Consider the following 121,896-nt stretch of genomic DNA (forward strand, 5'->3'; position numbering starts at 1 on the left):
AAGCCCAAATATACCAGTAATTATGTTAAATTTAAATGAATACAATGAAATACACCAGTTACAAAAAAAGACAAATTGTTAGACAGGACTACAAAACAAAACCTAACTATATTGCTTTCAAGCAACACAGCATTAATACAAGACTATAAAACAGCTAAATGTTAAATAATGAAATAAGAAGTTAACACTAACCTAAAGAAAGCTGGTATGGTTATACTAATAGCAAAGTTGATTTTAAGGCAAGAAATATAACAAGAGATAAAAAGTGATATTTCATAGTGATAAAAAAAACATTTCATTAGAAAGGTATACAAATTCTCAATGTGAATGCACTAAAAACATAGCTTCTAAATACATAAGGCAAAATGGAGCTAAAATGAGAAATAAATAGAAAGAGGAAATTGGAACAACACAGTTAACAAAAAGTTAATGACATATATAGAACATAGAACTAAATGATAGATAGAACTTCATTCAATTTACTCTTTCATTCAAGACTGAAAGAGTAAAAATTATTTGTAAGCGACCATAGAATATTTGACAATATTAGCCATATGCTGGACCATAAAGTAAATCTCAAATGATTTAAATCTTTCAAGTATGTTCATTGATCACAGTGGAATTAAACTAGAAGTCAACTAAAAACAAAGAACAACGACAACAAAACCCAGACAGAGGCACACACCTGTAGTCTTAACTACTCTGGAGGATGACCTGAGCCCAGGAGTTTAAATATAGCCTGGGCAACCCTCTGAGAAAGAAACAAACAACAATAACCCAACAACAAACTAAAAAAAAAAAGAAAAAAAAAAGAAAAAAATAAAAAACAGAAAATTCTTAAAGGTGTGGAAATTAAGCAATATACTTCTAAGTTACCCCAGTATCAAAGAAGGAAATAAAGCAAAGAAGAGAGACTATTATAAGAATTATGTATTTTTTAATTGAATTATTTTTAAAATGGCATAAAAATTTATGAGATACAGTTAAAGCAGTGCTTAGAGATGTGTGACTTTAAAAGACTATATTATTGAATCCACCTATCTTAATACTAAAAAATAATTAGCGTGTAAAATATATACACATTCAATGAAAATAAATACCTAAGCACCCTGCTGATTCTTTGTTATCTGTGTTTTTCTAATATTTTTTCATCTCCAGAGCTTCTACTCATGGTTAAGTGTTCACCTCTAGCCTAAGGAAAATTGAGTACAAATTAAACATGTCTAATCTGAAATGTTCACTACATTTCTTTTTAATTTTAAATATGATGGTCTAAAACATTAAATACTCATCACTGATAACTTTTGACATTAAACTATATAGTTCTTAACTAGAAATGTCCATGTTTCCTATTAATCTTGACATCATAAATATTTGTGATTGCTAAATGTATTGTCTATGAAGAAAATGCCTTTAAAAAAACTTGTAACAGGCCGGGCGTGGTGGCTCAAGCCTGCAATCCCAGCACTTTGGGAGGCCGAGGCGGGCGGATCACGAGGTCAGGAGATGGAGACCCTCCTGGCTAACATGGTGAAACCCCGTCTCTACTAAAAATACAAAAAACTAGCCCGGCGCGGTGGCGGGCGCCTGTAGTCCCAGCTACTCGGAGGCTGAGGCGGGAGAATGGCGGGAACCCGGGAGGCGGAGCTTGCAGTGAGCCGAGATCGCGCCACTGCACTCCAGCCTGGGCGACACAGCGAGACTCCGTCTCAAAAAAAAAAAAAAAAAAAAACTTGTAACAAAAACATTTCTAATATTTTGATGTAAGAAAACACTTCAGTAAAATGGTAATACATTTTCAAAAGCTGATGGCATAAGAATACAGCCAATGAAAAGCTACTTTTTAATCTTTTTAAATCTGTATTTTTGACTTCAAATATTTTATTTCTATTTCATTGGGTTCCAATCTTTCTATGTGTGGCTAAAAGACATCAGTGAATACAAAGTAGCATTTTTATGCTTTATGTCTTTACTTAATAGGTTCCAATATGATGACATTGTTGATGAGAAAACAAAAAACAAACATATAGTGGACAAGAAATAATAGTCACCACAAATATCTTACTTTTTCAACCTAATGCATTTCAGAGTAATACATAAGCAATTTTTACAATTTTAATTTAAGCTTACAATCATTTTTTAATCTACCATACTGTCAAATACTTGTGAAAATAAATAAAAATAAAATACAGAAAAAGAAAGAAATGCACAACTTCAAATACATATATTAGAAAAGAAAAAAGGTTGAAAAATCAATAATCCAAGTGTTCACCTTTAAGAGTTATAAAGACAACAAATTAAACCTAAACAAAGCGGATAAAAAAATTATAGATAAGAGCAGAAACTACTGAAGAAAAAAATAAACATAAATAGGAAGAAAAACAACAACAGCAAAAATTCTGAAAAGGACAATGAAACTAAATTTTCTACAGCAGAGATTGGCAAACAATAGCTTATGGGCCAAATCCACTCAATACCTGTTTTGAACACTTGTTTTTTTATGGTTCACGAATTAAGAATGGTTTTTACATTTTTCAATGTTTTGGGGCAGGGGGAATCAGAAGCAGAATATTTTGTAGCACATGAAATTCAAATTTCTGTATCCATAATATAGTTTTATTGGAACTTATGCTTATTTGTCTACATATTGTCTATGGCTGTTTTCATGATACAATAGCAGAGTGGTCACAACAGATACTGGAATGTCTGAAATATTTTCTATCTGGCTCTTCTTAGTTTTTTGACCCCTGACATACACCAATGCTTGAGTACATATACTTAAAAACAACCTACTGATTAATAACTTGAAAAATAAATAAATAAACAACCAATCAGTTTATAGACTTTGAACTTCACTATATCAGTTAGGATTAGTTTACAGCCCACAGCACTTAAAATATTAACTGTAAAGGACCACCTTTATAGAAGAAGCTTGACAGCCCCTGTTCTGTGGTATTAAGGCAGAAAGAGAAAGAAAAAGAGAGATTGAGACAGAGACAGAGAGACAAAAACATTACAAGACAGAAAGAATGAGAAAGCACAAATTACTAATACCAGGAATGAAAAAGAGGAATATCACTACAAATCTTATAAGATATCATGAACAGCTTCATGATAATAAATCAAAATTTTAGAGAAATAGATTCCTAGATAAATATCTTCTCAAACTTATCAGGGAGAAACAGAAAATGTCACCAAGAAGAAAAACCACATCTATTACAGAAAGTAAACTTGTAAGTAAAAACCTTCCAGAAAAAAAAAAACACTCCAAGCATAGATTGCCTTATTGGTAAATTCTTCTATTTGTTTCTGAAGAAATATCAATGATACAGAAAAGTTTCCAAATTACAGAAAAGCTCATTTTTGTATTTTTATAAAATAACTTGATACTAAAATCTGACAAAACATTAAAAGAAAGAAAAATTACAGTCAGATGTACATATGCATTATAGTTACATTGAGATAAAGTACATATTTCACAATTTAATCATTTAAAGACTAAAAACAAAACAAAGTCAGGAATAAATTTTCAGGTTAAAAGAATCAAATACTGATTTCATGTTAAAGAAGAGGTAATAATAGGATAAGCAAATAGTTGTTAGAGCCAATTAAATGGGATGACCAACACAGAACTATTTCATAGATACTGAACTGAGATTTAAGATCATCATGGCCAGCAGGAGGCAGGACTACATTCCTGCTCTGGACAGAGCAGTGTGTGGAGCCCGCATTGTGAGTTTTAGCTCCAGATCAACTACAAGACCAAACCAGCAGTCCCAAGAGGACCCACACACCCTGTGAAGGAAGTGGACTGCTCCTGCAGGACCTGGGAGACCGTCCCCCAAAATGTGAGTGCCCCAACCGCGGAAGTGGGCACACTTCCTACTGGAGAAGTTGAAGGTCTGTTTGCGGGAGAAGTTTCTGACTTTACCTGGAGCTGAGTCAATTTGGAGAGCTGCGCAAAATACAGGGGTAGAGGAAGCAGTACATAGGCCCTGTGAGGGGAGCTCACTGGGTCCCCTAGCAGGGCATTCCTGCCTGCCACCACAGGGATCCAATGGGAGAGGAGCAGAGGGTAAAACTACACAGGAACAAGGAAATGTCCAACTTGGTAAAAATTTGAACGGGGTGAGAAGTCTCCTGGCCAGAACTCAGGGGAGGGCACAAATCCAGTGTGCAGACTCCACTGCAGGGGAAGAACCAAGCCCTTTTCTTTCACAGCTGGAAGCAGATTGCCTGGGGCAGGTTTTCAAGCCCATAATAGCTCTCAGCCTGGAAACAACTGGAGGCTGTTGGTGGGGGTTGGGGGTGGGGCGCTGTGAGAGTGAGACCAGCCCTTCAGTTTGTGTGGGAGCTGGGTGAGGCCTGGAGCTGCTGGCTTTCCCCCACAACCTGCATGACTCAGCAGAGGCAGCCATAATCCTCCTAGGTACACAACTCCTATGACCTGGGAATCTCACTCTTACTCCCCACAGCAGTGGCAGCAAGACCCACCCGAGGAAAGTCTGAGCTCAAACTTAGCCCCGCCCCCACCTGATGGTCCTTCCCTACCCACCCTGGTAGTGGAAGACAAAGGGCATATCATCTTGGGAGTTCTAGGACCCCGCCCACCACCAGTTCCTCCCCATACTACTACAGCTGATGCTCTTTGGAAAGCACTATCTCCTGGCAGGAGACCAACCAGCACAAAAATACAGTATTAAACCCCCAAAGCTAAGAACCCTCATGGAATCTATTGCACCCCTCCCCACCTGCCACCTCCACCAGAACAGGCACTGGTATCCATGGCCGAGAGACCCATAAATGGTTCACATCACAAGATTCTGTGCAGACAACCCCCAGTACCAGCCCAGACCAGGTAGACTCACTGGGTGGCTAGACTCAGAAGAGAGACAACGATCACTGCAGTTCAGCTCACAGGAAGCCCCATCCATAGGAAAAGAGGGAGAGTACTACATCAAGGGAACACCACTTGGGACAAAAGAATCTGAACAACAGCCTTTAGCCCTAGACCTTCTCTCTGACAGAGCCTACCCAAATGAGAAGGAACCGGAAAGCCAACTCTAGTAATATGAAAAACAAGGCTCTTTGAAACTCCCAAAAATCACACTAGTTCACCAACAATGGATCCAAACCAAGAAGAAATCTCCGATTTACCTGAAAAAGAGTCCAGGAGGTTAGTTATTAAGCTAATCAGGGAGGGACCAGAGAAAGGTGAAGCCCAATGCAAGGAAATCCAAAAAATGATACAAGAAGTGAAGGGACAATTATTCGAGGCAATTTGTGGCTTAAAGAAAAACAATCAAAAATTCAGGAAATCTTGTACACACTTTTAGAAATGGGAAATGCTCTGGAAAGTCTCAGAAACGGAATTGAACAAGTAGAAGAAAGAAATTCAGAGCTCAAAGACAAGGTCTTCAGTTAACACAATCCAACAAAGACAAAAGAAAAAAAAATAAGAAAATATGAACAAAGTCTCCAAGAAGTCTGGGATTATGTTAAATGACCAAATCTAAGAATAGTCAGTGTTCCTGTGGAAGAAGATAACTCTAAAAGCTTGGAAAACACATTTGGGGGAACAATCAAGGAAAACTTCCCCAGCCTTGCTGGAGACCTAGACATACAAATACAAAAAGCACAAAGAACACCTGGGAAATTCATCTCAAAAAGATCTTCACCTAGGCATATTGTCACCAGGTTATCCAAAGCTAAGACGAAGGAAAGAATCTTAAGAGCTGTGAGACAGAAGCACCAGGTAACCCATAAAGGAAAACCTATCAGACTAACAGCAGATTTCTCATCAGAAACTCTACAGGCTAGAAGGGATTGGGGCCCTATCTTCAGCCTCCTCAAACAAAATAATTATCAGCCAAGAATTTGGTATCCAGTGAAAGAAACTAACCATCCTATGTGAAGGAAAGATACAGTCTTTTTCAGACAAACAAGTGCTGAAAGAATTCACCATTCCCAAGCCACCACTACCAGAACTGCTAAAAGGAGCTGTAAATCTTGAAACAAATCCTGGAAACACATGAAAACAGAACCTCTTTAAAGCATAAATCACACAGGAACTATAAAACAAAAATACAAGTTAAAAAACAAGAACAAAAAAACAAAAAACCAAAGTACACAGGCAACAAAGAGCATGATGAATGCAATGCTACCTCACATTTCAATACAAATATTGAATGTAAATGGCCTAAATGCTCCACTTAAAAGATACAGAACCACAGAATGGATAAGAACTCACCAACTAACCATCTGCTGCCTTCAGGAGACTCACCTAACACATAAGGACTCACATAAACTTCAAGTAAAGGGGTGGAAAAAGGCATTTCATGCAAATAGACACCAAAAGCAAGCAGGGGTAGCTATTCTTATATCAGACAAAACGAACTTTAAAGTAACATCAGTTAAAAGAGACAAAGAGGGACATTATATAATGGTAAAATGCCTTCTCCAACAGGAAAATATCATAATACTAAACATATATGCACCTAAAACAGGAGGTCCCAAATTTATAAAATAATTACTAATAGACTTAAGAAATGAGATAGACAGCAACACAATAATAATAATGGACTTCAATACTCCACTGACAGAACTATACAGGTCATCAAGACGGAAAGTCAATAAATAAATAGTGGATTTAAACTATACCTTGGAACAAATGGACTTACCAGATATATACACAACACTTCATCCAGCAACAGCAGAATACAAATTTTATTCAACAGCACATGGAACTTTCTCCAAGATAGACCTTATGATAAGCCATAAAATGAGCCTCAATAAATTTAAGAAAATTGAAATTATATCAAGCATTCTCTCAGACCACAGTGGAATAAAACTGGAAATCAACTTCAAAAGGAACCTTCAAAACCATGCAAATACACAGAAATTAAATGATCTGCTCCTGAATGAGTATTGGGTCAAAAATGAAATCAAGATGAAAATTTAAAAATTCTGCTGGATGTGGTGACTCATGCCTGTAATCTCAGCATTTTGGAGACCAAGGTGAGTGGATCACCTGAGGTCAGCAGTTCAAGACCAGCTTGGCCAACATGATGAAATCCTGTCTCTACTAAAAATACAAAAATTAGCTGGGCATGGTGGTACATGCATATAATCCCAGGTACTTGGGAGGCTAAGGCATGAGAATCACTTGAACCTGGGAGGCAGAGGTTGGAGTGAGCTGAAATCACATGACTGCACTCTAGCCTGGGTGAAAGAGCAAAATTCTGTCTCAAAACAAACAAACAAAAAAAAAACTTCAAACCAAATGACAATAACGACCCAACCTATCAAAACCTCTAGGATACAGCAAAGGTGATTCCAAGAGGAAAGTTCATAGCCCTAAATGCCTACATCAAAAACTCTGAAAGAGCACAAACTGACACTCTAAGGTGATAACATAAGGAACTAGAGAAACAAGAACAAACCAAACCCAAACCCATCAGAAGAAAGGAAATAACCAAGATCGGAGCAGAACTAAATGAAATTGAAACAAACAAAATACAAAAGGGAAATGAAAACAAAGCTGGTTCTTTGAGAAGATAAATAAAATTGATAGACCATTGGCAAGATTAACCAAGAAAATAAGAGAGAAAATCCAAATAACCTCACTAAGAAATGAAACAGGCGCTATTACAACTGACACCGCTGAAATACAAAAGATCACTCAAGGCTACTATGAACACCTTTAAGCACATAAACTAGAAAACCTAGAAGAGATGGATAAATTCCTAGAAAAATACAACCCTCCTAGCTTAAATCAGGAAGAATTAGATACCCTGAACAGACGAATAACAAGCAGTGAAATTGAAATCATAATTTAAAAATTACCAACAAAAAAAAAGCCCAGGACCAGATGAATTCACAGCAGAATTCTACCAGACATTCAAAGGAGGATTAGTATCAATCTTTTTGGCACTACCACAAGATAGAGAAAGAAGAAACCCTCCCTAATTAATTCTATGAAGCCAGTATCACTCTAATACCAAAACCAGGATACAGACCGATGTCCTTGGTGAACATAGATGCTAAAATCCTTAACTAAATACTAACTAACTGAATCCAACAACATATCAAAAAGATAATCCACCATGACCAAGTGGGTTTCATAGAGGGATGCAGGGATGGTTTAACATATGCAAGTCAATAAACATGATATGGGTAGGGTGAGGTGACCCATGACTGTAATCCCAGCACTTTGGGAGGCCAAGGTGGGTGAAGCACCTGAGGTCAGGAGTTTGAGACCAGCCTGGCCAAGATGGTGAAACCCCATCTCTACTGAAAACACAAAAATGAGCTGGGTGTGGTGGCACGTGCCCATAACCCGAGCTACTCAGGAGGCTGACACAGGAGAATCGCTTGAACCTGGGAGGCTGAGGTTGCAGTGAATCTAGATCACGCCATTGCACTCCAGCCTGGGCGATGAGTGAAATTCCATCTCAAAATAAACAAATAAATAAATGTGATACACCACATAAACAGAACTAAAAACAAAAATCACATGATCATTTCAATAGACGCAGAAAAAGCATTTGACAAAATCCAGCATCTCTTTACGATTAAAACTCTCAGCAAAAGCAGCATACAAGGGACATAGCTTAATGTACTAAAAGTCATCCATGACAAACCTACAGCCAACATAGTACTGAAAGGGGAAAAGTTGAAAGCATTCCCTCTGAGAATTAGAACAAGACAAAGGTGGCCACTGTCACCACTCCTCTTCAACCTAGTACTGGAAGTCCTAGCCAGAGCAATCAGACAAGAGAAAGAAATAAAGGACATCCAAATCGGTAAAAGGGAGGTCAAATTGTCAATGTTTGCTGATGATTTAATCATTCACCTTGAAAACCATAACCTTCAGAAAGCTCCTAGAACTGATAAAAGAATTCAGCAAAGTTTCCAGATACAAGATTAATGTACACAAATCAGTAGCTCTTCTATACACAAACAGCAACCAAGCAAAGAATCAAATCAAGAACTCAATCCCTTTTACAATAGCTGCAAATAAATAAATAAATAAATAAAATACTTTGGAACATACCTAACTAAGGAGTTGAAAGACCTCTACAAGGAAAACTACAAAATACTGCTGAAAGAAATCATAGATGACACAAACAATTTGAAACATATCTCATGCTCATGGATGGGTAGAATCAATATTGTGAAAATGACTCTACTGCCAAAAGCAATCTAAAAATTCAAAGCAATCCCCTTCAAAATACCACCATCATTCTTCACAGAATTAGAAAAAGCAATTCTAAAATTCATATGGAGAGAAAAAAAAGCCCACATAGCCAAAGCAAGACTAAGCAAAAAGAACAAATCTGGAAGCATCACACTACCTGATTTCAAACTATACTATAAGGTCATAGTCACCAAAACAGCATAGTAGTCCTACAAAAATAGGTACATAGGCCAATGAAACAAAAATAGAGAACCATGAAATAAACCCAAATACTTACAGCCATCTGATCTTTGAGAAAGTAAACAAAAACATAAAGCGGGAAAGGATACCCTTTTCAACAAATGGCGCTGGGGCAATTGGCTAGCCACATGTAGGAGAATGAAACTGGATCCTCATCTCTCACCTTATACAAAAATCAACTCAAGATGGATTAAGGACTTAAACCTAAGACCTGAAACTATAAAAATTCTAAAAGATGGCCGGGCGTGGTGGCTCAAGCCTGTAATCCCAGCACTTTGGGAGGCCGAGATGGGCGGATCACGAGGTCAGGAGATCGAGACCATCCTGGCTAACATGGTGAAACCCCGTCTCTACTAAAAATACAAAAAAAAAAAACTAGCCGGGCGACGTGGCGGGCGCCTGTAGTCCCAGCTACTCGGAAGGCTGAGGCAAGAGAATGGCGTGAACCCGGGAGGCGGAGCTTGCAGTGAGCTGAGATCCGGCCACTGCACTCCAGCCTGGGCGGCAGAGCGAGACTCCGTCTCAAAAAAAAAAAAAAAAAAAAAATTCTAAAAGATAACATTGGAAAAACCTTTCTAGACATTGGCTTAGGCAAGGGTTTAATGACCAAGAACCCAAAATGCAAAGATAAATAGCTGGGACCTAATTAAACTAAAGAGCTTTTGCACGGCAAAAGAAGCAGTCAGCAGAGTAAACAGAAAACCCACCGAGTGGGAGAAAATTTTCATAATCTATACATCTGACAAAGGACTAATATCTAGCATCTACAACGAACTCAAACAAATCAGTAAGAAAAAACCAAACAATCCCATCAGCAAGTGGGCTAAGGACATGAATGGACAATTCCCGAAAGAAGATAATACAAATGGCCAATAAACATATGAAAAACTGCTCAGCATCACTAATGATCAGGGAAATGCAAATCAAAACCACCATGCAATACCACCTCACTCGTGCAAGAATGACCATAATCAAAAATATCAAAAAACAGTAGATTTGGGGATGGATGCAGTGAACAGGGAACGCTTCTACACTGCTGGTGGGAATGTAAACTAGTACAGCTGCTATGGAATACAGTGTGGATATTCCTTAAAGAACTAAAAGTAGAATAACCATTCGATCCAACAATCCCATTACTGAGTATCTACCCAGAGGAAAAGAAGTCATTAGTCAAAAAAGACACTTGCACACGCATGTTTGTAGCAGCACAATTCACAATTGCAAACTCGTGGAACCAACACAAATGCCCATCAACCAATGAGTGGTTAAAGAAATTGTGATATAATATATAATGTAAAATATATATCACAATTTCTTATTATATATTATATATCATATATATATGATGGAATATTATGCAGCCATGAAAAGGAATGAATTACCAGCATTTGCAGTGACCTGGACGAGATTGGACACTATGATTCTAAGTGAAGTAACTCAGGAATGGAAAACCAAATATTGTATGTTCTCACTGATATGTGGGAGCTAAGCTATGGGGACTTGGGGGGAAGAGTGGGCAGGGGGGCAAGGGATAAAAGACTACAAATATGGTGCAGTGTGTACTGCTGGAGTAATAGGTGCACCAAAATCTCATGAATCACCACTAAAGAACTTACTCATATAACCTAATACCACCTGTACTCAAATAACTTGTGAAAAATATTTTAAAAACAAAAAAAACCTGCTTCATAGATGTTGAGTTTAAACCTAAAATAATATGATAAAGTCTCTCGAGTACCAAAATAACCCTAATACCACAGCCAGCCTGATGTGTAGATGTTAATATATGCAATATGGAAGAGATTTATAGGTTCATATCTTATTATTTTAGTTACATTCACACAAATAGGCATCATCTCTGAACATAAAAAATGAGGCTGAGCATGGTGGCTCGTGCCTATAATTCCTGTACAGGCTGAGGCAGGAGGATCGCTTAAGACCAGGAGTTAAAGATCAGCCTGGGCAATATAGCAAGACTCTGTCTCTACAATAAATAAATAAATAAATTTTAAAAAAATTAATTAGCCAAATGTGGCATCTCTACAGCTGGAGTGACTTATCCGAAAAAATAAATGAAAAAAAAAAATGTGGTGGCACCTGCCCATAGTACTAGCTACTCAGATAGATGAGGTGGGAGGATCCCTTGAAGCCACGAGTTCAAGACTGCAGTGAGCTATGATTGTGCCACTGCTCCCCAGCTTGGATGATGGAGCAAGAGCCTGTTCTAAGCAAATAAAAATGTAAATACATAAGTAAATAAAAAATAATCATATAAAACTAATTAGGTGTGTCTTCACCACATCTATTCAACAAATTATAGGAAGTTCTAGTCAGAGCTAATGAGGCAAGCATAAGAAAGAAAATGTATCCCAACTGGAAAAGAAGAAGTAAAATTGTTAACAAAAGTGGGTTCCAATCCAGACCCCAAAAGAGGGGTCTTGGTTCTTGCACAAGAAAGAATTTGAGGCAAGTCTATATAGCAAAGTGAAAGCAAGTTTATTAACAAAGCACAGAAACAAAAGAATGGCTACTCCCCAGGCAGAGCAGCAGCATGGGCTGCTCAACTGAGTATAGTTTTAGGTTATAGTTATTTTTTGGTTATATGCTAAACAAGGGGTGAATTCTTCATGGATTTTCCAGAAAGGGGTGGAGGATTCTTGGAACTGAGGTTTCTTCCCCTTCTTAGACCATATGGGTAGCTTCCAGACATTACCATGGCATTTGTGAAGTGTCATGGTGCTGGTGGGAGTCTTTTAGCATGCTAATGCATTATAATTAGTGTATAATGAGCAGCGAGGATGACCAGAGGTCACTTTCATTGCCGTCTTGGTTTTGGTGGCAGCTTTTAGCCATATTCTGTTTTATCAGCAGGGTCTTTGTGGTCTGTATCTTGTGATACCAGTCCTGCCAACCTATCTCATCCTGTGGCTAAGAATGCCTAACCTCCTGGGAATGCAGCCCAGCAGCTCAGATCCTCATTTTACCCACTCCCTATTCAAGTTGGAGTCACTCTGGTTTGAATGCCTCTGACATATCCCACCCCAGCTTCTAAAAGGGGACCCTTAATCCCAAGGGTTGTAGCGGGATAAAGATACATCTTCTGTGAATTCTTCAGGTTGAATAGGGGCAATGATATTCCTGCCTAACTACCAGGGTCTCTTGTATTCAGGGTAGAGAGGAGCTCAGTCAGCATCAGAATGGTGAGAGCCATTCATAACTCTGAGTCTTAACAAAAGGTGATATCTGGAAGATGAATGTGTGTTCCATTTAAGAAAACATTTAGTAAGCTTATCCTGCATTCCTACACAAAGAGTACAACAGCAATATATTCCATAACAGTAAAGCAAAATAAGTAAAATTATCCCAAAGTAAACTAAATAAGGCTTTCCATGAGCTAGACAACCGATGGAACAAAGCTGATATGGAGTCACTCGCCGATTCCAATATGTGCCCAGAATTAGATTATTGATCCAGATTTTTACATTTCCCATCCCTCTTATTTCTTCTGAGTTGCAGCCAGAGATCACTGGTTGGTTCACAGGAATAGGCAGAGTCAGTCTAAAATGCAGAAAATCTCAAAATGGTTGAGACTAGAATCTAATTTAAAAAAAACATAGTTTTTGAAACATAATTTTTCTCTCCCCAGTCCCCATTTTTATTAAAAACAAACCACAATAGGATGGATTTGTCAGCAAAATAAGTTTTAGTTTTATTATACTTGACCTGATTATTTGTATAAGGTGCAGCAAGAATAATTACTTGCCATATAGGCTCTTTTTGAATTGGCTTTGAAGGAACTTTGTTCCATAAGGAATCTCAGATTGGACCTTTGAAGCCTTGAGCTCAGCGATGGGTTTATCTGTGGCTGTAAATACCTACATGAATTGGGTAAATTCCTCTTCTCTTGAGGTCTCAAGATAACCTGGGGCTCCTGGGCCTGTCAGAAAGTGAAATTCTTTACTTAACCACAGGTCAAGAATCCCTGTACAGGGAATGCATAGGCAAGGTATGAAGCTAGTTTTTCCAAGGGGCTTTTATTGGCTCTATGAGTCAACTTTGATTCCTTAGAGCAGGCTGTTTATATTTGAAAGCACGCCATTCTAGTCAAAGTCTTGGTAAAAATAAATACATAAATAAATAAATTTCTCCAATTGTGTCCTATTACAAAAGAAAACAGATTCTTATTGCACTTACGCAAATAACTATATCGCCATACAAATACTCACAAATAGTTTCCAAATTCTGGTAAAATCAGGTGCAGAGAGATGCGATCCAAATTTTATTTGTGGGACTATCCTTTACTTAACTGCTACATTCTAAGCAAAAAGTCATAAAAAGATTACTTTTACCTTTTATTAGTTTAGCCTTCACAGTTAACTCCTGTTTTGCTCAACATTTATGAACACATTAGTTTTCCAAGAGAATCTTGGAAGTTCTTTCCTCTTTATTTTAATAGCACACTTCCCAAAATTATCAGAGACTACATTTAAGAGTACTCATGACAGTGGTATAGCTAATTATAAACTGTCTTTTGAAGGAGGATCAAAATAAGACAACAATTGTCTGTGGATGACAAAAAGTCTTAGAGCAGTCACAGTCAAAGACAAAATTGATAAGAAAATTTGGTTACTACTGTGGTACACAACAATTTAACATAATAATTATATTTATTACTCAAAACATATACCAAGTCATATCAAAATTACAGGATTTTCCCATAATTTTGGAACACATACCAATAACATACTTATACAAATACAACGTAAAGAAAACTAAGTACCATTTCATATTTGACAATGCTACCTGTGTGATTTTAATATGCCAAAATAATCTAAATATGTCATTTTTGGACTTTAGGGAACTTAATATCTATAAGATTAGTTAGGTAAGAAAAAGACATCACTTACAATTTGATTTTGGAAAGTTTGTCAAGTATCAAAGGTTTAAAATACTTGTAAAATAAAATTCCATGTCACCATTAGTCATTTATTTAGCCAAAATGATGACTAAAAAATTTTTTAAAGGCAAAAGCCTGTATTCATTGATAGAAGGAAGACTTCATTTTCCAAACAATCTCTTTTCTCCCGTCTTTTTATTGTAATTTATTCAAAAGGCAAACAGAAATCTTTCATTATCTTTTAATATTACATGAAAATTTTGTTTGAGAGAAAGCCAAATGTCACCTTTGCATTAGAGTACTATCAATGTCAAATCCAATTCTTAATAAAATCTTATAGACAAAGTATTCAACCTTTATCAGTTTGACCGTGAAGTAAGATTATCATAAACCTTTTAGCAATTTTCTGCTAAACAGCAGATCAGGCCAGGTGTGGTGGCTCATTTCTGTAATCTCAGCACTTTGGGAGGCTGAATGGGCAGACTGCTTGTGCCCAGAAATTCAAGACCAGCCTAGACAACATGGCAAAGCCCTGTATCTACAAAAAATACAAAAAATTAGCTAAGGCTAGGCACAGTGGCTCATGCCTATAATCCCACTACTTTGAGAGGTCAAGGTGAGTGGATTCCTTGAGCCCAGGAGTTGGAGACTGTTTTGTTTTTCTAAGACTACCAGAGTGGGCACAAAAGAACCAGCGAGTAGGCAAGTGTAGGAGCAAAACTGCAAGTTTATTTTGGTCACCTAGCTTCAAGGGAAGAAGGTGGGTAGGGAGAGGTCTGTTGGCCCCCGACAAAAGGGGCCCCCAGAGTCGCCAGTACAGCTCTCTGGAGGGAGTTCCAACAGTCCCACCGCAGTGGGGAAGCTGGGAAGTCCGCGAGTGGCGATCCTCCGGAGCGGCTTTTCTAGGAGTGGGAGGGCGATAGGCGGGGCACGGGTGTGTCCGGGGGCGTTCCGCAGGTGCGACCAGGTAAATCTTGGTCTCTTCAGATTGACATCACCTGGCGCATGCCTAGTTGGTCTGCACCTTCCCGGGTTGCCGGATGGATTTTCGCGCGCCCGGGAAAAGTTGGGGGGGGGTGAATGAAGAACCCGGAAGTGCGCCATCTTGCCTCCGTTCATCCAAACAGAGAACAGCCTGGGAAACATGACAAAACCCCATCTCTACAAAAAATACAAAAATTAGCCAGGCATGGTGGCACATGCCTGTAGTTCCAGCTACTAGGGAGGCCAAGGTGGGAGAATCACTTGAGCTCAGGAGGTGAGGCTGCAGAGAGCCGTGATCATGCCACTGCATTCCGGTCTGAGTGATACAGTGAGACCCTGCCTCCAAAAAAAAAAAAAGAGAGAGAGAGAGAGTAGATCAATATTCTTAAAAAAAAAAAAAAACCCTGTTGTGCTTTTATTTTGATGTTCAATTTATTTCAAAACTAAATAATATTCCTTTAACTTTAGTCAATAGGTTCACATACAGAATTTTTTTACAAGATTAACTTTTCACAACCCTTCATTTCTAGTCTATCTAACTTAAAACAATCCTTTAACTTTCTAATCTAGGCACATAGAAAAAGTCCACATTCCCATGCCTTCTTATAATCTTGTACTAAAACACATTTTACTTTCCTTACACACCTTGCATGTAAAACTATTTTGCTAGTAGTCTCAATTATATATGTTTCAGTATTAACTCTTAGCAACTTTTATTTTGGTAAAAACTCTGGCAAGTAAGTGATTTTATTTAGGTACCAGGTGTGGAGCCTAGGATACCAGACAGAAGTACAGATAAGGTCTGACTCTTTCCAGCATAGCTAGGGGGTATGGTTAACTCCATGTTTCCCCTGCCTTATCTGGAATTTAGTGGCTCCAAGGCAAGTAATTTGAATAATTGTCAAGTTAAAGAAGTAGTTTATAACATTAAGGCATTTATCAAATCTGTGACCTAATTTAGACCAAATGTCTAAAGTTTGAAGGCATTTTTATTTTACTAATAATCTTTAAAACTGTCTTTATTTCCTAAAGATTACTAAAGTCATATGAACTAAAAGGCATTAAAGTCTTTATTTTTCTGAGAAAATCTTTGATAAATAAGTGCTTATTTTTAAGCCAATTAAGCAGAGCTCTCATATATAAACATCACACACACAATACATATAAATACAGAAACAGAAGAAGATCCAGTCCTTGTAAGATTTTTCTTTTTTTTAATTTTTTTTTTTTTTTTATTATACTTTAAGTTCTAGGGTACATGTGCATAACGTGCAGGTTTGTTACATATGTATACCTATGCCATGTTGGTGTGCTGCACCCATCAACTCGTCAGCACCCATCAATTCATCATTTATATCATGTATAACTCCCCAATGCAATCCCTCCCTCCTCCCCCCTCCCCCCTCCCCATGATAGGCCCCAGTGCGTGATGTTCCCCTTCCCGAGTCCAAGTGATCTCATTGTTCAGTTCCCACCTATGAGTGAGAACATGCGGTGTTTGGTTTTCTCTTCTTGTGATAGTTTGCTAAGAATGATGGTTTCCAGCTGCATCCATGTCCCTACAAAGGACGCAAACTCATCCTTTTTTATGGCTGCATAGTATTCCATGGTGTATATGTGCCACATTTTCTTAATCCAGTCTGTCACAGATGGACATTTGGGTTGATTCCAAGTCTTTGCTATTGTGAATAGTGCCGCAATAAACATACGTGTGCATGTGTCTTTGTAGTAGAATAATTTATAATCCTTTGGGTATATACCCAGTAGTGGGATGGCTGGGTCATATGGTACATCTAGTTCTAGATCCTTGAGGAATTGCCATACTGTTTTCCATAATGGTTGAACTAGTTTACAATCCCACCAACAGTGTAAAAGTGTTCCTATTTCGCCACATCCTCTCCAACACCTGTTGTTTCCTGACTTCTTAATGATTGCCATTCTAACTGGTGTGAGATGGTATCTCATTGTGGTTTTGATTTGCATTTCTCTGATGGCGAGTGACGATGAGCATTTTTTCATGTGTCTGTTGGCTGTATGAATATCTTCTTTTGAGAAATGTCTGTTCATATCCTTTGCCCACTTTTTGATGGGGTTGTTTGTTTTTTTCTTGTATATTTGTTTGAGTTCTTTGTAGATTCTGGATATTAGCCCTTTGTCAGATGAGTAGGTTGCAAAAATTTTCTCCCATTCTGTAGGTTGCCTGTTCACTCTGATGGTAGTTTCTTTTGCTGTGCAAAAGCTCTTTAGTTTAATTAGATCCCATTTGTCAATTTTGGCTTTTGCTGCCGTTGCTTTTGGTGTTTTAGACATGAAGTCCTTGCCCATGACTATGTCCTGAATGGTACTACCTAGATTTTCTTCTAGGGTTTTGATGGTATTAGGTCTAACATTTAAGTCTCTAATCCATCTTGAATTAATCTTCGTATAAGGGGTAAGGAAAGGATCCAGTTTCAGCTTTCTACTTATGGCTAGCCAATTTTCCCAGCACCATTTATTAAATAGGGAATCCTTTCCCCATTTCTTGTTTCTCTCAGGTTTGTCAAAGATCAGATGGCTGTAGATGTGCGGTATTATTTCTGAAGACTCTGTTCTGTTCCATTGGTCTATATCTCTGTTTTGGTACCAGTACCATGCTGTTTTGGTTACTGTAGCCTTGTAGTATAGTTTGAAGTCAGGTAGCATGATGCCTCCAGCTTTGTCCTTTTGACTTAGGATTGTCTTGGCAATGCGGGCTCTTTTTTGGTTCCATATGAACTTTAAAGCAGTTTTTTCCAATTCTGTGAAGAAACTCATTGGTAGCTTGATGGGGATGGCATTGAATCTATAAATAACCTTGGGGAGTATGGCCATTTTCACGATATTGATTCTTCCTATCCATGAGCATGGTATGTTCTTCCATTTGTTTGTGTCCTCTTTGATTTCACTGAGCAGTGGTTTGTAGTTCTCCTTGAAGAGGTCCTTTACATCCCTTGTAAGCTGGATTCCTAGGTATTTTATTCTCTTTGAAGCAATTGTGAATGGAAGTTCATTCCTGATTTGGCTCTCTGCTTGTCTGTTACTGGTGTATAAGAATGCTTGTGATTTTTGCACATTAATTTTGTATCCTGAGACTTTGCTGAAGTTGCTTATCAGCTTAAGGAAAGACCATCGAGGCTAGGAAGAAACTGCATCAACTAACGAGCAAAATAACCAGTTAATATCATAATGGCAGGATCAAGTTCACACATAACAATATTAACCTTAAATGTTAATGGACTAAATGCTCCAATTAAAAGACACAGACTGGCAAACTGGATAAAGAGTCAAGACCCATCAGTCTGCTGTATTCAGGAAACCCATCTCACATGCAGAGACATACATAGGCTCAAAATTTTTTTTTTTTTTTGAGACGGAGTCTCGCTCTGTCGCCCAGGCTGGAGTGCAGTGGCCCGTTCTCAGCTCACTGCAAGCTCCGCCTCCCGGGTTCACGCCATTCTCCTGCCTCAGCCTCCCGAGTAGCTGGGACTACAGGCGCCCGCCACCTCGCCCGGCTAGTTTTTTGTATTTTTAGTAGAGACGGGGTTTCACCATGTTAGCCAGGATGGTCTCGATCTCCTGACCTCGTGATCCGCCCGTCTCGGCCTCCCAAAGTGCTGGGATTACAGGCTTGAGCCACCGCGCCCGGCCTAAGATTTTTCATTTCCCAGTTTTTAAGTTTCTTAATTAGATTACTGGCTTCTGGGTACAGCCCTTCAAGAAACAGGAAGCATGCAGTTTCTATGGCCAAATAAGAAGGCACAGCTGGAAGGCAAAAACAGATTGCTGAAAATTAAGACTTCAATTCTTATACCAGGTCCTGTATACCAAAAAGAGGGAATTAGCTTATCCTCCATGGGGATCTTACTTCTCAGTGGCAGTGGGTAGGGATGTATCCATACCTTCTAGGTGGTGAAGAGCATGCTTCCCTTATCCAAACATGCAAAAAGCCAAGTTATCTCCCCATAATTGCCATTAGCCATCCCTAAAAGTATATTTTCCTACCTAGTTATTACCATTAAAGCTCTCTCATAATGCAAAGTAATTTCTGATACCCACCAACATCAAAGATGTCAGGTAACTCAATGCAAAACAGAACAGAACCTTAGATTTTGAAAGGAATCTATTCACTTTCAATTCTTGGGGTTCCATGAGGAAATCAGAAGGTTTTCCCAAAATGGGGTCTGTGGCACCTCCTCTGCCTTTCTCCAGGAGTCCCAGGCTGTTAGAAATTACCTAGGTCCTCTCATTTGGGTGTCAATAGTGGCAAGAAGATAAAATGGAGAAAAACAATTCAATCAACTGAGAAGAAAATAACTTTTTTCAGAAAAACAAGATTCAACCGGAGGGGGGAAGAACCATAAAGACCTTTTAAATATATGTATAGCTTGAATAATCTGCTTTTACTTAAGCTGACGTTTAACCAGATCTCTTATTACCAGACTCTAGCAAGAATCTACAGCCAGTATTTCTGGGTTTTGAACTTTACTAAAGGTAACTTCCCAGGTGAAACAATAAGCCTTAACTAAGTTTATGACTTCACCATGGGTGTATGAGGTATTTTCAAAGAGGTGGTAAGCAGTTTTTACAAGATCTAGAATCTTCAAAGGTAGCTCAGAGAAAGGAAAATTCAAGCTGGAAAGTCAGAGGTTGTTGTTCATGAAGGTGAAGAGAATCAACAAATGGCAAAGGTCACACAAATATCGACTAGAAAGTACTCATTCCCTAAGCTAGGAATTGAACCCAAGTCACCATTGTGAAATGGCAAAGCCTTAGCTTCTGAGATACAGCACTGGGCAGTGTTTATTGCCCTTCCCAGAAGGAACCTAGAGCAGCCAATTCTGAGCTTACAAAGGCTTTTAAGAGCCCAAGATATTAGGTTGGTGCAAAAGTAATCATAGTTTTGGCCATTTCAATGGCCAAAAGTTTTGGCCAAAATTTTCAGTGGCCTATAATTTTTAGGGCAACTATTGACATGAACCCCAAAATTTTCACCCTCTAGATAGTGGAGACCAAGAAAAAGTATCCCCATATACTCACAAGGTCAAGCTCCCAAGGACATAAAACAAGATGGACAGGAAAATTTACCTAGTTTTTGTTTCAGGAATATGCAACAATCTTTGTAAATGACCAGCTTGCTGCTACAGCTTGAATAGCAGGCTTATAGGGGTCCTAGGCCCACATTAAACCCTATGGTAACCCTTTTTATAGCAGAACTACACACAAAGACAAATTCATAGTGCAAAGTACACCAGATTTGCTACAGCCTAAGACTAGTCTCACAAATCCTTTTTCCCATTAATCAAAATTTTGTAGAGGAGATAGTGATTTTTATCATTCATTCAACCAGTTTGCAAAGAAAGAGTGAGAGAGAAAATGAGAGAGAGAGAAAGAGAGAGAGAGAGATTGAGAGGCCAGAAGTCTGACTGGTTAAGAAAGTCTTATGCTTTGCCAGCATGACAGGTTTCTGGGTTCCCTTTCCCTGAGTGGTCCTAGTGACCCTGCTGGCTGCACCATGGCCATGTGGGCCAAGCCACATCACTAAGGAAATACATCTTTTTGTGTTTCATGGAACCACAGGCAAAAGCCTCCCAATTTTGCAAGATGCTGCCCAATGGTCTGCATGGGGGAACCGAATTAACATTTTTTAACCCCAGCCAGAACAAAATACATATGACAAAATGTAGACACTTAGCTACCCCACTCAGCACCCAGTATCGACTTGGCAAGGCTCAAACTTGCCCCCATTGGCCCCCCGTCATCCTTAATCCACTCAAAGTGGGGTGGAATGACCTCCACCGGCTGGGAGTTTCAACTTTTGGTATCTGAGAAAGATGAAGAGTGGACAGTCACCCTGAGTAACAGAAAAGATAGGAAAGGGAAAGGAGAGAAAGGTACAAATACATGCCTGCAGCAGGGTAGGGAAGGCGAGGAACCCAAGGGGTCAGAGAAAACCCACCCCTTGCAGCGACATTGAATCAAAAGTTCAGGAGGTTGCTTGTCAGTCGCAAAGGGATCTTTTCCAGTGGTTGCATCAGCTCTCATTTCCCTCTTTGGGGAGAAAAAAGCTTCCCGTGTCCCATGACCCAGTATATGCCTAATCCCGTCACCCACAGCCACTACCAAAGAGCATAAGGCAGATTAATTCAAAGAGAATAGCAATTAGCATCCCATAGTGCCAAATTTATTTTATTATTTTATTTTATTTTATTTTTTTGAGACAGAGTTTCGCTCTTGTTGCCCAGGCTGGAGGGTAATGACGCAGTCTTGGCTCACTGCAACCTCCACCTCTCGGGTTCAAGTGATTCTCCTGCCTCAGCCTTCCAAGTAGCTGGGATTATAGGCATGTGCCACAGCCCCAGCTAATTTTGTAATTTTAGTAGAGACAGGGTTTCACCATGTTGGTCAGGCTGGCCTCAAACTCCTGATCTCAGGCGATCCACCCGCCTTGGCCTCCCAAAGTGCTGGGATTACAGGCATGAGACACCGCACTCAGCCCCAAATTTGTTTTTAACCAAGAAGGATTTTACTGAATACAGGGGGCTCTAACCCATTAAATCTTAGGAAGGACTCTAACTTCCTAAGTTGGGAGTCTAACCTAATTTCAGACAAGAATCTTTGCCCTTTACTGAGAGGTACCTTAAACCCCCTGTTTCTTAGGAGGGACTCGAGCCCTTTTAAATTGAGTCTCTAACCTAATTCCATCCTTTACCCAGGATTAAAATATCCACCACTTAGGCCAGGTGTTGCGGCTCACGCCTGTAATCCCAACACTTTGGGAGGCCGAGGCGGGTGGATCACCTGAGGTCAGGAGTTCGAGAGCAGCCTGGCCAACATGGAGAAACCCCGTCTCTACTGAAAATGCGAAAATTAGCCAGGCGCAGTGGCACTTCCCTGTAATCCCAGCTACTCGGGAGGCTGAGGCAGGAGAATCGCTTGAACACAGAAGGTAGAGGTTACAGTGAGCCAAGATGGTGCCATTGCACTCCAGCCTGGGTGACAGAGTGAAACTCCATCTCAAAAAACAAACAAAATATTCCACCACTTAATCCAAAGTTGGCCCATTGGGGCTGCAGTCTATTTCCTTTTTTTTTTTTGAGACAGGGTCTCACTCTGTCACCCAGGCTGGAGTGTAGTGGCACAATCTCAGCTCAGTGCACCCCCCACTTCCCAGTCTCAAGCAATCCTCCCACCTCAGCCTCCTGAGTAGCTGGGACTGCAGGCATGCACTACCACACCTGGCTATTTTCTTGTATTTGTGATAGAGATGGGGTTTTGACATGTTGCCCAGACTGTTCTCAAACTCCTGAGCTCAGGCGATACACCCACCTTGGCCTCCCAAAATGCTGGGATTACAGATATGAGCCACTGTGCCCAGCACTGCAGTCTATTTCCTTTGGGTTGGGGGTTTCTCCAGGATCATCCCTTCACGGTTCACTAGAAAGATGTTACTGGGAAGGAGTCCCAATCCAGACCCCAACAGAGGGGTCTTGGATCTTGTACAAGAAAGAATTTAGGGCAAGACCATACAGCAAAGTGAAAACAAGTTTATTAAGAAAGTAAGGAAACAAAAGAATGGCTACTCATAGACAGAGCAGTGGCATGGGCTGCTCAGCTGAGTATACTTATGATTACCTCTTGAATATATTCTAAACAAGGGTGAATTATTCATGAGTTTTCACGGAAAGTGGTGGGGAGTTCCCAGAACTGAGGGTTCTTGCCCATTTTAGACCATATAGGGTAGCCTCCAGACATCACCATGGCATTTGTAAACTGTCATGATGCTGATGGGACTATTTTATCCTGGGTAAAGGATGGGATTTTAGCACACAAATGCTTTATAATTAGTGTACAATAAGCATGAGGACAACCAGAGGTCATTTTCATTGCCATCTTGGTTTTGGGGGGTTTGGGCTAGCTTCTTTACCATATGCTGTTTTACTGGCAGGGTCTTTATGACCTGTGTCTTGTCACACCAGTCCTGCCAACCTCCTATCTCATCCTGTGGCTAAGAACACCTAAACTCCAGGGAACGCAGCCCAGCAGATCACATCCTCAATTTATCCATCCCCTATTCAAGACGGAGTCACTCTTGTTCGCATGCCTTTGACAAAATTATCTTTGTTCACAGATAACATTATAAGTTGCAAATCTACAGATTACACACACACACACACACACACACACACAAACTGTTACAGCTAATATACAAACCACACACACACAAACTGTTACAGTTAATATACGAACAAACTTGGCAAAGTTGATGATATAAAATTAACACAGAAATCAGTTGTGGCTGGGTGTGGTGGCTCATGCCTGTAATCCCAGGTCTTTGGGAGGCCAGGGCAGGAGGATCACTTGAAGCCAGGAGTTTGAGACTAGCTTGAGCAACACAGCAAGACTGACCCCATCTTTACAAGAAATTTAAAAATTAGCCAGTTGTGGTGGCATGCACCTGTGGTCTCAGCTGTTTGGGAGGCTAATGTGGGAGGATTACTTGAGTCCAGGAAGTCAAAACTGCAGTGAGTCATGACTGTGCATTGTGCCATCACACTTCAGCATGGGTGACAGAGGAAGACCCTATCTCTTAAAAGAGAAAGAGAGAGAGCTAGAGAGAGAAAGAAAGAGAGAGGAAGGAAGGAAGGAAGGAAGGAAGGAAGGAAGGAAGGAAGGAAGGAAGGAAGGAAGGAAGGAAGGAAGGGAAAGGAAAGGAAGGGAAGGAAGGGAAAGAAGGGAAGGAAGGGAAGGAAGGGAAGGAAGGGAAAGAAGGGAAGGAAGGGAAGGAAGGGAAGGAAGGGAAGGAAGGGAAGGAAGGGAAGGAAGGGAAGGAAGGGAAGGAAGGGAGGGAAAGAGAGAAAGGGAAGAAGGAAGGAAGGAAGGGAAGGAAGGGAAAGAAAGAAGGAAGGAAGGAGGAAAGGAAGGAAGGAAGGAAAAAGGGAGAAAGAGAGAAAGAAAGAAACTATTACATTTACAATAGAATCAAAATATCTAGGAATAGACTTAACCAAGGAGACAACAGACTCGTATGCTAAAAACTATAAAACACTGCTTGAAGAAATTAAAGATGTAAATAAATGAAAATATAACCCATGTTTATGGATTGAAAGGCTTAATATTAAGATGACAATACTATCCAAAGCAATCCACAGATTCAATGCAACCTCTATCAAAATCCAAATGGCTTGCATTTTGCTTATTTGTTTTTGCAGAAATAGAAAAACCTATCTTAAATTCAAGAGACCCCAAATAGCCAAAACAATATGGGGGGAAAATGTGGGGGCGGGGGGAGGAAGAAGTGTTCGCTGTATTAAAAACAAAGTTGGAAGACTCACATTTCCTCAGTTCCAAACTTACTACAAAACTACAGTAATCAGGTCAGTATGGTATTGACACAAGAACATACAGACCAATGGAATAGAATAAACAGCCCAGGGCCAGGAGCGGTGGCTCACGCCTATAATCCCAGCACTTTGGGAGGCCGAAGTGGGTGAATTGCCTGTGATCGGCAGCTCAACATCAGCCTGACCAACATGGAGAAGCCCCATCTCTACTAAAAATACAAAATTAGCCGGGCATAGTAGCACATGCCCAGCTACTCGGGAGGCTAAGGCCGGAGAATCGCTTGAACCTGGGAGGCGGAGGTTGCGGTGAGCCGAGATCGCTCCATTGCACTCCAGCCTGGGCAACAAGAGCCAAACTGCCTCAAAAAAAAAAAAAAAAAAAAAAAAAAAAAAAACCAGCCCAGAAATAAACCCTTGCATATATGCTCAGTCGAATGCCAAGATCATTCAGTGTGGAAAATATAGTGTTTTCAACAAATAGTGCTGGGAAAACTGGATATTCACCTGAAAAATAATAAAATTGGATCTTTGTTTTACATTATACACAAAAATTAGCTGAAATGAATCAAATACCTAAATGTAACAGATAAAACTTAAAACCTCTCAGAAGAAAACACAAGGGAAAATCTTAATAAAATTGAATTTGGCCATTATTTCTTGGATATGACACCAGAAACACCAGCCAAAAAAAGAGAGACAGAAGAAGGAGAAATAGCTAAATTGGATCTCATTACAATTAAAAACTTTTATTAATCAAAGGACATTACTGAAGTATAAAAAACCTACAAAAAGGGGGAAAACATGTGCAAATTATATATCTGATAAAAGATTAATATCCAGAGTATGTAAAGAATTCCAAAAACTTGGTCGGGCGCGGTGGCTCAAGCCTGTAATCCCAGCACTTTGGGAGGCCGAGATGGGCGGATCACGAGGTCAGGAGTTCGAGACCATCCTGGCTAACACGGTGAAACCCCGTCTCTACTAAAAAATACAAAAAAAGCTAGCCGGGCGAGGTGGCTGGCGCCTGTAGTCCAAGCTACTCGGGAGGCTGAGGCAGGAGAATGGCGTAAACCCGGGAGGCGGAGCTTGCAGTGAGCTGAGATCCGGCCACTGCACTCCAGCCTGGGCGACAGAGCGAGACTCCGTCTCAAAAAAAAAAAAAAAAAAAAAAAAAAAAAAGAATTCCAAAAACTCAACATCAACGACAAAACAACCCAATCCAAAAATGGACTAAGGCCTTAAATAGATATTTCTCGAAAGCAGATATGCAAATGGCCAGCAAGCACATGAAAACATCCTCAACATCACTAATTATTAGGGAAATGCAAATCAAAACCACAGTGAGATACCACTTCCCCACTAGTCATAGGATGGCTATTGTTAAAAAAAAATTGAAAATAACAAGTGCTAGTAAAAGTGCATCGCTGATGGGAATGTAAAATGATACAGTCTCTGTGGAAGAGCTTGGTGTGTGAACCCAAAAGTATCTGAGGTCTCAATCATTTTAGAAAGTTAATTTTGCCAAGGTTAAGGATGCACCCGTGAACAGCCAGCCTCAGGAGGTCCTGATGACATGTGTCCAAGGTGGTTGGGATACAATTTGCTTTTATACATTTTAGGGAGACATAATACATCAATCAATACATGTAAGATTTACATTGATTTGATCTGGAAAGGCAGGACAACTAGAAGTCGGAATGGGGGGGTCATAGGTAGATTATTAATTTTTCTGATTGGCAATTTGTTAACAGAGTTATTATCAATAGAAAGGAATGTCTCCGTTACAATAAAAAGTTGTGGAGACCAAGGTTTTATCAACTAGCAGGCTTCAGAGAGAATAGGTTATAAATGTTTCTAATCAGGCTTAAGATCTGTGTTGATGTTAATGCTGGTTGACTTTTCCTGAATTCCAAAATGGAGGAAGGTATAATGAGTTATGTCCAACCCACCGTTCCCATCATGGCCTGAACCAGTTTTTCAGGTTAACTTTAAAATGCCCCTGGCCAAGAGGAAGGTTAACTTTAAAATGGCCTTGGTCCATTCAGATGGTTGAGGGGCCTCAGAAATTTATTTTTGGTTTACACGTGGTTCCTAAAAAAACTTAAATGTGGAATTGCCATATGATCCAGCAATACCACTTCCAGGTATATACCCAAAAGAATTAAAAGCAGAGACTCAGACACGTTTATACACCAATCACCCCAAACATTCATCAACAGATAAACAAAATATGGTGTGTGTGTGTGTGTGTGTGTGTGCGCGCGCGTGTGTGTGTTTCAGCCCCATCCCCTATCCCTACCTCAGGAGAAGGGAGAGGAGCTACAGATTGAGATTAATCACCAATGGCCAATGAGTGAAAGAATTATGCCCCAATTATATTGAGGGAAAATACTTATAAGTGATAAATAAATGGCTCGCACTTGTAATCCCAGCACTTTGGGAGGCTAAGGAGGGGCATATCACTTGAGCTCAGGGGCTAGAGACCAGCCTGGGCAATATGATGAAACCTCGTCTCTATAAAAAATACAAAAATTAGCCTGGTGGGTCAGCACATGCCTGTAGTCCCAGCTACTCGGGTGGCTAAGGTGGGAAGATCACCTGAGTCTGGGGAGGTCGAGGCAGCAATGAGCCGTGATCACACCACTGTACTCCAGCCTGGGCAAGTGAGATCCTGCCTCAAAAAAAAAAAAAAAAAAAGAAAGAAAGAAAGAAAGAAAAGAAAAGAGAAAACAAAAGAGAGTATAGATAGAAAAGTGGAAGCAACAGATACTGGGGACTGCTACAGGGGAGAGGGAAAAAGGCTAAGGGCTGATAAACGACCTATTGGGTCCTAGGTACTAGGATGAGATCATTCATACCGCAAACCTCAGAGTCATGCAGTCACACAATACATCCATGTAACAAACCTGCACATATAACCCCTGAATTTAAAAGTTGAAATTATTTTTAAAGGCTGGGGGGTGGGGGCGGTACTGAAACTGGAATGCTCTTTCTTATAGAATGCCAACTACTACCAGCCTGGCCAACATGGCAAAAACCCATCTCTACTAAACATAATAAAAAATTAGCCAGGTGTGGTGGCACACACCTGTAGTCCCAACTACTTGGGAGGCAGAGACATGAGAATTGCTTAAACCCAGGGGGCTGCCGTGAGCCGAGATCACACCACTGCCCACAATAGACTGAGACCCTGTCTCAAGAAAAAAGGAAAAAAAGAATGCCAACTAGTAAATATAGGATAAGAGAAAATTACACTCTTGAACCCCTAGTAATAATTTATTCACACAAGAATCAATTCGAAAGATGCTAAGTTAATGAGTTAAGGTTTGATGAGAAACAGCTACATGCAGTTATGTGCTACATAGTAACGTTTCAGTCAACAGTGGTCCCATAAGATTATAATACCTTATTTTTACTGTACCTTTTCTATGTTTAGCTGTGTTTAGATACACAAATATTGTGTTGCAATTGCCCACAGTATTCAGTAGTCACATGCGGTACAGTTTTGTAGCCTAGGAGCAACAGGCTGTTGCATACAGCCTATTTGTGTAGTAGGCAATATATTTAGCTTTGTGTAAGTACACTTTATGACGTTCACATAATGACAAAATCGCCTGATGATGCATTTCTAGAATATATTCCCATCATTAAGCAATGCATGATTGTACACAGTCTCAAAGAATCTCAAAATAATTTTCCTTATTAAAAAGGGAAAAAAATAATAACTACAAGGAATGAACCTGGTGAATGCCATCTCAGCCAAGCAATCAAAATTATTGCCACTACTAATGACACAAACCAACATATGTGCCTCCTGATGTGACGTCCTGGAGAGAGCCGCAGCATCATTCATGTTGTATTTCTAAAATAATGCATAGTCTGAATCAACTCGTAATGAAATGTGAGGCAAAAACAAACTGAGGGCTTATCTGCAAAATAAATGGTCCCTCCTCTCCAAAAAGGTCACTATCATTGAAGACAAAGAAGGGCTGAGGAATCATTCCAGATTAAAGGTGACTGAAGAAATAGGAAAACTAAATGCAATGTGTGATCCTTCCTTGGATGAATCAAGAAGAAAAATTGATATAAATGATATTACTGAGACAACTGGTGAAATTTAAATGCCGTCTATAGATAGTAGTATTATGTCCATCAGAATTTCCTGATTTATTTTTAATCATTGTCTTGTGGTTTTATAAATGGATGATCTCACAGTCCAGGTAACAGTAAGGGGCATGGTATTTGCAATTTACTATCAGATGATCCAGGAGAAAAAGTATAGATATATATGTGGAGACAGCGAGGGCAACAGGAGTGTGAAAAGAATAAAACAAATGTGACATGTTACGTTGGTTAATCTGGTTGAAGAGTATATGGGAGTACTCTGCACTATAATTGCAACTTTTCTGTAAGCTTCGAATTGTTTCAGAATGAAAGTTTTTAAAAATGAGTAAGAAAAACTTCCCATAAGTGGGCCACGTTTACGCTTCTGGAGAGAGGCTCTTCATGCTTGCATCAGGTTCTGACTGTGAACACTCCTCAAAAAAGGGTCAAGACACATGAATAGAAGTGATAAGAAGGGAAAGAAAAATTATGAAAAAAACCCCTAATACACTTTCTTTCCATTACTTATGTTTCTTTTAATTTTTCTCTTTTTTTTGAGACAGGGTCTCATTCTATTGCTGAGGCTGGAGTGCAGTGGCACAATCATTGCTCACTGCAGCTCTCATCTCTGCAGGCTCAACCTTCCACCTCAGCCCCCCAGGTAGCTGTAACTGCAGGTGTGTGCCACCATGCCCAGCTGATTTTTGTGGGGTTTTTTTTGTAGAGACAGGGTTTCACTCAGGCTGGTCTTGAATTCCTGGGCTCAAGTGACCCAGCTGCCTCAGCCTCCCAAAGTGTTAGGATGACAGGTGTGAGCCACTGCACCCAGATTAAAAAAAAAAAAAAAAAAAAAAACTTATTTGATAAGGGGTCTTGTTATGTTGCCCAGGTGGTCTCAAACTCCTGGCCTCAAGCAATCCTCCCAAAGGGCTGGGATTACAGGTGTGTGCCATCATGCCCAGCCATATTTCTATATTTAGTCATATTCTCTGACTCTTATAAATGGGAATTAAACTCAAATAGCAAAGATAAAGATCTGAAGCACTGATGTTAGTCTGAATATCAGGGTTTAAAAAAAAAAAAGTTTTAATTGCCGGGCACGGTGGCTCATGCCTGTAATCCCAGCACTTGAGGAGGCCGAGGCAGGCGGATCACCTGAGGTCGGGAGTTCAAGACCAGCCTGACCAACATGGAGAAACCCCGTCTCTACTAAAAATACAAAATTAGCTGGGCGTGGTGGCACATGCCTGTAATCCCAGCTACTTGGGAGGCTGAGGCAGGAGAATTGCTTGAACTTGGGAGGCAGAGGTTGCGGTGAGCCGAGATCATGCCATTGCACTCCAGCCTGGGCAACAAGAGCAAAACTCTGTCTCAAAAAAAAAAAAAAAAAAAAAAAAAAAAGTTTTAACTAAAGCAGTAAAACTTAAATATTGTAAAAATAATAGCTTTTGCCACATTAGCAATAAATGCTGTTCTTTCTTTAGTCTTTATGAACAGAACCAGGGGCTTGCTCTATCACCCAGGCTGTGCAGTGGCACAATTGCGACTCACTGCAGCCTCAAACGCCTGGGCTCAAGCATTCCTCCTGCCTCAGCTTTCCAAGTAGCTGGACTACAGGTTCACGCGACCACTCCTGGCTAACTTCAGTCGTTAAAACTCAATAGTTGACCCAAAACAAATTTCTCATTCATTTTATGATCATTTATTCATTCATTCTGAAATATTTCATCAATTTTGAACCAAACACTTCTCACTGCTGGGGGGAAGAAACTGCAAGTAATTATTAATTGACTCTTCTCATTGACCACAAAATTAAAATATATTTATTATACTGGAAAGTGAGGTTTCTTCATTGTGGTTAGATAAAAGAATATGATTCTAGGTGAGAAATGTGTAAAGAGTACAAAAAAAAAAATCAATTTAAAATGATTAGGGTGAGCACAGTGGCTCATACCTGTAATCCCAGCACTTTTGGAGCCTGAGGTGGGCGGATCACCTGAGGCCAGGAGTTCAAGACCAGCCTGGCCAACATGATGAAACCCTGTCTCTATTAAAAATACAAAAATTAGCCAGGTGTGGTGGCGCACTTGTGTAATCCCAGCTACTCAGGAGGCTGAGGCAGGAGCATTGCTTGAACCTTGGAGGCGGAGGTTGCAGCGAGCCAAGACGGCGCCACTGCACTCCAGCCTGGGCAACAGACAGAGCAAGATTCCATCTCAGAAAAGAAAAAAAAAAAAGATTTTAAAAATGTCACATGTAATTTCACAAGAAAATTAACTGCAACTCAGGTTTATTTTCACATTGTTTAATTTTATACACATTTCACATATCATAAATACACACAATACAAAAAGCTATACAAAAACTCTAGTAATTTAACATTTAAAAAAGGGAGAGGGAGATACTGTATTTGATTTCTGACACTTTTCTGTTTAAATAATACTTAAATTCATTTTTCAAAAAGACAAATTGAAAATCATTAATTTTTCATTGGGCTCTGTGTTCACATATATTTATCATTCAGGCCAGGCATCGTGGCTCACACCTGTAATCCCAGCAATTTGGGAGGCCGAGGCGGGTGGATCACCTAAGGTCAGGAGTTCGAGATCAGCCTGGCCAACACGGCAAAACCCCATCTCTAAATAAAAACAAAACAAAACAAAAATAAATAAATTTATCATTCAAGTATATTTTTATTGAAGCAATAAACCACTTAATTGGCCGCAGAGTCAAACTGGGTAAGCCTCAATAGTGAGCAAAAGTAGAGAACTCTGCTTTCCTCAGCTTAGAATCAGCTTCTAACACACAAAATGCAGAGCACAACAGTGATTTTTAACTGGCGTTATTAAGACCATAGTATAGGGGTGACAATGCACAGCACACCCTATATTGTTTGCTTATAGACTCTTGTTAAAAATATCATACTAAAAATAATAAGAAATTTTATTTTTCCTAATTTCTTTTTTATTCAATTTAAAAAATAATACATCTTTTTCATTGTGCTTGGCAACTGGATATGATATCTGAAGACATAATTTAAACACATAATGGAGAAAATATATACATAACTCCTAAAGGATTTTGACATTGTTTAAATTAATTATAATTTTGGTTCAATAGTTATCAATCACAGCAAATATAAATAACAAAATAATATCATTCACCATACGATCATGTTTTTAAAAAGTGAATTGTTGAGGCACAAAAACATTACATGACTTGCCCAAGGTCATTAAGGGAATGAGGCGCAGAAAACAGCACTTTTTTTCTAATTTAAACAACTATACTAACCCCTAGCTTATGCCATCTATCAAAATCAGGTCAGGGCAACAGATACAGAAATTTAATGCATTATCCAGGAATGTTTGTTTAACCTAAACTGCTGTTATTAATAAACTTAACTTTAAGAATCTATATGTTTAGCATACATTATTAGGAATTTACAAATAAAACATTTTTCTGAATTATTAGGTGTGTAATTTGTTAGTATTTGACACAATAGCAAAAACAAATTTGACAATACAATTTTAAACCAATGAATTCTGTGAAAGATGCTTACTAACATGATTTTTTAAAAAAATACTAATTATAGGACCTACAAAATTCAGAAGACAGTACCTTAGATACAAACACTTAATATAAATATAAATGTATGAAATCATCTTCTAGTTGACCCTTTATTATCAATGAAAACGTTCTAACAAAGCACTCATAATGTTTCCTGGTATTCTTTGATGCTTATCAATCAAAGCTTGAACAGCATTCTTCGTCTATTAAGAAAATAAAAGTTATTGTTAGTAGATCTTAATATAGATTGATTTACCTCCCGTCACCCCTAAGAATTAATGCTTTCCTTCTCAGTATACCCGAAGCATATATATTTTTCTTTTTTCTTTTCTTTCTTTTTTTTTTTTTTTTTTATAGAGATGGGGTTTCACTATGTTTCCCAGGCTGTTCTCAAACTCCTGGGCCCAAGCAATACTTCCACCTTGGCCTTCCAGTGTGCTGGGATTACAGGCATGGGAAACCGTGCCTGGCTGCAGCACATTTCTTATACTTATTTTATTAAGCCTTGAATTATTGTTGTCGTACACGTGTCTTTTTTCTATAGCAGACTGTAAGCTCCTTAAGATACGTCTTAGTATTTCTCCAGCATTAAGCACAGCAATGCCTTGTATATGATAAACATTAAAGGGGACTTAAAGAAAAAAAATTAAAAGGAAAAAAAGTAGCAAATTTTCAAGTAGGCAAATGGAAGACTTAGTTCTTTCCAGCTATTAGTAAACACTAATGTATGTTTTCTTTTATCACCATATATACTGAACAATTATATCAGGGTCTCACTGTGTTGCTTAGGCTGGTCTCGAACTCCTGGACTCAAGAGATCCTCCTGCCTTGGCCTCCCAAGGTGCTGGGATTACAGGCATGAGTCATTATGCCTGGCCAATTTTTATTTTTAAATTGGTTTATGGCTATTTAAAATTCTGATATATGTATTTACATAGTTCATGGTACACACATATATACTTTTTTAGACTTTAACCTTTAAAGAAGATTAATAAACACTAGGCCAAAGATGTACTTTAAAAATACACCCCTTTGGCTGGGCATGGTGGCTCACACCTGTAATCCTAGGACTTTGGGAGGCTGAGGTGGGTGGATCACCTGAGGACAGGAGTTCGAGAGCAGCCTGACCAACATGGTGAAACCCCATCTCTACTAAAAACACAAAATTATCAGGCATGGTGGCACATGCCTGTAATCCCAGCTACTTGGGAGGCTGAGGCAGGAGAATCACTTCAACATAGGAGGTGGAGGTTGCAGTGAGCCAAGATTGCACCATTGCAATCTAGCCTGGGCAACAAGAATGAAACTTCATCTCAAAACAAAGCAAAACAAACAAACAAAAAAATGCCCCTCTAAACCACAGTTTTCATACCTGTAAAATGAGAACTACTTCACACAGTTATAAGGATTACATGAAACTGAAGGGACATCTTCAGGTACTTAACATAGTGACTGGCACATAGGTTATGTTCTGTGATGTGTATTAAGTGTACCTCTAGAATTTTATTCATTCATTCAAAAAATATTAGGTGCTTTGGAAATTATAATATTAGTGAAACAAGTCTCTAATCTCAAGGAGCTCATAACTTAAAAGGAAGAATCAAGTACAAAGTAACTAAAATGTGAGATCATTAGTGATGCGTATCATCTGAAGTATGAAAAGAAAGTGTTCAGAAGTTCAGACCTGAGAACCCACTGGGTGGGCAGTGAGCAGGGGAGGACACATGAACAGCATACTGTTTGGTGCGGGTCTCCAAGGACCCATAATATTCTAATAATGGTAAAGGAAGGAGCATGAGGAGAAAAGAGAACAGGAAAACCACTGTAAGGAATGGCGAGTTAGCCAGTTTGGCTGGAGTTTCAGGTATTCAAAAGGTGGGTGAGGTAAGGCTTTAAAATTAATTTCAATTAAATCATGAAAGGAGTTAAATACCAAGTAAAAAAGCATAGACTTTGAGTATATAAAGCAAAAAAGTATAGACTTGTACCAAGTAAAGAAGTACAAACTGGTGGCGCGTGTCTGTAATTCCAGCTATTTGGGAGGCTGAGGTACAAGAATCACTTGAATCTGGGAGACAAAGGTTGCAGTGAGTCGAGATTGCACCACTGCACTGCAGTCAGGGTTACAGAGTAAGACTGTATCAAAAAGGAAAGAAGGAAAAGAGGGAAATCCCATCACATGATACAACATAGATGAACCTTGAAGACATTATGTTAACTGAAATAAGTCAATCACAAAAAGACAAACACCATGTGATTTCACTCATATGAGGTATCTAAAGTGGTCAAAGTCTTAGAAAAGGAGAATGTTGGTTGCTAGGAGCTGGAGGAAGAGGAAATGGGAAGTTGGTGTTCAATAGGTATAGTCCATTTTGCAAGAAGAAAAAATTCTAGAGATCTGTTGCTCAACAATGTGAATGTACTTAATAGTACTGAACTGTATGCTTTAAAATGGTTAAGACAGTACATGTACGTGTTTTCAGAATAATTTGTTTTACTATGTTTTACCATATTATGTGTTTACCATATGTTTTACCATAATATGTGTTTTTACCATAATTTATATTTTTCAAAATAAATCAAACTATACATACACCAAAGACTATATAAAAATCATAATCAAAATACATTCATCCCATTTTACTTTTTGAGTGACAGTGTCTTACTCTGTTGCCCAGGCTGGCATGCAGTGGCACAATCATAGTTCACTGTAACCTTGACCTCCTGGCCTCAGGTCTTCCCACCTCAGCCTCCCAAGGTGATCTGATTACAAGTGTGGGCCACCAAGCATGGCCCATTCATCCCATTTTCTAAGTGATTCAGTTAACATGACATTTATTGCATTTAACAAGAATAGGGTAAAAAAGAAAAAGAGAACATGACATTTGTTGGTTTTTTTTTTATAGTTTTATGCTCTCTGAAAGTATAATTACAAGGTGGGTAGGCTTTTCTCCTCTTCATCTTCCTTCATCTCTTTTCAAAAACTAGTATTACTGACCATTCCCATTTTTTACTAAAACCTTACCTGCTGACTTCTGTCACACAAATTTACTTGTTCTCTTACCTCTCTGCCAGTTCCCTTTCAGTCAGCTCTGGCACTTCTTCCTTGGCCTTCTCCTTCAGTGCTATATCTCCTGCAGTCTGTTCTCAGCACTTTTCTTTCTCTCTCACCTGCCTTATAAAGCTCATGGCTTAAGTAACTGTCTCAGTGCAAATGACTGAAATCTCCATCATTAATTCTGACTTTCTCCCAAACTCCAGTCCAATATTTCCAAAATCCTATGCATAGAAATATATTCCTATCCTATAGGTTACCATAAATTCTATCCCTGGTCCCCACCCATTAAATGTCTGTAGCACCCCCTCACACCCCAACTCCTGCCTGTAGTGACAGTAAGTCTCCAGAGATTAGCAAATGTTCCCTAGGGGGTACAATCACCTCTGGTTGAGAACCAATGACCTAGACATGCTTGTAGAATATAAAAATAAATCGGCGACATTCAAAATATAATAATTGAAAATAAAAATCTGTCCTAAAACTAAAAAAGAAAAAGCAATTTACCTTTTCAGCTAATTCTTCCGCTGTTATTTTTGGGTCATACGGAATGGGGTCACCTAAATAGGTCCGTAACTTCACTGGAAAACCTCCATACATTGGAGCAAATGGATAGCGGAATTTTTCATAAAGCCACCTAAATAACCCTGTTTTAGAGTAAACACAATCATCTTAACTTGTTAAGTATTCTGATCATGTAATTGTAAACTTTCAAATTAATTATGTAGAACTTACAGGAAGGTGGCAAAAAGTATCATTTCTTGGCAATTCATACAATTTTTTAAAAAGAAGAGTTTTTCATCAATTATAACAAATATATCACACCAATGCAAGATATTAAAAATAGGAGAAACTGGGGGGTGGTGAGGAGATTTATGAGAACTCTCTGTACTTTCTATAAACCTAAAAATGCCCCCCAAAAAAGTCTATTAATTATTTTTTAATGAGCTTTTAAAAGTATAGAAATTTAACAAAAATAAGTAAAAAATGAAAAAATAAAAATAAAAATACAGTAATTTAAAAGGCAAACAAGTTACTATTATTGCAAAACAAAGGTTAAACTGCTACCAAACTACTAGAGGTGAAAAAGTCTAGAGACTCACAAATAAGTAACTTCGATAAATAAAAGACCAAAAAAAGGAAGAATAAATTTATGTAAATATGAGACTATAATGCAAAATAAACTAGGTAAAGACAAAACATTATTATAAATTAGGAAAAACACATCAAAGCAAATAACTACTAATACTAATGACCAAATATGAAATTTATCAGGATTAAATAAAAGTGGTAATAATGTAAAAATAAACTGATGGACTAAATTTTTTTAAAAATCTAAAATATCATCATAGGAATCCAAAATAGGCAGGCCATATGGAACACACAGTCATGGATTGTACCAAAAGTTGAAAGTATTGCTTACACATCAAAACACAGAATACACCCTATCCTACAGGACACACACACACACACACACAAAATCACTAGATACTAGTTTTTGGAATATTCAACTTTAAAGTGAAAAAAAGTGAAAAAAAAAAAGCACAGGCAAAATGAATAAATAAACAAAACTTCTGGAATAATTTCTGATTTGCCACTAAATTCTAAATAAATTAGCCAGGAAAAAATTAGAAGAAATAAGCCGAGCATAGTGGCTCACACCTGTAATCCCAACACTTTGGAAGACTGAAGGGTGGTGGATCACATGAGGTCAAGAGTTCAAGACCAGCCTGGCCAACATGGCAAAACTTTGTCTCTGCTAAAAATATAAAAATTAGCCAGGCGTGCTGGCACATGCCTGTAGTCCCAGCTACTCTGGAGGCTGAGGTAGGAGAATCACTGGAACCTGAGAGGTGAAGGTTGCAGTGAGCCGAGATCATGCCACCACACTCCAGTGTGGGTAACAGAGAGAGACTCTGTCTCAAAATACATAAATAGATAGATAGATGAAATAAATCCACCATGAAAGTTAAAGATCTCATCAATCTTCCTTTCCACTTTAAATCTGATAAAAAGGGAAAAAAGTAAGACTTAAAAAACAGAATGCAGTACCAACAAAATAGCAATGTTATACATATAAGAAACAAGGGCAGTTTAAAGCTCTTCAGAAGGGGACTTGTAAGTGGATAGGAACACTAATAATAATAGTGCTAGGATAAAAAGCAAAACAAAGCAAATAATGCTAGGAATATGTAATATAATCAATTAAATACAATATGCAAACCATAGAGTACAATAAGCTGAATATTTCAAAATAAGAAAACAGGTATTGCAAAGAAAAAGCACACCTAATCATTTTTTTATTATTATACTTTAAGTTCCAGGGTACATGTGCACAACATGCAGGTTTGTTACATATGTATACATGTGCCATGTTGGTGTGCTGCACCCATTAACTTGTCATTTATGTTACGTATATCTCCTAATGCTATCACCCCCTCCCCCCACCCCATGACAGGCCCCAGTGTGTGATGTTCCCCTTCCTGTGTCCAAGTATTCTCATTGTTCAATTCCCATCTATGAGTGAGAACATGCAGTGTTTGGTTTTTTGTCCTTGGGATAGTTTGCTGAGAATGATGGATTCCAGCTTCATCCATCTCCCTACAAAGGACACGAACTCATCCTTTTTTATGGCTGCATAGTATTCCATGAGCACACCCAATCATTAACATTGCTATAACTATATTAAAATCTGATTTTTAAAATCGATAAATAAAGGATAGGTAAAAAGAACTTTCCAGTGTAAATGTATTATGGTGCAAAATATTTTTAAAAAGAACAAGAAGTGACAAACCAAAGATAACAAATATGCTATTTCCTTAGGTAGTTCATCTTAGTTCAATATCATATTGTCATCCATTTTTAAAGCTGTAACTTCTGGGGTGAGTGAACGAGACTGTTGGGATACTTTGTAAATGTATTCTAAACCTTGTCACCATGGTTTAAAACAATAAACTAGCTAATTCACTGTGAAGTTTTTTTTTGTTTTTTTTTTTTTTTGAGACAGAGTTTCACTCTTGTTGCCCAGGCTGGAGTGCAATGGCACAATCTTGGCTCACCACAACCCTCACCTCCTGGGTTCAAGTGATTCTCCTGCCTTAGCTTCCCAAGTAGCTGGGATTACAGGCACCCGCCACCATGCCCAGCTAATTTTGTATTTTTAGTAGAGATGGGGTTTCTCCATGTTGGCCAGGCTGGTCTCGACCCCTTGACCTCAGGTGATCCTCCCACCTCGGCCTCCCAAAGTGCTGGGATTACAGGCATGAGCCACCGCACCCAGCCTCACTGTAAAGTTTTTAAAAGTCCATTTGAAGAACTTCAGTATGTATATGATACTCTCAACAAAAATAGAGCATTAAGAACTGCCATTACTTAAAACTAGTTATCATTTGGACTTTAAACGAAAAACGTCTTAACAGTATATCAATTTTCTAAAGATAATAATTCAAAAGGTTTCCTTATAGGGTTCAACAGCCCAAATATTTTAAAAATTACATTGTAATTCAAAACCATACAAATCAGAACTTACTTGTTCCTCCAAGTGATCTAAATCCTTCTCGAATATTTTGTGTAAACATAGGAATAATGGGCTAAAGAAAAGGAGAATTTGAATTAAAAAGTAAATAATCCATTCAATGTCTCCATTAAAGTAACTAATGCAAACTTTTTTTTTAAGAAAGAGAAAAGGCATCTATGGCCATGCCACCCTGAACATGCCCTATTGCAGGATCAGGCCAGCAGCCCGCAATGCAACAGGGCTCTCTCTGTTCCCAGGCAGATCGGCAGGTCGAGAAATAATAGCCACACACAAGACAGTGAAAGCTGGGTCCAGGGGCGTCACCGCCTTCTGGTCCCGTGGTGCTGCCAATGCACTGGATATGCCAGCATTTATTATTAAGTTTAGTGAGGGCAGGGGTAGTTTAGTGAGGGATTTAGGGTCATTTGATTATGACGTGAGATGGTCACATGGGGATGAAGTAATTCTTTAACATAACATCTGTATGCAGAAGTACAGTATACAGAGATAAGAATTTTTTTTTCTTTTTCTTTTTTTTTATTATACTTTAAGTTCTAGGGTACATGTGCATAACGTGCAGGTTTGTTACATATGTATACTTATGCCATGTTGGTGTGCTGCACCCATCAACTCGTCAGCACCCATCAATTCATCATTTATATCAGGTATAACTCCCCAATGCAATCAGAGATAAGAATTTACAATATAGTGTGTGCATCAGTAATTTCTACCAGAGCATTGAAACAGAAACACAGACTTTCCATAACCTATGATTAGCAAGATATTAATCAGCAGTAACAGCTGCAGCAAGAGCTGGTTACAAACAATCCATAGAAACAGGATATGAAGCTAGACAACCAGTTAGACCAGAAATTCTCAGAAGAGAGTATGCCTTAACCCTAAAGAGGCCTAGAAGAGCTGTGGCAAGATGAGGGTGTTTATAGCCCTATCTTATCCATATGGACAGGCGCCCCTCATGTATCCATTTATAGGCTCTCCACAAGGGTCACATTCCATTCCCAGAACTATGAACATCTGCTTTTCTGGGACAGGAATCTTGGTGATGTGAAACCTCCCTGACTGCACGTCCATTCATAGGCTCTCTGCAGGGGGAAGCACATCACGCGCTGTTGGCTCATTCTGGCAGTCCAACCTGGCATTGTCTTTATACAATCCTGCATGCAATTTTACATTTACAATAATCAGGAGCATTTCGTCTTTTATTCTGTAGCAATAGTTTCAGGGGGTCTCCCTACAATGCCCAATCTTGTCTGATCTCAGAAGCTAAGCAGGGTTGGGTCTGGTTAGTACTGGCATAGGAGAAAGAGAAAAGGTATACACATTTATTAGCATGGGAGTGTGGGGGATCACAAAGTGATTATGCAAACTTTTGAGGGCCTGTTTGATATTACGAAAACAAAATATTTTTAAAATAAAAGCACACGATTGGTTTATCAACTAAATTCAACTTGATCATTTGTAAAAATAGAAATTGGAAACACTACCCTCCAGTGGTAATATATATTTCATTGACCAATTTTCCTAACATTTCACATAAAACCTTGAAACTCAAAATAGAGATTACAATTTTAAAATGAATGTGGTAAACTGAATTGGCTTTAGTGGGCTACTGAATAGTATGCTCACTGGAGAAAAGTTGCAAGCAGGGATTCTAAGGGGAATTTTTCAGGGGGAGTTGGGGACAGAGTCTCACTCTGTGGCTCAGGCTGGATTGCAGTGGTGTGATCATGACTCACTGCAGCCTCAACCTCCCAGGTTCAAGCAATCCTCCTACCTTAGTCTCCCAAAGTGTTAGGATTATAGGCGTGAGTCACTGTACCTGGCTCCAAAGGGAAATTTATGTATATTTAAATGACAAGTTTTGGCAAGATGCTGTCATGGAATTGGTACAATTTTTTGTGAGTCTATTAAATCTAAAATACTCAACATCAATGAAAAGTAACTAGAAGACTCAACCACATAGACAAAAAGGAAAAGCACATATATTAAAGAATTTGGCTGGGTGCAGTGGCTCGTGCCTGTAATCCCAGCACTTTGGGAGACCAAGGCAGGTGGATCACTTGAGCCCAGAAGTTTGAGACCAGCCTAGGCAACATGGCAAAACCCTGTCTCTACAAAAAGATGTAAAATTATCCGGGTGTGGTGGTATGTGCCTGTAGTCTGTTACCTGGGAGGCTGAGGTGGGAGGATTGTTTAAGACCAGGAGGCAGAGGTTGCAGCGAACCACGATTACACCACTGGGCTCTAGTATGGGCAATAGAGCGAGACACCGTCTCAAAAAAAAAAAAAAAAGAATTCTCCATAATTGTTTGATGTTAGAGAATTTCTGCTAATAAGTTAATGATTTTTATTTTCCAAAAATATCAATGATTCAGTATGTTTTTTAATAATGAAGATCTTAAATACATATAAAATAATGAAGTATTGATATGTAAAGAGGTTATGCCACTGTGAATACTGAAGTAGATAAAAAATTGAAACACTTGAAAATATACATAATATACTGAATTAAATGATGCTTCAGAATAGATAAAATTTTGGTTGGGGGAATATTATATTACTTACAGTCAACCATGAGTAAATGCCTAATACCAAATTACCTGCTTAATGAGTGAGATATTTAAATAAGCTGATATCTTAAAAGTCATTCCTACTAAGCTTTGGAAAACAGTAAAATACAGTGGACTGAAGGAAAGAGACTACAGGCAAAGCCTTCATAAAACCTACTACTTCACATATAACTAATCAATCGTTTGATATCTCTCTCCTCTCACCAGAAGGAAGATGCCTAATATACTGCAGGGACATTGTTTTGTTCACTGCTGTATAGCACCTAGAACAGTGCCTGGAATCCACTAGGTGCTAAAAGAAAGTGAGACGGAGGAATTAAACAGAGACAATGCTGCTAAATGAATTAATTTGTACTCTCTGAATACAAAGTCAGAAGTAGACAGCAGCAATCTCAAAATCAGTTAGGAAAAGGGGAGAAGTTAGGTAAAGAAAAGCAGTCAGCGCTGGGCATGGTGGCTCACGCCTGTAATTCCAGCATTTTGGGAGGCCGAGGCAGGTGGATCACTTGAGGTCAAGAGTTCGAGACAAGCCTGGCCAACATGGTGAAACCCCATCTCTACTAAAAGTACAAAAATTAGCCAGGCGTGGTGGCTGGTGTCTGTAACCCCAGCTACTCGGGAGGCTGAGGCAGGAGAATCGCTTGAACCCAGGAGGCGGAGGTTGCAGTGAGCAGAGATCGCGCCATTGTGCTTCAGTCTGGGTGACAGAGCAAGACTCTGTCTCAAAAAAAATAATAAAAAAGAGCAGTCAAATGAAGAAATTAAAATTTGATAGAGTTAACTCATAAAGCTAAAACACAAGAAGATAAAGAAGATAAAATACACTGAATTATTTATACATATAAGTAAATATAGTTTATTTGCTTGTTTTTGTAGAGATGGGGCCTTGCTTTGTTGCTCAGGTTAGTCTTGAACTGGCTTCAAGGGATCCTCCTGCCTCAGCCTCCCAAAGTGCTGGGATTACAGGCATGAGCCTCCATACTTGGCCTTTAATAATAATAATAATTATTATTATTATATAATTATTATATAATTATATTATTGATTATTATCTGGAAATCACTACTAGTTTTGTAAAATAAAATTAGTTACATAAAATAAAATATTAGGATAGCTGAAATCCTAATGTTTTAAATAGTTATAAAATGTCTTTAGAGTTGAGAACCGAAAATGTCCAAGAAGAAACAGAAATATTTCAGCTCATGCATATACCATTTGCCACTTCCAACCAGTATGGCTGGATTTATATCTACTGACTGGCATGATCCCAGAATTCTGTATTGATGTATGCATTTATAAAGACTTTTCTGTTGAAATATCATTCCTTAAATAGCTACCTCTCCAGAAGCTGGACATTTCTAGAGCCCACTAAATAAAAGAAAGCTTACCCTAGCAGGCTCAGTATTCCCCACTATAGTCTGGGAATATGGTTTCTACATTGGCACTCAAGCTTTCATCCTTAAAGCCACAAGCATTACTTTACCCCAACTTGATCTTGCAATATAATTATTCATTCCTCTTATTTAAGATGGAGTCTTGCTCTGTTGTCCAGGCTGGAGTGCAGTGGCATGATCTAGGCTCATTGCAACCTCTGCCTTCTGGGTTTTTAAGTGATTCTCCTGCCTCCGCTTCCCATGTAGCTGGGATTACAGGCATGCACCACCACACCCAACTAATTTTTTTGTGTGTTGTTAGTAAAGACAGAGTTTGACCATGTTGGCCAGGCTGGTCTGGATCTCCTGACCTCAAGTCATCTGCCCGCCTCAGCCTTCATTCCTTCTTTTATGCATACTTTGTACACAAAGGAGTTGCATCAGCAACCTAGAATTCAATTGTTTACATATATAAATGTGTCTATATGTATGTGTGTAAGAGTGGGGGGAAGAGAGAGAGATTGAGAGAGAGAGAGAAAGTATGTATATATATTTTTTTGAGGCAGAGCCCTGCTGTCGCCCAGGCTGGAGCACAATGGCACAATCTTGGCTCACTGCAACCTCTGCCTCCCAAGCTCAAGTCATCCTCCAACCTCAGTTATCTGAGTAGCTAAGACCATGCCCAGCTAATTTTTGTACTCTTAGCAGAGATGGGGTTTCACCATGTTGCCCAGGCTGGTCTCGAACTCCTGGCCTCAAGTGATCCTCCTGCCTTGGCCTCCGAAAGTGCTGGGATTACAGGCATGAGCCCCCATGTCCAGCTAAGAATGTATATTTTAAAAAACTATTATTGGGGTCTTGACGTCTTAACTCTGTCACTAAAAATGTGGTAGCCATTGTACAAGTTACTTACCATGTTTAAGCCTCACGTTCTTCATGCAAAACATGGCGATAAATAATAATAACTATCTCTATCTCAAAGCTTTTTATGGATAAAGTGAGATAATTAATATAATTTTATTGAAACAAAATATTATTTTCTTTTATATCTGCTATTTATTTTACAATTAAATGGGCTAGTTTTCTCCTCAACTTATTTAGACATGAAATTAGCTAAAAGTTCTTATCAAAGTCATAAGTCTCAAGAATTCACAAAACCAGGGTGATTTGTATTATATCAAAAGTCTGTCACTTTCAAATAAACCATAATATTTTCTACCAATATTTTGTGAACTTGCCTTGACAATCAGGCTTTTTCCCCTTTAATTTCTATTACTATGTCACAATTTAAATGTGGTTAATCCTGTAACAATAGCCTTAAATTTTGTTCACAGGTTATAATTTTGTGAGGTCTATTAAGGGATTTTCCAGATGGGATACTTGTGCCACTTACAACTCTCTCTCTATATATATATTACTGAAAGGTTTCCCTCACGTATCTGGGAAGCCCCTTCAGTCTCGGATGTCAGCAGACTCACTGTGCAATGTAGTCAGGAATGGCAACAGTACCAGTTGCCTCGAGTTCTGAACTGTGTGCTCTGCTCTGCTGCTGCCTTGCTGAGTGACCAGATCCCTTCCATCCCTCCATCTCTCTGTGCCTGAGTCTCCTCATCTGCAACATTGGAATAATTATATGCGTCACCTCCTTACTGAATAGGAGTACAAGATAAAGAGTTTAAAAGTGCTATGAGATGTTAGGGTGGCACAATATTTATCAAACATATAAGATTTCTGTTTGTTTTTAAACTTATAGAAAGGTATTTCTTAAACTTTCTGAAGTTTTATATACAAATCTCAATTAAATTATTTAGATTATTTAAATTAATTATCTGGAAACTCGAAGATTAGAAAGAGTTCTTTTCTCTATATCATTTATCCCTTTCAGGTCTTCTTCCAAGCAATATGTTGTTGAAAATGTAAACTAAAGAATGAGGAATTAGAATCCCATGGCATATTTATGTGGTTTTAAATCTATTTTTGTCATCTTTATCTTAAACTTTTGAAGCAATAATTCTTTGAAAATATAAACTTGAAAACTTAACCTTATCTTTGATTAGGATTTTAGCTTTTATCATTGTTTTCATATACATTGTATTATTCTTAATTTTTGTATAACTGCGTATATCCTTTTATATTCTATATTATTCATATAGCCTAGTTTTTTGTTTTCTACGTCAGTGCTTAAGACTTTGGGAAATAAGTAAAATGTGCCATAATTCATTTTCTATACAACTAAAAAACTAAGTTACTGACAATATTCTTTAACTGGCCTGGAAAAAGAACAATACTCTATCAAACATAACTTCTTTTTCTGACAATCAAAATTAAACAGAAACCAAAGGAGAAACATTCCATAGGTAATAGATAAGTGTTTCATAGGCTAAAGTACAATATGGAGACCAAAAGGCTAGGCAATACTTTCCAAAGCCAAAATAAAAGAACAAAATGACATTCAAATTCTCCAGTCATGTTTTTTTTGTTGTTTTTTTGTTTCTGAAAGAGAGTCTCGCTGTGTCACCCAGGCTGGAGTGCAGTGGTGCGATCTCAGCTCACTGCAACCTCCACCTCCCAGGTTCAAGCAATTCTCCTGCCTCAGCCTCCCGAGTAGCTGGGATTACAGGCATGCACCACCATGCCCAGCTAATTTTTGTATTTTTAGTAGAGACGAGGTTTCACCATGTTGGCCAGGCTGGTCTCAAACTCCTGACCTCGTGGTCCGCCCGCCTCAGCCTCCCAAAGTGCTGAGATTACAGACATGAGTCACCGCACCTGGCCTATGTACTAATTTTTAAAGTATTGCAGTGAAAGTGTCTAAGTTCTTATACACTTTGGCTCATTACTTAACCATGTATTTTAAATTTGACTAAGCTTTACTTTAATAATTAATTTTATACAACTTACCACTTTTGCATCAATTGCAACCTGAGCGAAGCCTTTGCGATGACCCCATACAATGTTGTAAGTTTCATCACTAATTAGGGCTTCTCGAACTCCACCTGGTGAGATAGCTAACAAGTGGCCACTCCTCAGAATTTCAACACATTTTTCTCTTGGTCCATGTAGAGCACAAAACACATCCAGTAATAAACTAAAGCCTGTAAGAAACATGAGTATGAAGATATGACATAATTATTTCTTGTTTGATTCTTCTAAAGCAAAAATCTTCACAAACTACATGGTTTACTATTTATACTTAAATCATAACTTTTACATTTTAAAATCAACAAAAACCCAAAAGGTTAACTTAAGCTTGATATTGTTGGTTAAGTAATAGCTGCATCTTACTTATCACCTACCACTGATTACCATCTCATACTGACTACCTACTACCCTGGCTCAAATTCTTAAGTAAAACTCACAACAATCTTGACAAACAGGTATTCTTCCCCAACCTTTACAAATGGGAAAACTTGGGCTTACAGAATAATAGCTTGCTCAAAGTCACACATCTAAGAAGTGGCAGGGCAGAGACTCCAGAAATGGGATTCTGATGGGATTCAAAAATGATATCCTATCAGCAATCAGAAATCTAATCTTCCATTAACCCTATAAAAAAGAGAATCACTCAGGAGAATGTTAATCTAACTATGCTTAGCTCTGCCAAAAGTGGCAAGACCATGATCAAATCTATTTAAAATTAAAAGTTAGATAATGCTAATTCTATAATTAAATTTTTAAAATAATAGCAAACATCATTAAGAGATTTTAATAAAGTGAGAGTGCTTGACTCAAGAACAGTTAATTCCAAGTCTTAATATTTTACTGCTTTCCAAATTACAACTATTTATGGATGAAAGAAATAATCCTGTTTGTAATTAAGTATTTTAATCAAATCCCATACTGGAACTTCTGAGGACTGATGTTAGTATACATTATTCCCTGAGAATGGGAAATATAGGGATGCATTTGATGTTAAAAACTACGCAGACTCATCAGACACGATGGCTCATGCCTGTAATACCAGCACTTTGGGAGACAGAGGCAGGCAGATCACTTACAGTCAGGAGTTCAAGACCAACCTGGCCAACGTGGTGAAACCCTGTCTCTACTGAAAATACAAAAATCAGCCTGGCGTGGTGGCACGTGCCTGTAATCCAACTACTCAGGAGGCTAAGGCAAGAGAATGGCTTCAACCCAGGAGGCAGAGGTTGCAGTGAGCCAAGATCAAATCACTGCACTCCAGTCTGGGCAACAGAGCGAGACTCTCTCAAAAAAAAGTAAAAATAAAAATTTGTCACTCCACATCATATTAAATGTTCACTGATTCAACTAGATGCATTCTGATAATGAATGAATGAACAGGGGAGGATTCATACATAATAAAACATAAAATTTCTTTTTTTTTTTGGAAACAGGGTCTTGCTCTGTCACCCAGGCTGGAATGCAGAGGCACAAAAGTAGCTCACTAGAGCCTTGCTCTACTGGGCTCAAGCGATCCTCTCACTCAGCCTCCCAAGTAGATGGGACTCCAGGCACTGTGCCACCATGCCTGACTGATGTTTTTTTTCTTTAACTTTTAGTAGAGACGAGGTCTTGCTATGTTGCCCAGGCTGGTTTCAACCTTCTGAGCTCCAGCAATACTCCACTTCAGCCTCACAACGTGCTGGAATTATAGCTGTGAGCCACAGCACTCACCCTAAAATCTCTCTTGTGCTGAGAATTATGATTTTATTCCTTCAGAAAGCAAAGAAGGACTTAAGGTAAATTAGCATCAAAATATTTAAAAAATCATAAAGAGGGTAATGTTTTGAAAAAGGCAAATGTTAAAAATATTCATTTTATTATTCCTAAAAACGAAAAAAAAAAAAAAAAATAGAAGCAACCTAATGCTCCATAAGAGAAAAACAGTTAAGTAAATGTTCTAGTCATACACTAAAACTTTTTCTTATAAAACATGGTAAAAATGTTAATGCTAACATTAAATCTTAAAAAAAACCCCACAAAATTGCCTATGCGACTATAAGTAAAAAAATAAACTAAATAAAAAATGGTAACATTATGTTAAGATAGTAAAATTATAATGATGTTCTGTTTTTTAGTTTCCAAATCTACTACAGTGATCATGTTAGTTTTTTACAGAAAACATAGCCAATACTGCTTATACACAAAGTACAAATGGTTTTTTAGTGACACACAGATACCCAAAGCATTAGCTGTTATAGGCAATGAAGTAGATCATTACTTAATTCATTGTTTGGTTGTGTTTGTCTGGTTGATATGTCAGCTTTTGCTTTTATTCCACAGAACATACTATCAACTCTCTTGGCTTGTTTCTGGTGATTCAGTGACAAAAGAAAGTAAGATTTAATCTCAATGAGTTTACTCAAGAATGATATTTGTAAAACTCTAAACCATTTGGTTAATTAATCTTTTTAAAATATATATATATAAGGGTGGCCAGGCACGGTGGCTCATGCCTATAATCTCAGTACTTTAGGGAGGCCAAGGTGGGCGAATCACCTGAGGTCAGGAGTTCAAGACCAGCCTGGCCAACACGGTGAAACTCCATCTCTACTAAAAGTACAAAAATTAGCCAGGCATGGTGGCGGGAGCCTGTAATCCTAGCAACTTGGGAGGCTGAGGCAGGAGAATCACTTGAATACGAGAGGCGGAGGTTGCAGTGAGCCGAGATTGCACCATTGCACTCCAGCCTGGGCAACAAGAGTGAGATTCCTTCGCAAAATAAATAAATAAATACATACATAAACACACACACACATATACACACATACATACACATACACACACACATATGGCCAACTAGGCATGGCGGCTCATGCCTATAATCCCAGCATTTTGGGAAACCGAGGCGGGTATATTACCTGGGGTCAGGAGTTCGAGACCAACCTGGACAACATGGTAAAACCCTCTCTACTAAAAATACAAAAATTAGCCAGGTGTGGTGGCAGGCGCCTGCAATCCCAACTACTTGGGAGGCTGAGGCACGAGAACTGGTTGAACCCAGGAGGCGGAGGTTGCAGTGAGCCAAGATTGTGCCACTGCACTCTAGCCCAGGTGACAGACCAAGACTCTGTCTCAAAATAAAAAATATATATATATATACACACACACACATACACACACACACACACACACATGACCTTTATAAACAGATTTTTTTTTTTTTTTTTTTTTTGAGACGGAGTCTCGCTCTGTCCTCTAGGCTGGAGTGCAGTGGCGCAATCTTGGCTCACTGCAAGCTCCACCTCCCGGGTTCACGCCATTCTCCTGCCTCAGCCTCCAGAGTAGCTGGGACTACAGGTGCCCGCCACCGCGCCCGGCTAATTTTTTGTATTTTTAGTAGAGACGGGGTTTCACCGTGGTCTCCATTTCCTGACCTTGTGATCTACCCGCTTTGGCCTCCCAAAGTGCTGGGATTACAAAACAGATTTTTTTAAATGTGATCTTCACGGCTGGGTGCAGTGGCTCACACTTGTAATCCCAAACCTTTTGAAGGCCACAGTGGGAGGATCACTTGAGGCAAGGAATTTCAGACCAGCCTGGGCAACATAGTAAGACCCCATATCTAAATAAGTAAATATAAATAATGTAGTACTCAATCTTACTGTTATAAATTTTATCAGGCAAGTTACACATGATAAGAGACATGATATATATACTTTTTTTTTTTTTTTTTTTTTTTTTTTTTGAGACGGAGTCTCGCTCTGCCACCCAGGCTGGAGTGCAGTGGCCGGATCTCAGCTCACTGCAAGCTCCGCCTCCCGGGTTCCCGCCATTCTCCTGCCTCAGCCTCCAGAGTAGCTGGGACTGCAGGCGCCCGCCACCTCGCCCGGCTAGTTTTCTGTATTTTTAGTAGAGATGGGGTTTCACCGTGTTAGCCAGGATGGTCTCTCCTGACCTCGTGATCCGCCCGTCTCGGCCTCCCAAAGTGCTAGGATTACAGGCTTGAGCCACCGCGCCCGGCCTATATATACTCTTTAAGGTAGTATAATATTATGTGAAGACAAAAATTCATCTTTTTTTTTTTTTTTTTTGAGATGGAGTCTTACTCTGTTGCACAGGCTGGAGTGCAGTGGCACGATGTCAACTTACTGTAATCTCCACCTCCCGGGTTCAAGTGATTCTCCTGACTCAGCCTCCCGAGTAGCTGGGCCTACAGCAGGCCTATTAGCCACCATACTGGGCTAATTTTTGTATTTTTAGTAGAGACGGGGTTTCACCATGTTGGCCAGGCTGGTCTTCAACTCCTGACCTCAGGTGATCTGCCCACCTCATCCTCCCAAAGTGCTGGGATTACAGGCATGAGCCACTGTGCTCGGCCAAGACAAAATATATCATGACTTTTTATTTTTTTTAAACTAATTTTAATTTGCTATCAAACTGAGAGTTATCAAACTCTAATTATAACAAAATTAAACTCCAAAAATCAGTATTTCATGAAAAAATTCATTACATGAAAAATCAACTGAGCTCTAAATCAAAATATAAATTGGCAAAAATCACAATTTCTGTTTTTAAAGTTACAGTTCAAGATACAACTTAGAAAAATAACAAGTAAATACCTGCTTAAAAAGGAAAAAATTACTAATTGGGTAGATATTCACTATGTAGTTAATGGGTACACTAGAAGCTCAGACTTCACCACTACACAATAGATGCATTAAAAAAACTGCACTTATACCCCCTTAATATATAAAAATATATTTTTTTAAAAAGGAAAATTTAAAAACATTTTTAAAAAACATTGTTGTATACCATAAAGTACAATTTTCACTTAAAAATAAACAATTTTAAAATGTATAAAATAAAAAATGAGCTAACATTTTTGGCCAAAATGTCTTTATTTTTAGATATATTCCCTAAAAAGGATGATTAGATATTCCCATATTAGAGCTCCAAGTTTGTTACATACACCCTAAAAAGGCAAAAAGCTTTTTCAAATGACATTAGAGAGCTCAAGATAGAGATGACCACATAACTTGGTTTTGTTAATAAAACATTTTTACATTACTATCTACAGTGAAAGTTTACCTGGAATTTTAAAGACAAAGTGATCAGCTACTACTCGGCAAGTTCTGCCTTTGTGTATAAATATTTTGGCCATGAAATAGTAAAAATCTATAGGAATAGCTCCATGATAAAAAATTATAAGTGCTGGTCCATCTTCTGGTATTTTTTCCATTCCATGAACTTCATAACCTGTTCGAAAGACAAAATGCATACACTTAAAATAAATTCATTAATTCGTTTACACTAAAGGATGGTTGGTAGCTCAGCCTTTTCTCACAAGTCCACTAGTCTTCCTGGTTCTCTTCCCCTTTCCCCCTTCTTCCCTCTTTCCTCTTCTCTTTCTTTCTTGAACAAACCAGTCCTACAGCCATTAGGTGGGCTACAGAGAAGCGGACACCTGTTTGGAGAGGTGGCCTGGAGTATTGGTGCCAGACACTAAGGAGGGCACCAACACAGGTGGCGTGGAGTGGGGAGTCAGCCAGAGCAGTCATGAGGGCACCACACAGAAGACAGCCTATCACAGGGTGGGGGGGCTGCTGAGGGGGAGGAGAGGAGGCAAGGGTCACGGAAGCTTGGGGGGTCACAGCCTGAATGAAATGGGGGCATCCACAACCAGCAGCAGCCTGGCAGGAGGGGCCAGAGCCCAAAACAGGTGGCCTGGTGTGGGGCATCACAGCCTCAGCGGCTAGCCAGGGCACTGTATAAAGTGGTGGCCTGGCACAAGCAAGGAGAGGGCATCCATGAGTTGTAGGGGAAGGCAGCAATGATGGGAGATGGGTAACACCCAGGGGAACTGATCAAATGAGTCAACATAGCAAGAATAATGGGAGCCAGGTTTCACTGTGAGAGGACGGGGTTGAAAACATTTAAAAAGGAGAGTATTATTAATAAGAGAAACTCTGTAGCCAGAAGGGAACATCACTCCCACCCTACTAATGAGAAAAAGCCTGGAATACAAATCTTTTTTCTTAAGCATGTCAGAGAGCAGTGGTCATATGGCAACCAGGAGAACTGAACTTCAAAGGGTGATAAACCCCTCTAAGGAAAGATAAAAACTGAGAATGGGAGGAAGAGGCAGATGCCATAAAAGTAGGTAAGCAGTGACACATTAAAAAATACTTAAAGTCCCAGGGTGGGCTAGTATTGAATGTAGAAACTCTGGAAGCCCCAAGTAGTCACTCTCCAACTTCTCCACAGACCTCAGTGTGTGCTCACAAGAAAGATTAGAGGTGAAGCTGGAGAGTAAAGAGAGCCCCTGCTAATGGTACAGGGAACAAAAATCCCCACTTACTTCCTGGAATTTTCTCTCATAGAAGCAAAACCTGTCAGACACTGGGAAAGGGGCAGGAAACCCTTTCACTCCCTCTGAGAAAAGGGTATATGCAAAAGGCATGTAATGCTGGGAGGGGCAGAGCTCCACTCCCCTTCCCCACACACTCCTCCACCCTCACCAGCCCAGTGTCAGGTAAAAGCTCACTATTCTAGAGAAGGGGTAGAAGCAAAATATCTACCGCTGGGCAGTAGGGGTGGGTGGCAGGAAATTCTGGGGGGCCCAGAGTACTTAAGTGACATAAATCAGAGATCTACCACAGAGGCAGTGGCAGCAAACTTGTTCCCATGACAAAACCCCCAACACAAGGAGAAGGGAAGGGAACACAGAAAGCCTCACCCCTAAGCCGCAGGAATAAAGAGCCCAGTAAGATTTTAGCTAAACCTGAAAACTGAGGAGTGCTATACCTCAGCTCCTGGGGGAATGAGGGCAGGGGCATGAAGAAGGGGTGTGAGGAGTCCCCATGTACCCCCATGTGGAGTTATAAGCAAAGGTGACCTTTTCCTGGGGTCACAGGAGGGGCATGAAGAGACTCCTCCTGTGGCAAAGGCATACAGGACTGAAGGTGGAGCAGAAACAACCAAAAAATCCCTCTACTTCAGGCCCTACACTATGCACAAGATAACAGTAGGAGTCTGAAGTCTGTGCTGAATTGAAGGTAGCTGCAGCGCAGCAATAAAAGCCAAATCCAGTTCAACCACTCAGTAAATTGAATCCACCTCCAACCAACCACCAATGGCCTAACAGATTCTTAGTCATAAATACTTTTTATGAGCCAATTCTCAGTCATAAATACTATTTACCCATTGTTCTTTTACAATGGCCAGAATTGGATTAAAAAATGACGTAAAATAGCAAGAAAAAAACCCACTGTCAAGAGCTAAAACAATTAACACACCCAAATGTTGAAACTATCAGATGGAAACTATAAAATAACTATGATTAATAAGTTAAAGGGGAATGCAGTGGCTCAAGCCTGTAATCCCAACACTTTGGGAGACTGAGGTGGTAGGACTTTTGAGCCCAAGAGTTAGAGACCAGCCTGGGCAACATGGCAAGACCCATCTCTGCAAAAACATAAAAAAATTAATTGGGCATGGTGGCATGTGCCTGTAGTCTCAGTTACTTGGGAGGCTGAGGCGGGAAGATTGCCTGAGCCCAGAAGGTGAAGGCTGTAGTGAGCTATGATCATGCCACTGCACTCCAGGCTGGGTTTAGCTAAATTCACAGGTGACAGTGTGAGACCCTGACTCTAAAAATAAAAATGAATAAATAAACTTAAAGGATCTAGTGGAAAAGGTGGATACATGCGCAATCAGATTAGGAATTTCAGCGGAAAGATGGAAACTATAAAAAAATAGAGTCAAATAGGAAGGCTGTAAACTTCAATGAACTCTAAAGATTTGATGTTAGTAACATAACAACGTTAATTTTCCAATTTTAATGGGTTTACTGAGGTTAAGTATGAGAACATCCTTATTTGCAGAAGCCATCAAATAAGTTACAACTTCTCTGAGATAACATGACCTACAGTAAATTTAAAAATTAGTCATAAAATAATTCATCAATAAAAACAGAAAAAGTAGGCCAGGTGTGATGGCTTAAGCCTGTAATGCCAGTTCTTTGGGAGGCCAAGGCAGGAGGATTGCTTGAGGCTAGGAGTTCAAGATCAGCCTGGGCAAATCAGTGAAATCCCTGTCTCTACAAAAAAAAAAAAAAAAAAAAAAAAAAAAAATTTTAAGTAAATACAGGCCGGGCACAGTGGCTCATGCCTATAATACCAGCACTTTAGGAGGGTGAGGCAGGAGGACCACCTGAGGTTAGGAGTTCGAGACCAGCCTGGCCAACATGGTGAAACCCTGTCTCTACTAAAAATACAAAAATTAGCCAGGTGTGGTGGCATGCGCCTATAGTCCCAGCTACTCGGGAGGCTGAGGCACGAGAATCGCTTGAACTTGGGAAGTGGAGGTTGCAGTGAACTGAGCTCACACCACTGCACTCCAGCCTGGGACACAAGAGAGAGACTCTGTCTCAAAACTAAGTAAATATAAATAAAAATAAAAAATACATATATTTAAAACAGGAAAAATTATTAGTGACCAAATGTAAAATAAAATACCATTTACACTGTTACATATACACAGATACCACAATGCTGTAAACTTCAAGTTCATTCGCAAACATAAGACTTCATTTTTATGTATTTAAACAATTCCTTAGAAATGTCCTCATTCTATTCATGAAAAAAACAAAAATGATTTTGTACAACCTTATTACATGTGGGGGAAAAACTTTAATCATAGATTTGAACTAGATTACAAGAAAATCTCTGTCCTGTAGTAGAAGCAAGATCAGAGGCTCATGCCATCCCTGCCCCTTCCTTCCACACTGCAAGCCCTATTTTACGTCTCTGCAAACGGAAGAAAGGGTTTCAGCAGTGGGAGTAAATGACAGGATGAAAGGTGGTGGACCTGGAGAGAGGATGATATCTGGAAGCTTCCTGCTAACATACGCCCAGTTCCAGGCTGGCTGTTTGTTCTCCTCCCTTAGCTAACATTACCTGCCTGCTGTCCTCTATATGGCTACCAAGGCCAACAAATTTATTTCTTACAGCAACGCTGTACTGTTGGCAGTTAGTAGGGAATAGAAAAGATTTAAGTAAGATCCACCTATACAGAGGAAAATATCCTATGTATTTGATCACAGAAGTTGGGAAGTCAAGATATTCTAAGGAGTGAATAAAATGGTGATCATGGCACTAGCCATAAAATCCACAGTCCCTTCCCATGTCACCACTGTCAGACACACCATTACAGACACGGCCTCCACTGGTCCTGGCAAAAAGAAAAAAGTGAGCATCCAGAGATCAAGGGCAGAATCAGGATCAAAGAAAAAGGATGAAAAAGAAGGAAATCTAGAGTGGTTGTAATAGGAAAGTAAGTTCTTAGGGCCATATTCCTCCACATAGAACAGCTGTCTCTAGAAAGGCTGTCATTTGTATAGAAGACAAAACTAAAGTCCAGAATATGGAAATCTGAAAATATCAGTCTGTTTCTTTCCTTAAGTGTATTCCTGTCTGATCAGCTAAGAAATAAACATTCAAAACATAAAGACTTCAGTCTAAATTTCAGAGCAGGAAATACATTTCTAAAGTAGTTTATAAGATCTTCACAAAACAGATTAAATTAAGTATGATAACTGTGATTCTAGTATGAAATAAGCTACTCAAATGGACTTGAGAATGTTTTGAAAAATAATTTAATGATATTGCGAGATTTTATGTTTCCATATTATACAATTTCTTTCCAATTATATAATTCTAACTCAAGTAATTCAATTTATTTTAAGCTCTACAAAACAGTCACTGAGTTTGTCTGAGGATCAACTGTCCCATCAAATACATTTTCTGAGCAATAAAGAAACTCCTCTGAAGGATTCTATATAGAATATTACCAAGGTTCTCTCTGTCTTTACAGAGTATGTTTTAAAATAATAAACAATTGGGCCGGGCGCGGTGGCTCAAGCCTGTAATCCCAGCACTTTGGGAGGCCGAGACGGGTGGATCACGAGGTCAGGAGATCGAGACCATCCTGGCTAACACGGTGAAACCCCGTCTCTACTAAAAAATACTAAAAAAAACTAGCCAGCTGAGGTGGCGGGCGCCTGTAGTCCCAGCTACTCGGGAGGCTGAGGCAGGAGAATGGCGTAAACCCGGGAGGCGGAGCTTGCAGTGAGCTGAGATCCGGCCACTGCACTCCAGCCTGGGCGACAGAGCGAGACTCCATCTCAAAAAATAATAATAATAATAATAAACAATTGAACTACTCACATAATACCAAACCACCTGGTTGAAAGCAGAAAAATCCAATTAATCAAATATTTTTTTAAAAAAGTTTACTATAGTGCCAGTAAACATGAAAACCTAGTACTATTTAACTGTGTCACTCTTAAAGCAGATGTGATCATACTAGACCCTGCTGAGAAAGTATCAGTGCATTACCACTCTAGTCCAACGCTTTCAAGCCCCTTGAGGCCCCCATTGCCTATGAAGTGACATTACATTATTTCATATATCATATGAACTAACTGTGGCTCCTAGAGTACTTTTCCACCTTTGTGCTTCTGCTCACGTGGTTGCTATTCTTGGAGCACTTCCTGTTCATGTTTCCCTGTCTAGCAGTAGAAATCTTACTGCATTTTAACTCCTCCTCCCTCAAGACTCTACACTCAGTCCCCAAGTTCTGTCTATTTTACCTCCAAGAGCTCTCTCAAATGTATACTCCCAGGTATCTGGGGTTGTAACCTGGCTCTATTCCTAGTATACCCTGGGCAAATAGCAACCTCTCTGTGCCTCAATTTCCTCATGAGTAAAATTGGGGTACCACAGACTCCATTATGTTATGAGATTTAAAGCAGTTAATTTATGTTAAGCATTTGATAGTGTCTGGCATAGTAGGTGCTCAAAAAAAATTTGTAGGTTCGTTAAATATGTATGTAGTATTAAAATGACAACACATTAGTCTAATAAGCATGTCATTGGTGATTTTTGCTAATAGCAGCCTAATAGTTCAGTGATATATATCCTCAAGCGTCATTTTAAGGTCTGTGCTTCCTTCCATGTCCTTCTATGAAACCACTTTGATGCTCAACAACATAATACAGAAAGCCAATGTTTGTTACATGGCTATTGAACCTTCAGTAATTTTGTGTAGTCTAAAAACAAAAGAGACCAACAAACTAGGTATTGGTGGAATAATGAAGTAAAAGTTGGTAGAGTGAAACACTAAACACTTAAAAACCAGAGGGCAACTTTCATGATGGCCAAACAAAGAAGAACCACCAATCATTAAGTATACAACATCAAAATTTGTCGAGTAATAAAGAAAAGAATGACTATCCTGGAGAGAAACCTATTGCTATCTTATTTATTCAGAAAGACACACCAACCTCAGGAATGAATCAACAGAAAATGCGTAAATTTTGGTATGCAAATTATATTTAATGTAATATTATTTAATATTTCATTTTATTAAATCCACACTGGTAAAGTCAAACTTATTTTGAACAGAAGTAAACGCTAAATAATTGAAGCATTTTTTTTTTTTTTTTCTGAGACGGAGACTTGCTCAGTCACCCAGGCTGGAGTGCAGTGGCGCAATCTCGGCTCACTGCAAGCTCCGCCTCCTGGGTTCACACCATTCTCCTGCCTCAGCCTCCCGAGTAGCTGGGACCACAGGCGCCCACCACCATGCCCAGCTAATTTTTTTTGTATTTTTAGTAGAGACGGGGTTTCACCATGCTAGCCAGGATAGTCTCGATCTCCTGACCTCGTGATCCACCTGCCTCGGCCTCCCAAAGTGCTGGGATTACAGGCGTGAGCCACCACACCCAGCCAACTGAAGCATTTTTAAAGCAGTTTCTATAGCTTTAATTAGTCTCTTACTCTTTTAGATGGTTTAAATATAAATTTTCATATTTCAGCTTATAGTCTACAGTGCTGCGTGGTTGTTTAATGGAAACTAATGTCTATGGGAAAACTCATTTTAAGAAACACACGTGCATATGCACAATGCATGCAAACAGATAACAGGGAATAGTAAATATCACTTCTATTGTATGTTTCAGGATCTTCTCAATCAATAAAATGGAAGGTAACATGGTTCCAATGCAGCACATATGAATGGCAACACAGAGGTGAAAGTATCCTTGCTTACCATGCCAAACGGCTGCATGTCCATCCCACAGAGTTGCCACCGTTTTCCTTGCACCATCCCATAAATTATGAGAGTAGGCTTCTTTTAATACATTCTTTCTCTTATAAATGTGTAAGAAAATAATGGTAAGGTAGAGAAGAAAGATAGTAAAGTAAGGAAGTATTAAAAGTATTAGTGGTGTAAAAACCCACAAGAGATAGTTTGCAAAATTCAAATAGTCCTCCAACTGCTCCACACCAAACCATTCTTCGAGTATGTGAATCAGACAAAGCATATAGGGCACAGAATCCTGTCCTAGACCACAGGTTTGATTTTTGTCTATCATTTTTCTTTAGGTGAAAATGACAAATTCAGTTTCTTTCTTCATTGCCGTAGCAGGTCGTTAATTTTGACACTAGAAGAGAAAAATAATCCAGCATTATTTTCTCCACAGCTATAAAGTTAAATGTTTTACTCTACTTAAATAGTATATAGAGTCATTTCTTAATACCAAAAATGAGTAGATGGTTAATGGTTAACTTTGTTGCAGATTTAAATGTGAAAATTATAAGGTTTCATCTAGCTGTTCATGAAGTGTGTCATGTTTAGCTTTTGAAATAATTCACTATAATTGAGAGAAGAAAATAAAGCTGATAAGGATAACAATTTCAGATTGATTTTAATAATTTGACTCCTATCTTAACTGGATCATGTTGAAAACTTAGATCTTAAACCACGTCATATTGAGATCACTTTTTTTTTTCTTCTTTGAGATGGAGTCTCACCCTGTTGCCCAGGATGGAGAACAGTGGTACGATCTCGGTCACTGCAACCTCCGCCTCCCGGGTTCAGGCAATCCTCCAGCCTCAGCATCCTGAGTAGCTGGGACTACAGGCATGTGCCACCACGCCTGGCTAATTTTTGTATTTTTAGGAGAGACAGGGTTTCACTATGTTGGCCAGGCTGGTCCCAAACTCCTGACCTCAAGTGGTCCACCCACCTTAGCCTCCCGAAGTGCTGAGATTACAGGCATCAGTCACTGTGCCCAGCCATATTGAGATAACTTTGCACACAAAAAAAATCAGTATCTATCTAATTCAGTAAAAGTAACCCAATTCTTTAGGAAATGATGACATACATTTATGGATTTTTTTTAAATAGAGAAACAGATTTACAAAAAAGTTCATTATGCAATAAAAATTTATTAGTACTGCTTTTATCTTAAATCTTAAATGACTGAAAATATAGCTGTATAATTATTTTACGAATTCCCTCTCTAAAACAGTTATTTGACTTACCAGAAGTTAGATAAATATCTTGTCCCAAACTTCAATGTCTGTATTCTGGAAAGCACAGTAAACAAATGTAAGAAATAAATTACTAAGAAAAAAAGATAATCATTAATACCTAAAATTTGAATTTCTATAAAATCAACAGCAAGAGACATTCATAAATGTTTGAGAAATATGATCATAGGCCCACACTGGTATATGACAATTAAAAAGTACATTCATGCTATCATTGCTTTGGTGAGGACAACTCTATACTGTTTAGTGTCACTATATAGAGCCCCATCTAAGAATTTTTTTAAACAAAGCTTTCAAAAGCTTTGTTTCTTAGGAGAAAAAGTATGAAAATGTATAACTGACTATGATTCTTTTTAGTAACTTTGCCAGATAAGCTGAAGGTGAAACATAATATTCAATTACACAATTATATTAGCCCTATGATAATATTTTCCTACAAAAGATTTCCTTTCTCCATACTTTGATTCTATTCTTACAGCTATTTTATCACTATTCCATACTTTATAACCTTACTGAAAATTATCTCAAGTCCTTTGTATCTGAGGCAAAAAAATGAATAAATGAAAGCAAAGGATGAAAGGAGAGGAGGAGATGTACATATAAGAAAAACTTACTGTTTTTATTCCAAGATTATCTTGCTAACTGGCTTATTAGGAGGGCAGGCACTGACTTGTTCTCCCAGGAATGAAACATTTCATCTAACTTCCTTGTAACCAATAGCATTTACTTGTGAGAAGTCTGGGTCTGTTATGGTAACAGGAGATGAACATAGCAAACATTGAGCCCACAACTTGGGCTTTATTTACATCATAATCTTTTTTTTTTTTTGAGACGGAGTCTCACTCTGTCGCCCGGGCTGGAGTGCAGTGGCCAGATCTCAGCTCACTGCAAGCTCTGCCTCCCTAGGTTCACGCCATTCTCCTGCCTCAGCCTCCCGAGTAGCTGGGACTACAGGCGCCCGCCATCTCGCCCGGCTAGTTTTTTTGTATTTTTTTTAGTAGAGACGGGGTTTCACAGTGTTAACCAGGATGGTCTCGATCTCCTGACCTCGTAATCCGCCCGTCTCGGCCTCCCAAAGTGCTGGGATTACAGGCTTGAGCCACCGCGCCCGGCCACATCATAATCTAATCAATCCACGTAAAAAGCCAAATCACTGGCCGGGTGTGGTGGCTCACGCCTGTAATCCCAGCACTTTGGGAGGCCAAGGCACCCGGATCACCTGAGGTTGGGGGTTTGAGACCAGCCTGACCAACATGGTGAAACCCCATCTCCACCAAAAATACAAAATTAGCCAGGAGTGGCGGTGCACGCCTGTAGTCCCAGCTACTTGGGAGGCTGAGGCACAAGACTCGCTTGAACCTGGGAGGTGGAGGTTGCAGTGAGCCAAGATTGCACCATTGTACTCCAGCCTGGACAACAAGAGTGAAACTCCGTCTCAAAAAATAAAAATAAAAAAAGTCAAATCACTACAATTTACCTATGTTTGATCATTTAGAATGCAACATAGCAAAATCTAAAAGTTTTATTTAATTATTTTTAATTTTATTTTTGAGACAGATTCTCACTCTGTCGCCCAGACTGGAGTGCAGCGGCAATCTTGGCTCACTATAACCACTGCCTCTCGAGTTCATGTGATTCTCCTGCCTCAGACTCTCGAGTAGCTGGGACTACAGGTGTGCACCACCACGGCTGGTTAATTTTTTTTTTTTTTTTTTTTTGTATTTTTAATAGAGATGAGGTTTTGCTATGTTGGCCAGGCTGGTCTTGAACTTCTGACCTCAGGTGATCCACCCGCCTCGGCCTCCCAAAGTGCTCAGATTATAGGTGTGAGCCACTGCACCCAGCTGAAATGTAATACTTTTTAAAATGAGAGCTTTTCCCACTAGGATAGCTACAGAAAATCACCAAAAATGGAAATTATCAAGTATCTGATGATGATGTAGAGAATTTAGGATTTCCTATACTACTCATGTGAATGTAAAATGGGGTGGCTGCTGTGGAAATCAGTGTGGCAGTTCCTCAAAAAGCTAAACATAGACTTACTATATATGACCCTGCAATTCTATTCCTAGGTATATATCCACAAAACGACTGAAAATATATATTCACATAAAAATTTGTACACAAAATTTTTATGTATTCACATAAAAAAATGTTCACGGCAGCATTATTTATAATACTCAAAGAGTGGAAACAACTGAGTGGATACATAAAGTGTGGCATATACATACAATAGGATGTTGTCCAGCCTCAAAAAAGTCACATACTGTATGATTCCATTTCTATTAAATACCCAGAGCAGGCTAATCCATACAGACAGAAAAATTAAGTGGTTGTCAGGGCTGGGGAGGGGAGAATGAAGAGTGACTGTTAATGGAAGAAACAGAGGTATCTTTGGGATAATGAAAATGTTCTGGAATTAGTAGTAATGGTTGTAAAATCTTGTAAATATACTAAAAACCACTGAACTATACACTTTTAAAAAGTGAATGCTATGGTAAATTATAGCTCAACTTAAAAAGAGCTTTTAAATGTTGTTAATAAATTAACGAAATATATAACCCCTCATATATGTTAAAAGCAGCTTTTCCTAGCCCTGAAAACCAATCAGCATTTTTATGATCTGACCCTAACTACTGCTTAATAAAATTTCCTACAATAATCTAGTCACATTTCCAATTTTTTTTGTTGTTTTTGAGAAGGAGTCTCACTCTGTCGCCCAGGCTGGAATACAGTGGTGCTCACTGCAAGCTCCGCCTCCCAGGTTCACGTCATTCTCCTGCCTTAGCCTCCCAAGTAGCTGGGACCACAGGTGCCCGCCACCACGCCTGGCTAACTTTTTGTATTTTTTCAGTAGAGACAGGGTTTCACTGTGTTAGTCAGGACGTTCTCAATCTCCTGACCTCATGATCTGCCCGTCTCAGCCTCCCAAAGTGCTGGGATTACAGGCGTGAGCCACCACGCCCAGCCCACATTATCAATTTTTAACAGGATAGTAAAATCCTGTGATTTCTTTTTCTTTTGAGACAGAGTCTCACTCTGTCACCCAGGCTACAGTATAGTGGCTCACTGCAACCTCCTGGGTTCAAATGATTCTTGTGCCTTAGCCTCCCAAGTAGCTGGGATTACAGACGTGCACCACCACACCCGGCTAATTTTTGTAGTTTTAGGAGAGACAGGGTTTCACCATGTTGTCCAGACTGGTTTCCAACTCCTGGCCTCATGTGATCTGCCCACCTCACCCTCCCAAATTGCTGGGATTACAGTTGTGAGTCACTGCACCGGGCCAAATTCTGTGATTTAAAAACTTTGTTTCAGGCCTCCCCAGACAAACTGGTAATAGAATGACACTTCCTATCCTCCTAATCTACATTGTGATTGATTATACATACTTAAAGAACACAGTAATGGGAAGAGGGTCACAGTACAGGCAGAGATCCAGTGAGTAGACTACGTGGAAACTTTTGTTGAGACCTAGTAGTCCCTTAACACTGCTGTATGTAAGATCCCTGCCCACAAATGGTCATTCAAACTTGATTTTGATTTAAACCCTTTCAGAACCGAAACTCAAAAGGTGTCCCATTCAGTCTCCACAACCATCCATCAGAACTACTGAAAAGGTCTTCCTTATACTTATTCCCTGGCAACTTTTCCCTACTGGACCTAGTTCTGTACCACAGACCCTCTTCCACTAAACAACCTTGTAAGTTTAAAAACAGCTGCCATGAGCCACAAAATTCCTTCTCCAGTCAGAATCCTTAATTCTTTCAACCACTTATCAGCCCCTGGTTTCTTAACCTTTCGGCACTCAAGACCACTCCGAGTTGCTGACTCCAGTTATCTGATACTGACAATACCGTGTATGGTAACCCCTGTGCCTCGGTTTGCTAAAACCTATAAAACTAGGATAATAATCCTATCTACCTCATGAGATTACTGTGATTAAATGGGCTAATCTGTGTAAAGATTGCTCTAGGCACAATACCTTACATGTAATCAGTGTTACATGTTTGCTATCACTATCATTCACAGAATCACAGCAGCTTTTTTGGTAACTCTATCATGCCAACTCATTCAGCTAAAAATATGCTACTATTTTCTACATCTCTACAAACTGCACTTGAAAAAAAACTTTTTGAGTCCAGCAAAGATTATACATCTAATCTGCTTATTAACTTTCATGGTATGGGCTAAGACATAGCCCATCCTTTCAGTCTGTTTCAGGAACACAGTGGTTGACATGGATGGGCTCAGGAGGCAGACTGCACATACTGGAATACTGGCTTTACAACCTTAAGCAAGTTACACCTCTCTGTGTCTCACTGTTTCTCTGAAAATGAAGATGATAAATCATTCTATAAAGACCTATTAGGCCGGGCGCGGTGGCTCAAGCCTGTAATCCCAGCACTTTGGGAGGCTGAGACGGGCGGATCACAAGGTCAGGAGATTGAGACCATCCTGGCTAATACGGTGAAACCCCGTCTCTACTAAAAAAATACAAAAAAGCCGGGTAAGGTGGCGGGCGCCTGTAGTCCTAGCTACTTGGGAGGCTGAGGCAGGAGAATGGCCTAAACCCGGGAGGCGGAGCTTGCAGTGAGCTGAGATCCGGCCACTGCACTTCAGCCTGGGCGACAGAGCAAGACTCTGTCTCAAAAAAAAAAAAAAAGACCTATTTAGCACCTATGTACCCTAATATGTACCAAGCATTTCCTCAGAAGCAAATAAAGCAAAGTCTACACCCTCAAGTGGCTTACATCCTAGAGGGGGAAGATAGACAATAAACAAAGAACTAGTAAATACATACTAGGTCAGATGACAACAGGTGCTAGGGAGATAGATAAACAGCAGTGTAAGAAGAATATGGAGTTCTATGTCAGGCACAGGAGTAGGGGAAAGGAGGGGGTTGCTATGTTATATAGGGCATTCTGGGAAGACCTCTCTAAAAGATATTTTTGAGCAGAAACCTGAGGAAGTAAGGAGGCAAACCATGTGGATACTTAGGGGAAGAGATTCCTAGCCAAATGAACAGCAAGTGCAAAATATGTGCACTTGGTGTGGCCTGAGGAGCAGCAAGGACGCCAGGCTGAGAAAGTGACAGGGAGGGCACTCGGAAATAGACCAGAGAGGCAACACCATAGAGCTTTCTATGCATGCTTTTATCTAAGTGAGATTGAGATGGAGAAGGCATCAGAGGGCACTGAGCAGAAGGGTGAGGTTGCCTGGTTTGGGTTTTAAGTGGCTGCTGTGTTGAGAATATACTGCACAGGGAGCAAATAGGAAGTTATTGCAATAATTGCGATGAGTGATGAAAGTGGCTTACATACATGTGGCAGAGGGAAGGCAGTAGGAAATGGTCAGTTTCTGGATATATTTTGAAGATACAGCCAACAGGATCTGCTAATAAACTGACGTAGAATCTGAGATAATTATATGGTGTTTTGGCAACCTGGGTTTGTATCCTGGGAGACTCTGCCACTTACCGTGTGACCTAGCAAGTATTTAAATATCTTTCTGCCTCAGTTTCTTCATCTGTAAAATAAAAATAACAGCATCTACCTAATAAAACTATCGTGAAGATTACATGTTAAAAAACTCTTAGAAGAGTTGCTTTCTGCCATATAAGCATTAACTATTGCTATCATCATCATCATCATTATTATTTGCTTGCTTCTAAAAAAAAATGGAGTTGCAGGAAGAACAGGTTTCAGAGTGGGATGGAGATCAGGAATTCCACTTTAAACATGTTAAGTTTGGCCGGGCGCGGTGGCTCAAGCCTGTAATCCCAGCACTTTGGGAGGCCGAGACGGGCGGATCACGAGGTCAGGAGATCGAGACCATCCTGGTCTACATGGTGAAACCCCGTCTCTACTAAAAAATACAAAAAACTAGCCGGGCGAGATGGCGGGCACCTGTAGTCCCAGCTACTCGGGAGGCTGAGGCAGGAGAATGGCGTGAACCCGGGAGGCGGAGGTTGCAGTGAGCTGAGATCCGGCCACTGCACTCCAGCCTGGGCGACAGAGCGAGACTCCGTCTCAAAAAAAAAAAAAAAAAAAAAAAAACATGTTAAGTTTAAGATGTCTACTGGACATCCAAATGAAGACATTAAGTAGGCAGCTGGACATCAATAGTTTAACAGAAGATCAGGAATAGGATATAGGGTATAAGTGGATGGCCCTGATATAAATCTAGGAATTGGTAGCATATAGACAATATTTTAAACCATGGAACTAGAGAAAATCCCTCCAGGGAACAAATGCAGAGTAAAAAAGAATTTCTGGCCAGGTACAGTGGCTCACACCTGTAATCCCAGCACTTTGGGAAACCAAGGTGGGAGGATCACCTGAGGTCGGGAGTTCGAGACCAGCCTGACCAACATGGAGAAACCCTGTCTCCGCCAAAAATACAAAATTAGCCAGGCGTGGTGGTACACGCCTGTAGTCCCAACTACTTGGTAGGCTGAGGCAGGAGAATCACTTGCACCTGGGAGGCGGAGGTTGCAGTGAGCCGAGATCATGCCACTGCACTCCAGCCTGGGCAACAGTGAAACTCAGTCTCAAAAAAAAAGAATTTCCAGGACTGAGTCTTGAGGCACCCAACAATTTAGAAATTGGGAAGACAATGACAAGCCAGCTTCCTCCTTGCAGCAGTAGTATCCTGGAAGTAAGAGCTTCAAGAAGGAAGGCATATTCTGCTGTTTTAAATGCTGCTGACAGGACTAGTAAGGTAAGAGATCACTTCCTTCCTGTAGGAGACAGCTTAAAAAAAAAAAAAAGAAACAAATGATAATTGATCACTGGATTTTACAACACAGAGGAAACTGGCAAACCCTGATAAGAGCTGTTTTGGTATCGTGGGGGAACAAAACACTCTGGACGGGAGAGGACAGGAGCCGCTCCCCTTTACCCTTGATGTTCAAGAATGAATGGGAGAAAAGGAATTGGAAATAGCAAATATAAAAACTCACAGAGGAAACAGGTGGGTATCTAGAAGGGAACACAGGTGAGTTGTTCCTTGCTGTTGCTGCTGCTGCTGCTGCAGCTGCTGCTTTTAAGATAGAGGCCAGGCATGGTAACTCACACCTATAATCTCAGCACTTTGGGAGACTGAGGCAGGAGGATCACTTGAAACCATAAGTTCAAGACCAGCCAGGCAATATAGTAAAAACTCATCTCTAAAAAAAAATATAGGCCAGGTGCGGTGCCTCACACGTGTAACCCCAACACTTTGGGAGGCCAAAGAGGAGCAAATCACTTGAGGCCAGGAGTTCAAGACCAGCCTTGGTAACACAGTGAAACCCCATCTCTAATGTAAAACCTCATCTAAAAATGTAAAAATTAGCCAGGTGTGGTGGTGCATTCCTGTAATCTCAGCTACTCAGGAGGCTGACACACAAGAATGGCTTGAACCCAGGAGGCGGAGAGCAGTGAGCTGAGATCATGACACTGCACTCCAGCCTGGACAATAGAGTGAGACTCCACTCAAAAAGAAAAAAAAATTAAAAATTAGCCGGGCATGGTGGTACGTACCAGTGGTCCCAGCTACTTGGGAGGCTGAAGGGGGAGTATCACTTGAGCCTGGGAGGTAGAAGCTGCAGTGAGTCATGATCAAGCTACTGCACTCCAGCCTCAGTGAAACAGCAAGTGACGCTGTCTTTAAAAAAAAAAAAAAAGGTCAGGCACAGTGATTCATGCCTGTAATCCCAGCACTTTGGGAGGCCAAGGTGGGTGGATCACTTCAGGTCAGGAGTCCAAGACCAGCCTGGCCAACATGGTAAAGCCCTGTCTCTACTAAAAACACAAAAATTAGCCAGGCATGATGGTACATACCTGTAGTCTCAGCTACTTGGGAGGCTGAGGCACGAGAATTGCTTGAACCCAGGAGGCAGAGGTTATGTAAGCCGAGATTCTGACAGTGCACTCCAGCCTCGGGGACAGAACGAGTCTCCCATCTCAAAAAAAAAAAAAAAAAAAAGGAGAAAACATAGCCATGTTCAATGTCAACGATAATTCATCAATGGGAGAGAGAAATGGATGATGTAGCAGAGGAGATAATTGTTAGAGCTCTGTCCTTGACTAGGCCAAAGGGGACAGGATACAATGTACAAGTGGATGGCCCTGAGAAGTTTGTGCCAGATACTATTCTAAATATATCAGTAAATAAAATAGTTATCTGAGAAAACATACAAAAAACACTTAGAATACTTTCTGGCACATAGTAGGCACCTAACAAATGCTGGCTAAATATACAACTGAACTGTGTTCATCTAAAACTTTTTTTTTTTTTTGAGACAGAGTCTCGCTCTGACACCCAGGCTGGACTACAGTGGTTCGATTTCGGCTCACTGCAACCTCCACCTCCCAGGCTCCAGCAATTCTCATACCTCAGCCTCCTGAGTACCTGGACTACAGGCAAGCACCACTATACCCAGCTAATTTTTGTATTTTTAGTAGAGATGGGGTTTCGCCATGTTGGCCAGGCTTGTTTGGAACTCCTGGCCTCAAGTAATCTGCCCGCCTCCACCTTCCAAAGTGCTCCAATTACAGGCGTGAGCCACCCTACTTGGCCTCATCTAAATCTTTAATAAAAACCTGGATGAAAATGGTATCCTAAAACCTGCTACTAGGGAACTATCACAGGAATTTGAATAAAATGCTTTCAGTAGATAAAATGTAGCACTTACTTTTGATAATATGACAAAGTGTCTTTAAATCTCAATGAATGCAACCCCTTAATTGTGCAGATAACAAAAAAAGTAAACACAGAAAGCCAAGTTTGCTTGCTTAAAATTACTAAACTAATTCAGTAAAAGACAAGAACTAAAACTAAGATTTAGTCCTTTTACCTCCTGGTCTGGCTTCCAATACACTTTCTTTGATATATCTCTCTTTTTCTCTCTTGACAGAAAGACTGAAAATATTAAGATTGCAATTTCTGTCTTCCCTATACTCCTGCCTGGCCCTTCCCCTTCCCGGTCAATTTACCTTGAGATGTAACTGATTCCTTATCACTTTATTTCAATCCAAGAAAAATGACATGGGCCGGGGTGGCTTATGCCTGTGATTCCAACGCTTTTCAAGGCCAAGGTGGAAGGACTGCTTGAGTTCAGGAGTTTGAGACCAGCCTGGGGGCAACATAGTGAAACCCTGTCTCTACCAAAAACATTAAAAGTTCGCCAGGCATGGTGGCACGTTCCTGTAAGTTGCAGTTACTCAGAAGGCCAAGGCAGGAGGATTGCTTGAGCCCACAGAGTTAAGGCTGCAGTGAGCTATAATGATCACACCACTATACTCCAGTCTAGGCAATAGAGCAAGACCCTGTCTCAGAGGGTAGAAAAAAAAACCAAAACTCTATGTATTAGAAGATGTTTTGGGGGAAATACAATATTTTAGTTACCAAAATTCCAGGCTATTTTCCCCTGCCCCTAAAAATCTAAAATAAACATAGTCTAATGCATCATATATGAAGTATCTTAATTTTCCTATCTAGAAATCATGTAACTTTTGTAAAAACAGGTAGACAAGGCCAGGCGCGGTGGCTCATGCCTGTAATCCCAGCACTTTGGGAGGCATAGGCAGGAGGATCCCCTAAGGTCAGGAGTTCGAGACCAGCTTGACCAATGTCGAGAAACCCTGTCTCTACTAAAAACACAAAATTATCCAGGTGTGGTGGCACATGCCTGTAATCCTAGCTACTTGGGAGGCTGAGGCAGGAGAATCACTTGAACCCGGGAGGCGGAAGTTGCAGTGAGCCAAGATCGCACCATTGCACTCCAGCCTGGGCAAAAAGAGGGAATCTCCATTTCCAAAAAAAAAAGTTGACAAGCTCAAATATCACCATATTGACATTGATGGTGAGGATATGGACCCTATAGATGGTTAAAATCAGAGTATTTCAAAAATTAATACATCAGAACAGAGAACTTTTTGGCTTTCAATAAAACCTTAAGAAAATGTATCTATTTTAGGCTGGGCTCAGTGACTCATGCCTATAATGCTAACACTTTGGGAGGCTGAGGCAGGCAAATCACTTGAGCCCAAGAGTTCAAGACCAGTCTGGGCAATATGGCAAAACCTTGTCTCTACAAAACACAAACACACACACACACAAAATTTGGCAGGCATGGTGGCATGCCTGTAGCTCCAGCTACTCGGGAGGCTGAGGTGGGAGGATTGCTTGAGCCTGGGAGGTGGAGGTTGCTGTGAGCCGAGATCACGCCCCTACACTCCAGCCTGGGTGACAGAGCAAGATCCCGTCTCAAAAAAAGGAAGGAAGGAAGGAAGGAAGGAAGGAAGGAAGGAAGGAAGGAAGGAGGGAGGGAGGGAGGGAGGGAGGGAGGGAGGGAGGGAGGGAGGGAGGGAGGGAGGGAGGGAGGAAGGAATACATATTTTGAACACCCATTACCAGTACTTTCCATTTTACTTTCAGTACATAAGCCACATTGAGAACATTCTGAAAATGCCAATTAAAAGATATAGTCACTGAAACACAAGTTTTCCTGTTTCCTTTCTGCATATTTAATAATGTTTTAACAGAGGCACAGCACTGTTTTACTGAATAAGACTTCTACTTCAAACCATGAATAAAGCTGCAGTTTAGTATCTGTCAAGATAGCTGGTAAATCTTATCCGTTTAGCTTTAATACTTTTTTTATTTCAAGCTTTAAACTCGAGGTTGATACAAATTACCCTTCAAGACTTTTTTTTTAATCCTAGAATGCCCAACTTCTAGCTAAAATCTTACACTCTATTTCATAATTACTGTTCTGCTCTTACTATCGTAACCCAGCTACTCATCCCAATAATGCTGCACATCTATACTGGTATATCTGTAACTGTGCAGCACTTTTACTTCTTGAACCACCAAAATCAATCTATCTCTGACCTCAAAGCAGGGCAGCAGTAAGGAGGTGGGAATAAACATTTGAAAATGAATACTTCCACTAACTAGTAAAGGTGGCCAAAATGCTAGTGACCATTCAAAATGCCGGAATATTAGCTCAGTTTTTATATAGTTCTAAAGAAGTACCAATACTATTTTGGCATTTCGTAGCACCAACCACGTCCTAAGCGCTCCAATTTCTTAAGTCTGAGCTTGTCTCTGAAGAAGCTGCCAGTGCAGCCTCCATGAATACCACACACCAAACACTGCTTTTTACAGATGCAGCAATGCTGCTGTTTCCATTTGCTCCATCCTATTTATGCGCACATGAACGTTTTTTTCTTATTAGATAATTAGTAACTTGAAGGCAGAGACCTGCTTTACAGGCTGCAAACCCCAGGGACCGAGATAGCACTTGGCGCCTACAAGGTCCAAACCGACGCCAACGATTAAGAGCACAAAAGGAAAGTGTAATATACATCGTTTCGTTTAGTTCTCCCTGCAGCCTCATGTAGTAGTTACTATTAATTATCCCCATTTCACAGGTGATCAAAGTTAGGCTCAGAAAGGTGAAGTCGCCTGCCCAGGTCACAGGTTAGGACCAGGATTCCAAGCCTGATCGGTCTGGATACGAACGCTCTACCCACGCGGCCTTCCCCCTACACTCTCGGGATCACCACACACTTCCCCTCGGTTTTTACACTGGAGGCTCGACCTGGGTCCCGGAACCAGCGAAGTCAATGGGCAAGCCTAAAGGCCTCTAGTGAGGCTAGAGACGCCTCGCCCCACCAGATGCGTTAGGATGAAACTCGCCGAACCGAAGGTTTTAGAGCGCGAGGGGAGAAGAGGGGCGGGAAGAGCAAGCTCATTTGACCCAGAGGAGGAAGGATCTCCACACCCGGCCACTCTGGCGACGGAGCCCGGCGGGAAGCCGAGCCTGCCCGCGCAGAGACTGGGGATTCCGAGGCGGCTTCTGGGAGACTGGACGCACGCGGCCTCTGCCGCTCCCAGCCCCGCCAGACCGGACGCCCGGGCGGGAGAAGCGCGGGGGCCGACGCACCTCAGAAAGGCGGGAGCAGGAGCAGCTCTCCTTTACCCTAGAGCGGCGACAGAAGCTCTTCGGGGGCTCAGTGGCCAAGGGGACGGACAGATTTGCGCGGCGGATTCCTCCAAAGCTAACCGTGTGGAAGAAGTCAAGCGGAGGCTGCAGGCCGGGCCGCGAAGGGGGTGACACCGCTCGTAGTCCCGCCCCTTCCGGTGGCCCCTCGGAGCCACTTCCGGCGTTGGCGTCCGGGCTAGCTCCCGGCGCGAACGGCCTCGGTCCAGTTCCTAATTTCTCATCCAGGGCTTGCCGGGGAGGCCTGGTTTAGGTCTCCAGTAATCGAGCCGAGGCCGAGCAGGCGCGACCCGGGCTGCGAACGGCAGAGCTGCCTCAGAAGTGGTAAAATGTGCTGCGAGAAGTGGAGCCGCGTGGCGGAAATGTTTCTCTTCATTGAGGAGCGGGAGGATTCTAAGATCCTGTGCCTTTGCTCCAGGGCATTTGTAGAGTAAGTAGAAACGAGAATTTCTTCATTTTCTAGCACAGTCATTACCCAGAAATGTAGGTATTGCAAACGTGGTTGCAATTTATCTCTGAAACCAGCCAGAGCATCTGACCCTTGGGCACTGTCATGTTTAAGAAAAACAAAACCCTCAGACATGACGGAGTGGTCGCCCACTGCCGTTATTTTTAAGGGAAGGACTACATCTGCTTGTTAGGCAGCTATGAAAAAATGTCGTAGGTGCTATATGCCATCTCATATTTGTAAATCGAGGGGACATTTAAAAATTGGGGGAAAGCTACATGTAAAATGAAATCTCTAGTGGATATGATGTCATAAAGTGAAAGTTTTAAAGTTGAGTGACTTGCTTTGGTTAACGTCTTTTTTTAAACCTGAAAATCTACTTAAGCCCAAATGCACATAATTAAAACTTCAAAGTAGTTGAGATAAAAGACAACCATATTTACATCAGTTTTTGTGATATCTTTATTTTGGGGAAATCTTTGTATCAGGTAAAAATTGCCCTACATGGAAAAGAGCTAGTATGCAGGAAAAATACCGTCAAGATGAATTCTATGAATTGTTTTCTTTATATTAAATGCGTGAGTTAAGCCACTTGAATCTCTATAACGGGTATATTAATCTCACATGCTTATTTTGTTAGAGTTAAATCTTGTGGAGTTGAATTTTATGTGATAGATTTTTAATATAGTTTAATATAGTAGGTTTTAAGTTTGAAGGAAATCATTTTTCTCGTGTAATTTTGTGGAGTTATTTGAAAACGCAGAAAGAAGTTAAGCGTGTTAAATTTAATGTAAAAAGTATTGTAGCCTTTTTTAATCAGGCATGCATGTAATCATACAATCATTCTGAAAATGTTTTTTGTGCTCTTGTATATCAAGTATGCTGGTAGGCACTGAGGTACAAGACATTCTGTCCCTACTTGTCTTGAGTTTACTTCCTAGCAAAGAAGATCAATATTAAGACAATTGGTTACTTTATTACTTGGTTGGTTATAGTTATAAGTGCTATGAGAGAGAAGTGCAGGGTGCTGTGAAAACAAGTTTTTCCAAGGGTCACAGAAGTTTCTTTGAGGAAGTAGCTTTTGCAAAGAGGTCTAACGGGAATAAATTGGGGTAAGTTTCAGTGGGAGGAAGCGTTCTCTGCAGGCTGAACTCAGTAAGGGCCTTGAAGGAGCAAAAGAAAGCCTGCCAAACTGAACAAAATGGCTGGGAGGGACGGCGGGCACGGTGGTGCACGCCTATAATCCCAGCACTTTAGGAGGCCGAGGAGCGAGGATCGCTTTAGCCCAGAAGTTGGAGACTAGCCTGGGCAACATAACAACACCTCATCTGTACTGAAATTTTTTTTTTTTTTTTAAATAGCTAGTATGTGGTGGCACATGCTTGTAGTACCAGCTAATCGGGAGGCTTAGGCCAGAGGCTCTCTTGAGCCCAGGAGATCCAGGCTGCAGTTAGCCATTGTCGTGCCTGGGTGACAGAGCCTGTTCCCCCTCCAAAAAAAAAGAAAAGAAAAGAAGAAAAGACTGGGAAAGAAAGAAGATAGGGTGTGCACGGTGGGCAGGGTCAAAACCTGCAGGACTTGTAGACTATAGGAAAACCTTAAGCTGGGGAATGACGTGATCAGATTTGCATATTTAAAATACTACTCAGGCCACAGTGTGGAGGATTGTTTGGAGGAAGAGAATCACTTAAGACCATTGTTTAGGCAAGAGATTATAGTGACTTGAATTAGGATAGATGGCAGTAGAAATGGAGAAAGGTGGAAAGATAGGAGAAAACTTGTTGGGGGTGGGGATTGAATTGTATTGCTGCCTTGCACTGAGGTAGGGATCACTGGAGAATCATGGGTTTTATTTTGGGTCAGTGAAGATGAGATCATGAGTTTGATTTTATATATTTTGATTTGGGGGTACTTGTGAGATAACCAAGAGTATAAGCAGTTAGATATATTGATTTGGAGCACTGGAGAAGTCTGGGCTAGTTTTAAAAACTTGAGCCATTTAGCCTTAGATAGTAATTGAACCCATTAATGAAGTGTGGGGGAGTGGGATCTATCTTTGAGGAATTCCAACACTTTCTAAAGACAAGAAGAGATGGATTAACTAGGAAACAGACAAGCCCAAGTACACTGTCACCAAGTGTTTCAGTGAAAGTATAGTCAACATTGGAAAGCTGCCAAAATATCAAGCAAAATGAGGACTAAAAGTATCCACTAGAATTGACTAAATCCCATGGATCGATTGATTGCAGCAGGAAGAGCTGCAGACAAAACCCCTCAGACACCGAGTTAAAGAAGGAACGGATTTGGCCGGGAGCATCAGTAAGACTCCTGTCTCAAGAGCCGAGCTCCCTGAGTGAGTAATTCCTGTCCTTTTGAAGGGCTCCCCAACTCTAAGGGGGTCCGCGTGAGAGGGTCGTGATTGATTGAGCAACCAGAGGGTACATGACCGGGGGCTGCATACACCGGTAATTAGAAAGGAACCGAACTGGACAGGGGTCTTCACAGTGTCCTTTTCATTGCCTTTTATTTATTAATTTATTTTATCATTTTTTTTGAGACAGAGTCTCGCTCTGTCGCCTAGGCTTGAGTGCAGTGGCGTGATATCTGCTCACTGCAAGCTCTGCCCCCTGGGTTCATGCCATTCTCCTGCCTCAGCCTCCCAAGTAGCTCGGAATACAGGTGCCTGCCACTACACCCAGCTAATTTTTTGTATATTTAATAGAGACGGGGTTTCACCATGTTAGTCAAGATGGTCTCGATCTCCTGATCTTGTGATCCACCCACCTTGGCCTCACAAAGTGCTGGGATTACAGACGTGAGCCATGGCACCCGCACAGTGCCTTTTTTATGCAAATAACCGATTAGGTCAGGGGTCAGTCTTCAACTACTAGGCCCAGGGTGTGGTGCTGGGCTGTCTGCTTGTGGATTTCGTTTCTGCCTTTTAGTTTTTACTTCTTTCTTTGGAGGCAGAAATTGGGCATAAGACAATATGAGGGGTGGTCTCCTCCCTTAGATGACTTATTAAGTGCCGCTACTAATTGTTTTACATTTTGTGCTGACAGAGGCACTCCTTAACCAAACTTTACACAGGCTCCTCTGAGTGAGCTCTCCTTTTGATTAGGCCTTGTCATTTGGGACTTGTCTTCAACCTGTCTGGTCCAGTTTTAACAAGAATCCTTCCAAGTCCATTAGTTTTTTGTTTGTTGGGTTTTTTTTGGTGGAGGTGGGGTGGTTCTTGGGTATTTTGTTTGTTTGTTTGTTTGTTTTTAGTCTTTGAAGTTTTATTTTGAGACTGGGTCTCACTTTGTCACCCAGGCTGGAGTGCAATGGTACAATCATGGCTCACTGCAGCTTCAACTTCCCTGACTCAAGCAGTCCACCTACCTTAGCCTTCTGAATAGCTGGGACCACAGCTGTGCACCACCATACCTGCCTGATTTTTTTATTTTTTGTAGCAACAGGGATCTCACCTTGTTGCCCATGCTGATGTGAAACTCCTGGGTACAAACAGTTTTCCCACCTCAGCCTCCCAAAGTGTTGGGATTACAGGTGTGAGCCATTGCACCCAGCCTAGTCCCTTAGTTTTGTTTTTTGTTTGTTTGTTTTTTAACTAGAATCCTGCTAAGTCCATGTGGCAAGAATCTTCCCACCCTTAGTATCTGATCACTCTGGCCTGCCCTCAACAAGAATCCTGTTGGTATAGCAACAATCCCCCCACCCTGGATATCTCCCCTCAGTAATTTTCCATCCACTGACCACGCCCCCTGAATTCTGCCCATTGGCTATCTTCACCTGTCTTTGCTGTACTTGAAGTTAAGCAAAATTTCTCTCTCCATTGCCATTATCTTTTTTTTTTTTTTCTTCTCTCTTTTGAGACAGAGTCTCACTCTGTCGCCCAGGCTGGAGTGCAGTGGCATGATCTCGGCTCACTGCAACCTCTGCCTCACAGGTTCAAGCAATTCTTGTGCCTCAGCCTCCCAAGGAGCTGGGATTACAGGAGTGCACCATCATACCCGGCTAATTTCTGTATTTTCAGTAGAGATGAAGTTTTACCTTGGAGGCTGGTCCCGAGCTCCTGACATCAAGTGATCCGCCCACCTTGGCCTCCTAAAGTGCTGGGATTACATGCCTGTGGCTACCATTATGTTGATTACTATCACAGTTATCCTAAATAAAGCCTTTCTTTTCCATTTTAACAAATGTTAGAATAATTTAAAAAATTTTTAAGCCTTCTAGCAGCCCCATGAGGTATGTCTTGTTATCCTCACTTTATTCAAGTAGAAAATTGAGTCTTGGCTGGTTGTGGTGGCCGACACCAGTAATCCAAGTACTTCAGGAGGTTGAGACAGGCAAATCGCTTGAGTTCAGAAGTTCAAGACCAGTCTGGGCAACATGGCGAAACCCCATCTCTACTAAAAATATAAAAAATTAGCCAGGCATGATGGGGCACTCCTGTAGTCCCAGCTATTCTGGAGACTGAGTCCAGGAGGTAGAGGCTGCAGTGAGCCATGATTGTATCACTGCACTCCAGTCCGGGTGACAGAATGAGACCCTGTCTCAGAGTCTCAGTAGTGGCCTAAAAAAAATCACATAGCCAGTAAATGGCAGCCTTGGGATTCTACCCCACATCTGTATGACATGAGAGCCTTTCTACTATGCTACCAGTTGGCATAAAACACATTTTCATTGAATCTCCCTCATTAAGGTATTTAAGTAGTCTAAAGTCACGAGAACAACTGGTGTTCTGTTCAGATACTTTAACATTAATATAGATTCGTGGAGATAGAGAACTATTCTGGAAACTGAAGAGCCTGTATTTCCCTCTGATCAAACTCATGTGACAGTGTCTAATGGTGATCTCTAGTCTTTCATATAGGATACAAAAAAATTGTTTGATAATGTTTTCCCCCCAACAGGTTCCTGAGTCAGAATTTAAAAGAGTAGTGACCTTACAGACAGCATATCTATCTGCTTTTATAAAACTCAGCTGTGTGGCCTTGGGCAAGTCACATATTACTTCTGTGATCCCCTTTTAACACTTTCAGAAAGGACTTCCTTTCCATTTTACTACTTGAAAATTAATCCAACCGTGTGCAGTGGCTCACGCTTATAATCCCAGCACTTTGAGAGGCCAAGGCAGGCAGATCATTTGAGGTCAAGAGTTTAAGACCAGCCTGGCCAACATGGTGAAACCCTGTTTCTACTAAAAATACAAAAATTAGCTGGGCGTGGTGGTGCACGCCTATAATCCCAGTTACTTGGGAGGCTGAGGCAGGAGAATTGCTTGAACCTAGGAGGTAGAGGTTGCAGTGAGCCAAGATCACGCCTTTGCACTCCAACCTGGGCAACAGGGTGAGACTGTCTCAAAAAAAATTTTTTTTAAAGGAAAATGAAGCTGATTCACAGTCCCTTTGCAAAAGAGGAATTGCTACTTGTACTTCAGAGATTTCCAAGAATCTTTTATTCAGCATTTATTTCAGCCACCCAAGTGTCGGGTGCTGCAATAGAAAGATGACTTAGGCATCATGGTGATGATTGCTGTATTCAGAGGTATGAGGATAAGAATTCAGGTGGCTGCTTAGGGCTCTAAGGAGAGCAGTATCTTGGTGGGATTACTGCAATCCAGTTTGGGTCTCCTGCTTTATAATTCAAGTCAGTAGTTAAGATTTATTTAGTCCTTACATGTGCCAGGTCCAGAAGTTACAACAAATCTTCTCTATTTTTGAGGCCATCAATTCATCCAGAGTCATTATGCTCTGTGGATTAAGTTACACTAATCAAACTCAAAGACGGCTTTATAGAGAATACTTAGCAAGCATAATGGAAATTCTTCAAATGCCAGGCGTTAGAAATACATCATTCCCGGTGATGAATGCTCTTGGAGATACTTGAAAGTTTTAAGTAAGAAACAGTTTTCATAAAAATTTAAGAGCTGGTATTCTCTTGTTGCTGATCTTTCTGCCTCTAACAGTAGCCTTGGAACATACTAGTAATAACCTTGGACATCTGATTTACCTCTCACCCATGAGGAGAGGCCTTTCTGGCGCTTTCTCAGGACCTGACCTGTTAAGCTGGGCCCATCCTCCAGAAGGCTTACAGGCTAGCACTGTGGTGGGACCAAGAAGCGCACTAAAAAAAAATACCTGGCTCTATGTAGGAGATGCAGGCCAGGAAAGGAGAGTCATTTTGTAGTCAATGGCAGCCAAGACTACATGCTTAATTCACGGCCCACAGTATGATCGGGTACTGATGTTGACGTTTAGGAAGCCCTACTTCTAAAAGAGAAGAGAGAGAGAATGTAAGTTATGAAATATAAAAAGTTGAGAAGATTTCACAACTCACACCTCCAGAAAATAATACACAATTGGATTTGAATCAGAATGACTTCTAAAACACTGTTTAATGACCATCTTATCAATTCCATTGAATTTAACCTTTTTGAACTGAAACATGTATGCTTTTCATTACAAATAATTTCGTGTGTATTCTTTTTTTTCTTTTTCTTTTCTTTTCTTTTTTTTTTTTTTTAAGACAGAGTCTTGCTCTGTTGCCCAGGCTGGAGTGCAGTGGCAACCTCCACCTCCTGGGTTCAAGCAGTTCTCTTGCCTCAGCCTCCCAAGTTGCCAGAACTACAAGCCCACACCACCACACCCAGCTAATTTTTGTTATTTTTGGTAGAGACAGGGTTTCACCGTGTGTGCCAGACTGGTCTCAAATTCCTAGACTCAAGTGATCCACCCGTCTCTGCCTCCCAAAGTGCTAGGATTATAGGCATGAGCCACCTTGTCTGGCATGGCTTTTTTTTTTTTTTGAGTCAGAGACTCACTCTGCTGCGCAGGCTGGAGTGCATTGGTATGATCATTGCTTACTGCGGCCTCAAGCTCCTGGGCTCAAGTGATTTCTCCCAGCTCAGCCTCCCATAGTAGAATCCTAGGTGTGCACTACACCTGGCTAATTTTTTTTGTTTTTTCTAGAGATGGGGCCTGACCTTGCATAACCTGGGTCTGTCTGATGTTTCATCAGGAATAGTTGGGTCATGTCTTAGCAGGAATGCCACAGAAATGATGACTGTGCCCAGTTCTGTGTGGCCTCAGGAGGCACTTTTTGTAGATAGTATACCACCATGGGTGATGTTGCTGAATGCCAGGTTTTCTACTGTAAAGTCACAATGGTTCCCTCTGTATTAATCAGTATTTTGTGGGGGCATATTCCAGTGTCATATCAGTGTCCTGTTTTCCAGTAAACCCACAAGCCTTGCCCTTCTTTGATAACTTCTGCCTGAATCAGGTACCTCTGTTAAGGATGCCAAGGAGTGGTTCTTGTCTCCTTCACTCCTACTGCATTTATTAGTTAGCATTCTGTAAGAAGCGCTTTCCCTTCTCTCCCCATGTATTTATTCATTTATGTTAACACGGAATCTAGATTCTTAGTTTACTAACAGGTTATATTCCATTGCTAACATCAATTTGGTGCTGATACTGTCTCTAATTTGGCCAGTGGGGAACTCTAAAGTGGCTCCTGTGTCCTTTTGGTATTTGTAGCATTGAGTGCTTCCTAACCTTCTGGCATAAGATGACCCAGGTTTATCTTTTACAGTTCATGCTCCAACCTGGAATTGTCATTTCTCCAGGGCAACTTGGTTCCTTTAGTGGAAAATAGTATTTAGAAACCAAAAGCTGGGTGCTCATTGTGCTTATTGCTCCTGTGCCCTCTTAGTAGAGAGAGTTGAGCAGTGTATAGATGTGTGTTTTACACACATGCATGAATATGTCTATATATGTGTGTATACGTACATATATACACACATACGTAACACTTTTGAAAACTATTTTTATGTCTGCTGTGTATATAAACTTAAATGCCGTGAGTTTATAACAATATTTTTAATATTGACCCAACACCTGAGGGTTCTTTCTAGCCTGCCTTCCTATCAGATGATGTCTTGAGCCCACCTTGTTTTTAAATAACCTTCATTTCTATTTTTAAAAAATTTATTTAAAAACATTAAAATAAATTTTAAAATATTAAAGTAAATAAGTAACCTTCAACAAGGAGAATCTTGGCTAACATTATCTTCAACATATTTACATATTTGCTCATTGTAACCAACTTGCAACCATACTGGTCCTGTCCTTCACCTGACACCTCAGTGCCTCATATCTTTAGGTGCTTTTGGGGAGACCAGTGATGCCCCGTGTGCATCTCCTGCTCCCCACCCCCAATGCATATGTTCTTGGGGACCAGTTGCTGCCAAAGCACGTTTGCACATCACCCCCTTGCCTGTTCACCATCCTGCTGAGTCACCACCTACTTTACATTTCATATAGTATCTCCAAAAAAGAAACAAGAGGATGTGAAATAGAGCAAGTACACTAGAATTTTGTTTAGTTAAATTGATTGTAGCTCCATTAGAAAAGTTATGTTAACTTCCACTTGCAATTGGCCTTCTTGTGGCAGTTACAGTGGCATTTATTACAACTGAATTTATAGTCAGGAAGATATTAAAAGCAAAATCTTTCACTTTTTTTTAAGTATTCTGTTAGGTTTATTTTGGTAACCTTTGCTCAGACCATGAATACCTTGTCTACTATTCACAATGGATAGTTTGTCTTATTAGCAAATGGATTAGGGTGTGCATATTGATTTATGTGTATGTAAGCTAAATCTTTCCACTGTTTTATACCCACAACAAAATTTAGAGAACACCCCATTGTTTATGTATCAAAAGGAATATCAGATTCTTCCCCCAATGTCCAGGAAAAATTACCGTTAATTTTTTTTTTTTTTTTTTTTTTTTTTTTTTTTTTTTTTTTTTTGAGAGATGGAGTTTTGCTCTTGTTGCCCAGGCTGGAGTACAGTGGTGTGATCTCAGCTCACTGTAACCTCCGCCTCCCAGATTTAAGTAATTCTCCTGCCTCAGCCTCCCAAGTAGCTGGGATTGTAGGCGCCTGCCATCACGCCTGGCTAATTTTTGTGTTTTTACTAGAGATGTGGTTTCACCATGCTGGCCAGGCTGGTCTCAAACTCCTGACCTCAGGTGATCTGCCCACCTCAGCCTCCCAAAGTGCTGGGATTACAGGTGTGAGCCACCGTGCCTGGCCTTAATTTTAGTAACTAGTAGTTATAGTAATAAATGCTACCATGTGTTACGCATTGTGCTAAATATTTTACATATACTGTCAGTCCTTACAACAGCTCCATGACAAATTTATTATTGCCTCTACGTTATAAGTGAGGAAAATGTGTTAGCAGATTGCTTTTCTGTTTCATAAGCTTTTTATTAATTAATCTATGATGGCTTGAGATTTCTTTCCCTCTAAACTTATGGCTTAATTCATTTCAATATTAACTGCTTAATCTGCTTTGCAGGGATCGAAAATTATACAATTTGGGATTAAAAGGCTATTACATCAGAGACAGTGACAACAATTCAGGTAATATAGTATAAAATTATATAATCCTTTTTTGCTGAAATTAGCCATAATGTGTTTATGTGTAATTTGTTATAATATTGTATTGATTTGTTAGCATAAAAATAAATGCCAAATAATTCTGTAATCAGACAATTTTTATTTTCTTTTATAACGTGGTTCTGGAATCTCTATGAAAGCAGATCTTTTATTTTTCTATAGCTCCTGTGATGACAATGTAGCCTCTTTTGCCCTGTGCAGTGGTCTTTCCTGAGTTGCCGCCATTAGATATGAGCAACCTGGAATTTAAAACTTTGAAAAGTAGAGAATATGTGGTTTCTGGCTGGATGTGGTGGCTTATGCCTGTAATCCCAGCATTTTGGGAGGCCAAGGCAAGCAGATCACTTGAGGTCAGGAGTACGAGACCAGCCTGGACAACGTGGTGAAACCCCGTCTCTACTAAAATTACAAAAATTATCCAGGTATGGTGGTGGGCACCTATAATCCCAGCTACTCGGGAAGCTGAAGCAAGAAAATCCCTTGAACCCAGGAGGCAGAGTTGGCAGTGAGCTGAGATCGTGCCACTGCACTCCAGCCTGGGCAGCAGAGCAAGACTCCATCTCCAATTTAGAATATGTAAATTCTAATCATAATACACTTCATCAGAAGTGTATTATGTAGGTAAATGCTGCAGGACAAAAATTCCAGGTGAACATCTATAGTCTTTTGCCTGAAGTAAAGAGACTGTCATCTTGGTTAACTTTCCCAAATAACAAATATAATTTATACTGTATGTTGAGCCTCACTTTGGTCTCTCAAACTTCCCTACTGCATTTGTCCTTCCACATAGGCCTTTTGTGTTTCTAGACACAGAGAAAATTACAGCATGGAGTTAGAAGCCAAAGTCAGCCCAAGTACAGTGTCATAGTTACCTTTGGAAATCCTTTAACTCTCATGGTGATGGAACAAATTACTGTTTTTTTCAGTTGATCACTGGATGGAATGTTCGGTTTGTGTTTCAGTGCTATGCTATACAAATAAAGTTCCTATAACACTAGGCTCCTCAAGCATAAGAAAATACGCATACTATGAAAGGAACGTAAAACTTAACTCATCTTCTCCATTTTGCTGTCTCCTGAGCTTTCGTAAGTATATTGAATGGAGTAGCAAGTGGAATCCCCTTCATTATTTAGAATGGTATCTTTCTCCCTCTTGTAGTAGAATTTGCACACATGAGATTTCTCTTTTTCAGTCTTCATTTGGGCTTTGTCAGATTTACTGTTCTGTTGCCTGAGATCATCAAGCTGGAGTGCAGCCCAGTGCTAATTGAGTATGCTAATATATAAAATGATTTTTGTTATCTAAATTTTAAATAGTTAATAGAGCACTTGAATGGCATATGTTCCATTAATGGTATAATTACTGTTAGATAACCATATTAGGGTAAAGTAAAACTTACTTTGTTGTAATAAATGGTTTTTCTATAAGAATTAGAGTCAGAGAGCTTGAAAAAAATATTCCAGTTCAGTGGATTTCAAACCTTTCTCTTTTTTTAGAGAGAGAGAGGGTCTTGCTCTGTTGCCCATGTGGCGATTGCTTAAGCATTCCTCTCGCCTGAGCCTCCCAAGTAGCAGGGACTATGGGCGCCACCACACCAGGGTAGTTTTGTTATTGTTTTTTGTTTTTTTTGTAGAGACAGGGTCTCGCCGTGTTGCTCAGAATTGTCTCAAACTCCTGGCCTCAAGCAGCCTCTCAAAATGCTGAGATTAGAGCCATAAACCACTGTGCCCAGCCCCAGGATTTCAGACTTCTGATAGCAGGATCCTTTCATTAAATCAGCTCTTCCACAAAATCCCAGAACCTAAGTCCCAGATGTATTGAACTGTCTGTGAGGGGCATGAAGACGTAATTCTCACCTGCTCTTGTTAACACCTCCTAAAATAACTTCGCAAATCATTATTTTTAAATTCACTGACTTTGTTCAGTAATTTTGCAGGTGAAGAATGTGAACATATAAATATTTTCTCCACAGACCAGGGTTACATGGCCTGTTGTCTTCCTTCCATCCTCAGTATTTTGCACAGTGCCCAACGTAGAGCAGATGCTCAATAAGCGTAAATTAAATGGGCAGCTGGATGAATAGTGGCAGGCAGAGCCCACGAGAAATTGTCTCTTGATTCTTCGTTGGCTTTTTTTTTTACTAGTCCATATTACCATCAATTGGTTTTTTTTGTTTTGTTTTTTCTTTTTTTTTGAGACAGAGTCTCGCTCTCTCACCCAGGCTGGGGTATAGTGGCACGATCTTGACTCACTGAAACCTCCGTCTCCCAGGTTCAAGCAATTATCCTGCCTCAGCCTCCCGAGTAGCTGGGATTACAGGCACCTGCTACCACGCCCAGCTAATTTTTGTGTTTTTGGTAGAAACGGGTTTTCACCATGTTGGCCAGGCTAGTCTCAAACTCCTGACCTCAAGTGATCTGCTTGCCTCAGTCTCCCAAAGCACTAGGATTACAGGCATGAGCCACCGTGCCCAGCATACCGTCAGTTGTTTTTTGTTGGTTTGTTTTCTTTTTTTCCTTTAAAAATTGTAACTTTGCAGGCCAGGCAAGATGGCATGCAACTGTAATCCTAGCTGCTTATGAGGCTGAAGCAAGAGAACTGACTGAGCCCAGGAGTTCAGAGCTTTTTAGTGCATTATGATCATACCTGCAAATAGCTGTTATACTCTAACCTGGGCAGTACTGTGAGAACCCCATCTCTAAAAAATAAAAAAATTGTAACATTTGCCTACCTTTGTTTTGGGCAGGTCCTGTAATCAGTCACTCTGGATCTCAGGGTTTTTTTAAATGAAAATAAGAAAACCTGCGTCTTAAGTTTTCCTTAAAACTAAGCTAATAAATGCTATCTATAGGAGACCAGGCGACAGAAGAGGAGGAAGGTGATTATTCTTGTGGTACTGCGGAATCACGTGACAGCAAAGGCATATGCCTAGATGAAAGTGAGCTTGATTCTGAGGCTGAACTCATGAGAAGTATGGGATTGCCACTTCAATTTGGTAGGATATCTGCACATAAGAATTTTGAGGTAAATATTAATTTACTTTTATTCTCTCTCAGTTTTCTTTATAAAATATCGCAGGGAATTACTTTATCAGATTAAATGCATTCACAATCAGCACTCTCTGCCTCTTTTTAAATGTATGTATTTATAAATTAACCAGAACTGCAAGTTGTAATATGTCCCACATGTGACTCTTCCTCCTCTTGGAAACTTAGACAGTATGTCACTTGTTTGTGGAGCTGAAAGCCCATAGTGGGACTTTGAGAGTATTTTGTTTAATTTAATGTCAAAATAGACTTGGATTCTGCTTTCTTGTATAGTTCATGAAGTGCATTTTATATTCAAATTATTTATCTGATGTAGGTATCTATGAATACTAGAAATAAAGTTAAAATAAAAAAGAAAAAGAAAAAACATCAAAAGAAATACTTAGATGAAATTATGCAAGAATCTTGGAGAAAAGAATATGAAGAAGAACACATTTTGGCTTCAGATGATCCATCTTCAATTGAACAGTATGAGAACACCAGAATATGTGAACTTCAAAGCAAAAAAGATACTGAGACAGAAAATCTTCCTGTGGAAAATACATTATCTCCAAAGCTAGAAATTACAGAGAAATGGGAAAAGTATTGGAATGAATATGGAGGAGGACTATTGTGGCAAAGTTGGCAAGAAAAACATCCAGATCAAGCACTATCTTCTGAACCTTGGAACTTTCCTGATACAAAGGAAGAATGGGAGCAACATTATAGTCAACTTTATTGGTATTATTTGGAACAGTTTCAGTATTGGGAAGCTCAGGGTTGGACTTTTGATGCTTTGCAAAGCTGTGATACAGATACTTACACATCTAAAACAGAAGCTGACAACAAGAAAGATGAAAAATGCTTGAAAGTTGACTTAGTATCTTTTCCATCTTCACCTATTACAGTTGATAATGACAGCTCTGGTACAAGTGATAAGGATTGTAGTGAAATACTTGATGGAATTAGTAACATAAAACTGAATTCAGAGGATGTAAAACAGAGCCAATTAGATTCCTCTACAAGTCATGATTGTCATCAACAGCTAAGTGAAGTTAGTAGCAGAAGAGAGTGCCCTGCTTCCGGCCAAAGTGAACCATGTAATGGAGGAACCAATGAGGAAAGCAACTCACCAGGGAATACAAGCACAGACCCACCAGCTCAGGGTAAGATTAACCAAGATTTATTCTGCCATGTAATGGTTAGCAAAATGAATTCATTCAGCAAAATAACTACTAATCCTTTATTGTAGAGTTAAGTAATACCAACTACATTTCATATAATAATGAAATGATTTAATCCATTCTATTTTCATATCACAAGTTGTTACCCTTTTCTGTTAATAAGAGTATTTGCATACAGTTCTCAAAAATATCATTCCTTCTTGTACTTTGGTGGCTAATGAAGGAAAACGTGGAATCTCTTGAGAAATCTAATTTAGAGTGAGCTTGGAACTTTTAGTTTTTCAGAGCAAATGAGTTTATAAGAGGCATGTTAGAAAGCAATTGAGAACGTACATTTGACATTAGGCAAATGTCTTATGAGTCATATGTGGAATTCATGTAGGACAAGCGAAGTCTTGCTGTGAAAAAAGATCTCAATGGGGCCCAGAATTAATTTATAACTGGAATAATTTCAGGATTCTCAAATAAAATATCCAGGATAAGGAACTTGGTTGATTCCTGAATAACTGATCAAACAAAAAAAAAGGCTTGTTGTGCAAACTGGTGCCACTCAGGACTAGAGAATGCCAATGAGAAGTGCTTTGAAAGGAGTTAATCGGAGTAGGGTGGAATGAGAATGTTTACTTTGCGTTGCTGTAAAGGAATACCTGAGACTGAGGCATGTATAAAGAAAAGAGGTTTATTTTGGCTCACAGTTTTGCAGGCTGCACAGGAAGCATAGCCTCAGCATCAACTCCTGGTGAGGGCCCCAGGAACCTTGCAATTATGGCAGAAGGTGAAAGCGGAATAGGTATGCCACATGGCAAGAGAGACAGCAAGAGAGAGGGGGGATGTCCCAGACTCTGGTTAGCAATCAGATATTGCAGTAGCTCATTACCATGGGGAGGCACCAAGCCATTCATGAGGGATCTGCTCCATGACCCAAACACTTCCCACCAGACCCCACTTCCAACATTAGGGATCACATTTAAATATGAGGTTTAGAGGGGACAATCATCCAAACCATATCAGTGTTCTTGCTAAGGAGAGGGTTCTGCCAATTAACAGCACCAGGAAAATGGGAGAGGAGGGAATTTCTGTTGACATCTGCATATCCTGAAGTTTTGGCATCCTGATGTTACATGCTGAGGACATCTAGTATAGAGGAACTTTCTTCTCAGCCTTACTCCTTTGTCAAATGGTTTTGACCTTTTACTTAACCATCAGATTTGCTTTGCTTATCTCAGATTGCTGATAATACTTCATCCAGCTGAGAGTTTCTAAAGAGCTCTGCCAACTTGCTTTTTTCTCTGTATTCTTAGATTCTTATAGTGGAACCTACCTCACTATAATATTCTCATTCCTTTCTATTTAGGTGATACATTTTCACCTTTTTTTTTTTTTTTTTTTTTTTTTTTTGAGATGGAGTCTTACTCTGTCGCCCAGGCTGGAGTGTGGTGGCACGATCTCAGCTCACTGCAGGGTCCACCTCCGGGCTCAAGCAGTTCTCCAGCCTCAGCCTCCCGAGTAGCTGGGACTACAGATGTGTGCCACCACTTCCAGTTAATTGTGTGTTTTTTTTTTTTGTATTTTTAGTAGATACAGGGTTTCACTGTGTTGGCCAGTCTGGTCTCAAACTCCTGACCTCAAGTGATCCTCCCGCCTCAGCCTCCCAAAGTGCATAGGCATGAGCCACCATGCACAGCCATCCTTTTTTATCTGAAGATTTTATATTAATATTCTGATACTCTTCTATACTCTCCTGAGACCTTTCTGTACATATTTTGACCATAAAATTTATAATATACATATTGGGCATTGTTTTGGCCTCTGACTTACTGTCTCATTTACCCTCTTTGGTTCTCCTCCCTCATCTGCCCGCTTTTTTCTTTGCCAAACACAGTAATTCTCACAGTCTCTGCCTTCTGTTGCCTGTTCCCTTACTTATGTTTATAGATTGTCCACTACTGTAATAACTCCAGTTTGTCTGCCATCAGGATGAATATGAGGGTTTTAGATTTTGATTTGTTTTAGATCCTCCCGTGAGTTCAAAATTTAAGGTATAGGTTATGCTTCTATGTAAGTATGTTTTCTACTCTTTGTGGTTGGTGCTTTTCTGAAAGAGTGAAAGCTTCCCACTGTCTACCCTGCAGACATCTTTTTCCTCCTGGTCTCTGCTACCCGCTTTCTTCCAGTCTGACAAGATAGAGAACAAAGACAGATTTGTGCCTCAGTTTTTGTCACCATAAGTTAAAGAACTCTTCTTAAAGATAGTATTGTCTTTGTTACTCTCATTACTAATGTTACTTTCATACTATATTAAAGGCAAATGAAGAGAAATTCTTCTTAATCAATGTGAGTATGCCCCCTTTACAGTCATTTCAATTAAAATTCCATAAGAATGTGACTGCTAACAGCTACACAAAGGCAGCTTTGTGGGTTAATTTGTGTAGATTTGGGCAGCTATGAAGAAGTAGTTTTAGTTTGTTGTTTTTTTTAAGTAGTTAGATCATGAACATTTTAAAACCTGTTAAAAACTTTAGACAAATTAAGTTTAATAGAACTTAATTGAGCAAAGAACGATTCTTGAATCAGGCAGCTCCCAGAACCAGAATAGGTTCAGAGCAACTCCAGGGTTGCCACATGATTGGAATAACATTTATAGACAGAGAGAGAAAAATGATGTACAGAAGGCAGAAGTGAGGTACAGAAACAGCTAGATTGGTTACAGCCCAGTTTTTGCCTTACTTGAACACCATTTGAACAGTTGGCTGCCTGTGATTAGCCAAAACTGTGCTTGGTACAAGAGTAGGTTATAGTCTTTTTATACAACCAATTAGGTTACAGTTCACTAAGTGTGGAGAAACCTTTAAGCTGAGCTTAAAATGTGTACACGGACAGCTTTAGGCTAAATTTAATTTAACAAACCTTATAGTTAGGATTTTTAAAATGCTCAGACTCTGCGTATAGACACACAAACAGGTAGATGTGACCTGGTACTTTGATGCACATGTACAGTTCATTGCAGAAAAGGTGCTAAAATATTTTGATTGGCTTTGCAAATAGCAGAAAAGTTGTCAAACCAAGGGGGAAAACCTACTGCAATATTTCTGCCTCTTTAGATTCACAGAAGTCTTCAGGAACAAACACAAGCAAAGACAGACCACATGCCAGTGGTACTGATGGAGATGAAAGTGAGGAAGATCCACCTGAGCATAAGCCAAGCAAACTGAAGAGGAGGTAAGTTGCATGAGACGTCTCTCACCAGAGTGTGTTAGAGTAAGCATTTGTATCCGTAAGCAAGTGGTTATTAAATGATTGTTATGTTCACAACATTGGTAATCATGTAAGAAGAGGCAAGGTCTACTGGTAAGATTCTGAGCCCTTGGACCTAGACCTGTGGTCAGAGCCAAACTCTGCCACTCAGAAACTCTGAGTACATTTCCTTCTTTTTTTTTTTTAAGACACAGTCTCGCTTTATTGCTCAGGCTGGAGTACATGGCACGATCATAGCTCACTATGATCTTGAACTCCTCGGCTCAATTGAACTTGAACTCCTCACCTCAGTTGATCCTTCTGCCTTGAGTAGCTGGGACTCCAGGCGTGTGCCACCACTCCTGATTAGTTTTTTAAAATTTTTTGTAGAGGCAGGGTCTCGCTGTATTGCCCAGGCTGATGTGAAACTCCTGGCCTCAAGTGATCCACTTCCCTTGACCTTCCAAAGCACTGGGATTACAGGTGTGAGCCACACCCAGCCTAAGTACATTTCTTAATTTCTCATCTATAAGATTGGATTGATGCCTTTTTTGTGATCATTGGGTGGACAGGAGCTAGCATGTAATATATCTGACAGTAGCTATCAATGAATCATAACTTTTAACTAATAATTAGATTCGTATCCTCTCTCTCTCACCAGTTCTAATGTTTCTCAAAAGTCTGGATATATCTTATCCCAGATTTGTATTGCTGAAAAAGACCTCAAGGTCATGCTCTCATTGCATAGATAGGAACACTGAGGCAAATAGGAGTGAGTATCTTTCTTGCTCAGATTGTCTTCATAGCAATGGCAGTTCTAAAGCCAGAGCCCAGACCACCTACTCAAAGCAGTGCAATTTCTGTTTACCACTGTGAAAGTTGTAAGAGTCAAAACAGTCACTTGTGTCAAACACTGGTAAAATGTCGCCAGGCAAGGCCATGAAAGACTCTCATGCACTATTTGCCTGATAACAGGAACTGTCACAAGAAATTTTTCCAAGCCAAAACATCACACAAGAACAGATAGCTGTTTATACAGGAACATGTGCCTGACACAGTCTCACAAGCCCAATTCAAAACTGCAGAGGCCTAACCATGACTCTCAGATTACAAGTTCTACCTAACAACCTCTGGCTCTCCTAATGAAAGCTCACCAGCTGTTTATTGTAAGATGCTGCCAGTGCCCGTGAACTAACTTTCTAAACAACATGCGTGACCTCTTTCCTCAGTGAAACTCTAACCTTTTCCTTTCTTTGGACATTTCATGAGGCCACCTCATTCTGTGCTTATGTCCCAAACTGCAGTTCTGTTTTTGTGTTTTATAACCAAATAAAAGTTCTTTTTTTTTTTTTTTGGTGTTCATCCCTACATTTTTTTCTTGGAGGTTTATACCACTTCTACACATAATTAAACACGTAGAGAATAATGTAAGGTGGGATGTAGTCAGATGCTAATGCTGTAAGTAGCAAGGAAAGGATGAATCATTACTGAACTTGGAAGTTAGCTGGACACTTCATTTCTCTGACAGGATATGAGGTGCTCCACGTAAGACACTTGTACTCCAAATGGCTTCTGGAAAAACAAGCGTGCCTCTAACTGTGCTCACTCTGTATGGTAGACATTGCTTGTTAACTCCCCAGTTCCTGCTAGTTACTGAAGGCAAAGATCATGTGTGTTCAATGAGCATAACTTATTTTTAAGGACAAACTTTGTAAGAATTATTTCTCACCATTTTCCTTTACTTGGAATTATGGCCAGCGGTAGTCACTGGTTACTAAAAGATCTCTGGTAGGTGGATTCTCCTGGGTTACCTAACATCACTTGTATCACAACGTTATTCTTTTTAATATTTTTTTCTTTTAAAATTTTTTTGGATTGGATTGATACTTACCAAACCTTTCCTTGTTTGTTTTTAAGGGAAACCTCTGGAGAAATCACTTTGGGAGATTAATTTAAGGCTGCAGCTTTTACTGGTGTTGTTTCGGGAAAATTGAGAGATGATATTTGTACCATACCCAGGAATAGAAATCATTACTTGACATGGATTAAGACAGGAGTACTTATCCAAACACTACTGGGTACTTACCTCATTTGGAAAATTCTAATTATTCTTTTTTCTGGTTTCCTGGATCTGTGAACTATGGCTGATTATGGTGATGGGAAGTTTCATGGGTCGATTATATTGCCTTTTTTATATTTATCTGAACTGGTGGGCTCTGGTAGTAATGGCTGATCACTGTTTACCTTTTCTTTATTTGTTTAGCCATGAACTGGACATTGATGAAAACCCAGCTTCAGACTTTGATGACAGTGGTTCCCTTCTAGGATTCAAGTATGGCTCAGGACAAAAGTAATTATTCATAAAAGCTATTGTTTTCCCGAAGTCCTAACCACTTCAGCTATCTTAGAGCACTCTGATACTCAGCTGACTAATAAATGATCATGTGTTGAGATGTTATCATTAATTAAAACACTTCTTGTTAGAATTGTGGTAGAGATATCCCTGTACATTTGATGTGTTCATATGCTTTAACTCAGTTGCCCTTTATAGCAATCCAGTGTTGTTACTCCATTTCATAGATAAAGCAACTGTAGCTCACAGAGGCTTTGACTTGGTCAAGATCACATTATTTACTGGAGAGGGAATTTAGGCCCAGCTTTTGTGACTTCTAAGCATGGTTCTCTTCTCACCTAGTATCTCACGTGTGTACATGTGAAGACCATAGCAAACATGCCATGAAAAGTTGAAATCTGCAATAGCCTCTTTTTATTATGAAAGAGTAAAATTAAAACAACCCAAATAACAAGTAAAAAGTAAAAACTATTTTGCTTCCAGTCATTCTCAGATGTAGGCAGTGTTTTAAAGAATTTGGCACTTTGGGAGGCTGGGCAATATAGGGAGACACCGTCTCTACAAAAAATTTAAAAATTAGCTGGGTTTAGTGGTGTATGCCTGTGTTTCCAGCTCCTTGGGAGGCTGAGATGGGAGGATCACTTGAGTCTGGGAGGTTGAGGGTGTTGTGAGCCATGATAATGCCACTGCACTCCAGCCTGGGTAACAGAGTGAGACTCAAAAAAACAGTTTGGCATATGTCCCTCCAAATTTATTGTTGTGTGCTATGACTACGTACATGTATACACATTTTTTGTTTGTTGGTTTTGTTTTGTTTTGTTTTTTGAGACAGTCTCACTCTGTCACCCAGGTTGCAGCGCAGTGGCGCGATCTCTGCCCACTGCAACCTCCGCCTCCTGGGTTCAAGTGATTCTCCTGCCTCAATCCCCCAAGTAGCTGGGACTACAGGCATGCGCCACCACGCCCAGCTAATTTTTTTTTTTTTTTTTTTTTTTTTTTTTTTGTATTTTTGGTAGAGACGGGGTTACACCATATTGGCCAGGCTGGTCTCAAACTCCTGACCTCAGGTGATCTGCCCACCTCGGCCTCCCAAAGTGCTGGGATTACAGGCGTGAGCCACTGCACCTGGCCATGTACACACATTTTGCTTCTCTTTGTGTAAAACAGAAAAATTAGGTCATATTATAGGTACTCTTCAGCTTGCTTTTCTCCCTCAACAGTGCACCATGGACACTTGTTGGTAGAAACATTTAGCTAATTCTGTAAATGAGGGCATTGTGTTTTATCAGTTGTCCTAATTAACAACATGTAAATTGTTTCCTAAGATCTAAGCATAATACCCTAGAAGGTCCCTCCAGGTTATTATGTCTGCCTGCCTGCCTGCCTTCCTTAGGGTCTCACTCTGTAACACAGGATGGAGTGCAGTGCTGTTTTAAGTTTTTTCATAGAGATAGGGTCTTGATATGTTACCTAGGCTGGTCTTAAACTCTTGGCCTCAAGTGATCCTCCCATCTCAGCCTCCTAGAGTGCAGGGATTGCAGGCATGAGCCACCATGCCCAGTCCATTTATTCCTTCTTATTGCTGAATAGAATTCCAGTGTATGGATGTACCAAAATTTGTTCAACCATGCAACAATTGAAGGGCATTTGGATTATTTCTGGCATTTTGCTATTACAAATAAAGTGACAGTGCAGGTGCAGTGGCTCACACCTGTAATCCCAGCCCTTGGGGAAGCTGAGGTGAGAAGATTGCCTGGAGCCAGAGGTCAGGACCAGCCTGGGTAACTACATAGCAAGGCAGAAAATAAAAAAATAAAATGAATTTTCAAAAGTCAACAAAGCTGCTATGAACATTTGTGTATAGAAGACATAAGATGTCTCTGGGATTAAATGCCCAAGCATTAAATATAAAGGAACATGTGTGAATAATTAGGTAATTGTGTTAGAACAGCTAGAGATTTTATCGCACATGACGTGAAGACTAAACTGAGTAGGTAAGGCCTGATGAAGACAGCTTACACCAGTAATCTAAACCATGACGGGGTTCTTTGATGTTTCTAAGGGTTGAGATTTCAGGTCCTACTTATCTATTTCTATTTCATAAGTTGTAAAATACAGGTACCTACACATTATGAAATCAGCAAGAAAGGGACATGAGGAATGCCTCAAAATTGAATTGAATTCAAATTAGTTCAGAAGTACATGTTGACTCTTACAGTTTCTAAAGATTATCAGTTTTTCTCCCTTAGGTATTTCAAGGCAATTATAGTTCATATAATCAATAGTTCATGTAATCATTAAAGGCTAAGATCATAAAGTTTAGCAATGTAAAAAGGTTCTTAAATTCCTGGCAGGATTTATTACCATGCACATGTAGTTTTATTGAGGAATCCTTGGGTTGATTTTGGTTGTATACTCTTGTAGAGATCTATTTCTTTTCTTGCCTGAGATTTAACTTAACTACTCTTCTATTTGGAGCACCCAATTCTACTTAAAAGAGAAGGATAAAATATCCTGTTTATTAAAAGAAGTTTATAATATGGCTACAAAGTAAGACTTGACATTTAAACCCAAAGTATTCTGGATTTTATAAATGCTAAAGTGTATGTGACATTCTTAAGTCCCTAACAGTTTGTAGGAGAGGGAGTTAATTGAGGCTTACTATAATCAAAAGGGGCTTCATAACAGATACATATCTTTTAGGACTGGAAAATTTCAGATGGTTAAATCAGACATTCTCTAATTAATTAGATACTAAGGGTTTGCTTTTTTTGTAAGCTCAGATTTAGATAATTCAAACCCATCCAGAAATGTGTTAAAGAGCTTTGACATCACCCCACCTTGAGAATATTTATATTTCGCTAACAAGGGAATAGGGTTATATATATATATTATATATGTATATATACACACACTATTTATTGCAGTCTACTATGTAATTTCCACTTTCTGCTCTATATTAGATACGTTGCGCTTCCCAACTTTAATGTTACACATTTGCTTTAGAATTAACGTAAAAGACCATCAACTCTTCTGCAAGTAGAACTTGATTTTCTCATTTTCATAATTTTAAAAAGAGAATTAAAATGGTGTAAAAATAAGTGAAAGTGTTAGTTTCATTCTCTTTTCCTATAAGGAAATATAATCCTGGAATTTAAGGTGTGAATCACTTGTTTTGATCTGGTCACAGATATGGTGGAATTCCAAATTTCAGTCATCGGCAGGTCAGATATTTAGAGAAGAATATGCAGCAAAAGTCTAAGTACCTGGACATGCGCAGACAAGTAAAGATGAAAAACAAACACATCTTCTTTACCAAAGAATCAGAAAAACCATTTTTCAAGAAAAGCAAAACTCTGAGTAAGGTATGTATAAATTTTGTTGTATGCTTGTAGATAGAATCATGTTTTGTAAGTTTGACCTCTTAAAATTGTTGTATTCAAGTAGGAAGCGTGTTTCTACGCAGGTATCAAGGTACAGAATTTTTTTTTTTTTGACTTGCTTCTTGAAGACCTATATTATGTAAACTAAATCTGCAAAAAGGCAAGTTGAGGTGGGGTGAAAAGGAAGTGTTTGAAAGCTACAAAGTAGTAGTGTCTGACATGATTTTAAAAAAAGCAGCCGCTGGGCATGGGGGACTCACGCCTATAATCCCACACTTTGGGAGGCTGAGGTGGGGGGATCACCTGAGGTCAGGAGTACCAGACAAGCCTGACCAATGTGGAGAAACCCCGTCTCTACTAAAAATACAAAATTAGCCAGCATGGTGGCGCTTGCCTATAATCCCAGCTACTTGGGAAGCTGAGGCAGGAGAATCGCCTGAACCCGGGAGGCGGAGGTTGTGGTGAGCTGAGGTGGCGCCATTGTACTCTAGCCTGGGCAACAAGAGCAAAACTCCATCTCAGACAAACAAAAACACACAACCTTGGCCGGGCATGGTGACTCACACCTGTAATCCCAGCACTTAGGGAGGCCGAGGTGGATGAATCACCTGAGGTCAGGAGTTCGAGACCAGCCTGGCCAACATGGTGAAACCCCATCTCTACTAAAAATACAAAAATTAGCCAGGCGTGGTGGCAAGCGCCTGTAATCCCAGCTACTCGGGAGGCTAGGCAGGATAATCACTTGAACCTGGGAGGCGGAGGTTGTAGTGAGCTGAGATCGCGCCATTGCCCTCCAGCCTGGCTGACAGAGTAAGACTCCATCTCAAAAAACAGAAACACAGCCTTGCCTATGTAGTAACAGACAAGAACAAGGAGCAGTTTATCTTCTGTTTCAAGCTAAGTATGTGTTTTAGTCTGTTCTCGGGCTGCTAATAAAGATATACCTAAGAGTGGATAATTTTTGAAGGAAAGAGGTTTAATTGACTCACAGTTCTGCAGGGCTGGGGAGACCTCAGGAAACTTACAGTTGTGGTGGAAAGGGAAGCAAACAACTCCTTCTTCACATGGCAGCTAGAGAGAGAAATGAGTGCCCAGCAAAGGAGGAAGCACCTTATAAAACCATCAGATCTCATAAGAACTAACTCACCATCACAAGAAGAGGATGGGAGAAACCGCCCCTATAATTCAACCATCTCTACCTGGTTCCTCCCACAACACGTGGGGATTAATGGGAACTATGATTCAAGATGAGATTTGGGTGGAGACACAGCCAAACCATACCAATAGGATCCTAATAGTCCAAATTCTGATACAGCTTAATATTACAAGCTTTAATTCTGAGTTCTTCAGAAGTGATCAGTCAGTTTATACCTGTAACAAGTTCACCCTGATAGCATGAAACACAAGTCCAATTTATTGTTTCACATTGTTACCTGAAATATTCATATTCCCTCTCTTGGACTTTGCTATATCTGCCATCCAAGTACCTGGGAAACAATATTAGTTAGGAAATTGCTTTGTGTGATGAATTACCCTTCTTTATTCAAAGAGATAAAAAACACTTTCTAATGAGCAGAACCTTGATGTTAGTCACATCTCCAGCAGCTCTTTGGGACAGTAGACCGTAATCTTAGACTCCATGATGACTCTGTTTCTGTTGTTCGTTTTTAAGGCTAGTCAGATGACTCTGGTTTCCCCTCAAGAAACATTGTCCTCCCTAACTTCAGCATACTTGTAAAATATGCTACATATATATAACTGGTTTTATTTTGTATTACATTTCAGGTTGACTGGCTGCTGGTGATATTTTAATAAATACGTTAGTGGTGCTAGTTATATCTGAAACAGACTGCCTAGTATTAGTCCAGTCAGTGCCATAGGACTTTCCATAATGTGTTGGATGTAATAGCCCCCATGCATTCATCTATAGATGAGTGCAGAAACATAGCTGCTAGGCATTGCTGAGGAAAAAAGGTATGTGACTGCTATGTCTAACTTAGATGCCTAATTTGTTTATAGGCATATTCCCTTAGAGGAAGATTCTGGGTTGTTGCTCATCATGTCCACCACTTCCATTCTAATTTCCTCCCTCTTAGAAAAGTCATGAAGACAAGCTCGGAAGAATATTCATGTTACAGAAGATGCAAAGAAGTATATGATCTGATGCTGAGCCTTGTTTACATTTCAAAGAACAAACACTTGCTAGGACATATCTTACTAGCTCTACTGTTGCATTAAAAGGCAACTTTCATTTTTTCCAAGATACACTGCTTCTATTCTTAGAGAAAAATTGGCCCTAAAACTTTTTAGGGTTCATCTTTGATGCTAAGTAATATTTACATAGATTGCAAGTTGAACATTGCAGAAAAGTCTATATAATTTGAAAAACTAAAATTAATGATTCAGTAGTAAGTAGGTACATTTGTAATGTAGCTGTTGCACACAGCACAGTTAAATTGTTAGGAATCCTTATGGAAAAGCCACTGGGACAGTTTGGCTTTATCCTCTTAGTGTTTATTGATAGCAGGATGTGTTTAATCTGATACTTTTTTCCTTTTAAAGAAAACTTTAATAAGGTCATTGCATGCCCAGATAACATTCTGATTAGGTCAGAATTACTATTAGCTTGTGTGATGCAGTCTACTTTTCAAAGCCAATAATTTTGACACAACTTGTCAGTCAAGTCACAGATGGTAAAAGGTAGGAAGAGTCTGTGTAGTCTGGAATTCCTGCTCATGGTGTCATCTTAAAATTTAAGGTAGAAAAATTCCTCACATGGGTTAACAAACCAATGGATGGAGAAGCATCACAAGAATCGTCTTCTCATGACAATGTGCACGACACTTCCACAAGTAGTGATTCAGAGGAACAAGACATGTCTGTTAAAAAAGGTGATGACCTCCTGGAGACTAGTAATCCAGAACCTGAACATTGTCAGAGCGTATCTTCAGCTGGTGAACTTGAAACAGAAAACTGTGAAGGAGACATCTTGGTAACAACTGTTCCAGATGAGCAGGATTGTGTTATTCAGGAAGTACCAGATTCCTTCCAGGCAGAAACTGAAGGTAACACTAAATATGCTTCAACTTGCTAATGAATTTAGATAAATTTTTTTTCATTAATATGTTTTTTCTTAGTTTTCACTTGTGAATCTTCTGTACCTAAGGAGTCACTGCTATTTATTTTTAAGTGAGAGAAGGCATATTAAGTGTACATGTTCTAACTGGCTATTACTTAGCACCCATAGCACTCCTCACTCTTGGCTGAGCGAACATGATCAAGTTGAAAAGGAAAGACTGTTGGGAGCATTGTGCCTACAGACCACTGTCTGCAGTTCAGCTTGGCCTCTGCTGCCACTCAGTTCCATGGGCTAAAGGTGACCATCCTTTGACCTCTGCACATGTGGTGTAGCTTTGGTTTACTTCTTCCCTTTTTTTTTGTTTTTTTGGAGACAGGGTCTCATTCTGTCACCCAGGGTAGAGTGCAGTGGTGCGATCACAGCTCACTACGCCTTGACCCCCAGGGCTCAAGCAGTCCTCCCACCTCAGCTTGAGTAGCTGGGAATACATACACATACCACCATGCCTGCCTAATTTTTTAATTTTTTTTTGTAGAGATCCAGGGTCTCACTATATTGCTCAGGCTGCTTGCAAGCAATCCTCCCACCTTGGCCTTCAAAAGTGCTGGGATTACAGACGCTCCCACCGTGCTCGGACTGGTTTCCTTTTGATATTTTTTTATTTTGTGTGTGTGGTTGATGATAGTCATGTGTTTTCGATGGCACATTAATTTAAAAAGTATTCAGAGCAGTTGGCTCTAATGAATGAACTGAGTAACATCTTCAATTTATGTACTTTTGTATTAGAATTTTTATAGCAAAAGCTCTTATATAGTTTAATAATGGTATTATGAAACATATTTATTGTGATCATCATTTTTCTTAATTTATTTCTATGGAAAATAACTTGAGTCTTGATTTTTTTTTTGTCTTAGTGCAAGTGTGGGTGCATGTATATCTCTGATCTTTCTATCACTTATTTCTTTGCATTCTAAACAGCATACCTACAGTAGTTTACATTTCCTTTATTGTCAATGTTATAATAACTGATGTTCATATGACATTTGTAGGTTTCTGAAATGCTTTTATGTGCCTTATTCTCCTTTAATCTGTAAGGTAGCCCAAGGAAGTAGGTGGAATTATTTTCCCTTCTGGAAATACAGAAAGAAAAGCTGAGAGAAATATAAAAATTAACCCAAGTAAGTGGCATAGCTAGGACTCATTACCACCTTCTCCGGTTGCTAAGTCCCATGTTCCTGCACTACCCCACTTCCATAAACACCAGTTCTCATGATGCTGGTTGTTCTTACCTGGGGTAGTACCACCTTCATAGGGGCATTTGGAAGATGCTGGTTGTTAGAGTGACATTAGAAATTCTGGCTTTAGTACTCTGTTACTTAATGTTAAGTCATGTACGAGATGGTCTTGCACAACAAAGAATTATTCCACCCACAATGTCATTATACTCCCTGTTGAGAAATAATCACCGTACTTTGCTATTGGTGACACTTTTTTGGGGATGGGAAGATCTGACCTTACTGACTCATGATGACACTTTTTACTATTTACAATGATAAGATAAATGTATTAGGACATAGCCCAATCCTTGAGGACCATTTGAGTGTGTAATGGAGTCTTATTCTTGGTTAGCCATCGCCTCTTGTTTTTATACTTAACTCTGACAAAAGTCTCATCTGTCTATGTTGTTGCTTCTGATTTGCTGAGGACTGAAACCAAATAACCAAACTGATAAAAATTAATTAAGGAAAAAAATCAGCCTCTGAATGAATGAGATTCTTTTCTATGGAATGGAGCTGGTGACCCTTGTTTCAGGTTCTCAGATGCCAGGTGACTTTGATGTGGCTGAGAGCTAGAGCCTAATCTAGTCCTTGATAGAAAGGAAATGTTTAGATTTCTATAATTCACCACATAAAGCAGTATCTTGGCTAACAGAAGTAATAACTTTTATGTCTATAGCAGTATTTCTACATATTTCCTATCATTGCTGTGAATTAAGTTAGTAAAATACCACTCACTAACTCATTCATTCTTTTTTCTTTTTTTTTTGGAGACAGTCTTGTTCTGTCACCCAGGCTGGAGTGCAGTGGCGCATTCTCAGCTCACTGCAATATCCGCCTCCCAGGTTCAAGCGATTCTTCTGCCTCAGCCTCCCAAGTAGCTGGGATTACAGGCGCCTGCCACCATGCCAGGCTAATTTTTGTCTTTTTTTTTAGTAGAGACAGGGTTTCACCATGTTGGTCAGGCTGATCTCCAACTCCTGACCTCAGGTGATCCACCTGCTTCAGCCTCCTGAAGTGCTGGGATTACAGGCGTGAGCCACTGCATCCAGCCCCATCACTCTTTTTTTTTCTTTTTTAAGACTGAGTTTTGTTCTTGTCGCCTAGGCTGGAGTGCAGTGCCGCGATCTTGGCTCACTGCAAACTCCACCTCCTGGGTTCAAGCGATTCTCCTGCCTCAGCCCCCCAAGTAACTGGGATTAGACGCCCACCACCACGCCCACAAAATTGTTGTATTTTTAGTAGAGATGGGGTTTCACCATGTTGGCCAGGCTGGTCTCGAACTCCTGACCTCAGGTGATCCACCTGCCTCGGCCTCCCAAAGTGCTGGGATTACAGATGTGAGCCACCACGCTCTGCCCATTCATTCCTTTTATAGAAATTAATAATTGGAGCTTAAAGAGCCTCGGTTACTTTTCCAAGCTTACAAAGCCAGTAAGTAGCAAAGTGCTGGCGGTGATTGAAGCCAGTGGTGTTTCCATCAGGCTTTCCTGTTTCTCTGGGTGTGTCGTTATATACATCTTCTGCTTGTAATTATTTGGTGTGGCTTCATTTTTAGATAAACTCACCTGTGATACTAATTTTTTCTTAGCATCTGTATTCTTTATATTTTATTTTAGCTGAAGTTAAAAAGAAGAAGAACAAGAAGAAGAAGAAAAAGGTGAATGGTCTGCCTCCTGAAATAGCTGCTGTGCCTGAGCTGGCAAAATACTGGGCCCAGAGGTACAGGCTCTTCTCCCGTTTTGATGATGGGATTAAGTTGGACAGAGGTAAAGTATATATGTATTTTTTAGCTTTATTTTGAAACCATTTCAAATTTACAGAAAGTTGTAAGATTAATACAGGGAATGTTCATATCCCCTTTCCCAGATTCAGCTATTTTCAACATTTTGCCCCATTTACTTTCTCATTCTGTCTCCATATGTATGTGTGTGTATCTTTTTCTGATCAGTACTTAACACACATCATGCCCATACTCCTTAATACTTTAGCGTATATTTCCTAAGAACAAGTATATTGTTGTTTAAAACAGTAAATTATCAATTTAACATTGTTCCACTATTATAATCTACAGTTTATACTTTCTTTTCATCAATTGTCCTAATCTTGTCCTTTATCATATTTTTTTTCCTTCCAGTATAGGATCATTTATTGCATTTATTTTTCATGTTCTTTAGTTTCCTTTAATCTGGAATCTTTCCTTAGCCTTTTTTGTCTTTCATGACTAACATTTTTCAAAGGATCAATGGCCATTTATTTTATAGAATGTCCTTCAATTTGGGTATATATATATGTGTGTGTATTTTTAAAACTTCAGATTTGGGTTTAATCTGTATTTGTAGCACCTTAGGATAGGTAGCAAAAGCGATTGATAAGTTATTAAATGGAAAACCTGATCAAGAAATAGCTAGTGCAGAAAGATACAATTTAATTAATTAACTTTGCAAATTTTGAATTCTTTCTCCAGCTTTCCTGCCGTGATCTGCAACAACTTACTTAACTCAGTCTTGCAGACTGATGCTCATTTTCATGTTGGGGTTACCTAAATATTGGTTTTTATTAACTATCAAAATCAGAAGTTCTTAATCTGTGATGGAATTTCAGGGGTTCTCCGACCCTTTTAAAACAATTTGCAAAATGCTGTGTATTGGAAGAAGTACATAGGAATTTGTAAGGAGAAATAAGAGTGGAAAACACTTGCAATTATATAAAAGTGTATGTTCTTATTTTTCCAGTATCGAAGAGCCATTTAAAGTTTTGGTAAGGGGAGGCAACAGGAAAATTAACACACACACATTATTTTTTTCTTTTTCTTTTTCTTTTTCTTTTATTTTTATTTTTATTTTTTTATTTATTTATTTTTGAGACAGGGTCTCACTCTGTCACCCAGGCTGGAATACAGTGGCACAATCTCAGTTCACTGCAACCTCCACCTCCCAGGCTAAAGCAATCCTCATGCCTCAGCCTCCTAAGTAGCTGGGATTACAAGCAAGCACTATCATGCTTGGCTAATTTTTTGTAGAGACAGGGTTTTGCCATGTTGCCGAGGCTGCTCTCAAACTCCTGGGCTCAAGTAATCCACCACACCCAGCCCAGCACATCATTTTGTTCAGATAAATGTCTTTCTGAAAAATGTGAATTTTTCCTACTAGGAAAGAAGGAGGTCAGTATTCTGTTTCCTCTAGAATGGACACAGGACCTCATTTCTGAAAATAATGAGGGCTCTGCTATTCCTCCTATACTTCTGCAGCCCTGTGGCCTTTTGCTATCAGCTCCTGCTTTTTCTGACCCTTTAAAAACATGCAGTTTTGGCCAGGCATGGTGGCTCACACCTGTAATCCCAGCACTTTGGGAGACTGAGGCAGGCACATCACTTGAGGCTAGGAGTTCAAGACCAGCCTGGCTAACATGGCAAAACCCCATTTCTCCTAAAAGTACAATAATTGGCTGAGTGTGGTCGCTTGTGCCTGTAGTCCCAACTACTCAGGAGGCTGAGGTGTGAGAATCACTTGAAGCCAGGAGGCAGAAGTTGCAGTGAGCCAAGATCAGGCATGCCGTTGCACTCCAACCTGGACAACAGAGCAAGACACTGTCTCCAAAAAAAAAAAGAAAACTTCAGTTTCTTCTGGAGTGTCCAATACAAATCCAGGCTATTGCTTCAACCTTAGGAGTGAAATTATTGGGAAACTCAGTGGAGTGTGGGGAGCTAGCCAATTAGAGCAGCTAGTTCTCTATTTTCCACAGGAGTCAGTAGTTAAAGCCTCAAACAGAAACATCAAAATTGTAATTCAGTTATTGCAAAGATGGAGGTATACAGTATTACAAGAAAATTAGGTTAAGAATGAGGTCATTTCTGTGGAAATTGGGAATGGTACTGCTTTTTGTAACAAACTTTGAATTTTTTTTCTTTAAAACTGGGTAATTTATAATTTTTTAAAAAGGGAAACTAAGCTTTTTAAAAGTATGTAAGATATAGTTATGTTTGCTAAGTTTATGCTTGCCTTGGCTTCTTGAAATTGAACAAGTTAACACAAATATTCTTCCTTTGCAGAGGGCTGGTTTTCAGTTACACCCGAGAAGATTGCTGAACACATTGCTGGCCGTGTTAGTCAGTCCTTCAAGTGTGATGTTGTAGTAGATGCATTCTGTGGGGTTGGAGGAAATACCATTCAGTTTGCCTTAACAGGAATGAGAGGTAATTAGCCATCAATGGAAGAGAACTATTTTATGTCCAGTTTATTCAGTAAATGTTTCGATTTTGCTACAGTCCTATCTTACTGAGGTTTAATATATAATTAATAATTTAATATGAAATGATATAATAGCTAGCATATATTAAGCATATACTTTGTATTACATACTGGTGTAAATGCTTCCTACAGTTGACACTTGGACAATACAAGTTTGAACTGCATGAGTCCATGTACACCCAAATTTTTTTCAGTAAATACATTGGAAAATGTTCTGGAGATTTGTGACAATTAAAAAAAAAATGCAGATGAATCCCCTGTAGCCTAGATACATTGAAATAATTTAAAAGTTAAGAATGCCAGCCGGGCGCGGTGGCTCAAGCCTGTAATCCCAGCACTTTGGGAGGCCGAGATGGGCGGATCACGAGGTCAGGAGATTGAGACCATTCTGGCTAACACAGTGAAACCCCGTCTCTACTAAAAAATGCAAAAAACTAGCCGGACGAGGTGGCGGGCGCCTGTAGTCCCAGCTACTCGGGAGGCTGAGGCAGGAAAATGGCGTGAGCCGAGATCCGGCCACTGCACTCCAGCCTGGGCGACAGAGCGAGACTCCGCCTCAAAAAACAAAAAAGAATGTCTTGAATACATCAAACATATGTAGATACTAGTTTGTTTTATCATTTACTACTATAAAATATGCACAGATCTGTTGTAAAAAGTTAAAATTTGCCTGGGCACGGTGGTTCATGCCCATAATTCTAGCAATTTGGGAGTTAGAGGCAGGAGGATCACTTGAGGCCAGGAGTTTGAGACCAACCTGGTCTCTAGAAAAAAATTTAAAAATTGACCAGGCACAGTGGCTTATGCCTGTAATCCCAGCACTTTGGGAGGCTGAGGTGGACAGGTCACCTGAGGTCGGGAGTTTGACACCAGCCTGGCCAACATGGCGAAACCCCGTCTACTAAAAATACAAAAATTAGCTGGGCGTGGTGGCACGCACCTGTGGTCGCAGCTACGGAGGCTGAGACAGGAGACTCACTTGAACCCAGGAGGCAGAGGTTGCAGTGAGCTGAGATCATGCCACTGCACTCCAGTCTGGGCAACAAAATGAGACTCCATCTAAAGAAAAAATTTAAAAATTAGCCAGGCATGGTGGTGTGTGCCTATAGTCCCAGCTACTCAGGCTGAGATGGGAGGATGACCTGAGCCCAGAAGTTGCAGGCTGCAGTGGTGCTGGAGTGCACCACTGCATTCCAGCTGGGGCAACAGAGTGAGACCCAGGCTCTTAAAAAAAATTATAGGCCGGGCACGGTGGCTCATGCCTGTAATCCCAGCAGTTTGGGAGGCCGAGGTGGGCCGATCACTTGAGGTCGGGAGTTCGCAACCAGCCTGACCAACATGGAAAAACCCCGTCTCTACTAAAAATACAAAATTAACCAGGTGAGGTGGTGCATGCCTGTCGTCCCAGCTACTCGGGGCTGAGGCAAGAGAATTGCTTGAACCCGGGAGGTGGAGGTTGCAGTGAGCCGAGATCATGCCACTGCATTCCAACCTGGGCAACAGAGTGAGACTCCATCTCAAAAAAAAACCTACCTTATTAATAAATACAGTACTGTAAATGTATTTTCCGTATGATTTACTTAGTAAGTTTTTTTCTCTAGGTTCCTTTATTTTACGAATACTATGTATAATACATACAGTGTACAAAATATATGTTAATTAACTGTTTACATTATTGGTAAGGCTTTAGGTCAACAGTAGGCTATTAAAAGTTAAGTTTGGGGAGTCCAAAATTATACACAGATTTTTGACTTCACAGGGGGTCAGGGCTCCTAATGTCCATGTTAAGGGCCAACTATATGTATTAATTTATTTAATCAACAATCTTGTGAATTATGTCTTACTATCTGTGTTTCACAGGTAAACTGAGACATAAAAAGATAAAATAACTTGCCCAAGATTATACTGACACACCTACTAACTTGAAGCCAAGATCGTAATATTTTATAAAACCAAAAATACCAAAACAGGAGAGTATTGAACAGTAGACAGGGAGTCCCAGCCTTTGCACTCACTATCTTTATGACTTTGGACATCATTTAACCTTAACTTAAAGGAGACATTGAATTTAGATGACCTCTGTGACACCTTTCAAAAAGCTTTAAATTTCAGAGACTACAAATTATTTAAATATTACCTCATTGTCATATAATATTTGTTGCTTGACTTTGGGATCACAAGAAAGAAAACCCCTACCACTGTGTAACTGCCAGTAACTGTGTCAGGTAGGTAATGTGCTTTTCCCTAGGGGAAAAAATGGGTTGAAGAAGTTAAACATTCTGCCCAAACTGATATAGCTGGGTCATAAAACAGGGTTTTGTTTGTTTGTTTGTTTCTTTGTTTTGTTTTTAGACAGGGTCTCACTATATCTCCCAGGCTAAAGTGTAGTGGCATGATCAGGACTCATTGCAGCCTTGACTTCCCGGGCTCAAATGATCCTCCCATCTCAGCCTCCCAAGTAGCTGAGACTACAGGCATGTGCCACCATGCCCTGCTAATTTTTTTAAATTTTGGTATAGACAGGATCTTGCTGTATTCCCCAGGCTAGTCTTAAACCCCTGGCTTTAAGCAGTCCTCTCTTTGACCTCTAAAAGTCTGGAATTACATGAGCCACCACACTGAGAAGCAGAGTTTTTATTTAGTTTTCATTCTGAAGATGCATATTTTTAAATATCTTCATATTATACATATCAATGATAGTTTCATTTCAACAGATTTCTACTGAATCTCATTAATTTATATGAAGTTAATGTTTAGGAAGCGTAATATGATTTTGGAAAGCACGTAGTAGCTGTAGAAAAAACAGACTCAGTCCTTGCTCAGTCTAGTCAGAGAAACTGACTTTAATCAAGTTGCACTGAAAATGATCTTATTGCCTTGCCATTATGGTCAGTGCTGATGAAATGTGGCCCCTGTTTTAATACTCCTATGCTCCAAGGCATGATATTTGCTAACTTTACATGGTCTCCTGATAGCCTAGAGATAAGCTACTTTCATGTTTACTAGAGTAGTGGTTATTTTATTTTTTCCTTGAATTTACTATTTACTATCAAAGTTCTTCTCAGACTTTGCCAGATAAGCCATTCCTATGGGCTAAAATCAATGTTTATTGCCTTAAAAATTGTTTTTCCTTAAAAGTTGTAAAATGTATCTTCATTTTGGCCTTACATCATAACACGATGATTGAAACACCTGCTCCCTGATAAAGTAGCAAAGAGATGTGAAAGTTTTCTCAGATTTATTACTCAAACCGTCTATATGTAGGTATATATTTATTTATTTTTTTTTTGAGATGGAGTCTCACTCTGTTGCCCAGGTTGGAGTGCAGCGGCGCAATCTTAGCTCACTACAACCTTCACCTCCCGGGTTCAAGTGATTCTTCTGCCTCAGCTTCCCAAATAGCTGGGACTACAGGGGCCTGCCACCTCGCCTAGCTAACTTTTTGTTTTTAGTAGAGATGGGGTTTCACCATGTTGGCCACCCACCTCGGCCTCCCAATGTGCTGGGATTACAGGCATGAGCCACTGCCCTTAGCCCATAGATTTGTATTTCTAGGAGTATAGGTCTTTTGCCAAGGCTTTCTGTATTTAGTGCACATTTACTAAAGGAAGATGTCTAATGTGGATCCCAAGCTAAAGGGACTAACCCTTAGAGATTGCCAGCCTCTGGGGATAAAAAGAGGCAGACAGCAAACCCCGTGGCCTTCCCAGTGCTGTCATGATGTAACTTCTGCCTTTGCAGCATGTGGTACTGGAAACTCAGGAACCCTCCAGCATGTTCAGGGTAGTGGAGTCCCATAACTTGCCCCCCGAACCAGAAGTGGTAGTTCACAGGTGTTCCATGAATGTCAGTTATCAGTACTCCTCCTAGTATCCCCCTAGGATGGTTGAGCTAACTACATTATGGCAGGGAATTCAAAACAATTAAAGTATAATTGATTTAGTGCGTTTGTGTGTACATATGTAAATATATGTATATCCATATAATCAATTACACTTAACTGTTTTGAGTTCCCTATCATAAATGTATGTTCATGTGTGCTCATATACACATTCATATAATCAGTTATGCTTGAACTGTATGTGTATTTATACATTTACATATATATGCAACATACATACAAAAAGATGGCATTGCATATAGTTGAGATTATCCCTTTGTGCCAGATTTATTTCCACTCAGATAGTTGCTGTCTGTGCATTACTGAAGGGTTAGGGAATCTGTAAAGTTTTGCATGTTGCTGTTGTTAAAGATATCTTTCCCCTTTGTATGTGTTCTGGTAGTTTAGCAACAGTACTGCCTGGTAGAACTTTTTGCGATGACTTATATGTTCTATGTGTGTGCTGTCCAATATGATAGCCAGCTAGTAGCCACATGTGGGTATTAAGCAGTTGAGGTGTGCTAGTGTGGCTGAGGAGTAACATTTGTCAGCTTTTTTTTTTTTTTTTTTTTTTTTTTTTTTTTTTTCAGTTGTAGGGTGGAGGTGTTTCGCTCTGTCACTCAGGCTGAAGTGCAGTGGCACAGTCTCAGCTCACTGCAGCCTCCTCCTCCCAGGACCAAGTGATCCACTTAAACCTCCTGACTAGCTGGGACTGCTGGCACATGCCACCCCACCTGGCTAATTTTTTGTGTTTTTGATAGAGATGAGGTTTCAAACTCCTGAGCTCAAGGGATCTACCCGCCTCAGCCTCTCAAAGTGCTGGGATTACAGGCATGAGCCACCGTGCCCAGCCAGCATTTCTTTTATGTGATAGATTGAATGCTTCCATTCTTATTAGGCCTAAAAGTCTGCCTTCAAAAGAAATACAGATGAAAATAGGATTAACTGAATAGATTTGATGTTGAAAGTCACTTTTTCTTTTGAATTTTTAGTATTATCAGCATATCTTTCCCTGTCTCTGAACTATAAATGTAACAGACTGAGCAGCTGAAAAGGATCTTTTCTCTTACAAATGTGAATGTTAGTTTATTTAGAACAGGAAAAACAGCATCATAAATGTATGAGTTTGCAATGCATTATAATTGGTGCTTATATTTATTGTTCAAGTGATTTAGCACATTATTTCTCAAAAACGTTAACAAATTTGGGAACTAGCATTTTCTGGAAAACAACTACATTTCCATGACAACCGCGCTGTAAGCGTCACTGTTCCACTTAGCCCTTTCAAATAAAGAATACTGCCATTAACACTAGTGCACATGCAAGTGTACTGAGTAGTTTACTGCAGAACATGGATAGGCTAAAATTAAATTATGTCTATGTTGCTAATTATAAAATTGGAATAAAGTAAATGAAAGTCCATTTGCTGAAAACATAATATTATCTGTTTCCTCTACCTAAAATGTCTCATTCAACATTATCGGCAGGTGTTTTTACACTTCTTCATCACTTGGCTATATAAGTTTGTAAAAATGTGTTTTATTTTGGTTTTCCTTAGAAGTTGTCGAATTTGTGTTCATTTGGGCATTGCTACATTTTGAGCAAGTTTGTCTTTTCCAAAACCTAGCATTATAGGCTGTCCATACAGTGACCTTTTCAAGTATTTCCTGCTCAGGCTGTAGCACAGCACAGTGGTGGCCACATATTTGGCACTCAGTAGATATTTTGTGGCAAGTATTACCACTTGCTTAGGAAAAGCTGTAGAATGAGACAAGAAAGCCAAGACCTTCAAGTCACATTTTATTGGTATAACACAAGTGAATCTTTCTAATTTAAATAAAAAATTTAAACTGAAGTCTATATATTGGGTATATGTGGCCAAATGTCTCCTCCTCTTTAAAAAGAGTTCTTATACAGAAGATGACAGACTATTCGAAAGATAAACTAGCTTATATAATAATCAGTGTCAATTAACTCATTTTTTCTTTTCCAATTTTTAGTGATTGCCATTGATATCGATCCTGTTAAGATTGCCCTTGCTCGTAATAATGCAGAAGTTTATGGGATAGCAGATAAGATAGAGTTCATCTGTGGAGATTTCTTACTGCTGGCTGCTTGTTTAAAGGCTGATGTTGTGTTCCTCAGCCCGCCTTGGGGAGGGCCAGACTATGCCACTGCAGAGACCTTTGACATTAGGACGATGATGTCTCCTGATGGATATCCTTTGGAAGTCTTAAGAGTTTACTGAAACAGTGATTGTGGAGAGAAAGGAGCATGAGAGTGAGAGAAAGCGGGAGTGTGGGAGGGTGGGCGGGGTGGCTCACATTTGTAATCCTAGCACATTGGGAGGCTGAGGCAGGTGGATCACCTGAGGTCAGGAGTTCGAGACCAGCCTGGCCAACATGATGAAACCCCATCTCTACTAAAAATACAAAAATTAGCCAGGCATGGTGGCACGTGCCTGTAATCCAGCTACTCGGGAGGCCAAAGCACGAGAATCACTTGAACGCAGTAGGCAGAGGTTGCAGTGACCTGAGATCGCACCACTGCACTCCACCCTGGGGAACAGAGTGGGACTCTGTCTCAAAAGAGAGAGAGAGATTGGCCAGGCACAGTGGCTCACGCCTGTAATCTAAGCACTTTGGGAGGCCGAGGCAGGTGGATCACGAGGTCCGGAGATCAAGACTATCCTGGCTAACACGGTGAAACCCCATCTCTACTAAAAATAACAAAAAAATAGCCAGGCGTGGTGGCACGTGCCTGTACTCCCAGCAACTCAGGAGGCTGAGGCAGGAGAATCGCTTGGACCTCGGAGGCTGAGGTTCCAGTGAGCTGCGATTGCGCCACTGCACTCCAGCCTAGGCGACAGGGTGAGACTCCATCTCAAAGAAAAGAGAGAGAGAAATTAGTGAAGAGATGGAATATTACCTAACAGCATTTGGTAAATTCTAGTTTATTTTACATAAAAAGCAGGTATGTATGTAAAAATTATGTGGGGGTCGATCTCCAAAAGTGATGACAAATATGAGGTCATGTTTCCCTTGCTTGCTATTCAATTTTACCATTATAAAACAAGGACTAGAACACAAAGATTGGACTTACTGTCTTGTGAATTGGGAATTTCCTCAAAAAATATCCCTGGAGTTTGTCGGTAACCATTCTATAACTCTTCAGTTGACACTGATGCTGACTAATTTGCTGTGTATCTTCCCATTTTTCCTGTTACTCTTCCAAGATGTCAAAGCAAAACCTTATTTCATAGAGTAACGTTTGTTATTTGTCCCTTTCGCTACCTGCCACTCCACAGTAATCATCTGTTTGACTCTTAACAGGAAACATTTCTAAATTGCTATTAAAATTTAGAGTATACTCCGGGGTGTGGTGGCTCATGCCTGTACTCCCAGCACTTTGGGAGGCCAAGGCAGGCAAATCACTTGAGGTCAGGAGTTCAAGACCAGCCTGAACAACATGGCTGAACCCTGTCTCTACTAAAAATATAAAAATTAGCTGGGCATGATGGTGGGTGCCTGTAATCTCAGCTACTCAGGAGGCTGAGGCAGGAGAATCGCTTGAACCTGCCACTGCACTCCAGCCTGAATGACAGAGCAAGACTCTGTCTCAAAAAAAAAAAAAAAAATTTACAGTGTAAATTAACTGGGCGTGGTAGCACATGCCTATAATCCTGTAGTCCCAGCTACTCAGGAAGCTGAGGCAGGAGGATCGCTTGAACCCAGGAGGAGGTTGCAGTGAACTGAGATTGCACTACTGTACTCCAGCCTGGGCAGCAGAGCCAGACCCTGTCTCAAAAATAAATGAATAAGCAGAGCCAGACTGTCTCAAGAATAATAAATAAAGTCAAAAATTAAAACACAAAATTTAGAGTGTAGACTACGATGGCCATGGTTACTTTATTCTTTACTGGGAATACGTGGTGTTGTGCTTTCCTATTTCCTATTCTATTTTTCAATAATTAGGAAATGACAGAGAAAGGATCTGTATTTCTGACTCTTGCCTAGTACCTACCACTAGGGTAACTGAAATCGATTTAACTATTAGTCTTTGAATTATCGAGACAGTATTTTGCTGAATTACAAAATTTTGTATGTAATTCTCTTTTAGGTTCCATTAAAGGGTTTAAGTTTTTGCTTTTTAGTTACATTTTGAAATACATTTGAGTTACGATAAGTAAAACATACCTCTTTCTGATTAGAAATTAACTGCTGTTTTCGTTATTTTTCCTTAACTGCTGTCCACCTTTGAAATTTTCAGACTTTCCAAGAAGATCACTAATAATATTGTTTATTTTCTTCCAAGAAATGCTGATATTGACCAGGTAAGCCATTACTGAAAAGCTTCCATGAGTTTCTGTCTTAACTGTTACAAGTGCAGTACAAGATACAGGACGTTTCCTTACCAGAGAATGTGTTTTTGAGAAGTCCCTGACTCACTGACTGTTCTTAGAAAACTGGAAGTATCTGGAAGTTATATTAGATGTAGACAGGCTCATTTGAGTACTTGAATAATGAGAGGAAATCACTGTTTATCATGCAATTTATGCTGATTAACTTTTTCTAGTTACATTAACGCTTTCACAAAGAGAAAGTTAACTTTTTCTTTAACTTGGGTTTTTGGTTTATTTCAAAAACTTTCCAGAATTGGAGTTGGTGATTCATGTTTTTAGCCTCTAGAGGGAGTAATGACACTAGGGAATAATGAAACTAAGAAAGACTGAGATTTCAAGTGTATTATTTTTTTATTATTATTATTATTTCAAGTGTTTTTTTTTTTTTTTTTTTGCTATCAAATTTAGATCAGATTACAATGGGAAATCAACTTTTTTTAAATGAAGAAAATGTATCCATATGTAGGAACTTTTTAATGACAGGAGACAGTACTAAAAGTTTAGAGAAATCACAGTTGCAAAGAAATTGACTTTTTTTTTGTTAAGGAACTTTTAGAATGTTACAACAACCTGAATTTATGGATGGTTTGGGTTCCCAAGTGTGTCACAGTCTACTCTTTGAAACTCAGGCTGCATTTTTCTCATAGAAATGTCTGTGAAGGATAGTTAATTTCCCATCCAGGGAGATTGTACTCTTAGATAATGTTTGTATCATCCTAAATAGCATGGACTCAATACAAATGCAACTTATCTCAAATATTTCCATGTAAGAGATGATGCTAATTGTTTTCTGTATCTAGTGAAATGTTTTTCTAGGTCCCTTATTACCTCAATCTTCTATTCCTTTTTTCTATTCGGAGATGATTCCAAGACATGCATTTCTTGCTAAGAACTGAGTAATTTAGAAAAATATCTTTTTGTGAGAGGCCCTTTGGAGGTAAGGTATTATACCTTACTGTTTGAAATTGCTGTTGAAACCCAAGAACTAATATTTATTTATTTATTTATTTACTTACTTAATGGAGATAGGGTTTCTCTCTGTCACGCAGACTGGAGTGCAGTAGCATGATCATAGCTCACTGCAACCTCAAATTCCTGGGCTCAAGTGATCCTCCTGCCTCAGCTTTCTAAAATGCTAGGATCTCAAATCCAATTAAAAAAGCCCAGAGTAAACATATTTTATCTGCTTGATGCCTGTATCTTGCCGTGCTTTCCTTTCTTTCCCTCCTTGGACAGCCGGAGAATTCCAACTAATTCTAGCTTTGGATTTACCATGCTTCGCAAACATGAAAGGTTTCTCTTTCAAGTGGTAAACCTATTGAATATATTAATAGATAAAATCTCTGAACAGACAAGGACTTAGTCCTTCCCAAAGGAAGGTGTAGGCAGCAATTATCAAACACCACCTTTGTGTGAAATCCTTGTGGGTGGAATCTCTGACATAAGGAGTCTTGTCTCTTAGCCCAAGGCAGGAATGAAGAGAGGAAGTCTGCTGGTCTCTTTGATATGGCAGCTCCTTATCCTTGTTTAATTTTATAATTAGACATAAAACATCTAGTCTCAGAAGAGTGATAGCGTTTGTACTTTCCAGGTAAGATAATTTAAGTTACTTATCTTTATATTATAGTATGTATCTTGCCAATACAGAGAGCAGGGCAACATTAAGCAACATCCCTAAGAATTATGTTAAAAAATGAACTGTATCATGTTAATTCCTGGCCTTTGTCTAGCAGACACACTCTACCCTTCCATGGCTTCCCCAGGCACATGTCATGGTAACATTTGGGCCAGGCAAACCCTACCTTTTTTATTTCCTCATAAAGTGGAGAAGTTTACAAATTAACTAATAATTAAATAAACCCTAAGTATAAAATTGATGTTAGATTTAATAATGGGATTCATCTCTCTTTTTTTTTTTTGAGACAGAGTCTTGCTCTGTCACCCAGGCTGGAGTGCAATGGCGCAATCTCGGCTCACTGAAGCCTCTGCCTGCCTCCCGGGTTCAAGCGATTCTCCTGCCTCAACCACCCAAGTAGTTGGGACTATAGGCGCACACCACCACGCCCAGCTAATTTTTGTATTTTTAGTAGAGACAGGTTTCACCATGTTGGCCAGGATGGTCTCGATCTCTTGACCTCGTGATCTGCCCACCTCGGCCTCCCAAAGTGCTGGGATTACAGGCTTGAGCCACCGCGCCTGGCCCTCATCTCTCCTTAGTTGGCAGAGTACTTGAGGCTCCAATTGTCTTTTTATATTTTGTTCTATAATGTCTAGGAAGGGAAATGTTCCTTATTGTAACAGTCACTTCTAATAGTTTATTTTGGTAGGTAGGTAGATGGATAGATAGGTTGATAGGAATGAGGTACTTATTTATAGGTAATATTTCTAAAACTTATATATAAGAATAGAATTGTAAGTATTTGAATTATGAACTGTTTGTAAATATGAAAAACTATTAGGTAATATTGTTATGTGGAAAATGTTTTAAATATAACTAAATTCAGTTTATTAGCATTTTTGGTGTTTTGGCTAAATACAATAAAAATTTATCACAGATTTATTTGCAAATATTCTGAGTAATTATAGTATCTGTGTATTTAATAAATGGAAGATTGGGCCCTAACTGGTTTCTAAATATTCGATTTTTTTAATTTGTGTCAAATTTTTCTGAATTAAGTCAATATGGTGGAAATCTAATCTAATAGTAGCTCTCTCGTATAGGTAGGTAACATTAGTCCAGGTTTAGGAACCAGAAGCATGAGAGAGTAAAAAGAAGGCTAAGAACTGGATTGGGCTTCTGGTACATGTTGGAATAGTAGACTCTAAGCTAGTTACTTGAAAATAGCCTTTACAACTCATAGCACTCCAGTGCATTCATCCTATTACACTAACAATACCCTGCATTCATACACTATACATCTACAGCATAGGAGCTGGCATACATGCTTAGGGTGTACAGTGTCCTCTTAGCCATTTCATTGACTCATCATGAGATTCTGGAGCAGTATGTTTCTGGAGCACCTGATCTCATTGGTGGCTAAACTATGGAGGTATGGGGATTTGCCTGGTCATTCTGCCGCACAGTGACAGTCTTATTACACCTTGCTGTCTCCCACTGACACAGTGTTCGTTACCAAGAAGAAACAGATTTATCTGTTACCACAATATTAGCTCACCATGAGATTGGAGCAATAAGTAGAATTTGACTCTTTCAGTAATTGGTTCCCAATTTTTTTTTTTTAGACAGAGCCAGGCTAGAGGACAGTGGTATGATCACAGCTCACTGCAGCCTCCCAGACTGAAACGATTCTCCCACCTCTCTCTCCCGAGTACCTGGGACTACAGGTGTGCACCACCACACCTGGCTAGTTTTTATATTTTTTTTTACAGAGATGGGGTTTCGCCATGTTTGCCAGCTATTCTTCACCTCAGCATCCCAAAGTGCTGGAATTACAGGCATGAACCACTGCACCCAGCCTGGTTCCCAGTTTTTTTGTTTGTTGTTTTGTTTTGTTTTGTTTTGAGATGGAGTATCTCTCTGTGGCCCAGGCTGGAGTGCAGTGGCGTGATCTCAGCTCACTGCAAGCTCCGCCTTACGGGTTCACGCCATTCTCCTGCCTCAGCCCCCCGAGTAGCTGGGACTACAGGCACTTACCACCACGCCCGGCTAATTTTGTTGTATTTTTAGTAGAAACAGGGTTTCACCATATTAGCAAGGATGGTCTTGATCTCCAGACCTCGTGATCCACCCACCTCAGCCTCCCAAAGTGCTGGGATTACAGGCATGAACCACCGTGTCCAGCCCAGTTCCCAGTGTTCTAGACCAACTCGATTCTTAGTGAAATCACTGCTTAATCATACACTGCAATTCATGATAAATATGTGATCAGTTTCTAATTTTTACTAGCCAGCTTTTCCTTTGGGAAGTTTGCTGCTGCACAATTAGAGCAGAATCGTTTGTTCTTAAACCGTATATATTGTCATGCTCTAGAGGGGTTGTGGAACTGATTGGCCTCGTAGTTGACTTGGGAAGACACAAATGTAGTTTTGCTGAAATGCTTCTAAATATAGCTTGTATCTCCTTCACTACTGTGGGTAACTTTTCTCAATAAATGATGAAGATAGAAATTAGAGGGATACCCAGCTCTTCTGCACCACACAGTGCTATCTGCCAGTCCTGTACTGATAGCCTGTGCTTTCTGTAATTTGTTGAACAGTCTTCATGTTTCCAGTATCTGGTTCTGAGAATGAGTGAAGGACAGAACTTAGTGAACTGGTTGTTTTTGGGTTTTGGTGGGGTTTTTTTCCTTCTTTGGAGACAGAGCCTCGCTCTATCCACGAGGCTGGAGTACAGTCACATGATCACAGCTCACTGCAGCCTCAACCCCCCAAGCTCAAACAATCCTCCTACCTCAGCCTTCAGAGTAGCTGGAACCATATGCACGGGCCACCACGCCTGGCTATTTTTGTAGAGACAGGGTTTCACCATGTTGCCCAGGCTGGACTTCTAGGCTAAAGCAGTCTTTCTACTTCAGCCACTCAAAGTTCTGGGATTACAGGCATGAGCCACTGTAACTGGCCTGGTAGCCTCCTTTTAGGACACCGGTGTAAGTTAGCTTGTGATGCCTGGGAGAACTTTTTTTTTTTTTTTTTTTTTGAGACAGAGTTTTGCCGTTGTTGCCCAGGCTGGAGTGCAATGGCCTGATCTCAGCTCATCACAACCTCCACTTCCCGGGTTCAAGCCATTCTCCTGCCTCAGCCTCCCAAATAGCTGTGATTATAGGCATGCACCACTATGCCCGGCTAATTTATTTTTAGTAGAGACGGGATTTCTCCATGTTGGTCAGGCTGGTCTCGAACTCCCGACCTCAGGTGATCTGCCCGCCTCAGCCTCCCAAAGTGCTGGGATTACAGGCGTGAACCACTGTGCCCGGCAGCCTGGAAGAATTTTTTTTGACCTAGCACCAGGTGTTCCTGTTGATGATGGTGGCTTTAAGATTTATTTACTTAAGCATAGAAATCTCATTTCTGTTTACCATGTGCAGAGAATGGAACTAATTTAATGAATATTTTTAAGTTTGAATGATGCCTGATTTTCTGCTGACTAAAAAATATTTTCTTCTTTCACCTCCCAGAGAACTTTTAATTACCAGAAATGTTTTCCCAACTTTGTTTTATTTTCGTGTGGTTATTAGTTGGATCTAGCAAAAGAAAAGAGGGACAAAAAGAACTAGTGGTAAGGCACTTACTTGGCCTGTGTGACATTAGGTTTGTAGTCACAGCCAGTATTTCAGATGCTTGCTGCTGCTAGCATTGTATTTGACACAGATCTGAAGGCCACATAAAATGCTCTTTATTTTTATCTGGTACAGTTATCTTCTACCCACATTTCTGCATATCATAGATACAGTCTCTTCCATTTAGTAATAGGGCATTTTTCAGTGCTCTGATGTTTCTGTGTCTTTCTTGTAGTAAAGTATATCTGTGATTAGTAATTATTATATATTCTTCCAGTAGGATGCAGTTGGGAGGTTATTTTCTCTCATTGAGTTGTCATGCACTTTTACTTTAAATTCAGTTTCTTTTGAAAAAATACAGTTTTGCTGCGGGCACAGTGGCTCATGCCTGTAATCCCAACACTTTGGGAGGCCTAGGCGGGTGGATCACCTGAGGTCAGGAGTTTTGAGACCAGCCTAGCCAACATGGTGAAACCCCATCCCTAATAAAAATACAAAAATTAGCCAAGTGCAGTGGTGGGTGCCTGTAATCCCAGCCACTCGGGAGGCTGAGGCAGGACAATCGCTTGAACACAGGAGGCAGAGGTTGCAGTGAGCCGAGATTGTGCCACTGTACTCCAGCCTAGGTGATAGAGCCAGACTCGTCTCAAAAAAAAGAAAAAAAAAATGCAGTTTTGAATGTATATTTGATGCTTAAATCTTCTGTACTTTAACACCTTCATTGTGATCTTTTCTGTTTCTCCTTTCCCAGTCCCCAAATAACTTTACTGCCTGATGTCAAATCTAGTCGAGAGTTCAGTCCTTAATTCTAGTTTTGTTCCAAATGGGATTTATTTTGGTAAAATTAATATATTTAGGTAATATGCCAAAAAGTGGAAAGTAATCCAGAGCTGCTAATCTTTATCTGTTTCTACCTGCCGTTATCCCTCTCTCTGTCCTTCCTACCCTCTCTTCCTCTCACAGTTCACTAAATTCTAAGAAAGGGGAGGGAACCAAATAACATTTTGCCAGCTAAACCTTCTAGTGAAAAATAAGGACAGCTAGAAAATGGCATTCATTAAATTTGTCTGAAGCAAAGTTATTTGCTTGAATTACTAAATTTATAGTCTTTCCAACTCCAAAATTCTAACTTTTAAAATATATGTAGTTGTGAAAATGTGAAAAAGTATAAAAAGGCTAAAGTTAGAAATTATTCGTAATCAGAACACATGAAAATAACATGTTAAGTTAAAAAAAATTGTTTCTAAACACTAAGTAGATAAGAGTTTTCTCACTATATTTTGTCACATAGGTTCACCCTCTTCTTCAGTATTAGGAACAATATTTGTTTTATTTGTCCATCATCTGACTCTCCCAACTAGAATGTAAAATTCATGAAGGTGGGGATTTTTGTTTGTTTTTTGCTATACTACACTACCTAGGACAGATTACCTGTAAGCTCTCAATAATAGTTATTGAATAAAGTAATTTATGAACTCTTTTGCACAGACTTCAGAACTCAACGATTTCTGAGAAAACTCCCATCTTACCTCCGGTTTTTATTGTAATCCCAAGCAGCCACATCTAGACAACCCTCTGAAAGGTATTAGGAGATACCAAAAAAACTACCCTATCTTCTCAGAAATTGGTTTTTGTGTAATCCTATTTATGGCTTACATAAGAAATAATAATTATCTATATTTATAGTACCTTATTTTTTTTTTTTTTCAAGTAAACCTCAGAAATGGTTTTTCTTTTCTTTAAAATGCTCTTTTAGGGAGATAGACAGTATTCCTATTTTTCGGATTTAGAAAGCCAAAGCCTATTTTAATGGCTTTCTTAACAACAGCAAAAATGGCTTTTTTTTTTTTTTTTTTTGGTGATGGAGTCTCGCTGTGTAGCCCAGGCTGGAGTGTAGTGGCCCAATCTCGGCTCACTGCAAGCTCTGCCTCCTGGGTTCACGCCATTCTCCTGCCTCAACCTCCCAAGTAGCTGGGACTATAGGTGCCCGCCACCACGCCCGGCTAATTTTTTGTATTTTTAGTAGAGACAGGGTTTCGCCGTGTCAGCAAGGATTGTCTCTATCTCCTGACCTCGTGATCCGCCCACCTCGGCCTCCCAAAGTGCTGGGATTACAGGCATGAGACACCGCGCCCGGCCTAAAAATGGCTTTTTAAATTAATGCAGCAAATTATTGGTAGAACTGGGGATTTTTAAGTTATTTGTTAAAAGGCACAGCAGAAATGCTACATTTGGGTTATATCTCAAAGAAAAATTATTGTGGAAAAGAAACTTCAAAATGGCTTTTATTGGCTAAAGACAAAATAACTTTTTTTTTTTTTTTGCCCTTTCTTGTAAAAAAATCAGACTGGCATAAAGATACCAAAATAGAATTTAAAACATTTATTCCTAATAATTGCTACTGTGAGTCTACTTGGCTATTTTTACATTTCTAGTTTCACTTTAAGTATTCCTTACCAAAAAAAAACAAAAAAAATAGTTGGGGGGTGCTTTTAATCATTATAAGGGATACTGTATTTGACTTATTTTCACATAGTGTACCATGGAATGACTGGTTGATTATTCCCTATTTCTGTGTCTGTGACTTTTTACATACTCACTGGAAATGCACAATAAATCTTCCCTTCTACCAGAAGCTGGAGTAGTATGCATACCACCACTGAGATTACATTCTCTCAACCCTTAAAACCAAACCAGACTGACTGAGCACCTCTCTTTACAAAATATACAACTATAATTTTGCTGATTACAGTTACAGAAAATGCTTGTTTCTTGTTGTTTATGCCTGTCCCTAATACTTTGGGTGTGCTTTTTTCTATTGCTGTGTCTTCTCTTCTATTCTATTCTCTGATTGTCAGGGCTCTCCACTGCATTCTGCCTTCTCTTGATCTTTCCTCTTACTACCCTGAAAAACTGATCTCTGGTGAAATAATCATGAGTTAGAAAATAACATATTTGCTATTTAAAAGATTTCTGAGAGTTTGGTTGAAAAAAGTACTGAACAAAAACAAAACCTTACCTGTATAAGAACTTAGGGTAAAACATTACTACTTTATAATGTACCAAGGTGAGTGCAAGCATTACTGTCATGGAACAAAAGAATCTTTAGCAGCTAACTGCCCCATTCCCCTGTCAAATGCTGGTCATTTGGCTAGCATCCTTTTGATGCTAACTGTGGAGGTGGGGAAGGAGCAGTGCTTTCAGCTTCCTAATAAAGGAGTTAGTCACTGTATTCTGGTAGACCTCAAAAAGAGCAATGTATTTTACCAAAATTGTTGTAGAAAGCATTTAAAATACACAAAGGGGCAACAGGTAGAAGAAGTGGTCCAAGGTGGGAGAAAAGAAAGGAGATCAGTGAGAGAAGGAAAAGTTACTAGAGGCTAGACTCCTCATGAGAGTAGGGATCCTGGCCTGGATCAGAGCTAGGATTATGTATCAGGTACTCAGTAAATACTGTTGAATGAATGAGAGGGTGAGATGCAGACAGTAAGATGAACAGGACAAAGGCTTTCAGGAAAGGGAAATAATATTTAAATATTTTTGTTAAGAAATAAACCTAGGGAGGAGGAGGAAAAAGGGTGAGAAAAATAGTAATAATATTTTTAAAATAAACCTAGGCCAGGTGCAGTGGCCTGTAATCCGAGCACTTTGGGAGGCTGGGCCGAGCAGACCACCAGGTCAGGAGTTCAAGACCAACCTGGCCAACTTGGTGAAACCCCATTTCTACTAAAAAAAAAATACAAAAATTAGCTGGGCATGGTGGCATGCACGTGTAATCTCAGCTACTCAGGAGGCTGAGGCAGGAGAATTCCTTGAACCCAGGAGGCAGAGATTGCAGTGAACCGAGACCGCACCACTGCACACCAGCCTGGGCGACAGAGTAGGACTCCATCTCAAAAAACAAAAATAAATAAACATGACTTTGGGAGGCAGAGGTGAGAGGAATGCTTAACACCGGGAGTTCAAGACAAGCTTGGGCAACAAAGTGAGACCCTGCCTCTAATATTTAAAAATAAAAATAAAAATTTTTAATAAATCTGATGTTTGGGAAGGATTTGTTCATTTTTTTCTTCCTCTGAGTTCTTTAGCTATGGCATTGGAGAGATCAAGTCCTATACAACAGCATAACACCATGAACTTTCCTATAATATCAAAAGGACCTAAAACAACAAGTTTTCCTACCTCCAAATACTGCATCGACGCCTGGGAAGTAGCAGTGAACATTTGAGATGCCTCGTTATTCAAAGGACTTAAAAGCCAGAGTCTTCCTATTATTTGATAAAACAGTACGAATGGAAGACTTTTGAAATTATGCTTATGTGTGTGTGTGACTTTCTTCTGTTCATCTTTTTAGGTGGCATCCTTAGCTGGGCCTGGAGGGCAAGTGGAAATAGAACAGAACTTCCTTAACAATAAATTGAAGACAATCACTGCATATTTTGGTGACCTAATTCGAAGACCAGCCTCTGAAACCTAACTGCAGCAGTGTGAGAACCAAAGATCATGGAGTGATCAAAACATTCAGATGAGACATTTGGCATGTCTTCCTTTATTCGCAGATATTTTCTACCCATGGTCTTATATCACTGTATGAAATGGAAACTTACAAGACTCAGATATCAGTGAAATATTTTGAGATCTTTGAATAATTCCTTTAGAGGAATTATACAAAATTAATATCTATGAGTTCTTTGTAATTTTTTTTTTTTTTTTTTTTTTTTTTTTGAGACAGGATCTCACTCTGTCACCCAGGCTGGAGTGCAGTGTCTTGAACACAGCTCACTGCAGGTTCAGCCTTCTGAGCTCAAACAATCCTTCTGCCTCAGTCTCCCCAATAGCTGGGGCTTTAGGTGGGCACTGCCACACCAGACTAATTTTTGTATTATTTGTAGAGACAAGGTCTCACCATGTTGGTCAGGCTGGTGTCAAACTCCTGGCCTCAAGTCAGTCCACCCACCTCACCCTCCCCAAGTGCTGGGATTACAGGCATGAGCTACTGTGCCCAGCCTTACGGAGTCCTTTTGAAGTATCTTTTCCACTCATACAATATGAATACATTTATTTAGACTTTTTCTAGAACTTTCCTGTTTTCATGTCTTTGCTTCATCTGGAATTGGCTTCTTGACACCCTTTTATAAAGTCTGTAAAATTTCCATTGTGACATCAATACGAAATATATTTTGTAATATAGGAGTTTATATTCTTTTTTTATTAAAATGGCAATGAAAGCAAAAGGGATATGTGTTGCTTAATTATTCATCTAAAAAGTGTGTTGGGGCAAAAATATAGTGACATACAACTCTGTCCATTGAAGGTTAGACCTGGGACTTCTATATTTTAATAATATGAGCATGTTAAACATTAAACAGAACATGATATTGGCTGGGATAAGATTAGGGAATTGAAATAAATTTGGGGAATTTCCAAGAAATACTGGAAAATTAGACTAGAAAAATAGCTGTTATATAAATAACTTTGTTAGAGTATGCTA

General features: G+C 39.8%; 2 protein-coding genes across 11 annotated transcripts; one reads left to right on the forward strand and one right to left on the reverse strand.

Annotated features, from left to right (window-relative positions):
* Window positions 1-31,072: 31,072 nt before the first annotated feature.
* TMEM68 (transmembrane protein 68) lies at window positions 31,073-71,295 on the reverse strand. 8 transcript variants are annotated; one of them, XM_030937778.1, is made up of 9 exons: window positions 71,162-71,281; window positions 59,802-59,931; window positions 59,179-59,223; window positions 57,902-58,295; window positions 50,879-51,046; window positions 45,788-45,981; window positions 38,935-38,995; window positions 35,913-36,052; window positions 31,073-32,553 (listed from the first exon to the last, which is right to left on the reverse strand). In XM_030937778.1, the coding sequence occupies exons 4-9, from the start codon at window positions 58,224-58,226 to the stop codon at window positions 32,467-32,469; spliced, it is 975 nt and encodes a 324-aa protein (XP_030793638.1). In that variant the 5' UTR covers window positions 58,227-58,295; window positions 59,179-59,223; window positions 59,802-59,931; window positions 71,162-71,281; the 3' UTR covers window positions 31,073-32,466. The 8 variants fall into 8 exon arrangements, with proteins under 8 accessions (XP_030793638.1, XP_010360845.1, XP_010360846.1 ...); XM_010362543.2 differs by lacking the exon at window positions 59,802-59,931 and having other exon boundaries at window positions 71,162-71,295; XM_010362544.2 differs by lacking the exon at window positions 59,802-59,931 and having other exon boundaries at window positions 71,126-71,278.
* Window positions 71,040-121,639, forward strand: TGS1 (trimethylguanosine synthase 1). 3 transcript variants are annotated; one of them, XM_030937776.1, is made up of 14 exons: window positions 71,347-71,612; window positions 81,000-81,064; window positions 82,027-82,185; window positions 83,952-84,124; window positions 84,464-85,292; window positions 88,412-88,529; window positions 90,808-90,894; window positions 94,088-94,262; window positions 97,039-97,345; window positions 100,256-100,405; window positions 102,688-102,831; window positions 108,767-108,983; window positions 111,021-111,099; window positions 120,760-121,639. In XM_030937776.1, the coding sequence occupies exons 1-14, from the start codon at window positions 71,512-71,514 to the stop codon at window positions 120,880-120,882; spliced, it is 2,727 nt and encodes a 908-aa protein (XP_030793636.1). In that variant the 5' UTR covers window positions 71,347-71,511; the 3' UTR covers window positions 120,883-121,639. The 3 variants fall into 3 exon arrangements, with proteins under 3 accessions (XP_010360853.1, XP_030793637.1, XP_030793636.1); XM_010362551.1 differs by lacking the exon at window positions 82,027-82,185 and having other exon boundaries at window positions 71,040-71,612; XM_030937777.1 differs by lacking the exon at window positions 108,767-108,983 and having other exon boundaries at window positions 71,345-71,612; window positions 111,036-111,099.
* Window positions 121,640-121,896: the final 257 nt, after the last annotated feature.

This window comes from Rhinopithecus roxellana, chromosome 9, assembly GCF_007565055.1.
Source record: "Rhinopithecus roxellana isolate Shanxi Qingling chromosome 9, ASM756505v1, whole genome shotgun sequence".
Classification (NCBI taxonomy): Eukaryota; Metazoa; Chordata; class Mammalia; order Primates; family Cercopithecidae; genus Rhinopithecus; species Rhinopithecus roxellana.

Bases quoted from the DNA above. Each gene is read 5' to 3' on its own strand.
- TGS1 (XM_030937776.1), top strand. From the start codon at position 71,512: ATGTGCTGCGAGAAGTGGAGCCGCGTGGCGGAAATGTTTCTCTTCATT. The intron at 71,613-80,999 runs GTAAGTAGAAAC...TCTGCTTTGCAG, and splicing joins TGCTCCAGGGCATTTGTAGA to GGATCGAAAATTATACAATT. The intron at 82,186-83,951 runs GTAAGTATATTG...TGCTATCTATAG, and splicing joins TTGCTGTCTCCTGAGCTTTC to GAGACCAGGCGACAGAAGAG.
- TMEM68 (XM_010362543.2), bottom strand. From the start codon at position 58,226: ATGATAGACAAAAATCAAACCTGTGGTCTAGGACAGGATTCTGTGCCC. The intron at 51,047-57,901 runs GTAAGCAAGGAT...TCTTTCGAACAG, and splicing joins ACATGCAGCCGTTTGGCATG to GTTATGAAGTTCATGGAATG. The intron at 32,554-35,912 runs GTAAATTGCTTT...TTTTCTTAATAG, and splicing joins CGGAAGAATTAGCTGAAAAG to ACGAAGAATGCTGTTCAAGC.